Source organism: Anas platyrhynchos, chromosome Z (assembly GCF_047663525.1).
Source record: "Anas platyrhynchos isolate ZD024472 breed Pekin duck chromosome Z, IASCAAS_PekinDuck_T2T, whole genome shotgun sequence".
NCBI classification, from domain to species: Eukaryota; Metazoa; Chordata; class Aves; order Anseriformes; family Anatidae; genus Anas; species Anas platyrhynchos.
In genome coordinates this window covers 49,559,181-49,703,359 of record NC_092621.1, presented here as the reverse complement: position 1 = coordinate 49,703,359, position 144,179 = coordinate 49,559,181, and the positions used below count along the sequence as shown (strand labels likewise).

The window sequence follows — 144,179 nt, the reverse complement described above, 5'->3', positions numbered from 1 at the left end:
GCAAAAAAAAAAGCATCACTGCAAAGTTTGTTTAATTTATTCTGATCAACAGGACCATTGGAAGTAACAGCTCTAGTAATAGAAAATCCCTGGGGCATGACCATAGTTAGGATGCACAAAATGGGATAATTTGGCACAAATATTTGCAGTCTTCTGGGGTATTTCTGCTGGCTTGGAGACAGGGCAATGTGATTTGCTTTTGCAAGGTAGACTAATTCAAATAAAAACCGTTTTAATATGGCTAAGTGCAAAGCTACAAGCATAAAAGGAATTCAGAATTGGGAGGAGGAACCCACAAAATTAAAGACTCCTTTGTAATGTTGTAACTAAAAAAGCCAATACAGTCATTTGCTGTATTGATAGGTACAGGAGATAGAAGTAGCAGAATGATTTTTATTTCTCTATATGACATTTTTATGTCAAGCTTAGAATTCTGCAGATATTTTTGATGCCCTCGTTTTTAAAACAGATACACAGAAAACTGGAAATAATGCAGAAGGGCCATAAAAAATGAATCAAAGGATGAAGAAAAAGCCTTACACAGATTTAAAAAGCTTGAACTATTCAGTCTCTCAAGCAAGATAATAGATGAGTTGATCACAAGGTAGAAGCTCTTTTATACAAACAAATAGGCTATTTAGCTAAAATACAATAATAAATAGTATCTCCAGCAACTGTATTTAAGCCCTGTAGAAATGGAAAGCCTGGGGGCATTTGCAGTCCTGGTCAGGAGACTAGGACAGTGTAGACCCTTCCTGCCTCTGGAAGAGTCCTTTCCTTGCAGGAGAAAGCTCATACTTATGTGCAGCCTAGATGGGACCTGGGTGTATCCATCCAGGATTGGAAAGATGCAGAGTGGCTGAACACAGGACTAACCCAAAACAGACAGTCAACAAAATTGTGTGCCAATCAGAAGAACATATCATCAAGAATAGCAATGATTTCTGAGTTCAGATCAGGACTAAGCATTCTTCTTCAACACGTGCTCTGCTGAGCCCAAGCAAATGGACTCATGGTGTTCAGCATCTCTGTGGCTGCCAGAATTTTAACTGAACAATCTGCTTACCTATGTGTTATGGATAACCTGATAGTCTCTTTTGTACACAAATACCAGACATTTATGCACAGATGTTGCTAAAGGTATAATTTGGAAACAATTAAACTGCAAAATACAGTTAGGAAAACAATCCGATCAATATAACTTATATTACTGTAACAAGCCAATAAAATAGAAGTTAAGACTAATTTCCTAGGGCTAAAATATGTGCATGTGATCAAAGGACTTTTCTTACAAAGAGAGCACATAATATATACATGCAAAATGAGGATTGTTTATAATTTTCTCAGTTAGAAGTGTCACAGCTTTAATTCTTTAAGGCCCACTAACAAAACACTTAGCATTCCTAGTTGCTAGCTGCATTAAGACTGCATATTGAGTACAAGATTTTTGTAATCTGGTGATCAAGTGCTGTAACTTTTTATGAATGTGTTTTCAGATCTATTCCATACAATTTTACATTTTAATCCTAACATTACACTTTATTTTTTTGGTTAGATCTAGACAAAATGGTATGCTTTGTCTCTAATACCAGATACCTTGAATCAAAAGGGTAGTTGACATGGTCTGTGTGAAAGTAGTTGGTCAAGTACAAATAATTCATCTGGTTTAGGCTAAGAATAAAACTGCTATACACAACCTCAGTTCGCCATGGATTTCAAGCCTGGAAAGGAAGTGTTAAAGCAACCTAACATCTGACAAAAGTCAACGGAATACTTTAATCATCAGTAGAAATATTCAGTATCAGAAGGAGTGCACAGAATGAACCAGAGCAATAGAGAAAGGAGTGGGAATCAGGGCTCTTACATAGCCTTAAGTATGGTTCAAAGTTTCCTTTTTTCATAATAAGCGGTGGAGATTGCCACAAATAAATACATACTGTTCTGGATTGTTTTTTACTTGGGCAGATAATGATAGAGCAAGAAGGAATGGACTTAACTAAAAAAGGGTTGATTTAGATTAGATTTTAGGAGGAAATTCTTTACTCAGAAGCAGGCGTGGCACTGGAACAGGTTGCCCAGAGAAGCTGTGGATGCCCCATACCTGGAAGTGTTGAAGGTCAGGTTGGATGGGGCCCTGAACAACCCCATCTTGTGGGAGGATGGTGTCCCTGCCCATGGCAGGGGGGTTGGAACTAGGTGATCTTTAAGGTCCCCTCCAGCCCAGGCCATTCTATGATTCTATGAGAAGTGTTTTAATTTTATATTTTAAGAAAGTTTTTTAACCCTGAGATGGTGTATAATATGTTCTCAGAGGGGGTTACAACAAAAAAAAATCACTATTTCAGCTGTGCTCTCTGTGTCTGATTTAAACAAACTTGCAACTAGTGCTTGAAAAGATAAACAAACAGAAATAGTAACAGTAACAGTAACAGTAACAGTAACAGTAACAGTAACAGTAACAGTAACAATAACAATAACAATAATAATAATAATAATAATAATAATAAAAGAGCAGTGATAAGCCAAAAAAAATTGCAAGAGAACTTCCTGTTTTTTTCCATAATATGTGATTATATATATGTATATATATATATATATGAATTTTCTTATTAAGCATTTCCAGCATGTGGCAAATAAGCCTTACAGTTCCTACACACATATAATGTTCTTTTAAAATTATTTCAATCTAAGTCATCTGTGTTTTCCCCTCCCTGTTTCTGTAAATCATGATACTGCAAATGCAAAAGGCCAAGTATAGCTCAGAACTTGATGCACACCTTCTCATGAAGCCATAAGTTTTACCACAGTGTTAGCAAGCAAGTATCTCTCTTGTAGCAAAAGAAAGCATCTCACATTAAAAGATTTGTAGCCTAAGCACAGAGATTCAGAAAAGCCCTGCTATGTCTCCTACATTTAGATGCATATCTGGACTGACACAAATCTGGACTGACACAAACTGCTGAACTCATGATGTTTTGCCATTATTAGCTTGTAGTTTGTCTACACTTTGCCTGTGGGTTGAGTCTTGGGTCACACTGGTATATATACACATGATGACCGTTTGTTCACTTTTGCTATTTAAATAGTCATAATGGCAGAGCATTACCTTTTTTTTTTTTTTTTTTTTTTTTTTTTAATTTGATGCACAAATGTGTGACAATAGGCACATTCTCCTAGTAGAGAACAGCAAAAAAATATTACTACCTTGTTCATTCTTTCTTGGCAGCAGATGTTTCTCTGTATTTAGAAATCTTTCAAAAGAAGAGAGAACTGCACACAAAAGGGTAAGTGTCACGTCATTTCCTCTAGCAGTCGGGTCCTGGAACAGGAGCAGCCAGTGCAGCATGAAGGAATCTCTGTGTGAGACTGTGTGAGACTGAGACCCCATCTCAGAGTTGAACTGTCTGATCAGGGGTTGCTTATTCAGAAAGAGTTGTCAGCTGGCTTTAGAGCTGTGACAGGACACCAGCATTTAACCTTTCTTGTCTCTAGTCAAGTCTCAGAGCTCTGCATTTTGCTGTTTCCTGACATCTTTGACCTATAAATTGGTTTTGACACAGCTTCATAAAAAGTACAGAAAGCAGCAATTTCTGGAAGACCCAGTATCTGGCTACAACTGTGAAAGGCACTTTGCTTTGATATGCCCATTGTAAAGAAATAGTGTGTTAGACAAACAGACATAGAAAACTACTTTCTTTACAAAAACTTACATATGAAACAAAGTTAGGAAAAGCATTTCTAAGTCATCTCCCAAACAGACATTCCTGTTCATTTCTGCCTGTACACAGACAGATTACAGGAGAAAGTCCCAGTTCAGCTCATGTTAGTGGCAGAGATGGCTAGGCACTGGAGAAACAGCTCAACCCCCCTTCTGTGATTGTTAGGCTCCTCTCCAAATTCCCACAGGTTTGAAATGCCAAGTGGTCTGTCTAGGAGCAAACTTCATTACTGACTCAAAAGGTCAGCCACGTCACAGCATGAGTCAAAAATTAACATGCCTTTCCAAAGCCAACTTCTCCAAAAGGCTGCTCATTAAATAGTTATAGTCACACACACTCAAGAGAGGAAAAACAGTGAATCTCTTCAGAAGAAAAACAAAGTGAATGACTACCAATAATATCCAGTATGTTCATAGTACTCAGCTTACCATGGCCTTTCTCACGACTGGAACAACTTCAGCTAATGGTAGCAAATTCACCTAATGCTGCACTAAATAAAACTTTTTCCCTTTCCCTTTCCCTTTCCCTTTCCCTTTCCCTTTCCCTTTCCCTTTCCCTTTCCCTTTCCCTTTCCCTTTCCCTTTCCCTTTTGTTATATATGGAGTGGTAATTCGCGTCGAGAAAATGGTTGATATTAATAAAGAAGGGGGAGATGTGGGAGTGTGGCCATGGGGGTCAGAAAGCCCCTTGGTTGATGATAACATCAGACTCTTAACGATGAGGCCATCAGGAATGTAAAAAAGAGTTTAGAGGGAACAAAGAAGGGTGATTCCGGAGATGCCATGCCGTCTCGGGTTTCTTGCTCTCCAGCCATTGAAGCATGGAAGTTTCTGGGTGTTTGCTTCTGGGTGTTTGCTGTTGCTGTTATTTGCAAAGTTGTTTGACCAATGAAAAGTTGTTTTGAAAAGAACTGCTGTGGGGAGAAGGGTATAAGAGGGGAGCTTGTTCTCAAGATAAAAAAAAAAAAAAAAAAGAAAGGCAAGACAATGTGAAGTTATGTCATCAGTTAAGAAGCAGAAAGAAGAAACGAAAAGGAACAGGCTGGCAGAATGGAGACCAGGATGGGAACAGGCACGTTGATCGCCTCATGAAGATAGGTTCGGCCAGACTGAGCAAATGGCTCAGAGAAACTCATACAGAAAGTCACTAGAAATGGGTGCACTGGAGCTGGTAAGAAGCTCAAGCTGAGAGAAGCAGACCCGTGCACACAGCTGCCCCTTGCTGGTAAGCAGTTGCACATTATGGGGAATCATACATCCTTAGAGACAAAGACTGTCCTGGTAACCTTACAGCTTATTCTCCTTATTAAAAATCAGACAGTTTATGATCCCGAAACATGGAACCAAATTGATGTCAAGGTGTGGGACTCTGCAACTAAAAACGACAAGGTTGCAGTGGGATTGCTCTGTACCTGGCGAGCAGTCTCTGAAGCCTTAAACAGCCCTGTGGGACCACAGTCAGAAACGTGTGGTTTGCCAGACAGTGAGGGAGCTGAGGGCTCGTCCACTGATCCGACTGCTACACCATGGGCCCCTCTGCTGCTACAGCCATCGAAGGCTTTTGCTGTTCCGCCCCCTGCTGACCTGGACGTGCCTTTTGACCCAGGCCTATTGGCCTTGAAAAGGAGATGGATATGCTTTTCTTCGATCTGGGAAGAACGGGATATGTAAGGCCTGAAGACTGAGTTGCTTGACAACTTAAAGCAAGATATATTGCTCAAAAGGAATGGAAAATGGAGACTTGTTTGTAATCAAGAAAAGGAATGGAAAACGGAGACTGTTAAGTCATGGAACTTAAAGGATTGTTTGTTACCTTTCCTGGTTGTACGTATGTATAGGCATACTCAGGTTTAGTACGTAAAGCAATGTTCTGTATATTTAGAATGTTTGCTGTTCATGTGTGTGTGTTGGTGGAGTATAGACTCCCCGCCCACCCAGCGCTGTTTACTTGCCTTTTATACCTTTAATAAGTATAAATATTACAAAATTCAGATTGAGTTGAGACTTCATCTGTAACACTTTTTCCTTTTTTCTTCCTTTTTATATTTTTTTCAAATTTAATTCTACCAAAGATAAAGAATCTAATGAAATTCACAAAAATATTGTTTCTGAATTACTTGAATTATCTCTCTCTCACTGCTCATATTTCATTATCGTAAAGTATTTTCCTCTCTCTCTTTTGTCTTTCTCACCATACCATGCATGCCAAGGTAAGCATCACATGAGTATATTCACAAGAGAAACTTTGAGCTCAATCAGCAGGAAACAAAAATTACACTGACAAAATATATGTACTGGACAAGCAAGGAATTACATAGTCAGTTAAGTGAAAAGAATCAATGAAATTAACAAGATAGATAATTCAACTCTGCAATTTTAAGATGTACCACAACAATAATCTTGTCTTAATATCAAAAGTTTTCCAACAAAAGCTTTACAAATGAAAACAACCACCACTAACAGAGGTTTTAAAGAGGTAAACGACAGTAGAAATGTATGTCAGTGGAATCATTTGTCAATGGTTATGGTTTCATTTGTCAATCATTATGGTTTCATTTCTGCCATTAACACTTTAAAAGGAAGAATATCACCTCCAGGGAAAAAAAAAAAAAAAAAAAAAAAAAAAAAAAAAAAAAAAAAAGAGAGATCATAGAACAGGTTGTTCAAAAAGATTGTATTTGTATCTGGCCTCCTGGTTGTACTGTAAGAAGTGGGACACCACAACACCTATCATTACATCTAAATTTCCCCAGTGTAATTAAAATTCATTTTAAACAAATTTGCAGATGCAGAATCTCTATCTGTACCTGAAAGAAACATTTGTCGTCCCTCAGGATTCAATACTGTGTAAATCCTCCTACAAACCATTACATTTAAACCTCAAAATTGTATTTGAAAGATTATTGCAGATTTCAATAATTTAATCTAGTTAGAAATTTCATAGAAACATTCAGTCTATAAACATCCGATCTGAAAATAGTAAATATACTGCTGTATTACACATTGCTATTCTAAGATTGTTTAAAAAAGTAGGCTCAATGTTTTTAATTAAACATTTCCATCATGCTGAAATGCTACAAATAATAATAATTAAAAAATAGTACAATATTTATTTTTTAAACAAAATACTTCTAAAATAAATGTTTTGTTCAAAAACTTATCAAGAACCACTGAAAACATGTGTCTTTTATATGCCTTGATTCGATGGAATTTCAATACTTGTGGTAACTAAAATTGATAAAGGATATCAGCTCTACTAGAAAACCTCTTTCCTGACTCTGTCCACTGTGCCTTTTTCTTTATATATAACTGTTAAATTCATTGTTTCTGTTCAGATCAGATTATTATTAGCATTACAAGATAACCAAGAACATATTAGATGATTTTTGTATTTATCAGATATTCCCTGCAACTGTTCTGATCAAAATTTTCTGACAGCACAGTTCCTAATGGGTAGCCTTATGTAGCGGCCTTACACAGCTGCTAAAGCACAAGCATAATGTCACATAATTATAGTAGAGATACTGACCTCTAAGATGCTATTCCCACCTTGTGGAACAACGTACCTTGATATAATTGCATCAGGACTTACACCATTTTTCAGATAGATGCTCATTACCACTAGTCTTTATTTAACCATTTTATTTGTCCACTAGCTTCAAGAAATTACATTTATATTGACACTTTCTCCAACTAGAATTTGTCTGACAATCTTTACATTTCATGGCGTATCACAATAGCATTAACACAAAAAGTCTTTGCAATATATTTAGCACTGTACAAAGAACTTCACAGTCTGATAAAATAAAATAAAATATTAATTTAATATAATATAATTCATATAAAATCTGCTACGTATTCCTGTGCTGGATTTATATCAAATCTTTCACCTGTATTTATAATCCAGTTCTTGTAGTCTTTGTTCTTTCTCTTTCATGGCTCTTTTCTTCTGGCTCTGTTTCTTTTTGTTTAGATACTTCTGAGAGCATCTATTCCATCTCCTTTTCTTGATTACAAGCCTTTAGATATCAGACACACACAATTATGTAGTCACAGAATTTAAGGATGAGGGAAGAATAAAATTTCTCAGGAAGTTCTCACAGACCTTATTAAGGGCCAATGAGGGCTGTCAGTCTCTTAAAATGTATCCTAAAGACCCCTGAGCTCCTAGACAAACATTGGCTGAAGTCAGAAAAACACACCAGTATAGATTTTCTTCATGGAACAATATAAAGGTTGTTTCTAGGTTTTACTAACCTTTATTTTGGTTCTAAACAGCTTACAACATCAAGGAGGCTATGTAAGGAACACACCAAGTACCTGAAGTACAGTGAAGAACAACCAGAGTAAGGGTAAAAGCTTCTTCTCATTTGTGAACCTTTGTCACATAAAGAGTACTTTGGTGGGGGAGGGAGGAAGCACAAGGTAATTTTTCTTTCTCTTTATTGATGCGTCCTGTTCTTTCCCATTTTTATTCCATCTCTAAAACATTATTTGTATCACATTTGAATTCTTGGTATCAAAAGAACACCAGTTTTTAAGGAGCCACCAGAAGAACACCAGTTTTTAAGGAGCTCACGGAACAGATTTAATCTCCAAGAAATCTCTTGGTTTTGTCTAAGAAGTCTTGACTTCTCTGTCCAAAATGCAAGGTGGTGTCAGTAGACACACTTTTCTCTTGCCCTGGGTCCAATACAGTCCTTTCAACTTCTAGTTATTTGGAAAAATAGTGTTTATCTTAATAGTAAATAACAGAGGCACAGCCAAATAACCACTCAATTATCATTCTCTGACTTTAGAAAAGTAAAATTTGGAAGAAGGAGATCATGGAACAGCCAGGAATCTCATATGAATAGCTTGAATAGCAAGTAAAGAGGTTAAGATTTACTACATCACCTTGACGAAACTATGATATGATTTTGGAAAGCATGTCTTAACCACCATGCATCTTCTGAGAAGAATCTTTCATACTCATATCAACACCATGCTTATAATAATGTTCTTCCACTGTAAGCAAAGGGATAAAAAGAAACCCTTATGTTTGAAGCAGGCTCTTGCTTTACTCTATGGTTCTATTTTACACCCTTTGCTGGGTTAAAAACTGTCTGGATGGGCCTGAGAGTAGTGGTGAATGGAGCAAAATCCAGCTGGAGACCAGTCACCAGTGGTGTTCCCCAGGGGTCGGAGTTGGGGCTCATCTTCTTTAATATCTTTACTGATGATTTGGACAAGGGAATTGAGTGACTCAGTAAGTCTGCAGACAATACCAAGTTGGTGAGAAAGTGTCAATCTGTCAGGAGGTAGGAAGGCCTGCAGAGGGACCTGGACAGGTTGGATTGATGGGCAGAGGCCACTGGGATGAGGTTCAGTATGGCTAAGTGCCAGGTACTGCACTTTAGTCACAACAACCCCATGCAGCACTACAGGCTTGGGGCAGAATGGTTGAAAAGCTGAAAAGGAAACAGGGGTGTCAGTCAATGCTTGCCTGAACATGAGCAGGCACTGTGACCAGCTGACCAAGAAGCTCAATGACATCCTGGCTTGTATCAGGAATAGTGTAGCCACCAGGACCAGGAAGGTGATCGTTCCCTTGTACTCTGCTCTGGTGAGGTTGTACCTTGAGTGTTGTATTCAGTTTGGGGCCCCTCGCTACAAGAAGGACATTGAGGCCCTGGAGCATGTCCAGAGAAGGGCTAAAAAGCTGGCAAAGGGCCTGGAACACAAGTACTGTGAGGAGCGGCTGAGGGAAGTGGGGTTGTATAGTCTGGGGAAGAGGAGGTTCAGGGGAGACGTTATTGCTCTCTACAACTACCCAAAAGGAAGTTGTGGGGAGACCAGGTTTGGCCTCTTCTTTCAGATAACTGGTGCTAGGACTAGAGGGAATGGCCTCAAGTTGCACCGGAGGAGGTTTCAGTTGGAAATTAGGAGAAATTTCTTCTCAGAGAGAGTGGTCAGGCATTGGAATGGGTTGACCAGGGAAGTGGTGGACGTACCATCCCTGGGGGTGTCCAAGGAAAGGTTGGATGTAGTGCTTAGGGACATGGTTAGTAGGTGACATTAGTAGTAGGGTGATGGTTGGACAAGATGATCTTGAAGGTCTTTTCCAACCTTAATGATTCTATGATTCTATCTTCTTTTGTATCAAATATATTAATAAAAAATAGTGTACTATATTCTGAAATTATGATCATAAAGTGTGAATGCTTCACTTGAAGGGACTCTGTAATAGACATCCATAAATGTATTAAAATGATACATAGCTGAGTTGAGAAATCCACAGCAAGTCAAGGGAACAAGGAGCTAATTTCTGTCTTACAAACTTCACTTACTCAAAAGAAATCTAATTGTTGTGCCTAAGGATATTCTAAAAGTGTGTGGATTGTGGCTGTAACACATGACTAATACACTGTGGTATAAAGTGGCACTAATGATCTTCAAAGAGGTTCAAGAAACTAATAATTTAGAATTCACCAGATATTCTGTAAATGGACTAACTAGCTCACATGTAAAGTAGTACTGAAAACTCATACAGTTTTGTGGTAGAATTACTTTTGTTGAAGTTTAGATATTTTAATGTATTTTAAGACATTGAAACTAGTTACCAAGCTCCCATTCCAGTCAAAGGAAAAGAATCATTGAGTAAATTTGCACGGTGAAGCTCGCTGCAGTTAGTTCAGACACTCTGGAACTGCCTTTTTATTGGCAAAATGTCACTTCTTATACTGTTTCCCATCAGTTTTCATCAATTATATAGTGTTCTGATGCAAATCCAGTGTTAATCCTTTCTCAACCCTTACATCAAGATTTTTAACCCTCTCTAAAATGAGAAGGTTCTGTTTTACTCTCTGATATTTTAGTGCCTTTATTGGTTGGAAAGTTGGGGACGGCTAGTTACAAGAATTGGAATATTCCCTCTTTTCCATATATTTTATTTGTTAGTGCTACAAATTTCCTCTGTCTTTTGCTTCATTTGCTAACTTTCTGTAGGATCATAGTCAAATCATTTTAGATTTTGTGCCACTGGTGAGGTTTGGATGTATAGACACACTCATAGAACACTTTATATTTCTGAGGAGCACACCCTAAAATTGCCATATCAGTGGCCTTCATTTTATGTTGGTTTGTTCTTCTTTGATTCTCTATTTACATTGCATTTACACTTTATTTCTGTACTTTTTTCTTCCAATATTTCTTTCCATGTGCTTTCCATTTCATCACCTTTCTCAAGGTTTTCCACCAGCTCTGTTAACTTCCTATTCCTTTCCTGCCAGTTTAGGCCTCATTCAGAGTAAACCAGTAGCATTTTATTAAAAATATGGCAATAAATTAAGTGGTTGCACAAAATGCCAAATATCCACACACCAAAACACCTATATCACCAAACCTTGGCAGAGACCATAAAGACATCTATTATAACCAGAACTGTTCACCCTGCTTTCTTTCTCTTCTGTTTCAACTAAGAATAGAGATAACATTTAAGCAAGTTATAATTTGATAGCAAATTTTAAAGTTTAAAACAATGATGTATAAAAAAAAGTAGAAGAGATAATGTCTTGAGTAAACAGAGCTGCACTATATTAGGGCAGTAAAGTTCTTGGTTTCCATTCCTACTTTAAAATTATCTTAGTTCCAGAAAATAAAATAATAATAACAATAATAACAATAACAATAATAATAAACAACTCTAGTTTTATAGATTCATTGCTCTGTGGTCTGGATGAGATTGTCTCAAAGTACATGGTGAAACAAAGTGATAACTCAAATTTTGATAATCTGATATGGTTTTAAATTGTTCTGAATCAAGCAGCCTCAGTTAAAACAGTCAGGAGATCTGTACTTCAGCTCTTTCTTTAGTTCAGAACATCTATGTCAACTACTGGGCAGCACTGTGGGTAAACTCATCACAGTTGTATTTTTATTCAAACTTAGAGATTGCACTCAAGACCAGAAAGAGCCTGCTTGAAAAAGACTGCTTGAAAACACATATACTTGGTATGTTGAACAGCTGGCATTAAAACAGTATTTGGGAGACTAGTTCTCATGAATGGAGACATTTTTATGCCATTAAATATGTGCTCTTAACATTTTATGTGTCAGAAAACAATTTTTATCACTGTAAAGGAAAACAATCATTTTACAAGTTGGTCACCCCACAAAAGTGTGCTTTCCTAGTGATTCATGAATTGTAGAGTGAACTCAAAGAATCACAGAATAATTGAGGTTGGATGGTACCTCTAGAAATCATTTGGCCAACCCCCTTCTCCAGTAGATCACATAAAACAGGCTTCTTGGGACCATGTTCAGATGTTTCTCAAAGAGCTCCAAGCTACCAGTCTGCTATCAGACTCTCTGAGCATCTTGTGCCAGTGTTCAGTCATCTGCATAGTGAAGCATTTCCTGACATTCACATGGAAACTCTCCCTAGAGGACTTTTTGCACATACTTTGTGTCTAAACAGATGACATGACAGATATATGAGTATATATTTACATTACATACTTGACTTTAGAAGGCCCTTACATCAAATGAAAAAGCATTAATACAGGTAACTATAGACCTTGGTCAAACAACAGCCACATGACAAAAAGGAATTATAACTGTTAAGTAGCAAACACTAGATCTGTACCATCAGAAAATCTGAGTGCTGTTGGACTATTTGATTAATCTGTATTACAGGGATAAATAACAAGCAAGGTATTGTCTACTAAATCCTTTAGGTATATGACATAATGACAAATGACTTTTAAAAGAAAGAGAAAAGTAACATAACTAAGTGTACACAGGTGGGCTGAAAAAAGAAAAAAGAACAAGTATACAAGTTCCTAGGGAGCTAGAGGAGTTAGAGAATTGATTCTTACACCCCAGGGAAAGAAATATCGACATGGATTCAAAATGATGAATGATGCAAAATACTGAAATAAGACCTGATGAATTCATAGCTCCTGTCAGTGCATAGCCTCAAAGCAATCAAATTTAAATGAAACAAAAATATCCCACATATTTACTGGCTTTTGATTTGGGGGAGAATAGGGGAGGAAAAAAAAAGAATTAAAAAAAAAAAAAAAAAAAAAAAAAAAAAAAAAAAAGAAAGGATCAGAGATATGAAACGAGCCTTTTGTTACCACAATCAGCCAAACCAGAATCTTTTTTTTTTTTTTTTTTTTCCCACGTGTAGCAGCTTGGAGCTATATTACTAAAAAGCTGTTCCAGCACTTCTAGCTGTATTAGAAACACAAGAAATAAAGGGACTGGTTATGAAGCTAATAAAACCAGTAGAGCCATTTCACTAAAGGAGGTTTAAAGGAGAGAGAAAGGAAATTCACTTTTGGCACCAAAAAAAACAAACCTCATTTACTATTGCAAATTGTTTCCTTCACACACAGACACACAAAAGTGGCTTAATGGAAGTACAACTGTGCCCATTCATATCTGTGCAGAACTTGTATGTCTGAATGTTTAGCCCCATATAACATATGGGGCTCTTGCAGTCAACAGCCTCTTCAGACCAGTGAATACGTGGATTGGGTCTGTGACACTTCACATTAGGAAATTTTGATCTGACCAAAATCTTCACTGCACTGCTTTTCTGCAGAGAGGATCCACCAACATCTGCAGCCATGCTCATTTGTGCATGCATCTAAGACTGAGGCAAAATCATATTTAGTAGGACAATGTTCTGGTTTAACACACCAGACAACTGAGACACCACCATGATGTTCTTTCATTCCCCCTTTTCAGAAGGGAAAGGAAAGAAAACACTATGTGTCCCCATCTGCCAACATCCCCACCTGGAAAATAAATAAGCAAATAAATAAATAAAAACCAAAGCAACCAACCAGCCAACCAAAAAATAAACACTTGAGGTAAGGTGTGGTTGAGGTAAGGAAAGGAAGACCACTCATGAGTCACATTCCTGGGCAAAAGAGACTCAACATAAGAGATTAATGTTAAATTTATTGCTTATTGATAACTGAATGGAGAAATGATAACCAAAATTAAAAACATCTTCTCCCCATCCTCCCTCTTCCACATCCATCCCCCAAGCAGTGCAGGGGAACAGGAAAATGGGGGCTGTGGTCAGTCCCTGAGGCTTTGTCTCCGCCACTCCTTCTCAGTCACTCTGTGCCCCTGCTCCCCCTGGGGTCCCTCCCATGGATGCCGTCATTCCCGAACTGAGCCTGGGGGGGCTGCCCACAGGCAGCAGCTCTCCAAGCACTGCTCCCACACAGCTCTTTCCCACGGGGTCCATCCATCCATCCCCCAGGAGCAAACTGCTCCAGCACGGGTCCCCCACGGCTGGGGGCAGCTCCCCCCAGACCCCCTGCTCCACGTGGGCTCCTCTCCACGGGCTGCAGCTCCGGCCCGGGGCCTGCTCCTGTGGGGGCTCTCCATGGGCCGCAGCCTCCTCCAGGCCACATCCACCTGCTCCAGCGGGGGCTCCTCCACCCATGGGGGGGCTGCAGCGTGGAGATCTGCTCCATGGGGGACCCATGGGCTGCAGGGGGACAGCCTGCTCCACCAGGGGCCTCTCCCTGCACAGCCCGCAAGGGAACTGCTGCTGCCTGCCTGCAGCACCTCCTGCCCTCCTGCTGCACTGACCTTGGATGCTGCAGGGCTACTTCTCACTCCTCTGTCCCAGCTGCTGTTGCACAGCAATTTGTTTTGTTTTGTTTTGTTTTTCCTGAAATCTGCTCTGCCTGAGGCCCACCCAGCATCGCTCCCTGACTTGGCTTTGTCCAGTGGTGGGTCCCTTTTGGAGCCAGCTGGAGGTGGCTCTGCTCTGACATGGGGCAGATGCTGGGCTCTGCTCACAGAGGCCACCTTTGCAGACTCCTGTGCCCCTCTGCTACCAGAACTTTGCCATGAAATCCCAGTGCAGACAGGATTTCATGTCAGTTGACAAAACAAGATGATAAATTTTTGCAAACAAATTCAGCTATTGGGAAAGCCTGCAATGGAACAAATGACAGCATAAAAGCAACCACTGTACCCCAGAGGCAAGGAGTTTCTCTTCTTTTACGTGTTCAGCACTATTAGAAAGCAGGAAACATTGGGAAGTTCTGCAGTACCATTAGTTGAGGCCAAGCAACCTTCCCAGAGGCACATTCTCCCAATGACTACGTGGGCAGTTTGAGTCTGGGTCATTAATGTCACTTGGCTGAGTTATAGTAACTCTGTTACTAACTGCATTTTACTGTGGCAAGCATTTCATCAGCAATATAGAGCAACCTTTTTTTTTTTTTTCCTGTCTGATGCAAATTGCAACAAAAGACTTGGCTAATGATTAAATAGATTTACCACCAATGGGAAATTTCAAATGCTTTCAGTGATAATATTCGATAACATTTTTGTTAAGTTTTGTAATATAACAATTGTCTGATAACATTTTAGACCTTCCTTTAAAGGATTCTTGTGGGTTTATTAGAAAAACAGTTTTCAAAGACCTAACCTAAAGTAATTGAAAATTTAATTCCAGCAGAAATAATTGATTTTTATTTATTTATTTATTTAATGCACCCAGATTATACAAATTAGAGGATGGAAAGGTAAAGAAAGAAAAATAATTCTCAGTTACTAATGCCTTATATTCACAGCTCTGCAAATCTCATTCAAATGCGTTGTTATATATTTTGAATGCAACTTCCTATAGAAAATGCATTCATCTGTTTTTACGTAGTATTGGCAATGGGTTATTTAGCTTGGGAACCAAACTTCCTTTATTACTGTTAATGTACCTAGCCATAAAGGCTGTCCTCTGGCTTCCTGAAGCCATTATTCTCAGTTTAGTAGAAAAATTTCTGGTTTTCATTGCAAAAATAAACTAGTTGCAGTAATGGCACAAGATAAAATGATGTAGTGCATGCTTTTGTAAACTCCATTGTAACCTGAAAGGCGGTTAATTCAGGACAGATAAAAGTACAGTATAAAACTAGATGTAAATTAAAAAAGTGGATAGTCTTCCTAGCTTAGAAAAACAATAGCATATAAAAATATTCCTGGTAGAAGATTGTTTTATGAAGTTTAATGAAGGGGAAATTATTATTTCTTTTTGTATTCATACAATAAAATCCCCATTTTTCATATCTCTATACATCCCATTAACCTGACTGGCAGAAAAGTAGGAGCAGAGAAGTAAAGACAATCGTATCAGTGAGGCTATAGAGGGCAAGCATTTCATACTGCTCATTGATAAAACATATTACATCTACAATTTATTTTTTATTTTTTGTTAGCTTTTTTTGTTGTTTTTTAGCTTAATAATAACAGGGCAAGGTCAGTACAGGACTTAATTTGACATTTACAGAGGCAGTAACAAACTTGCGGTTGTAGCCTAAAGTCCATTCTCATTGACACCAGGTTAAGTTCAAAGGCATAGAAACAGGAGGACCACAGCTATAGGAGAATCAGGTACTCAAGTCAGCAGAGGGAGCATAAGTTTGGGAAATACGACAAAAATCATAACAACCCTGCCCTGCTCTCTTTCACTACTAGCTTCTATACACCAAAAGAAATCTGCATTAAAAACGCTGTATTATCAAAGCTGGATACAGAAACAGAGCACAGTATTTGTTTCCAAAATTGTGTTTTATAGGAAAGAGAAATCTTTTAATTCGTACAAGCTGACCCAGCTATCACACTAAAGACGTAAGAAGATGTAGGTGTTTTCCAGTTTTGCTTGTCCATCAAAAATGAGAAAACCCCTCAACTGAGCTATAATAACAAGACCCAGAAGGTATGGCTTGTAGAAAAGAATTCTGAGCAAACTCATGTCTACACCGTGCACTAGAAAGGTAATTTATAAAAAATAACTGTCGTTGGGTCCCATGGGTCACAGAGCTAACTGTCACAGACTGCCTGGGGTCCCATATCTGTAGAGTAACTAGCCTAGTGGTTGCTTGTAGTCTACTGTTTTTCTGTGCAGGCAGACTTTGAGAAGGGAGGGAGAGCTCCAACACAACACATATATTCCACCAGATTTACTAAATCCAGGGAAGAGAAAGGGGAAATTTATACAGGCTGATTTCCCCACCATATTCATGTTTCTTTTTAGTGGATTATATAATAAATTTAAATTTAATAAATTTAACTCATTATTGAATAATCATGTAGACATGCTAATACTCAAGGAAAAAACAACAGCAAAAAAAAAAAAAAAAAAACAACCAAAAAACAATACAGGCATGCATACATATATGTATATGGCCTTTCTTTATCTATCGGCTTTTATATAGAATGAAGTGGTTTTATGAATAATGCAATGGAATTGTATTATTCATTCCACTTAACATGGCTGTGGATACAGGAACCTACTCCTGAAAGCCTCCAGCTCATCTAGACTTCACAGATGCTATTGCATCTTTTAGGTTGATAAAAATATGTCTGATTAGGATATGAAAGCACTAGTATAGCAGTGTATTTTAAAAGTATAAGTCAGTCTCAATTTACTTTAAAACAAGTTACTTTTCTTATTTTCTTGTGATGTCTCAGAATCCTGGAAGAAGAAAAGGGTTGAAAAAATTGTAATTTTCCTGACTTTAACCTTCATTTAATGTTACTGTCATGATTCCTTTCCCTAGGGATTTCCACAACATTTGACATGCTTATATAATTCTACTAGGTCAAATTCAGATTTCATTTAGCTGCAGTAAATTCTTAAAGTGAATCTTTGCCACATCAAAAAATATTTATGAAACTTTTATTGACAATAGGGAACTTAAGACAGGCACCTAAAGTGCCTGTACTTGCTTTTGTTGGAGTCACTTGGGATGTAAATTGAGCTAACTGAAAACAGCTTAGCAGTTGTAGGTTTGAGCAGGAAAATACCTATGATCATACACTACACTTACATTAACTTTTCCATTCTGTAATAGCAGTATACTTAAATGTCATTAATATCACGTTATTTATAAAAAACTGAAAAAAAATACAGATTAGCTTTCTATTAAATTCTAAGGGAAAATTGTCATTTACTTAGTTAACAATTAACACACACTGATCTGAGTATGTCTTATATGCCAGATACGGTTCTCATGTTCACTATTCAAATAATTTATCAAATGTCTTCTCTTGAAAGATGATAGTTGTTTTTTTTTTACTAAAGCATAGTCACAAAGACCTAAAATGTATTTTTAATATTTTAAAGTGCTTCTGTTGCTTCAAACAAGTCAAATTCCCCAAGGAGAAGCTGAAATTATACAAGTTCATCTACTGATTTTAATATTGTACTAGCTGGAAGCTAGACTAAATTAAGCTGAATAAAATTACCTGTAAATTTAGTACCTCGACTTTACCTTTTAAGTGTCCCTGCAACTTCCAAAACATATTTACTAAGGTTATAAAAATATACGGATGGGTAGATAGATAGATGATAGATAAATAGAGAGACAGACAGACAGATGGAAACTACACTGGCACTGAACAACAAAGTCAAAAATTAGCATTGCTTAAAAATTACAGTTGGTTGTTTTTTTGTTTTGTTTTGTTTTGTTTTGTTTTGTTTTGTTTTGTTTTGTTTTGTTTTGGTACACTCATTTTTATCAGAAAAAAAAAATGTGTTTTCTAATCACATAACAGCAATGATAATTGCAGATTGACTAGGAATTCTGATGAAATGCAGAAAAAGTAGACTATAGCTTTATCTGTCATATGTGCTCTGACTTGTAGAACTAGTAAGGTGAAAATACAATAAAATTTTCCATTATTAAAGGGTGTGGATATACGGTTCTACTGCTGATGAAATACAACTAGCATCTGTTATATATTCTTTTTGCAATTTTATTTATTTACTTTGAATGGTCACCATAGCCAGAAAATCTGAGAAGTGTAAAACACTTCTATGTGATAACAGTTGCCCGTATAGTTGCTACTTGTAATGGTGATTGTTTGATAGAACCAATCCAAAAATGCCAACTCTTTTTTCCAGTTTTATCTACGTGTGTATGTAATACACTTTTTACATACTATCCTCTTAACTTTATCAGATTATGTGATCAAACTGCTTCAGTCCAATAGAAAGGAATTTCCCAAGAAAAAGCAGAAACATCTTAAAAAAAGCATTGGTCTTGACCTTCTCCAAAGTTAAACATCCAGTTTTATCATTTTTTGGTGAAACAACTAAAATTAATGCAGTTTTTGCATGAATAAAACCATATAGAGCAGGGTCTGTGCAGAAAGAAATATAGGAAAAAGCAGCATATTCTGAGGGAGAATTTCAGCTTTCTTCTAAGTTGTATTAAGGACAAAGAAGTAAGAAAAAAAAAAGCATTTTGTTATACTCCTTATTTTTGACATCAAATCCTAGCAACACATATATGAGAAAAGCTATTTCTATACACAGCTCTAAACCAACCCCCCTATACTGTTCTTCTTCAGAAATAAAGCTCAAAATATAATGCATGTTGGTTTCTGTTCTTGTTTTATCCTTTAAGCCTGTTTTCCTAGACAAGAGATAAAAAGTATTTCATTTTTGAGGAGAGTAGGATGCTTTTTCTTTTTTTCTTCCTAGTTATCAAGTATGGTGGTCCTTAACTAAATTCTGTTGAAATAGATTTACATATTTTAAAGTGATACTTCTCCCCTACACATTGTCATTTTTGCCACAATGTCTCAATCAGATATATCCCTTCTTGATGCAAAAATATCTCTTAATTCTTTAGGTACCCAGTCTCATAAAAGACTCATGACAGCTCATGATACACCAAGAAGCACGGCATGCATTTTCACCACATAGTCACATCCAAGAGGCCTCATAATTAAAGTAAGAGCTTTGCACCCTTGCATGCATCTCACCCAACATTTTGTTCCCTCTGAAAAGGATCAGAAACAAAAACCTCTTCATACTCTCAGGGGTGTGTTAATGCCAGTAAGAGCTTCTAGTGATAATCATGTTCAGAAAGAACATTAGTATTCTAACAGCAGAAACAGAAAAGACACATCTCTTTATCTACCAGATCAGTAGATCTTTCACTACATCCTGTAGTAGCATGCTGCACCACATTTTGTCAGAGATTAGCCAATTGAAAATCCTCTCTCACTGTACTGTGTTACAAATATTGGATTATGTTCTGTGGCAAGACGTGAGGTGATGTGGTCCAAGACATAGGAGGAGCAGCTGAAGTTGCTTGGTTTCTTCAGCCTGGAGAAGACCAAGAGGTGACCTCATCACAGTCTACAATTTCCTTAAAAGGGGGAGCAGATAGGCAGGTGTTGATCTCTTCTCTTTGGTGACAAGTGATAGGACCCAAGGGAATGGCTTGAAACTGCCACTGGGGTGGTTCAGGCTGGAAGCTTGTCACAAACTTCTTTTTACCCGTGCAGAAGGTCAAATAGGGTCTTCCTGGAAAAATAGCTGTTGCACATATATAATATGTGTATTTATAAACATGAAGTGACCTAGAATCACTATCACAACACACTCATATTATGCTTTCTGATTGGTTTACTTTACTAAAATATGCCATTCTTTATTCTGACTGTCTCATAAAGGACCTGAAAGCCATTCTTCTCCTTTTCATGTTTCCTGCAAGACCCACCTGAACAACAATTCACAATCAAAACAGGAGAATGTATATAACAACTTCACTTAACAAAATTCTGCAGTACTAGTTCTAATATAGCACTACCTTAAAGAGAAAACAACAACAACAGTAACAACAAACTAATTGTTTGCCCCCAGCATTTGGAAGAATAAAGGAAACTCTGCTGTGACCAATTTTCCTATCTGTTGCTGTATTAATGCCCAACAAAAATACAGCATAAGAAATCTCCTCCAGAGTTTGGGAGGCACTCTCTGCACTTTTGTTTAATTGCTTCCTTGGTGACCTTTCTTTGACTCAGTGTCAGTTTCATAGCAATGCATCCCTAACCACTGAGTTCAATTATGAGTCCAGAAATAATACTACACAGCAACTCAGAGCATGCAGTCTGTATTAGGGAAGAGAGAGCATTTCAGGGTTCTATTTCTAGGTGAACTTCAGCTTATTACCAGTTCTGTCTTGCCCACTGCTGTCCTCTACACATTCCTGTTGCCTCTCTCACACCTACTCTAGGGTTCATGAGGCTCAGCAGCAAGGCCAATCAATCTTTTCTTTTTTCATCTTCCACCTGAGAGTAAGCTTCTGCCATTTCAGGTCATTTATCCAACTGACCTCATGAACTCAGGATAAAAAAAGAGAGTTTATGACCTTTGTAAGAAGGAGCAGGTAACAGGAGGTTTATAAAGACATTGTGAGATTATATAGGAGGAAATTAGAAGGGCCAAAACACAGAGAGAGCTTAACTTGGCCACTGCAGTAACAGACAATATATATTTATATATTTAAAAATACATAAACAAGAAAAGGAGGACTAAAAAGAATCTCCATCTTTTACTGAATGTGAGGAGAAACACAATGACAAGAGATAAGAATGAAGTTGGGGTGCTTAATGCATTCTTTGCCTCAGTCTATTAGTAAGACTAATTCTTAAGGTACCCAACCTGATGAGCTGAAAGGCAGAGGCAGGGAGCAGAATGAAGCCCTTATGTCCCAATAGAAAATGGTTAGGGACCTACTATACCACTTGGACACCCATATGGGGCCAGATGGGATCCACCCAAGGGAGCTCAGGGAGCTGGGAGAATCGCTTGCCAAAACACTTTCAATAATTTACCTGCAGTTCTGGCTAACTGTGGAGGTCCCAGTTGAACACAGACTGGCATGCCTCAAGTGTCTGTGCAATGTCCAAAGTGTCTATGGGTTGAAACTGTAAGCAGAATTACAGCACAGTCATTGCCAGACTACTCTAAGCATTGAGAATCAGACTGAGGAAAGCAGAGAAAATGTCTAACATTAGAATTGTCCTGAGACATTACCACCTGTTCTCTGTGTTTTAACTATGCTGCCTGGAATTTCTTTTCTTTCCTTTGAGGGTGTTTGCTTGCCTTATGAGACTCACTTAATTAACGGCCCAGGCAGAAAAACAGAAAGTCAGTTACGATATTTCCCGTAATTATGAGGGGCCATCTTAGAAAAGAGGAAGGATGCTTCAAAATGTTATACAAATCACAAGATAAAGTAGTATAATGACACAGAAAGATTAAAAATGCTGAAGTATAAATCATCTCAAAATCTTTATATATTCACAGAGTGGCTTGGGTTGGAAGGGACCATATTGCATCTGACAACTAGAACAGGATACTACAAATGGCATTACATGATCTGGAAATGTTTTTACAGTCTTTGGGTCTCTGCATACAAGTAGAAAAATATCTACCAAATACACTGTGAATGTTTCTAAAGTTACTTGCAGGTATCCAAAGCCTGCAGATGGAGTTCTGCTGTGGTGTCTGGGTGTGGACTGAGAAGCAGTTTGAAAGGTTATGCAGTGAGCAGAGTAGGAGAGACAGTCTGGCAGCCACTAAGTTCTATCAAAGTCACTAAAACAGAAAAGGAGACAAAAAGGAGGTTATGCTGCCTCTCCCCACATATTTTTAATTACTACTAACATCTAATTTACTGGGATTTGCCTACTTCTATCAATAAAGAACAAATTCTCATCATTTCTTCTCATCTTTTGCAAAACTAATTTTTAGCTACCTAACAACAACTTGAAAGCAAAAACTCTTTTATCATTTTCAGGGTTTTGACTGCTTGAATCATTATTTGACAACTTGAGAAGTGGGAGCTAAGTACTAGTGCAGCTGAAAAATCCTGTTGTCCAAGGTTAAATGTGGGTGGCAGCAACAGACTCAAAAAAGCTTCAGAAAATGACTATGGTAGCCCAGGAGTGATGTGCTTTAGATAGGCTAGTCTGAGTTTAAACCATTTGATTTCCTTCACATGCATATGCAGGTAGGTCCAGAGACACATCTGGACAAGGACAGGCAGAGCTGAAGTTGGGTTTAGGTCTGCAGCAATTTAAACTCAAGAGGAGATGGAATATGAGCAGACTCTTATGATTTGAATTTACCATGCCATGTGAGTAAGTCCTCAGTAAGTTAATTCTTTCTAGTAAAGCCAGGAATTTGTGTGTGTGTGTTTCTGCCGCATAAGAGCAATAGAGACCAGCCAATAAATAAATAAACTTTAAGAATGCAATTTGACAAAGTGAAATTTAATATTTAAAATTTTCATGCAACAGCAGTTTCTATGTAACGCCTACACAAGTGTACATGCCAAAATTTGAGAAAACAAAAATGCTGATGCCTGTTTATGAGTCAAATTGCATAGACACCTCTGTATGAGTGATACTTTTGGGCAAGACCCTCCAAGAGTAGCTCTGCAAATTAGTACAAATCCAATGCATTTTTCTACTATTTCTGCCACAGCACTACCTTTGGTCACCTTTTTTTCCACCCAGGCACTGTGAAAAATAAATTTTAATTAAAAGCTGCTAAAGGATCCTTCTTCTTTCCTCCTATGGAATATGTTCATGCATATATTTCCTCATTCAAAATATTCTGACTAGCTGATAAATACTATCAGAAAGTGAGTATCCAGTCACCAATATTTGCACTAAAAATGTGATCCGAAGATTTACTGTCCCATACAAATAGCAGTACAGACACATTTAAGTGTTTTGTGAAGTTACAGTGTGCTTTTTTTTAACAGCAAGTACAACTGAGAAAACCTGTTCTCTTGGTATTTATTTTCTAAGTGATAGCATAGCAAAATATTTTTTTCAAGTAAATTATCCTTGATGGAGTTTTTGTTTGTGTGGTTTTATTTTTTGTTTGTTTGGGTTTTTTTTTGTTTTGTTTTTTCTGTCCTCTGAAAAACTTTTATTATTGCAACTGTGCTAGGTATACCAGTGGAATTTATTATTTTAATTCTGCTGTTGAATAAAACAGAGAGGGAAATTAACTTCTGAACACTACATATACCTCATTAAACTGGTATACTGGTAAACTGGTAAGAACTCCCTGCCTTTACAACATTTTGAAAGAAAAATTGCCTTATTGATCTTTATTCACAGAAATTTCAACCACATGTCTTTCACTGGCAAGATAAAATCATTCTATACAATTTCTTATGCGGGAAACAAAAGTTAAGGAAGTACTCAGTATAATATTCAGCATCTTTAACAGCTAGAAATACAGAAAGGTGATAGCATTACTTCACCAGACAAATGTTTCAAAAACTTCGTGCAGGTGCTCTGAGAGACCAGTAGTCCACTAAGCCCTCCTCCCATCATCATTTTCTGAACAATTTATGTCTGTTCATTGTTCAGGATGATGGATCTCTGGCAGGACCAGGAAACATTTCACTATGTGTGATGTCCTGGATTTCTTTTATAACTTACAATTTACCTCTCCTCTCCTCTCCTCTCCTCTCCTCTCCTCTCCTCTCCTCTCCTCTCCTCTCCTCTCCTCTCCTCTCCTCTCCTCTCCTCTCCTCTCCTCTCCTCTCCTCTCCTCTCCTCTCCTCTCCTCTCCTCTCCTCTCCTCTCCTCAACCAAACCAAATCAAACAGCTCTTCTCCAACACTCCTCAGAACCTCATGAAAGGTTCACCCTTTAAACTTGATGAAAGCAACCATCTTTTCCTGATGCACAAATTGCAAGTTTCCACTGGTATTACAAGTATGTAAGTGGTAAATGAGTTACCAGCCACTGCTTTCTGTCCCTACCAGGTGCAATCCTCACATTTGGAGGGGTGTTTTTTTACAAGAAAAGAAGTAACCATTATCATATGGAAAGGCAATCCCATCTATAGAAACTTTTGTCTGTTCAGTGTATATAGCTTTATATGTTTGTGTTTCTATTTTTAGATATTTATATAGTTTTATACTTTTATATATATATTCCTTTTATATAGTTTATGTCTGTTCAATTATATAGCATTTCACACCAAACTCTCTTAAAACTCATTATACACCCAAAAGTTTCCTGAGACATACTTCATTTACTCATCACATAATTTATTACATAAATCTGTATAAACAGCAGACATAAGTATGTCTACCCTCTTAAAAATGTAGCTTTACAGCAGCAGGAAAAATTATAATTAGTGCAAAGACTCCTTACAATAATTGAAGTGCGGATGTTTCAATAGAGTAGGTTCTGTGTTCTACATGAAGGTTAAAACTGACAAAGGACACATTTTCCCTCTTGTCATGCTGACATGACTGATAACAAAGCCTATTCAATTTTTTTTTCTGAGTGCTTCTGAAAGATTCATTTCTCTAAACAGCAACTTTGTGTCATTTACAGATAGACAGTAAATATTAAGATTTTATGTTTAGTTCCCATTTTGGACTTATTTCTCAAAGTACAGGCTTGAAATTGAATACTCAAAGACGTGCATTAATCTGTACACCTTAATGGAAGGTCTAGGATGAAAATGAATGTCAGGTGAGCATAAAAAATACAGCATGAGCATAAAAAATACAAGTCAGGTAATACAGCATAAAAAATACCAATTATCAATACAACCTGCCACTTCATGGCAGTTGTCTTAACTTCTATTTTCATTATAATTCCTGAAGTTTTTGTGTGTGCAGTACATAGAAGTTTGCCTTAAGCCAGGTTACTGCTGTGCCAACCACTGGCATGTACACACATACGCACAGGCATGCACCAGCACACACAAGGATGCATGGCTCTCCCAGCTTGGTGATGGCATGAACAACCATTCTCTTCATCCAGTTCAATAATCACAATCAATTTCAAATTGCAGATGCAAAATCTTGGTGCATAATAAAGGTTAGCCATCTCCCTCAAGCCCATGCAGAGTACTGACAGTTCAGCCTTGACAGAATCAGTCACAGAACCATAGTATAGCCCAGGTTGGAAAAGACCTTGAAAAATCATCTGGTCCAGTCTTTTATGGGCAAAAGGAACCTAGATGAGATTGTCTTACATTCTTTCTAATCATGCTGAAAATATCCAGTGATGAGGTTTCTACCATGTACTTGAGAAGGTTATTCCAGTGATTCATTGCTTTCACTATGAAAAATGTCTTTCTCATATCAAGACAAAAGCTCTCCTCGTGCAGCTTATACCTATTGAGCCTTGTCTTCATGTGGCTCACTGTGATGAGAGTCTATGTCCTCTTTGTAGCCAATTTTTAAGTACAGGAATGCATGGTTCCCCTGGGCCTTCTCTAAGTTGAAAAGATCTAACTACTTCAATCTTTCCTCATAGAGCAGATCATTCAGTCCTTTGATTCAGTCCTTTGATTGTCTTGACAGCCTTTCTTTGAAGCCCCTCCAGTTTCTCTATGCATTTTTTTTTTATTTATTTATTTTATGAATTGTAAGGACTGGAACTGGACATGGTACTGCAGATGTGGCCTGGCAAGTACTGAGTGCAATGATTGCTTTTCTATCTCTGGTAGAAATGCCCCTGTGGTTGCAGCCCCAGATCTGGTTTACCTTCATTAATGCAGTGGCACACTGATGACTTTTGTTCAGCTTGTTGTCCACTGGGACCTCCAGGCTCTTTGAGCAAGGCTGCTCCCCAGCTATACAATTTCTAACTTGTACTGGGCTCTTTGGTTATACTGTACCAGGTGCAGGGCCTTAGACTTCATATAGTTGTTTTCCCCCTCTTCCAACCTGTCTAGGTGTCTCTGAGACGGATCTTCCTTTTGATGTGTCCACTTCACTACCCAGTTTAGTGCCATCATCAAACTTAGTGATGGTGCTTTCAATCCCACCCAGTTCATTAATTAGGATATTGAAGAGCATGGGGCCCATCCCTGGGGGACCCCACTTGTGACAGGCTGCCAGCCTGAGTAAAAACCACTGATCATCACTCTCTGAGTGCAGCTTGTTATCCAATTTCCTACCCATCTCACGGACCACCCATACAACCTCCATCTAGCCAGTTTGTCTAGGAGAAGCCTCTGGGAAACAGTGCTGAGTGCTTTGCTGAAGTCCAAGTAAATAGTATTAACTGCTCTCCCCACATTAATAGAAAATATTATTTATTTTTTTTGTAGAAGGTGAACATATTCGTCAGGCATAATTTGCCATTAGAAAATCCATGTTGTCTTTTTCTAATCACATGCTTCGTTTGGCTTGTAGTAGTTTCTAGGAAGACCCAATCCATTACCTTCCCAGGGACTGAAGCAGGACTAACGGACCTGTAATTTCCCGTGTCCTTAACTGGCCCCTTATTTTAGACGAGTATGACATTTCCCTACTTCCACTCATCAGGATCTCTCCATGACCTTTCAAAGCTTGTGTAGAGTGTTCTTGTAACAATATCAGATGCTTTTCTTAACTTTCTGGGGAGATTTGGTCCAGGCCCATAGATTTGTGTGGGCTGAATCCTTGAAAGAGGCTACAGACCTGCCCTTCTTTCACTTCTGGTTGTGTTGTCATAGCTACTTGATCCTATGGTCTGGGGTCTCTGGGGTCTAGCTATGCTAGCTAAAGACAGATGTTTGCTTAGTTAAAAAAAAAGGAGGGGGGGGGAGGAAAGAAGGTCTCAAAAAGACATTCAGAACTATTATCTAGAAAAAAAGTATTTCACTGAAGGAAGGCAATAAGATTTTAAAAATTCAAATTAAAAACAAAACAACAACAACAACAAATTTATGAGGCTTCAAAACCCATGGATTATCATATAATTTGATTTTACAGTGAGACACAACACCTGCATGTAGCTTGTCCAATCTGATTTCTTCAATTGCTTGCAGCGTGGGTCCACTTTTCAGATATTGACACTTTTGACCCACCTACAGTGTCATTTCAAAAATAATTCAGCAAATAATTTCTGTCTGAGACTCCATCTGACTTCTCATTTGAGAGATACTGCCATGCACATCATTTGTGTTACTAGCTAAACCTACTCAGGCAGACAAATTCCGCATGTAACCTCTGGGTTATTTTTATGATGATCAATTTTAAAGTAAAAGTTGTTGAGTGATTCCTGTGCTGAGGAAGAGAGCTAGCATTTATATGATGACAAGAAGAAGAGGATAAAATGAAAAAAAGTGGAAATTACATGTCTGGGATTACTGCTGCTCAGGATAAGACTAGAAATGAGGTTCACAAAGGGTTTCAATCATCTACATGGATCAGATCTAATCTTTCTGTAAAAGTTGCCAAAGTGTCAAGATGCCTAATTCATATGTGTGAGTACTATTTTACATCAGTTTATTTTTATATTCAGCTGTAAAGGAGGGAAATGTCAAAGTTATCTGAAAAATAATAATTGGAGAAATAAAGTAGGGTCAGCATCACACTGGGAAGTTTAAAGCAGCTGGGCAATTACAAGGATGGCTTTTGCCTAATGAATTCCTTGCTGGTGCTTTGAAGGACAGAGTTATCTCTGAGTCACCATCTGTTTTTAAAATCCAACAAGTGACTTAAACAGCATGAGATATTACTGCTGTATAACTTTAGATGTATATTGGATGATATACTGTGCTTTCTGTATCAATCAAATCATGTTCTGAAAATAAACTTGCACATTTTTGTACAATTAGAATTATTATTTTTATCTACTAGAATATCTTTATTCATTGGAAAGTTTTTCTGGTGGCCAGTATTAGAAATTTGGACAGGCTATTTTTAAGCAATTTAAACATTGCCTGAAGAAGTATTTAAAACTTAAAGGTTAAAATGTAGAAATGTAGTGCCCATTTCCTATAAAACAAGCATTTAATTATAGAGAGCAACTTTTTACATTGGCAGATAGTGATAAGACAAAGGCAAAAGGCTCCTCTAAAATGGAAGAGATTTAAATTAGGTATTAGGAGGAACTTTTTCACTCAGACGGGCGTTGAAGCACAAGAACAGGTTGCCCAGAGAAGCTGTAGATGCCCCATCCCTGGAAGTGTTCAAGGCCAGGCTGGATGGGGCTTTGAGCAACCTGGTCTGGTGGGAGGTGTCCCTGCCTGTGGCAGGGGGTGTTGGAACTATAAAATACTTACGGGTCCCTTCCAACCCCAACCATTCTAGGATTCTATGATTTTATGATTAATGACAATAAATTTGCATTATATATAGGATTCTATTAGATAAGCCTTTAAATAGAGTTTTCTGAAATAATGGTTGTTTTAGTTGTTAAAAAAATGCTTCAGTTGCAATTCTAGCAAATATTGAGCTTATTGAGCTTAATTATGAGTCATTAACTCATAATTAGTCCTGGAAAGAGGAAAAAAAAAAAAAAAAGTAGAATCAAACTGTAGCTAGAGGCAGTAGAGGCAGAGTAACAAAACTTTTCTTCTGAGTTAAGAATTATGGGTAATTTTGTTTTAATTAGCCATGACACTACCAGCATTGGTATATAACTCAAGATAAACAATAGAATTAATCTGTTTTCCATATAAAACCCTGCTCTGTTACTTGTAAATGTTAGAGTATGTAGCAATTGAAACTCTGGAACAGATGCGGAAATCCCAGGGGATGATCACAGAAAAGGAAGAGAAAGGACTGAGAGATCTGGAGAATATCATAAAGGAGGACAAAGCAAGGAAAGACTTTGCTGTCAGTGTTGTTAGCAATGTTAGCAGGACAACATTCCTGGCAGGATAAAGCACAGGAAACCCAACTAGAAGACAAAGCAGGGAGATGTGAGGGGAAGAGTGCAGAAAAGGGCAATTCATTCCTACAAGAAGGTCTCATTAGTGACCTTAGTGAGAACTGCTTCAGTTGAACAGGAAAAGCAGAAATCAGGGACAGTTCCACAGAAAGGTCAGATAAAAGACATCATGTTTTAAACAACTAATTTATTCAGATAGTTTGTAGGTTAAACATGAAGCGTCACTGAATAGGGACTGCAGGATATAGATCCGCTCTGCGAAAGAGCTGGTTTACTATTTTGTGTCTTATCTTATGACATGTGAAATGTCATTCCCAGTGTCATGGCCTGTGTTAGGGCAATACTTCCCTTCAGAAGCTAATCTAAGTCCTTTAGTGAATGCTGCTTCTTTTTTAGTTTTCTTTCTAATTTTACTTCCCAGATCTAACATCTGAATTATATTTTTTCCCCAAAACTTACCAGAATATTCCTCCCTTGTTTAATAAAATGGCTATGTAATTCATTTGGATTGTAAATAACATTCAGACAGGCACTTTTTCAGCTCCTATATTCAAAATAAAAATTAAAAAAAAAAAAAAAAAAAGGAAAAATAGGAAAAACAGGAAAAATGGAAAAATATGGAAAAAAAAGGAAAAAGGAAAATTTGGTTCTACACACAAACACACACACAAATACACAAACACACACACACAGTGGAGGAGCTTGTTGTAGCCTTAGGATGTCCAGCCTTCGCTACACTAATCAAAACACTAAGCAACTATTCACATGTGGGCAGCAGCATGCTTTAATGCTTTGTACTGTCAATCTGTACCATCACAGCAGTAGCAAATTTGTATAGCACAATATACAAGTGAGTTGGGGACAGATGCAGAAAACAAAAAGCACCAAAAAGAGAAGCACTTATAACTATGGCATGAAACAAGAAAAACATTCTGCTTGCAGTTGGAAGATCAAACAGACTAATAAGGTTTCTATTTTCCCTTCCTAAATAGAGCAAAACCACATCTCTGTTAAAAATTAATAGGTGTTGGAAAAGCAAGGTATCACCCACTGAAAGACACATTGCTGTTATTTTCAGCATACTAGAAACATTCCCTGACCTACAGACTCAGCATCAAGTATCATTAGTCTCCAATGTTTTTTCATTAGACTTTCAGGTTAGACACAAATATGGCTATGAGAACCTCAGTCTCAGAGTCATGGTACTCCCTTAAGCAGAATGGCTGTCAAGACTTGGAAAGAAAAATACCAAAAGAAAAAATACCTGGGACAGTATTCAGTACTGCTGTTTAGAGAAGAACACTACAGATGTTTCTCCATCAGCACTGTTTGGAAAAATAAAGCAATAAAGCATTCAAACATCACTGGTTAAAATAAAATAAAACAAAATGTGAGAGGGTCTTCCTGGGCAGGGCAGGGCAGAGCAGGACAAGGAGAGGAGAGGGGAGAGGAGAAGAGAGGAGAGCAGGGGAGGAAATTTGGAAGAGACCTTCAGAGGCCTTTGTATCTAACTGCCTGACCACTTCATGGCTAAACAAAAATTAGAGTGTTTTAATAAGGGCATTATCCAAATGACTCTTGAATACTGACAGGCATAGGGCATCAATCTAGGAAGGCTGTTCCAGTGTTTGACCACTCTCATGCTAAATAAATTTTTCCTACTGTTGGAACCTCCCCTGGTACAGCTTTGTGCCATTCTTGTGTGTGCTGACATCAGTTCCCAAGGAGCAGAGGATAGCACCTCCCTCTGCACTTCCTGTCCTCAGGGAGTTGCAGTGAGGGGACTGAACCTAGAACCACAGAATGACAGAATAGAGTTAGAGGGACATACGAGGATCATAGAGTCCAACTCCTGGCTCCACGGAGAACCACCCTTTCTCAGTCTTAAGCCAAAACAGACAGATAAAGACTGATGTTCTTCAACAGATTTAATACTATTGCTAACTGTTGCAGATAGTATGAAAAATTGTTTCAGATTCTTTGGAATGGGTTTATTTCCACATCAACAAAAATAAGCTTCTGCAACAGCAGCAGATTTCTATGCCTGTGGTAAAATAACAATGTTCCAAGAAAAGATTAGAGAGAGTTGTTAAATGTCTAGCAATAACTAAAGAGGACGTTTTAAAAAGATTTCTTTTCTGCTCCATTAAGCTCCTTTTCTCTGCATAGATTAATTTCCGTCAAAAGCTTTAATATATTGTCAGCATGGATGCTTCATGTACCATCCAATGGTCAAAATGACTTTTTCACTCTTACCTCTACCATCCATACACACGACTTTGTTGCAAGGCAGAGCTACTTCATTCATCCACTCCATTGCACTTTCTAAAGCTAGTGGGATGTAAATCTTTAGAATTAAAACTGTGTAATAGAAATGCTTTAAGAAAAGGTTGAACTTTTCCTTTGTTGCAAAGGCTGTTTATAAGCCTAAGGATGTGTTCAAAATACACCTCTGTAATAAAAATTAAGAATATATATTTTAAAAAATATTATCCTGCAAATGTAGAGTTTTCTTTAAATGCTTTCATTTATCCTAACACTATACATATTCAAAGCTAACAAGTCTCTTCATTGTCTCAACCTGGATTCAACCTAATTACATTAATTTCAATATTCTTATCTTATAGTAGAACATAAAATTCTTCTCTTTAAATTCTGTATTTTGTACCTCTCCAATCTCTCTTCTCCAGAATGTTTTTTGTGCATAGTACCTCACAGATGCTTTAGGTAAGATAACTATTCTTTTGAAATTAATGTCTCATCATCCTTGACAAGAATATTATGAAGCATAAAAGCAATTAATTAATTTAGCAAAAAGAGAGTGTTTACTATAATACTAATTTAATATTCATGTAAGGTTTAAGCGTTATTTGGTTACAGTGTCTACATTCTAGATTTAGTGTCACAGTAACAACAAAATCCTAGATCAAATTTGTATTTAGGCAAAATGTATGTCATAGGTGGTGGCCTTACTCTCATTATTACAGAATTGAGTTGAAAAGTATGCAGAATTTATCATTACATGTGATTTTTATGTGATAAACTTGATTGATTCTATAAAAGTTTTTCTTTGTTTGTTTGTTTTGTTTTGTTTTGTTTTGTTTTGTTTTGTTTTGTTTTGTTTTGGGGGGGAGCAGGGGAGGACAGGAATAGGAAAAAAAAAGTGGAAATCTAGCTTTTCAGTTACCTTTATAACACATCTAGAGAGAGATAAACTGCCTGCAGGCATGCAAACAAACATTTGCCTCTCTTCTGCGTTGTCCCTGTCCCAAAGAACAACAGAAAAAAGTAACTAACTATAAAATATGATTTCCTTCAAATTGCGTATTAGAACCACTGCTCTAACAGAAGCATTATGTCTGAAGCAATTCTGTTTCTTTCTGCTTTATGCTATAGTTTCTGACTTGAACTTTCTCCCATTAGGCGTCTTGCGACAGACTGATAGAAGCACTGTATATGTTCAACACCCTTTCCATATGCAACATGCTCTGACCTGAAGAGAGTTTCACGCTTGAAGGATTTGCAAAATGAGGTTTGTTATTTGTGTATTAAATCCTTCCAACCATATCTAATTTAATTTGTCATTCATCTGACTTATACAAAGGTAACCTTAAAAGTATTTGATGTACACAAATAAATTCAATACAATCAATTAAACATTTAAGATTTGTTGAGTTAAAGCTCTTCTTCAAATATGCTGTTGTATACTGGCTTTTTATATCAAACTTCCCTGCCTTCTTTCACCCTTGCTGCTGTTTTCTCCACTTCCCTCCCAAGAAAACTGTGATTTCTTCATTGAAATATTTGTTTATCTTCTAGCAATGAAGTAACAGTTCTCAACAAAATATCTGCAGTTACCTTACAAAATATCCATTCTATTATATCTTTGAAAGCAGGAATACACTGAAACATTTTATAAATGAAAGCAAATCTCTATTCCTTTATGTTTTGGAGGTCTTTTTTTCATTGTTTGTTTAATTTTGTTTTGGTTGGTTGGTTGGTTTGGTTTGGTTTGGTTTGGTTTTGGCAAGATTGGTTTACTTTTCAGCAAGTAGTATCAGTTTTGTAACTCTAGTTTCTGCACTGAAGCACAAAAATAAAGGTGTTATCTTTCTCAGGATCATTGTTGCTTCCAACAGAGGCTAGAGCTGCTGTTGCCTAGTCTGTATATTGTCCACTATAAAATATAATTTTCAACCATATCCACTGACCATATCCGTTTCTTCCCAGACCAGCATCCTGTCATAGTAAGCTCTATAAAAATACAAAAATTTACATAATGAAAGCTAATCTGTTTCTCATAATCCACCCCTATGAAAGCCAAGTAACTGATGCAATTTTTTTATCATAACCACTTGAGCTCTTTCTGCTCCCACAAGAGGAGGTGATCACTGGCTGCACAGAGTGATTTTTCTCTGTAAACCTTCTTAAATCTTCACCATGCTTTTGTCTTAGTCATCTCAAATACAGCAGGAATTAATATTTTTATTGTTTTGTTGTTGTTGTTGTTGGTTTTTTTTTTGTTTTTTTTTTTTTTTCTTCCACAGATGTGACATCTTCCAACCTATCATCTTGCTTTCCTGATCTTCTTCTGGACATAAAGGCCATCTTCTGCAGGCAAAGGATGAGAAGGCTGAGGTACTCAACTACTTTTTGGCCCCAGTCTCCACTGGCAAGAGCTCTAGTCACATAGCCCAAGCCCAGGAAGACAAAGACAAGGACTGGGACAATGAAAAACTACCCGATGTAGGACAAGATCAGGTCTGAGATGAGCTAAGGAACCTAAAGGAATATAAGTCCATAGGACCTGGTGAGAGGCATCTGTGTGTCCTGAGGGAACAGGTGTATGCAGTTGCTAAGCCACTGTCTATCATAGTTGAGAAGTCACAGACATGCAGTGAAATTCCCACTGACTGGAAGAGGGAAAACAACCCCCTTTTTTAAAAAAGGAAAAAAGGTGGACCAGGTGAACTGCAGGCCAGTCAGTCTCGCCTCTGTGCCTGGCAAGATCATGGAGCAGATCCTCCTGGAAACTAGGCTAATGCACATGGAAAATGAGGAGGTGATTGGTGACAGCCAGCATGGCTTCACTAAGGGCAGACTGTGCCTAAAAAATCTGATAGCCTTCTACAGCGGGATTGCAGCATTGGTAGATAGGGGAAGAGCAACCTTGACTTCTGCAAAGCATTCGTCACTGCCCCCCATGATATCCTTGTCTCTAAACTGGAGAGACTTGGACTTGATGGATAGACCACTCGGTGGGTAAGGAAATGGCTGGGTGGTCACACTGAAAGAGCTGTGGTATTCCTTAGAGGTCACTACTGGGACCAGTCCTGTTTAACACCTTTGTTGGTGACATGGGCAGTGGGATCAAGTACACCCTCAGCACATCTGCTGATGACACCAAGCTGCACGGTGCAGTCGATGGGCTGGAGGGAAGGGATGCCATCTAGAGGGACCTGAACAGTCTGGAGAGGTAGGACTGTGTGAACCTCAGGAGGTTCAACAAGGCTAAGTGCAAGGTCCTGCATCTGGGCCAAGGCAATCCCAAGCACAAATTCAGGCTGAGTGGAGAATGGATTGAGCAGCCCTGAGGAGAAGGACCTGGGGGTGTTGGTGGATGAGAAGCTCGACATGAACCAGCAATGTGTGCTTGCAGCCCAGAAAACCAACCATATCCTGGACTGCATCAAAAGCTGCATGGCCAGCAGGGCAAGGGTGTTGATTCTCCCCCTCTTCTCTGCAAGGGGGAGAGACCCCACTCGAGCACTGAGTTCAGCTCTGGGGCCCCCAGCACAAGAAGGCCACTGAAGGATCAGAACAAATCCAGAGGTGGCCAAAAAGTTGATCAAGGGCCTGGAGTACCTCTCCTACGAAGACAGGCTGATGGATTTGGGGTTGTTAAGCCTGTAGAAGAAAAAGCTCTGGGGAGACCTTAGAGTGGCCATCCAATACCTAAAGGGGACCTACAGAAAAGCAGGAGAGGGACTCTTTATCAGGGAGGACAATGGGTAATGGCTTTAAACTGAAAGAGGGTAGATTTAGATTAGATATAAGGATGAAATTACTTACTCAAACAGAGAGGCACTGCAACAGGTTGCCCAGAGAAGCTGTGGATGTCCTGTCCCTGGAAGTGATCAAGGCCTGATTGGTTGGTGCTTTGAGCAACATGGTCTAGTGGGAGGTATCCCTGCCCATGGCAGGGGGTTGGAACTAGGTGATCTTTAAGGTCCCTTTCAAGCCAAACTATTCTCTGATTCTATGATTCCACGATTCTTTGAAATGAAGAAACCACTCTGCAGGTCTTAACCTCATACATGAGTGCTGAACAGAAATAGCTGTGTTTTTCAGCTGAACAATTAGCAGTGAAGTATGCCTTTAATACAAAAAAACAGTGCAGTTTTAAGCACAGCTGGGAGATGGAACATTCAAAACGTTTGTCACGCATCATCAAAACATGGTTAGATTGTCTAATAGTGATTTTGTTGTACTTAAAATGTCATGGATTTAGATATGTGTTACTCCGATTTCTTTCCATCACAAGAATTTTCACAGGCCAAAAGCAAAAGCAACCCTACATGTACATCCATTCATTATGATTTTTATCACTTAAAGTTGATTTACTGACAAAGATCTATTCTAAATTACTTTGGACTGATTGTGGGGACTGTTACAATGCTGCTACATTAGGTCCAGAAATCTTCACCTTTGTAACTGGAACAGTAAAAATCTGTCTTTCTAAAGGCATCCATACACTTCCAATTCTATATTTCCCAGTTCACACTCATCCTATACAGATCAGTGCAGTATTTTATTTCTCTTATAAACAAATTTGTCTTGAATTTCCAGTTTAGAATATTCAGTAGCCCCCTGCTGACTATCAAATCACAAACAGCAAATACAAAGTTCAAATATTTTTGAATGAATTGAAGAAATCATGATCTCCTTCTAGACACTTGCTGAGCTGAAGAAAAAATGAATTATTACAGAATTTGTTCATAAAGAGTTATTTATGACATTTACTGGATAAATTGTTTTCTGAGAAGTTCTAAGAGTCAGGAAAAAGTTAGCAATTTTTCACAGATTATTTACAAGCTTCTCTGCCTGTGAACCTGAGTCAAAAAGCATCTAAACATATATAAACAAAACAAAAACAGACAATGAGGATAGAAAAACATGGCTATTGGGAAAACGACTACTGTCTACCTAAATCAGTAAAAGAACATAAGGAAGAAAATAGTCAGGAACTTTTTAAAGTCCATTAAAGTAAACACAGAACCACAGAATAGGTTGGAAGGGACAACTGAAGATTATCTGAGCCAACAACCCCACTCAGATCAACTCCAGTTAGGTGGGCTGTGTTCAGTCATGTTCTGGGTATCTCCATGGATGGAGAATCCCTGGGGCTGCCCTTTCAGTACTGATCACTATCATGGGGCAAAATTCCCCAATGTTTAATCAGAATTTCCCTTGTTGCAGTTTGTGTCTATGACCTCTACTCTTACCAATGTGTACCTTCAAGAGTCTCATTCCATCTTCTCTGTATTCTATTACAGTCTTGAAGACTGCAATGAGATTTCCCCATTACACTTCTCTTCTTCAGGCTGAACTAACCCATCTGGCTCTCGTCATACATCAGATGCTCATGTCTCTTAATCATCTAGGTGACCGTTTACGAGATTCACTCTCATTTGTCAATAACTTGATTCCCCTTGTAGTGTGAAGCCTACTCAGGGGGAAAAATTGAACATAGCACTCCAGATATGATCTCACATTTATGATTTGTGCACTGGCGTTATGGTCACATCCCTCTTGTTTTCGAATAGGGCAACTGAAGCTAGTCATATAAGGATCATTAATTTACATAGTACACGCAATCCACATTCTCATGCACACTTGCTGTAAATTGTGAGCCAATAGGTAGCTACATCACAGTATTGAATTTGGTTCACCACAGTTTTTCTCAATGTGTTTCTTGTATGCCTAAATACACATTTACCATCATGTGATCAGTATGGTTATTCTTTTTTTTCCAAATAAATTAAATATATATATATATATATATATATATATATATATAGTATTGGAGCATATCTTCCTTATGTCAATATAAATCATGACTAAAATCTGCCATCTTTTGTGACATTTTGGATTGTTAGTGGATTCCTCTGCAAGATGTATGTGGATTTTGCAATCCCCTATTTTACTGTGGAGAATGTTATACATATGAAAATTAAATTCAGCACCAGTCATATATATACAATCATACCAATACTATTAAATTGTAAAAAACTGTGTACCTCTCTTTCATGGAAATGTTAAATAGGAAAGCAGAGAAATGTAAGGAACCAGGGTCCTTTTGACACTTTACTTCTGTACTTAATATAGATGAAATGAAGAGGGTGATTTTAAGGAGGACCTTTTAGCTGTCTTTAACAAGCAAGAGATTTCAGGGCAATATACATCATTAGGCCAGTGCAACATTATTATAAAGAAAAATAATATCTAAATTCATTTCTATTTGTTGTTGCACAGAGTAGATAAAGACCTCCAAAGAAAGGGATAAGCCAATTATCCTACTAGATTAAAAAATAAGGGAGAAAGAATATTTTTTGTCAGAGCAGTCAGGCTCATCTTGGCCTGTCTTGGGATTACTGCAGACTCAGTCCTGGAACATCTCTTCTGAATAGTGTACCAGGCCTCTCAATCCTCCTAAAATCAAGGACAAACATATTGATGGACAGATTGGGCCTATAAATCCTCAAGCTTTCCCTATATGAGTTGTTCAGTGTGAAGCATTGGTTCTTTTTTAGAACAATAGAATCATCCAGGTTGGAAAAGACCTCCAAGACCACCTAGTCCAACCATTAACCTAGTACTAAAGTCTGACACTAAACCACCTCTATCTACATGTTTCTAGAAGTCCTCCAAGGATGATGACTCAACCACTTTCATGGGTAGCCCATTCCAATGCCACACAACCCTTTCAGCAATGAAATTTCCCCTTGTCTTATCACTTGGCAACCGGGAGAAGAGCCTGATCACCACCTCGCTACAACCTCATTTCAGGTAGTTGTAAAGTACAATAAAGTCTCCCCTGAACCTTCATTTCTCCAAGCTAAACAACCCCAGCTCTCTCAGCCGCTCCTCATAAGATTTATTTTCCAGACTCTTCACCAGCTTCATAGCCCTTCTTTGAACAGGAGAAAGTGTCCAAAGTACAAAATATTTTAGGTATAAAACTTTTGTGTTCCTATAGGTGGAGCCTGTACATTGTACTAGCACATGCCTTTTGGTGCACAGGAAATGGCTTTTTACTTTTCTGGGTCAAGTCAAGCATCTCTGTCCTTTATGAGTTATTTCACACCTTTGATTTTTCCTCAAATTTTCTTTTTTTTTTAATTTTTTTTATTTTATTGGAAATATACACTGTTTAGAGAAATGAAAGGCAATAGTTACATAGATACATATCTGTATTATTTTAGGAAAATTATTTTTTTGAAGTTACTGTTTATGCAATTAAAACCACAAAAAGGAACATGACATTTGCAACGCATGCAATTTAAAAGCAATTTTTATTTTTTAACTCTGTGGTCATGTCTCCAAAAACTTTAGTGTGGCAGGAATGCACGTCAATATCATTAGTATCAGTTTTATAAACAGAGCAAGTAAAGCCATATGCATTGCACTATCAAGTCAAATAAAAGAGTACCTAAGGATATTTAACAACCTACAGATTCTTTATCTATTTGACTTTTTGATAGTGTCTGCGTGGTTAGCTTTGGGAATAAATGCAGGCTATATGCCTTAGTACTTTAGAAAGTTCTCTAGGCATTGACCTACTTGATTAAGCAACCAGGAATTTTTGCAATAGCTTTTTCTTTTTCTTTTTTTTTTTTTTTTTTTATCCATTAATTAATGCTAGCTAGAATACCAATCCCAGTGACAAGAACCTCAAACCGTGATACAGTTCAGCTAGATCAGATCAATTACATTTCAGTGAACCCAGGACAGCATTTTCAAAAGCCCCACAGTTCCACTTTTGAAGTAATTTGTGGACTTGGAAGTTCAAATCACACTGAAATGTAACGCAACTCCTATTCATTTCAGGAGCCTTTGAAAGTTTTACTTAATAAGCTTCCAAAGCCCAAATCTTCAGAGATACCTAAGTGCCAAAATCTCACAGGTTTCAGCGGGATATTGCTTGGGACTCAAATGCTTTCAAGCAGCATGGCACATATTTCTTTGTTCAAAATGGTATTGAAACTGCTTTGAAAATGTACATAGGTCTCAATAAGAAAGTTCCCCAAAGCAGTGTGTAAAGAAGCAGCAGGAGAAACTAACCACTCTTCTGAAAACAAGTCACTTAGTACTGGCTGCCACGTAGAGAAAACTCATTTGATGTCCTTGCTGTAATATACAATCTTCTGTCCTAGCTGAGCTGTGTCATGATAACTGGACAGACAGCTCTGCATTCAGTTGAGTTCTATGTCCTATAAACAATAAGGCAATGGAAAATATTTTATATCACTAACACCAGCAACTGAAATAACCAAAAGTCCTTTAGTTAAGCAAACAGATGGAATTAGCTTCATATGTTAATTATGTACAGGGTCTGGCTGGGATGGAGTTAATTTTCTTCATAGATGTTCATATGGTGCTATGTGATCACAGATTTGTAACCAAAGCAGTATTGGCAACACACCAATGTTTTAGATATTACTGAACAGCGTCTGCACAGCATCAAATGCTTTCTGTTTCTTATACTTTTCCCACCCCATCAAGTACGGTGGCAGTGGGCAAGACTGGCTGGGCATTGGTCAGCTGATTGTAAATGATTGCATGTGCATCACTTGTTTGTTGTTAGTGATGTTTGTTTCTTCCCACCCTACCCCCCGGCCTTTATTTATCAAACTGTTTTTATCTCCCATAAGTTTTCTTATTTTTGACCTTCTAATTCTCTCCTTCATCCTACTGGGGGTACATGAGCAGCTGTTTAGTGTTTAGCTGCCTACAGAGGGGTTAATCCACGATAAATCATCTCATACTTTTAAGCTCAGAAACCCAATCTTAAAAATAACATTTAGAATCATAGAGTAATAGAATCACAGGATGGTTTGGGTTTGAAGGAACCTTTGAAGATCATCTAGTCCAACCCCCCTTCCATAGGCCAAGACATCTCTCACTAGACCAGGCTCCCCAAAGGCCTATCCAACCTGACTTTGAACAATTCCAGGGATGGGGCACCCACAACTTCTCTGGGAAACCTGTACCAGTGCTTCACTGCCCTCATAGTAAAAAAAAAAAAAAAAAAATCTTTCTTATATTTCGTCTAAATATCTCCTCTTTCAGTTTAAAACCCTTATCCTTTGTCCTATCAGTACATGCCCTTTCTCTATCTTTCTTATAAGCCTGCTTTAAATATTGAAGGGATCCAGTAAGGTTTCCCCTGAACCTTCTCTTCACCAGGCTGAATAACCCCAGCTCTCTCAGTCTTTCTTCACAGAAGAGGTGCTTCAGCCCTCTGATCATTTTTTGGGTCCTCCACTAACACATCCATGTCTCTCTTGTGCTGGGGCACTAGAGCTGAATGCAGTATTCCAGGTGGGGTCTCACATAAGTGGAGTGAGGAGTGCAGGGTGGGAATCACCTCTCTTGACCTCTGGTCATGCTTCTATTGATGCAGCCCAGGATACAACTGACTTTCTGGGCTGCTAGCATGCACTGCCAGCTCATGTCCGATTTTTCATCCACCATTCCCCCAAAGTCCTTCTCTGCAGGGCTTCTCTCAATCCACTCATCACCAAGTCTGTACTAATGTTTGGGATTGCCCCAATCCAGGTGCAGGACCTTGCACTTTGTCTTGTTGAACTTCATGATATTCATGTGGGCCAACTTCTCAAGCTTATCCAGGTCCCTCTGGATGACATCCCTTCCCTTCAGCATGTCAATCACACCACATGTCTTGGTGTCATTGGCAAACCTGCTGAGGGTACATTCATTCCCACTGTCAATGTTATTAATAAAGATATTAAACAGTACTGATCACAGTATAAACCCCTGAGGGTCACCATTTGTCATTGATCTCCATGTGGACATTGAGGCACTGACCGCAATTCTGTGGATGCTGCCATCCAGATGATCGATCCCATATCCACCAAACAGTCCACCCTTCAAATCCATCTCTCTCCATTTTGCAGACAGGGATTTTGTGTGGGACTGTGTAAAAGACCTTACAGAAATCCAGGTGGATAATACATTCATAGAATGATTACTTTTCCTTTGTCCACTGATGTAGTCACTCCATCACAGAAGTCCACTAGACTGGTCAAGCCTTTGGTGAAGGCATGCTGGTTGTTTCCAGTCACCTTTCAGTATTCCATATGCCTTAAAACTGTATCCAGGAGGATCTGCTCTGTGATCTTATTACATACAGAGGTGAGGCTCACAAGTCTATATTTCCCAGTGCCTTCCTTTTTACCTTAAAAACTGATTATGATGCTTCCTTTTTTCCAGTCACTGAGGACTTCACCTGACTGTCATGACTTTTCAAATATGATGGAAAGTCGTCTGGCAATTTCATTTACCAGGTCCCTCAGGACCCTGGGATGCATGCCATCAGGCCCAATAGGCTTATGTATGTTCGGGTTCACCACGTGGTATTTTGCTTGACCTTCACTCATAGTGGGAGGGATTAGCTCCCTAAGTCCCTGCCTTGAGATTCAAGTACTTGAGAAACGAGAGATGTGGTTAGAGTGATCACCAATGATGATTGAAGAAAAAAGAAAAAAAAAGATTTTAAAAAAAAAAGAGTATCAGAATTCTCTATGTTTGTTGTCACCAGTTCTCCCATCTTGTTTATCAGAGGGAGTACACTCTAGTCTTCCTATTCTGGCATTTCAGCATGGCTGCTGCAGCTCACATCCTGACACATCATACTTGCACTATAAAATCACATAACAGAATCAGATAATGGGCAATATGTAGGCACCAGTCTTCAATTTCAAAAAGCTTGAGGGCTAGGAGACGCCTCTAATTTAATTTCTGTATTTCTTTTTATGAAAAACATATATGTACTCTTCCACAAAGCAGTGGTGAAATTTTTCCATTTTCAAATGATTCAATGCAGCAGCTGTGGAGTCTGACTCTCTGCTAAAATGATAGGAAATAAATGAAAGGGACAAAATAAATGCTCTAGTAAAGACTGCTGTTTTGGTTTTGTATGTGTTTTGTTTAGTTTTTAAAGCATAGGTCCTTCTTTTTGCTACAATGCCCAAGTGTTCTCTCACCTTTATCAATATTCCCTGTCCTGTTAAGTTGTTTTTGAAGCTTCAAACAGATAGAAGTAACTTTGGAACAGCCTACAGGGTGCGTAACCTGAATAACAAAATGAAGTTATTAAAAAACAGCACATGAAGTGCCTTAAATTGTGTGAAATGAAGCTATTTGAGCAACTGTAGTAATATTTCTCGAGACAGTTCTTGCAGAACCAAAAAGATCTATCAGTTGAGTGTGGGTCTTTTACACATATATATATACACTATATAGTGTATATATATATACTTATACAATACTATATATATATATACACTATATACATATATATGTATGTACATATGTATGTATTATATATACTTATCTGTACTATATATATACTGTACTATATATATACTATACTATTATAACTTGTATATATACTATATATATACTATATATATGTGTATATATACATATATCTTTTATCCTTCTTTTTATTAAATCTGTCACTATATCACAGAAGTCTAAGGGCAGAATTCAGAATTTGATCAGCACAGTTGCTCTTCATTCCCATATTCATCACTCACATCTGTGTACACAAAGAGGTGAGAGTACAGTAGCTGGGATGTACTGCAGATATCCATGAAAGAGTGTTCCAAAAGGAGGAGATGCAGGAGAAATCAGTGCAGCTGCTTATTATTACATAATTCTGTTGAAATCATCTAGTCAACCCACTAGAGATCCTGACTCTTTGCAACTATGTAGTTATAGCTTTGAAGTGCTTTTTGATTCATGTATTTTTTCCTTTTCCAATTAAAAGTGGAATTGGAAATATCAAAAGTACTGTGAAAAATAATAATAATAATAATAATAATAAATAAAAAAAAACCTCCTATGATATTTTTGATATGAATAGGAATGTTTCTCAAATTTCACAACAGATAACTCACATGATGTTTAGGCTTGACTGTGGAGAATCATACAGTCCAGATATGTTCCCTGTTCAAGGAAAAGATAGCTGTCTATTGGTATTTGCACCTAAGACCTTTTGGCTCAGGACTAATCACACTTCAACTACACAGAGACTACAAATCTGTTGTTTTCCACAGATGGGTTATAATATATAACTAGACAAGGTAGGAAGAACCCAACACCTAAAACATAAGCAACAGAGTCTCCATCTACCTTCTCTTAGTTTGATAGCTGATAGGTAGGGGTATAAATGAAATTATTCATCACAGAAGAATCTAATGAAACTACCCACCTGGTCCTCAGAAGGGAGAACTTTAGTGGATACTTGTTAAGGGGGAGAAAGAAATCCTAAATTACTTTTTTTCACTGCACTGTGAGGCGGAACTAATGGGTTAGGCTCAAGAGCTACCTTAATCATTTCCCTGTTGTATAGCCTCTGCCCAATGACCATTTCCTTACCTGAAATGATTTTCCAACAGAGACACAAAAACTTCCTTTTCCTTAATAGACCATGATTAAATAAATGTGAATTGCCTGCAAGCCTCCACTCCACAACATCAATAGAAAGAAACTATATGATCACTGTTCAAAGGAAGTTCACTGACTAACTATACAAAAGAATATGAAATGATTATGTAGTTTGTGCAAAACGGTCCCTATCTAAGCATGGAGCTCAGCATGTGCCACTACTGGATATATCAACTATTTCAGCAGATGGTGTTTTATTTTTGTATACAATACTTAGAATTTCAGTGCAGAACCAGAAATTGTCAGTAGAGTTACTCTTTCTTTCTCCAACAGCTTATTAGTTTAGAATCATAGAATCATAGAATATCCTGAGTTGGAAGGGACCCTTAAGGATCATCAAGTCCAACTCTTGACACCGCACAGGTCTACCCAAAAGTTCAGACCATGTGACTAAGTGCACAGTCCAATCTCTTCTTAAATTCAGTCAGGCTCGGTGCAGTGACCACTTCCCTGGGGAGCCTGTTCCAGTGTGCAACCACTCTCTCTGTGAAGAACCCCTTCCTGATGTCAAGCCTAAATTTCCCCTGCCTCAGCTTAACCCCGTTCCCGCGGGTCCTGTCGCTGGTGTTAATGGAGAAAAGGTCTCCTGCCTCTCGACACCCCCTTACGAGGAAGTTGTAGACTGTGATGAGGTCTCCCCTCAGCCTCCTCTTCTCCAGGCTGAACAGGCCCAGTGCCCTCAGCCGTTCCTCGTACGTCTTCCCCTCCAGGCCTTTCACCATCTTCGTAGCCCTCCTCTGGACACTCTCCAACAGTTTCATGTCCTTTTTATACTGTGGTGCCCAGAACTGCACACAGTACTCGAGGTGAGGTCACACCAGCGCAGAGTAGAGCGGGACAATCACCTCCCTCGACCTACTAGGGTTGCCGTGCTTGATGCACCCCAGGATACGGTTGGCCCTCCTGGCTGCCAGGGCACACTGCTGGCTCATATTCAACTTGCTGTCTACCACGACCCCCAGATCCCTCTCTTCTAGGCTGCTCTCCAGCGTCTCATCGCCCAGTCTGTACGTGCAGCCAGGGTTTCCCCATCCCAGGTGCAGGACCCGGCACTTGCTCTTATTGAACTTCATGCGGTTGGCGATCGCCCAGCTCTCCAACCTATCCAGATCCCTCTGCAAGGCCTTTCCACCCTCATTCGAGTCCACAACTCCTCCAAGTTTGGTGTCATCAGCAAACTTGCTCAAAATGCCTTCTATTCCTACACCCAGATCGTTTATAAAAATATTGAAAAGTACCGGCCCTAAAATGGAGCCTTGAGGGACCCCACTAGTGACCGCCCGCCAGCCTGACACAGCGCCATTCACCATAACCCTTTGGGCCCTGCCCGTTAGCCAATTGCTCACCCATCGTATGATGTTTTTATTTAGCTGTATGGTGGACATTTTGTCCAGTAGGATCCTATGGGAAACCGTGTCAAAAGCCTTGCTGAAGTCCAAAAAAATCACATCAGCTGGTTTCCCTTGGTCCACCATACGGGTGATCTTATCATAAAAGGAAATCAGGTTAGTTAGGCAGGACCTACCCTTCACAAACCCATAGTTTACATGGGAGACAGTTCATAAATCTCTCTCTTTTTTTTTTTCTAAATCTTCTACAGTTGTTTGCAACACTGTTCTGTTTATGTAAATGCAACAACAAAACTATTGTTTATTCATCATGAAGCAACTTCTCTTACCTTGTACCTCAGCTACCATCGAGTTCTATCTTTCTATATCAGCACATTTTTTAAACTTGATCAGAAAAACAGAAGTGGATTTCTGGTTTTAACTTCAGTATTTTTAAAAAGTGCTAGCACTGAGTAAGTGGTAAATCTTTCTTAAAAAGCAACATTTACATTGCATTATATATTCCACAGAAATACTGTTTTTTAGCCCAGTTATGAGGATAGGGCTAAAGCCCTGACAGCATCCAATTTATCTCAGATTTGACAGCCAGATTTGGAGGCTGCCTGAACTGCCAAGAGTCATGCCTACATAGCTTCTAAAAATTGCATAGTTATATATACATACTCAAAGTACAGATCTTCTTCAGCTGGATCCAGTACAGACACAGGATGAATTCAGAAGAGTCTGGACTTAAAAGGCCTTCCTCTTCAACATCTTTAAAGGAATTATTTTATGGGGTGATTTAAAGTGTATAGAGTTCAGCAAAATGTTTGGTTTGTGGAACTGAAGACAAGTTTTTGTAATCTGTGTGTTTTTATCAAGAATTTAGACAACTGCAGTACTTCATTCACACAGCTCTACAATGTGTATAACAATCACAGTATCTATACAAAAAAGCTGTTTGGGAAATTAAATAGTCCAAGGCTTAATGGAATATTCATAGAATTTTAGTGATCTGAGAAAAAACTTACTGTAATTAAATATTTCAGCTTTTTTTTTTTTTTTCCAGTCGTACCACATAACAAATTTGGCACTAAAAAAATTTGGCACTATTGTCTCCTTTAAAATTTAAAACAGAATTTAATTTCTCTAACAGGACAGAAAATATGCAGTACTTAGGAACACTCTGTGAATCAGCCAGAGGCTGCTGACTGACCCTAACACATACAAACACCACATGCCTCGCACTGCAGGGAAGTTTACTCAAAAACGACACAAAGGAACAAGCTGATATGCATTGCTGAACCAAAGTACCTAGAGGGATAGCAAAATTCAGGCAAGTGTTGCGTTAAAATGTTTTCATTCTATCATGGAACTCAGAGGGACATCCCTCTACAGAGCCCTGTCAATGCCATGATGTGAGAGGTCCCATTTCTCAAAAATAAGCACAGTTTTGAGAAGCCTGTGGTTATGCCATGCCATTCCAGGACACTCCTCAGCCATAGGTCCTCCAGGCCTCTTCCCTGAAGCTGTGGCCTAGAACCATCCATTCCTGTGCCCTGTTTGCCATGGCAGCCCAGCCAGCCTATGACACCAACCCACTGGGCCTGCGCTTTGCCTGAGGCATTGCCCACTCCAGGCTGCATCCTCCTTGAATGTCTTTACTGAGACAACTGACACTTGCAGAACTGGAGCAAGGAACCTGAAATTTCCAGTTTGGAGTCACCAGGACTCTTGCTTACTTACATTACTTGCTTACTTACATGAAAGCCACTGAACAGACCAGCTTCTTGCATTTCTGTTCCTCTCTCTCACACATACATTTGCAGTCCAAGGAGGAAACAATAAGCTGTCTCCACAAAAAGGACAGTTTTTTTCTTTATTGGTAAACAATGTTTCCAGTTCACAAGTTGAAAATTAGAACCACCTGCAAAAAATCAATGAAAACTTGAGTTTTGCCACAAGCACATCTTTTCCTTCTGTCATCAGTACACTGCAGACAGGCCAACTTGCATCTAAGCCCTTACGCTATGGAGGCTAGCGCCCCTAATCACAGATTTGCTGATGCTTCTTGTTAGTTGTTGTGGGTTTACATGGCAAGGTTTTGGTAGCAGGAGGCCATACGGTGGTTTCTGTGAGAAAGATCTAGAAGCTGTCCCATGTTTGGGAAGGGCCCCATTGTTTTCCAGATCTGAGCCAATAAGCGATGTTGTTTTGCACCTCTGTGAGAGCATATTTAAGACAGGAAAAAAAACGCTGCGCCACACAGCAGCTGGGAGAGTGAAAGGAGTGAGGAACAGCATCAAGGTCAGTGTAGAAGGAGGGGGAGAGGTGCTCCAGGCGCCGGAGCAGAAGTCTCCTGGGGCCTGTGGTGAGGACCATGGTGAAGCAGGATGTCCCCCTGCAGCCCATGGAGTACCACGGTGGAGCAGGGTTTCACGCTGCAGCCCGTGGAGGAGACCACGGTGGAGCAGGTGGCCCTGCAACGACGGAGGCTGCCGCCTGTGGAAGACCCCTGCCGGAGCAGATTCCGGGCCAGACCCGTAGCCCATGGAGTGGAGACCACGCAGGAGCAGGGGACCTGGCAGGAGCTGCTGCCCATAGGGGAGCCAGGTTGGAGCAGTTTGCTCCTGAGGGATGGACCCTGTGGTACGGACCCATATCTGGAGCAGCTCTGGAAGAGCTGCTGCCTATGGGAAGCCCACGCCGGATCAGTTCATCAAGGACTGTATCCCGTGGGTGGGACCCCACAGCACAGGGGACGAGAGTGACCAAGAAGGAGCGGCGGAGAAGAAGTGCTGTAGACTGACCATAACCCCCATTCCCCCGTTCCCCTGAGCCGCTTAGGGGAGGAGGTGGAAGAGGGTGGATGGGGGGGAGGTGCTTTTGGTTTCTTTCCTTTGTTTCTCACTTCTCTAGCTTGTTAGTAATGAGCAATAAATCTTACTATCTGTCTTATGCTGAGTCTGTTTTGCCCGTTACAATAATTATTGAGTGATTTTCTCATCCTTATCTCAATCCTTGAGCCCTTTTCACATATTTTTTCCCCATTCCTCTTTGAGGAGGGGGAGTGAGAGAGCGGCTGTGGTGGAGCTCGGCTGCCCACTCGAGCGGAACCACGACACCAGTCCCTTCCAGGCCCCAAACCCTTAGCTCCTTCTGAAGGAAAGTAGATCTCAGAAGGGACATAACACACACATGGTGTTTCAGGATAAGACCTTGCTGCAAAATGGTAAGTAAACTATGGGACAAATTACAGAGCTCATCTACCTCATAGTAGACAAACAATTAAAACTTTTCTGTTATTAGTATCAGAGGTCTGTTTTCCAAATATGAGACAACTGGCATTAGAGATAGTCAGAAAATGGTAATGCTCTCTGAACACTTCATTCAGTTCCAAGTGAAAACAAAGTCCCCAGAATTTCCTTTTCTGGAGAAAGTAGAGAAGTTTCAAAGGCAGATTACCATAAATCCCATCAGTTCTCTGATTCCTCATCTAAGGAGATTTTCAAAGTAATTTGTGGAGGAGATAAACTGTAAGAAAGACCAAAAACGGGTAGTCCATTCTATCATGCTCTCACTTGTGACCATTAAACCTTCACAGAAATTAAATTCCTTCTGCTGGATGCTTCATGTTTCAAATTCACTGGTTATGAAAAACAAAGAAGTGGATTAAACCTTTCAACAATCTCCCTTAAGTGAAGCATAAACAACAACATTCTGAACACAGTCCTGTCCAACCAAACCCAGTCAGAGTTTCACCATCAGTTTCACCACAACCACAATAAATAAATTATTTCTTCAGGAGCAGTGGGCCCAACTGACCAGGAATACAATATCATTAACTCCCCAACCCCTTCTCAACAGAATAAAATGTGTGCACAAAACACAAACAATCTATTTGGCTGCTAATCATACCAACAACAAGAAGAGGGAAGAAGGAATTTTAACAATTAAGCCTAATTTTCCAATACAGTTATTTTTTTTACTGTATCAACCATATTATTTCTTTTAGTTATGTCGTGCCTAATGTGAAACAGTGATTTTCATCATGGTTCTTTTTGCCTTTTAAAAGCACATACACCTGGAGAGCCTGACAGATATTCCCAGCAGCAACAGTCCCAACAGGACTGCTGCTTTTCTATTTTGTCTTTAATCCTATATAAAATATTTTAAGGTAATAACTAAAGCGGGAAAAAAAAAAAAAAAAAAAAAAAGATCACATCTAAAATGAGGTCTCCTGTTCCAACATTCATTCATCCCATTGTGTCAGTACTGTAGATTTTATAATACTAACTACTACATATGCAGCTACATATAGTGGGAGGAATAAAAGGCAAAAGGCTTAATTCATAATTCTAAAGAACTTAAAAGTTATTGGAGGATTATGTGGATGTTTTTTTTCTAGTCCCAAGGTACTATTTTTCAGAGGCTGAGGGGAAGGGAGAGGAGTAAAAGAGAAGTCAGTTAGAGCTAACACTGCATTTTAGTTAGCTTCCTAGTTTTACATATAATTACATATAATAATGGCACATCTTGCATTCTGCTAATCTTCGTAGGCTTTATTTCATCACTGAACATCTGTATATCCAAAAGATTGGGAGAAGCAGGTAGAAATCTGAAAAGAAATGAATCAACACAATCTTCAATCAGTTGCGGATTCGTTGAGCACCTGAGGCCAAGGCATCAGAAGCCACATTACACATATATTACATTGTGTGATGTGTATCTGCTTCAGTGTAATAGATGTCACACTGTACTTAATGTGTTGCAGTAGCTATGATCTACTGTATTCTGTGCACCACATGTTCCCGTGGTGTGTGAGCTTTCTCTTAATAACACATTTAATACAACAGCAGGAGAAAGGTGAGCTAGGAGAGCTTCAAAGTTGCTTGTATTTGCAGACATAGCTACAAAACCCTTTTGGCAATAAGCTGCTTAGGGACAAAATACAAGTTTTATCTTCCAGTTGATGTAAACAGGCCAAATCCTAAGGCACCGAGTTTGCACTCAAAAACACTAACATAGTGAGGTAATTGAGACTGCCTGTATAAGAGTAATTTGCATTACCCCACTGCATGAAATTTTGATCCTCTCAACTAGATAAGCATTCTTTTTTTTTTTTTTTTTTTTTTTTTTTTTTTTCCCCTGGAAAATATAACATCCCTTTTTCACATATGTGCAAACACCTTAGCATAGGTGATATAATTAGCCTGCCTCTTTTGGATGACAGAACCCCTAACCTTACAACATTGGTTACTAACTATCAAAAAAGAAATGAAATGGTTGATCAGCCCACTGCAAGGCAGGTTGCTTCTGTGTGATGTCTGGGTTGGAGTTTGAACTTGTTTTTGTATCGTTTGTATCGTGGATAATTTCTGGTAATATATATATATATATATATTTAAACGTGATGTGGAAATGATGGGAAGATCATGAATTACATCTGAAATGTAAACAACATAGCCCATACAAACAAACAACTGTCACCTGCCATGAATTACAGTTACTTTTGCCTGGGTTAATTCCCAATGACCCAGTACATATACTATCTTCTGTTAAAAATAAAATAAAATAAAATAAAATAAAATAAAATAAAATAAAATAAAATAAAATAAAATAAAATAAAATAAAATAAAATAAAATAAAATAAAATAAAATAAAATAAAATAAAATAAAATAAACAATAACAATAATAATAAATATTTCTTTACATTTTCTTCATATTTTTCCAGCTCAGGGTTCAATTTAAGCAGAAATTTTCATGATATTAAGAGCCATACTCAACTCAGATATGCTACATGCATCTCAGATTAACACTTAGTCCTCACTGAACATCTAGGAAAGTCCCACATAAAAGTCTACTTCTTAAAAAATGTCAATTTGGTTGGCTCAGGCAGCTACAGATTCACAATCATAGAATCAAAGAATCATTATGGTTGGAAAAGACCTCCAAGATCATCTGGTCCAACCATCCCCCTACCACCAATATCACCCACTAAACCATGTCCTTAAGCACCACGTCCACCCTTTCCTTAAATACCCCCAAGGAGAGCTTTTGCCTTTCTACAGCCAGATTTACATACACTTAGGAGGAAACTGATAGTTTGGTAAACACTGGAATAAATTTGGTCTTAATCTGGAATTCCCCATGGTCAAGCTTTAATACTGTAGCTCTAATTCATTTATAGCTGATACAGCAAATCCACTTAGTACCACCTCTTGTACTGGTGTTGGTGGTGGAAAAATGGGCTTCTCACCTTTACTACAGCCAATGGACAGCACAAGATAGTAAATCATGTTGTGAGATTTACATGATCATGGCTGGCACCAACACTTGCATTCATCCCACCAAAATTTTTCGTTCCTAGAAAACAGGAACTTGAGCTGAGTGTAGGGAATGTTTTTGGGAAATGTCTGCATCAAAGATGTAGCCTCCTTTCTCTTCAGTACCATTCTGCTTCCCAAAGAGTTCATGTCTGCAGCTGTGGATGCATGGAGAGTATCTCACAGCTGTCCCCAAGGGAAGTGACTAATGATCATAACCTGCAGTGTGCAAGTTTTACCAGTAGCTTTAACATGAAATGGCGTGTTAAAGCTTCAGGTTAACTTCAGGCTCAAGACAGCTTTACTGCAGTGGTAAATAAGGACACTCATCTTAAAATTTAATTTCACAAAACATTGCTTAATGTGCTGATAGAAGAGTACCACAAAAAAAACAGTAGATAAGTATGCATATACACCAGAGTCAATCATGTCAATGTGATTCCAGATCATTTCAATGTTGCCTACTTTCACTCTGTGTAAAATACTGGAAGGTGCTTCCACAATATCACAAATGCTCTCAGCTTGTCTTAGAAAGCATTACTTAGACAAGACCACCAAGCAAGAGAAAAGACAGACATGATGCCCAGTCATTTGCTTTCTGCACATTCAGTCCCTTCTTTACAGTGTTGTGATGCAGGGACAAGGGAAGAGATAGTTTGTGCTGCTATGATTCTGTGGTACTCCCAGTGGCTACTGCAAAATAAGGTACACAAATGGAAATTACTAACACTCCCAGTGCTAGTCTAACAGTAGACAATGGCCAAATTGGCCTGAGACAGCCTGCATCAAGACTTGAATGAAGATAAATTATGAAATGCTCCTACACATTGTTTCTTCTTTTTAGATATTCCTAATTTAATTTTATTGCTAACTGGCAAATTTGGGCTTCTCAGACAAAAACTTGTGGAACTAACCCACGTCAATACTTCCTTGTAGTCTTCATTAGAAAGAGAAGACACTGATGGACGAGCATCTTGTCACAGAATATATTTCCTGCTCAGAGACAAAGGGCAAGGAAATGTTGCACTGTAAATAAAAAGCACAACGTGTCAGAAACAACAACATTGACTGGAAATCTTTCAAGGACTTGCCCAACGCTATTGTTCTACCAAAATTCTTCTCTTCAAAGAAGAGGCATTCATAGAGGCATTCATAGAGCTATAAGTGCTCTAGTGCCTCTCCAGATCATGCAAGGATACCCTCCAAATCCTCACAAAGCATCCCCAAACAGTGTCACAATTATAGCATCCATGTGCATCACAAGACTCACGTTTATATCCTCACATAAATAATTATTTGAACACAGTGGAACATTTCTGTTGGGAAACTGTTTGATTGCAGAGTAAATACCACTATCCTTCCCTGCATCGGTGTATTACCCTACTGCCAGGTGTCTCCCACCAGGCTAGAATGGCTTACTCAGATAGACAAAAGGTTAGTTAGCTCTTTCATTTTGATCTCACACCTCCTGCATATGAACAAGAGCCAATTCAGGCACCTAACTTTCCTTTTTGCAGCTGAATTAAGATGGTAATTGCCTTTTGTAATGGTTGATATTGGTTAGAGGGAAAAATAAACTAAAAAAAATAAAAATTAAATTAAATTAAAAAATCTTCCAACAAAGACAAAGGCAAAACAATCTTCTTAATAATCACCAACTAAGACATTTTATCCATTAGATCCATTAATCTTGGTCAGATTTGGATTAGACAAAAATCTCTAAAAGCCAATAATTAACCAACAGATTGCTTTAATTTACCCAAAATGTATTTAAACTAAATAAAATTCCTTCCTGAGGGAAATTTCACTTTTTGAAATCAGCAAATTGATGTCTGACTCTATACCTATGATAAAATAGTTTAGATTTTATTTGGTGAAATCTGTATCTAAATTGCTTCTTATTAATATCTGTGAGATTCTTTTGTCATACATACATACATTCCGCTGAGAGAAATGCTTCCCAAGTCACAAAATACTTTAACTCAGAACATGTTAATAATTGTGTACATTGGACAGAAGAGTAATTGAACCAGCTAGCAATTCTTATAAGTATGTATTTTGGAAACTTAATGGTACTATTTTGCTTTTTATAATTTATAGGTTACACCAATTAAAATATAATAAGCAACTACAGCTGGATATATTTCAGTACATTAAGGATCTTCACATCAGTTCATTTCTATTGGTTCTAAAATATTCTAAATGGCTGTACTACTTTAAAGTAATTTGCAATAGAAAGCAGTAAATAGGTAGCTAAATTCAATTAAATGATTGGTGTCTACTGCATGCAAAAACAAGTAATTTATGCATAATGTTTTGTGTTTTCTCCTCTCTATCTCTGAAGAGCATGTGTGTTGTTCTCCTGAGATATGTAAATTATTGTATCCATCTGGTTTATTACCTTCAGGGACTACTTGAAATTTTAGTTTATTAAAACAGGTATGAATAAAAATAAAACAGTTTACTGCAAAGCCTTTCTGTGAAAGTGTGAGCATCTAGGTAACCCCTCTTTCAGCATCCAGACAGCCATAAATGAATTGATGCAATGCAAACATTGCAAAAACAGCATGGGGATGGAGACACCGCTATAACCTCTTTTTGTAGTGATAAATAATATGGGGGGGGGGGGGGGGAAGGAGGGAGGTAGAAGAAAAATAAAAAAAAAAGTGACCTATTGGCAAATACATCAGCCTTTCAAGAAATCTGTTTGAAGCACTGAACACAAAATCTTCTTTATTTTAGGTCAGATAATAGGTTGGGGAAATATTAACTCACTAACTCCTGAGATTCTGAATTTCATACTTTGGTGAAGGGCTAATGGTTTCTACAGTAATTGGTTAACGGCTGCTTGAGTATTGGTTTTAATCCAGTTTAGCTGAGGGCATTTTAAAGAAAAATTCTAGGAACCAGGAGGAGGCTGTGGCAACCTGTGGTCCCAAGCTAGCCTCTTGGGAAGTTCAGTCATTCATTTCTCATTTAATCAGGCAATTTTAAATCCTGCTGGCTAGCCAGTATGGATTAAAAGCTGATATATGAAAACAGAGTTTGTCAAACAGAAAGTCCGATTTCTCAGAGACTTCTCTTCAAAGTTTATGGCTTCGTTTTTCATATGAGTTCCATATGAAAATATTAAAAAATTGTTTTGGACATATTTATAGAACAACAGAAATGTTGGTGATTCTCACTTTGGCTTTAAAAAAGTATAGAATATTCAAAATGTAAATGGTATTAGTAAATACACATACCAAAACCATGAAGACTGTGTAGCTGATCAATGACTTTGTTTTTGTTATTGTTTCATTGCTGTTTAAATATTGATTACTCTGACATATAAACAAATTTGACTTTCTGTCTCAGCCTTGGCATGAGCTAGGGAAGTACTAAGGACCTTACAACACAGAAATTAGTGTACTGAAAAGTGATGCATAGTTGTAAACTGAAACTTTGCTACCTATATTAGGTATAGGTATAGATACAGTTGTATACCTCTACAGCTGTTGCTGAAAGACAGTCCTTCTGTACTATGGGAGCTCAGTGATAAGATGTAGAAGACAATTAAAGCTGCTCTGGACTACAGAGAAGTTTGCTGTATTGGAGTTGGGACAAAATGCTTATAATATGAATATTTTTGTGGGCTCACTCCAAACTAATAAAATCTGTCTCCTACAAAGAGTATTTATTTATTTAATACACTTGGATCCTATGTTACCCTTCTTTTTTATATATTCTGTGCTGTGTCAGATCTTCTTTTCTGAAGGACAGGCAGTGTAAAAATAGCCAGAGAACTGAAGCACAGTCTCAGCTATGTCCATGCAAAAGGCAACATATCTTTTAAGCCAATTCAATCTACAGCAGAAGGGCAGTTGAATTATTTTCATTCATATTGAAATGTGTGTTTTTGGAACAAAATGAGACATTTTTGTGAAAATTAAGATCATGTAGGAAGTTAAGGCATCTTGGGCCTTTCTCATGCTCTGAATGTGCATATGGGTCTTGTTTTTCCTGTTTCTTTATAGATGCATCCATAGTCTTGCACATGTAGTTTTTAATCTCTGGCCACGTGGCTTGGAGATGGTCACAGGGCAGGAACACAACTCCCTCCTTGTACACACATCAAGACTTTTTTCCAGGAAAAATAAGAACACACAAGGAGATGTCATGAGCACAAGAAATGGGAAATGAGAGCAGATATTTTCACAAAAGGAAAGCAGAGCTCACATTTAGCTGGACTTGCTTTGAGCAGGATTTAGGATCAAAGTACAGCAGTCCTTATCCACTGAAGCTATCCTGTGGTTCTGTGGCTATTAGACAGTCGTCCAATATTGTTACAAAGACGACTGAACATAAATAGAATAATAGTGTTCCTTGCTTGTGCGAAGAATACAAAGAAAAGCAAGCATACTTAAGCAGATCCATTAATGTCTGAACTCCATTTGAGTTCAGACATTAGTCACTCCATTCCAAAAGTGGCAATCCAAATAATTCTGTGGCACCTAGCTGCCATAATATTTCCTGCACAATTGTCAAATTCTTCTCTAAGTTATGCAGGTGCTTTGGTGATGTTACTCTGGTACTTTGACATATTAATGCAGCGTCACTAATTTATCCCCTTCTGTTGTTGCTGTTGTTGTTTTGTTGTTGTTGTTGGGTTTTGTGTGATTTTGTTGTTGTTGTTTGTTTGTTTGTTTATTTTGATTGGAGTTCCGTACCATCCTGGAGGGACAATGTACTGTTCCTGTTCACAAAAGTCCCTGGAAGGCACTTTGAAATACAGCCATCCTGCAGCATGAAACACCAGGGAGAAACAGGCTGTTACAGCCACACAGTTCTGCTGAGCCAAGTGCAAAATAGAGCCCTAAAATCTTTCAGGTAAAGTTTTTAAAAATTTCAAAGCATTTTAAATTGCTGTTTAAATATATTCAATATCAAACCTCTTGCAAAGCAACTATTAACCCTGTAGATATATTAATAAGCTTATAAGCATATTACAAAACAGATAATTGACACAGCACAGCTGGTTTCAAAGAAAAAAAAATACTAATAATAAACAACATAATGACTTTTTATGCTTTGTGGTCAGAAAGACTAGGAAGAGACAACAGTGTTTTTTTTTGTTGTTGTTGTTGTTGTTTTTATCCAAAATAAGCCAATGTGCAAAATAAGGTATGGTTCAATAAGTGTGTTTATAAAAACATAGTATTAGATCTTTTTTGATATTGTATAAGGATGAAACTCTGAAACAGATGAACTCTTTGGTCCACCTGTCCTTTCAGAAGGCTTTTCTAGAGCTCCACTCTGGAGCTTCCAATGGTTGGAAACTCCTCCTCAGTTCATTATAGAAGAGCAGAAGTCTTTTCAAACTATTTTCACAAGCAATCTGCTGCACTGCAGAATAAACCTTCACCTGCGAAGTCTCTTGGTATGTGAGGAATTTCTGTTCAAAGCTCAAATCCACTTGTTCTAAATAAGGGTTATGAACTCATGTCTATAGTTCAGCTAGTGAGACAGTGAGAGTGGGAAGTCTGGCAAATATACCTCTGGTCCAATGTCATATACAATGAAAAAGAAAAAAATAAAATCCAGGGTCAGCAATGTGGAATGTTCAGGATCTTGCCTTTAAAGTGGAGAGCAATTGAACCTGGAACTCCATTTCCCAGATGTGTAGGTCCTTCTCATGCCAGCCAGCAGGCATCAGGGTCTTGCAGGGAATTCCACCACTTCACCCTAGAAGGAAGGAAAAAAGGTGGCACTTTGAAGACTTCATGCTGAAAAATTTTCCTATAACTAACTTTAAGGAGGATAGGAACTTCCACAGGCTTTTTATCTCTTCTCTGACTCATTTTTGGCCTTGATATTTCTATGTTCTTGTCTCTCCTTCCTCCAGCTCTAAAATGATAACATTAATCCTTCCTGACTTCTGGTGCCTGCAGTGAGAACTAGGTTCACCTGTTCTAGCCTATAGAGCTTCCCAGGGCAACCAAGACAAGATGCAGTTTTTCTTTTTGTGGCAGCAAGGTTAAGCACAGCCACAGCAGAAGAGAATGAAGTGCATTTATATTACAGGAAGAAAGGCTAGAGAGGAAGGAGGGAAGGAAAAAAAACATCTTGTGTATCCCACTGAGCCCTGACTGGAAGAAGCTTCTGCTGGTACAGCTCAAATGTGGGCATTTTTTTCTCTGACTAGCCCTGACTAAAGAGGATAGACATGGAGAACTTTCTTTCACTGTAGTTTCTTGCCAAATGGACTCTCTTACACTGAAGTTCCAGTTCTTATCATTGGCCACTGCAGTTATTTTTCTGCCTTGTGACAGACACCGTCAATGATGTAAATGACAATCACTCTTACACGCTCTATTAAACACAGCATCAGCTGGTGCATGTCTTAAACAACTGTGCATTGTTTACAAAATATATAAAACACATCTGGAGTGATTTAGCATGGCTGATTGGCTTAACCACATTTACACCATGGTTTTATTGGTTTATTCTTTGAAGATCGTTCTCTGCGGTAGACTTGAGATACCATTCAAAAGAAAGAGACAAAAACACTTTTGGTCTGAATACCATCAACAAGTGCACCTTTGGAACTTTCCAGAAACCCTGCAGTGGGATCTCCCATATACTAATCAGACAAGAGCTAACAAGACCATGGTGTTCACTTCTCCGTCCTCTCATATATAGCAGATACAGTGAGCTTACTTGGGAGCACGCTTATTCAATATTTTGTAGAATACATAACATCTTTTTCAGCAGGCTGTCACCTTAGAAGATAAGGGAATTAACTTTGTTCTGAGTTTATACCAGTCTTTTACTCTATACAAGTCTTCTATTCTCTTTCCCACAGTAACAGAGCTGCCAGTTGCACCTTTATATTACCTTTAGGGACTAGAAAACAAGAGTTATGAGGAACAGCTGAGGGAACTGGGGTTGTTTAGTCTAGAAAAAAGGAGACTGAGGGGAGAACTCATCACTTTCTACAACTTTGTGAAAGGAGGTTTAAGCAAGATGTGTGCTGGTTTCTTTTCTCAGTTGACAAGTGATAGGACATGAGGAAACAACCTCAGGTTGCATCAGGAGAGGTTTAGATTGGGTATCAGACATATTTTATTCATGGAAATGGGGATTAGATATTGGAACAGGCTGCCCAGAGAAGCGATGGAATCCTCATCCCTGTAGGTATTTAAAAGATGTGTGGATGCAGGGCCCTGGTTTAGTGACGGACTTTGTAGGTTAGGTTGATGGTTGGACTTGATGTTCACAAGGGTCTTTTCAAACTTAAAATGTTCTATATTTCTATGATTTTATTATGCCTCCTTGTCCCATTCATACTGCCTCATTAGTGATGAATACATACACACACATGTATATATATATTATTTTTCCTGGAGCAGAAGGGAATTGATTTCAAAAGGAAATATCAAATTAAGGCACAAAAAGTTTGTGTGGTATTGTTTCACATAGGATGTGCCTAGCAATAGTTCATTTCTTCTATGTTTTATCTTCCTCAGTACTTTCTTTTTTAGTCAGTCACCACCCCACATATACATACATTTGAGTACACATACATCTTGCTTTACAACAGAGTTTTCTCTGCTTGTTTGAATCATATCCAGCACGTTTGTCTTTTACCATAATCTATGGGGAAAAATAGCAGCAGTAGTACCTGGATCTTCTGTAGTAATCTAAACCCCTTGCCACCATTCTCCCACACATCATTTGCACATCACCATTTCTGATTACAAACATACAGGTCCTATTCTGCAAAACAGTATATTTCTATCCATTCTTTAGAGAAATGTAAAGAGAAATTCCTCATCCTAACCAATATCTTTCCATAAAAGCATTGCTCCCAAATACCAATATGCCTCAAAATAATCGGATTGCTGAAGCAAAATAACCTGACGTGTATAGGGGCCACAGGTGAGATTCTCTACTTTACTTAATACCACAAAGCCACAAAACACACATTACAAATTCTGCAAGACAGGCCTTCATCTGCAAGGCAGAGATTTTGATTAACTTCCCACAGTCAGAAAATGTTTATTAGTCTGTTCACTTCAGAAGGATCAATATTTTTTACTGGATAACCTAGTTATTGAATCATAAAACCTAAGCTGATCCCCTGATTTCAGGAGTCTGAAGGAACTCAAAATCTCTTGACTTCTGATTCAGTATCTTCCACAACTGAATGAACCACTAGGTTTATATAATCAGCTGCAGGTAAGAGATACAGTTCTCTCAAGAGTTCTCATTTCTCCAGACAAATCCAGTGTTTTGTTGCCAAAGAAGCAGTGTTTCTACCCAAAGGTTACAAATCAACAGTGTTTAAAGAACAGTGATTGGTTAAAAATATTTTATTTTACTACTTATCTTATCAAATGTTACATTGGGCATTCACAATCAATTATAATTGCAATTAGCAGTCTAAATACAGCAAGGACTGTCCTTACCGTGATGCTTCTTCAAAAATGATAACTGCTAATTTTTTCTGCATTGAAGTGTAGATCCTGAATCTTGAGGCAGATGTGCTTTATTATTCTGCAAACCTAGACAATCATGACTAGGTCAATTTTGGAATCTGTAAAAAAGTCCCTGCTGACAAACAGTGTCTGAAAAGCAGTTTTGATATTCTCTAAACAGTGTATGAACCATTAGATATCCTTTCACTTAGGATCAGCACGTTTTAAAAAATTGAGAGGGACAGATTTATTTGGTCATAGACACATTTCATCCTATGTCTACTGGCTTTTCCTTCAACTGTTCAATCTTCTTTCTTAAATCAATGTTTTGATATTTTATGTACTTTTATGTAACTTGTCCTGTGTCATGTTACGATGCATTTCAAAAGACCTGCGAAATAAAAATTCATGTCTAGCTTAGAAACCATGCAATAAATGTCAACACAACTGCCAGAAAACTCCAGCTTCCATTTAAGCCCATTCTCCGTATGATTTCCTAATAGTTTTCAAACATTTCATAAGTGACTTGGACATTGTCTTTTAATGTCACCTTAACTACAGAACAGCACATGCAAAATTATTAAGTAGGTTAAATCAACGGTCCTTAAGGTAATACTCAGTGCCTTAAAAGTAGGTATTTGCACTTTTACATGGCACCTGAAACTTACAACTACATTTCACTGCCAAGCATTGTTATTATTTTTTTTTGTATGCCAAAATAATAAGAGGAATAATTAAACATTGTAATAAAAATTCTTCTATGCACATGCAATATTTATTAACACTTAAAAATCAGTCTGATGGGGACCAGGATATACCTTCATCACTTCTATTTAAAATTCCTTTTTTCAGCTATAGGCTCCACTGCAGTGTTAAAATACCATGAAGCAAGCCAACTGGACAATAGACAACGTAGAATACGCTACTTTAACTGAAGTGAGAGTTGGCAGAACAAGAAGAAACTTTGAGAGGTTCTACAACTATTTCCCAGTTGTTACAACAAACTTAAAGGTCATTATACACAGGTGAAGAAGGAACTGAAACAGCTGAGACACGCCTAATTCCACTAATGTTCCCCAGGAGCCAATGAGAACTCGGTCCCAGTGAGCCCCAGTGTTCACATCCACACTTAGCACAGCACAGCCACTGCTCTGGGACCATGGGACCAGACTGCTCTCCAGGACACAGCTGGGTTTCTTATGAGAAGGATTTGTTCTGCCCTCTGACAGAAATGCAGATTCAAAGTTGCCCCAGCAGGACATCCTGAGAGAAAACTAAAGCTCAGTCTGTTGCAATGATTTATTTTTTATCTATTTATTTTCTTTTTAAAGCTGAAGACAACACGATTCTCCAATTTACACACATTTTGGGTAAATCAACCACCCTTGATTCTTGAGAAGCTGTTCCTAACACAAAGGCGTAAGTAGGAGAGAAGTGGGGTTGATTATCCTAAATCCCTGAGAAAGCCGCTTGCACATTAAGAGTTTGAAAGCTTGAAAGCTTTTCCAGTAGGCTGTCCCTCAGCCTACCATAATGATCAAAAACTTACGAAAAACATTTTAGATAAAATATGTTTGTCAGCAGCTGTAGCCTGTAGCCCATTTTTCTTCCCCCCAACAGACTATACTTAGGTGAATAACTAAAAATACATTTCAGATTCCTTCTGTTTAAAAGAGTTTACCTTTCATCAGAGTTCGAAGCTTCCTGAGTGTAATCCATTGAATTCAAAGTACTGTCATAATGTTAACAGATCCCAAAAGCCCAAAAAGCCAAACTTCTATGTTATATCAGTAGGAAACAGTCCTAAAGCTTTGCAGCTTTCAACTAGGGATGCCACTGATGAACTTTTTGTTCTGCTTATATTCCCCACTACGCTACTACCCAAGCATCCGTAAAATTCATGTACAAAGTATGAGTAAACAGAATACACAAAACTGTAATTTCATTTAGTAGCATTTTATGTGCCCTTCTCCAGATTGCAGCCCCAGGAACTAAGCAGTAAGCTATCAGCCAAAACTAGAAAAGTTCAAAAGGATTTAGGAGAAAAATCAGAATTCTCACATCCATCTGGTGCCATCCTAGTTCCACAATAGTGTAATTCAAGGCATTGTGTATAGTTCATGTTATGCATTCAGAAGCATTTCTGTCACTGCAGACTCTTCCAGTGCCTGTGGAGCTATAAAGGCAGGCAGACACACTTTTCCTCAATTATTCCTTAAGCAGACAGACTCCCAAGAGACATACATGTGCCAGAGTGGGTGCCATGGAAAAGAAAGAGATGCTAACCTAGAAATGATTAAATCATTTTGCAATTCTAGTCTCAGGCGGAGGTGTAGACAATTCCAGATGTGCTGGACAGTCTTTCTTTTTCCTGGACCGTTAATATTTGAAGAAATCTGAGTTAAAAATGCTTTCTGTTTTGAAACAAAAAAGTCATAATCAATATTAACACTGAGATGTGACATGACAGGCAGAACATTCTGCATATCCCTTAAAGCCACAGATAGCAATCAGGAAAGGGAGTGGTGTCTGCATCATCTCCTCCTTCAGCCTCAGTATGCTTGGGATTTCTGTGACTGGTTGCTGTAAGTGGAAGCATATTATTCCTTTCCCCTGTGGGTCACTTAATGTTCCAAAGGCTTCAGAATTCACATATATTGAGACATATGTCTCTCTTGCAATAAAATTAACTATCAGAATACTGAGGAGCAAATACATCATGAAAATAGTTTTTGGCTGAAGAATTTTTTTTTCCTTTTCAATAGTAACTCAATTTGAAATATCTGTGAAACAGCCAAAGCCCTAAAAGAGAGCTGAAAATCCATTTGAACTTGAAAATAAACTCGTACATAAAACAACTCTTACTGACAGACCAGCAGAAGTGAGCAGCAGCATGTATGTACATGCAGAACAAGAGATTTTGAATGCATAATGACTCAAAATGGAGCTTTTCCTATGTGGCTGCTACCTTATTACCCACTTGGGCACATAATAACTTAGTGAGCCCCACCACATGCCTAGAATGTGCTGTTGCCAGTGTTGGTTGTGGCTGTTTTGAGAAGATGGAATTACAAAATTAGGGTCTGTAAAGATATCCAAGTGAGGCAATATATTAACTTTGCCTGCAACAAGTCTATTCCTACTGTTTCATTAACACAAATGGAACAATGCCCTCTCACCCCATGAAGCAAACTTGTTTTCAGGCTGTTCTGTGAAATCCTGAACTGTGAAACACAGCAAAATCTCAGACATCTGCAGTCAACACTGATCACAAGAATGAGGTGGAATGAGGAACCTCATCACAAATACAGTATAGTGCCCTGTTAGTAAGTGAGAAGTCACATAAATCTTGAGATTTATGACTGGTTTTGATTTTCTTTATGACTACATCCATTGCTTAATATTTTGAGCATGCAAAGCTTTAATTCAGTCTAACCTGGAAAGGGCTATCCACAAAATCTGTCCACCCAGCCTTCTTGTTGTGGCTCACACTATTCTGCAAGATCAAAATTTAAGCAGTCAGAGAAAGAAGTGTGAATGTCTAGTACTCTTCTAGAACTGAAAGCCTAGGGGCAGACTTTTTGTGCTGAATCATACCTTATCCCAAGCAGTAATTCAAATTAATCTAAACTACTAACCATACAGCACTGCATCAAGCCAGAAAATTGGAAGGAGAAACAAAGATATGAATGTTTACAGAGAAGGGATTAAAAGCTACATAGCAGTCCCTACTACTTGCTTCTTCAAAGAGAAAATAAGCAGGTAAATAAACCAGTCAAATATCAGTACCCAAAGGACAGACAACCCATGATGAAGAGAAAAAATTGATAGCCTTAAACCTAAGACCCATGCCTGAGTTTCGGATTAGTCTTGATGTTTATTTTCGTGAAGCATTACACAGAATGAGCCTGCTCTTGGTAAATCAGTGCATTTAAAAATATGCTCAAAACATCAATACGTTCATATCAAATTAGCACAACTTTGCAAAGACATTTGTACTCTCAAGAAATTTCATCCACTGCTGTCAGTGATACTAGCACACTGATTACTCAGCTAAACACTTGAATCTCTCAGATAGGACTCCTCCAGCTAGATATCCACAGGGATGCTGGACCTTACTGCATGTGGTTCAGGTATCTAGCTGCCTGACCATTGCTGCCAGCACAGGGACAGAAGCAGAAAGGAGTGGAGGCAGCACTTCTGAAGGCAGAATAAGTGCTACAGGGGATCGTGTCTCATATCCTGTCTCTGCTCTCAAATCCTGGCTGTGGTCCTAGTTAAATTTGTTCATTTGGAGATTTTTTTTAAAAAAATGAAGAGCCTTCTTCATCCATAATAAAATGCCCAGAGGAAGACTCAGGCCTTTGTATTCCTTACTGAACCAAGTGATAAATGCTGTCACTTCTCTAGTGATAGACAACCTTTGACTTCCACGTTCAGGCAGATACACAGTTCAAAATTACATATTATAATTTGTATATATATATAATATATGCTTATATGTTCATATATATTCTATATTAAAAGTATGCCAAGACCCTTTATAGAATGCCATAGTTTAGTGATCTAAGATCTAAGATCCACAGATCAGGTCTTTTAGTCATTCAAAATGATTAAGTGCCAGGAAGCCATAAAATTGCTTCAGCAGGTAAATAGTTCAAGGGCTGTGGTTATTGCTCCATCAACAGCTTTCCAATTGATCTGTTGTTTTTGTGCTGAGCAGTGTCCTCTAAAGGCCACTACCTTCTGTCTCAATTTAGTGAACACCACTGATTTTCTTGTACCGGCATCTTCATCCTGCTTCATCATAACAATGTCATGTTGCTCACGATGGGGATTTGCATATTTTTTCCCTTTAATTGTCTGCAGCTAAAAATGAATCTGCATGGCAGGCAAAAAGTCCACATATCCCAGGTTATGCAAAAAAAGCCCCACCCTCAATCAAAAGCTATCCACTGAGAATAAAAAATGATGGTTATTAGATTTTTCCATCATTTCCAAGGCTCCCTGCAGTAGAAAAACAGCTGTTAAAGCCAGTTGAGGAACATTCATATCCTATCTAAATGCAGAAAGAGAAGTGATCACTGAAGATCCAGATAAAACTAGAAATAAGTAACTGGCTTATGAGATTTATGCAAAAGACAATAAAATCTAAAGAAAGGGAAACACATATAAAAGCAAGTCCTTGCAAAAGAACAGTGCACAAGAATTCACAGAAAGTATTCTGCCATTTCAGAGGTGTAAAGTGCATTATTTTTCTCCTATTTGTAAATAAAAGGCAGTTTAATGTCACCAATGATCTGCTAGCAGCAAAACTTGCAAGCTGAATCATCACTGTTAATTTCAATGACCTACTTCCACGTGAGACCTTTGTGACGTAAAGAAAAAAAGTTATTTTTTAAAGCCTGAGTAGATAATTTGACAGGAATAACAGGATATAAAGAAACAGAATCTTTTTGTCAGAATGGCATTTAGCTGAGCAGGAGGTTAGAGAATGGTAATTAATTGCTTAATTGTTTTGAAAGGACAAGTACTAGAAAGTATGACCTTTCATTGACACTTTGCTGCAATGGTACATTAATTATAGCTGAATTTCAATGGATCTCCTGTGGGAACACATGACATTCACACTAATACCAGACAAGTTTACTGTGGTCATTGCTTTTATAACAAATGTCTAACGCTAAATTAAAACACCATTTGGCACTTGGTCTGATATGTCCCGAAATCCTTATAATATTTTTCTGTGCTAGCAATGCATTTCCATTTTAAAATGCCTATTTCTGCCAGAACATGTAGCTGACAGCATATAATTTAAGAAACACACTAAAAAAGACAGACTGCAGAACCAAAGTAGACTTGAAGTGTCTTCTTTTAGCTATTGGTGTTTTGATTTGCTTTGTTTTGAAAGTTTTCATGGCAGTAAACAGCAACTTTTGCAATTTTCAGTGCTTTAGTCCAGTGAAGTCAAGGAATCAGGCTTGGACTACAGAAGGAAAAGATCCTATGCACATCAACACACTAATTTAGCCTGAAGGTAATGGTGTTGAGGAGTAAAACATGACTATGTGATAAAGCAGATGTGCCCTTTCATGCAGTTGATTAGTCTGATTTTTGCTGGTTTGATCCACCAGTCTTTGTCTTACTCTTTCTTCTTTAAATCAGCCATATCAAACTTGTCAGATTGTCAGAAAGAAGAGGCTGCTCTTTCAAAGTGCTGAGAAAACAAGTACAACACTCAGAACCTCCTTTGGGAAGATATTTTCAAAACAGAACAAATAAGATTGGGGAAATCTTACCATGAACATATAGCTTTCTGTTTGCCTGCTTGTTTTTAAGAGGGGTCCTAAGACACAATTAGCCAATATCCTGTCCTCTGCAAACGTGAGGCTTGATGTGTTTTTTCATAACATAGCAATGAGGACATTCTCTCCCTCTAAAGAAAATTCTCACTCTAATTAAAAACTCTCATCCAACATCTTCGTGAGAAGATGAGACTTTGGTTTGTATCCAAAAAATACCATGAGTTTTGCTCTGGCTGCTTACAGACAATAGCTGTGACAGGGCAAGCAGCCTCTGCAGAGCCAAGGCCGCCAAAAGTGCAATTCCAAGGTCACCAAAACTGCAGTCCCAAGGCAGCAGATCTCTCCAGTGCACTTAGTCTAGGGATTGATTTACAAGTAGATGTTCAACAGGATGACTTTGGACAGGCTGTTCTAGAGAGATTGCTAAATCCCTTTCTCTCCACCTCTTAAGCACAGAAAAGCCGTAAGAGTTACCAGGGTATCTTCTGAACTGAACCAATTATATACTTTGAATTTACATTTCCTGAGCCTTACAAATCTCTTCAGACAACCTGCATCTTTTATCTTGAAAAGCTCGCAGATGCTTTTCTTACAGCACACCATTTTTTTAGCCACCAGAGCCCAACTGCAAAGCCTTATCAAAACAGACACCTCCATAGAGAGCAAGGTCCTCACTGCTGAACCTCTGGTGGGGATTTTAATACGCATTTTTGAAAATCTTCTTTTGAAGTATAAGTAGTATTTCTGTTTGGTAAACACCTGCTTTTCTTCTCCAAGGTTTAGCAACTAAATCTTGAGTTTTTCTTTTAAGCTTGATTCAGAAGCCAAGATGAGTAGCCCATTTTCACAGTCTTCAGGTGTTAACGAATTACGTGTTCTGATGCACTAATGAACAAGCCTTCAGGCTGAGATTCCTTCCTATCATAACCTGAAGGAAAGTTGTGGAGGGTACAGCAGCATCTCTGTAAGCAGCTATACCCTTGCTCAGGCTCCTTTGTACTGCAGAGCAGCTGCAGCACAAGGGGAGGTTGGCAGAGATGGCTGGGACACAGTAACGAGGCCTCACAGCAATGAAGCTGTTCTGCTCCTGCTTTTGCAGCCAGCCCACATGTTTCCAGATGGCTGACTTCTCCCTCTTCTGCAAAATATTCGTAAATTCTGTTTTGCTGTAAGCAGAGAACAAATTCTTAATTTACAGTTTAAGGATCTAACTTAGAAATGACAGATCAAGAGTGCCATTCCAACTGCGAAGTGACCAACAATTCCTTACATCTTCTATTTGTATGCAAATAGATTGCAAATCTAAGGGGAAATTATTTCTAATTCTTGCCAGAATTAAAACAATTTGATTTGATCCATGCCTGTTTTCCCACATGTTCTCTTCTGTTACATAAAGGCCTACCAAAAGGTAACAAGACATCTTTTAGTTGGTATGTCATCTGTCATCAGGGATTTGTCTGCCTTTTATTTACAGAGGGAAATTTAGCTCCACAGGTTTTGCAGAAACCCCTTCTGTGACTAAGAGATCTCCATTACTCAATGACATGCAGATCACAGAATCACATAAGGTTAGGGATTGAAAGGGACCTTAAAGATCACCTGGTCCAAACCCCCTGCCAGAGCAGGAACACCTAGATCAGATCACACAGGAGAGCATCCAGGCGGATTTTGAATGTTTCCAGAGAAGGCGTCTCTACAATTCGCCTGGGCAGCCTGTTCCAGTGTTCTGTCACCCTCACAGTGAAGAAGTTTCATCTCATATTTAAGCGGAACCTCCTATGTTTCAATTTGCACCCATTTCCCCTTGTCCTATCATTGGGTTTCACTGAGAAGAGCCCGGCTCTATCCTCCTGATACTCATCCATTACATATTTGTAAACATTAATAAGGTCTGCCCTCAGTTTCCTCTTCTCCAAGATAGAGAGACCCAGCTCCTTCTGCTTTTCCTCATAAGGGAGATTATACACTCCCTTAATCATCCTCATGGCTCTTTGCAGGACTCTCTCAAGCAGTTCCTGTCCTTCTGGAACTGAGGGGCCCACAACTGGATGCAATATTCTAGATGTAGTCTCACCAGGGCAGAATACAGTAGAAAGAAGAACCTTTCTCGACTTTCTTGACCCACTAACCACACTAAATACAGTTAAACCACAGCTGTTTTTAGCACTGACCCATGCTGGTGACCCATGCTGAAACAGTTTGCTCCTGACAGATGGACCCCATGGTATGGAGTCATGTGGGAGCAGTTCTTGAAGAGCTGCTGCCTGTGGGCAGCCCCTGAAGGCCCAGTTCGCATGGCATCCCATGGGAGGGACCCCACGGGGAGCAGGAGCAGAGAGTGACTGAGAAGGAGCGGTGAAGACAGACTGCAGCCCCCATTCCCCATTCCCTTGCACTGCTTGGTGGGAGGAGGTAGAAGAGGGTAGGTGGGAGGGAGGGTGTTTTAGTTTATTTTCAGTTCTAACTGCTCTAGTCTCCTAGTGATAGGCAATAAATTATATTAATCTCCCTATGCTGAGTCTGTTTTGCCAGTGTTGATAATGGTTGAGTGATCTTGTCCTTATCTCAACTCTTGAGCCCTTTTTCATTGTATTTGCTACCCCTACTCATTTGAGGAGGGAGAGTGAGAGAATAATGTGGTGGAGTTTAGTTGCTCATGAGGATAAAAACACCACATCAGCATATGACAAGAATACTTAACAGCCATTACAAGACAAATATATTGATAGATATCAGGCTTCTTGGAGCGTGCTGTGCTCTGGAAATCCCAACAAAGAAATAGAAAAGGTAAAGAGCAGAATCTATCTAGTCAGTCTTCTTCAATAGGGATATCATAAAGAGATACAGATGCACCCGAACAACACAGCTGGAGGATCAGTGGTGCAGAAATTTTTTCTTCCAAGTCCAGACTGTTTTGGCAATATACATAATGAGGATCTTTGAGCAGCAGCTACTCCATGACATGTGCTATTTTGCCCAGATTCATGATTTATTAGCATTACCTGCAAGTAACACACGTACATTTTATCAATTTCCTTTTAGGTTTATATACCATATGTTCCCCAAACGTATAATTACAATTGAATGAAGGCATCTGTGCAGACCTGGGAAGAGAAGACAGAGGGACTGAAAAGGTTTAGACAATCTCAGCAATGGCTTTGAGAATGATTAGGCCATGAAATACTTCTCTCAGAGAGGATGAATTCAGAAATTTGACTTTGGTGTGTGTATTTTGAGAGGTCCATTACTGAAAGTACTGACTAGATTTAGGCTAAAGATATGGTCAAATTATAAACAGGATAAACAACATCTCCCAGGTATTCAACCATGACTTGAGCTACTGGTTTATAAACAAATTTTGCTAATGTAATCTTCTCATTTTGTACCATGTAAAAATAGTCATTACGATTAATGCTCTTATCACACAGAACACCTTGCCTTTGATGACTCTGCCTGTTCACGGGGTACTCTAACATTTATATTCCAGATCAACACTCAGGATTTTATGTATTTATTTTGCTGTTCTTGAAGGGGAAGTGGTGATAGATTCCTAAACACAAAAGGTACTAGAACTTCAGTTTTGTCTAAATTTATCAAACAGAAAAGTTAAAAGCCATGAACAAGCCTTTCCTGGCTGTCTGGCAACATGAAGCACTAGTGCTTTCATGTCACCCATGAAATCAACATGTGTCTAACATCTGATTACTCCTCACTTTCATACAATCATAGAATTAAGAATCATAGAATATCCTTAGCTGGAAGGGACCCACAAAGAACATCAAGTCCAACTCCTGGATCCACAGAGGACTACCCAAAATCAGGCCACATATCTGAGAGAACTGTCCAAATACTTCTTGAACCCCAGCAGGCTCAGTGCTGTGACCACTGCCCTGAGGAGCCTGTCCCAGTGCCCAAGCACCCTCTCAGTGAAGAACCATGCAGCCTGAACCTTCCCTGTTTCAGCTTTACACTGTTCGCTCGGGTCTTGTCACTGTCATCAAAGAGCAGAGATCAGCACCTGCCTCTGCTCCCCTTGTGAGGGAGCTGCAGGCCGCCATGAGGCCTCCCCTGTCTCCTCTGAGATGAACTAACCAAGTGACTTCAGCCAGTCCTCATGCCCTCTAGACCCCTCACCATCTTTGTAGCTCTCATTTGGATGCTCTGTAATAGTTTTATCTCTGTTTTATATTGGGGCACTCAAAGCTGCACACAGTACTTGAGATGAGACCACAACAGAACAGAGTGGGACAATCCTTCTCCTTGACCGGCTAGCAATGTTGTGCTTGATGTACCCCAGAATATGGTTGGCCCTCCTGGCTGCCAAGACACACTGTTGACTCGTATTTGCCTTGCCATCAGCCAAAATCCCCAGATCCCTTTTTGCTGTGCTGCTTTCCAACATCTTATCCCTCAGCCTGTACATATAGCCAGGGTTGCCCTGTCCAAGATGCAGAATCCAGCACTTGTTAAATTTTATATGACCGGTGATTGCCTATCCTTCTCATTTGTCAAGATCTCTCTGCAAGGCTTCTCCACCCTCATGAGAGTCAACATTTCTTCCTAATTTAGTGTCATCTGCAGACTTGTTTAGTATGCATTCAAATCTCTTGTCCGGATCATTTACAAAAACACTGAAGGGAAGTGGCCCTGGGGAACCTCCATAGTGACTGGCCATCAGCCTGAAGTAACCCCATTTACTATAATCCTTTGAGTGTGATCCACCAGCAAACTGTTCATCCAATGTATTAGGCACTTGTCTAGCTGCATGCTGGAAATTTTGTCCAAAAGATATGTGACTGTATCTAAAACTTTGCTAAAATTCAAAACAAAACAAAACAAACAAACAAAAAAAAAAAACCTAAACACCACATCTACTATCTTCCCTTGGTCAAGTAGGTGGGCAAACTTATTGCAAAAGGAAGCTGAGTTAAGCAGGGCTTTTCCCTTGTGAACCCATGTTAGCTATGACCAAAGACTGCATTCTCTTTCAAGTATTTTCCAGTTACTCCCAGAATAACATTCTCCATAATTTCTTCCATAGTCTTCTCCACAATAAAACAAAACATTCTTCTAAGCAGTCAGTACCTCATCACGTTTCACATGACCAGCACACAATGCTGAAATGTCTTGTAGCTTTATCTGAACAGCACCGCAATATATACCAACATAACATTTTTATTACTGAAATACAGAAGCATAGCCATTTCCTAGATTTCTGATATTTTTTAATAGTTTTTACTATTTATTCTTGCAGTTCCAAATACTTAACCAGTGACACTCACTTTCTCTCTCAACTTTAAACCACATCACAGCTCTTATGCTAATCCCCTTCTGCTGGTCCACTAGCAGGCACTTATCAGTGCAAATTATCAGTGCTGTGCAGTAGATTCAGTTTTAAGACTGATACACTTCCGCCATGACTAGGAGACATCTAGGTAAACTTCAAGCATCTTCAGACACAACAGGACTGGACTAAGACTCAGTTCCTGCAGTAACAAGCTTTTCTTTCCATTCAAGTCACAAGAAGAATCATTCTCGTGCTGTTCAAACTGATAATTCTCTTCTAATTCTTGAAAGATTTTATCATTCATTTTTTATTATGTATGTAACTGCAGTTTGCTTATAATAATGTATGGCAGTCAGTGCTATAAAGAATCCCTGTATCACTGAGTATCAAGTTCTAAATTCCCTACTAAAGGGATTGAGGGGAAAGTTTTAATCTGTCCCAGCTAGTAGTCCTGCTGGTTATAATGAGTCAAATATCCAAGACATGAGGAATGCATCCTGCTGATTCAGGTTCTGCAAAAAAGATAGTTCTGAGTCTTTGTTTTCTTCCTCCCTAAATAAACCTGGTAAATTCCCCAAATTAAGGAGCTGTTGGAGCAAGGCAGAAAGAAGAATCTCTTAAATAATACTAATTTTATTATGCTTGACTTTTGCATCACTTCTGTTGCAGAGGTATGTTGCGTATCCTTAAAAGGACTAGAGAGACACAAAAATTGGCTTTTGCCCAGCACCCAGAGGAAGTCCAGCCCCAGGCAGTTCTAACATTTCACGTAGTCCTGGCACCATTTAAGTAGGAATATAAATCTTAAAACACTTTGGTTATTAACTGGATGTGCAAGGAACAGAGACAAATTCAGTTTTTAAGGCTTTCTCCACGACAGCATTCAATTTATTATCTTAGGCACAAAGACTGAACTGAACCACACAGACTGCTGTGCAGAGAGAGCTGAAGCTTGGGTGCGGCCCAAGAGCCAGACAAGCCAGAGGCAAATGGCGAGAAGAAAAATGAGCCTGACCCTGCTTCAAAACCTTTACTTTGTTGAAAATACCAAAGTCAGAGATTGGGCTCAGTAATTAATACATTGTTTGCCTGGCTGCTGTCTCTGCAGTGAGGCACTCTTTGTGGGAACTGCAGGAGGGAGGAGTCCTGTCCCAGGACAGGAGTCGTGCCAGGCTGCCCATGAGTCACAGCACACAGACATGCTGTAAGGGAGAGGAAAAAGAAAACAAACAGGCTGGTTTGAATTCTGAGTCCTCTTTCAGTACTTACAAATGACTGGCAGGCCTCTTGGCAAAGACAGTTTTGAGGACTGTTGAGCTCTGAGACTGGCCAAGGTTTAAGACACTGTCAGACAGCCCACACTGACCTGTGAGCAAGTACAAGACAATTTATAAGCAACTTTGTGCAAACTGAGTATTTCTCAATTTTCCCCAAATGTCAGGTAAAAAAAAAAAAAAAAAAAAAGAAAAAAAAAAAACAGTAAATTTCTTTGCAATTGTTTTTAGATTTCTGACTCAAGCAATAAAAAGTTTTGTGAAACAAAACTAATGTCTACAGATATTTCTTTTTTTGAAATTGTAACCCATCAAACTCTCCAAAGCTTTTATTTTTTCTCTGTGCAAGTCAGCATACTAGAAACACATTTCAATTCCCATGAAAGCTAGTGGGAAGACTTTAGAACTTGTATCCACACTGTTTAAAGACAGCAACAGTCCTATAATTTAAAGTGATGATTCCTAGCATTTCATACTTAAGCAACAGCAGTACTGTGCTAAGAGAATAACTAGAAAGCCTTCTTGTTCTGAAAGCTACTGTCCATTTTAAGCTACTGAAAACAACCTTGCAAGGTGGTTAAACCATACCTACCTGGGCTCAAATTTTGCAGGTTATTTTGATCAAACAAATAAATACTCTATTTACTTTCTCCTTAGCAGATCTTCCTCTGAGAATCATAAAATTTCACCAGAGATAGACAAACAGGGAAGGAACTTTTAAAATACTGGTATGGAGGTAATTAGTTCAGTCAAAAAATGTTAAGAAAGTATAGAAATTTAGCTGCTTTCAAAACAGGAAGAAGTGTTAAAAAGGTTCTGTACTGCTACACAGAAGATAGTTTTTTTGTAGGGCTAATTTACTTTCTGTCATACAGCACTGTAGCCATTGAACTCTTGAGGAAGTATATTACCAAGGACAAAAATAAGTTATATACAACTGTGCTTCAGAAACCCTTAATGACCCTTAGAAGGTCAAAATATGTGTATGTGCACCAAATTCTTACCCAGGTGACAACACTAGCTGTTACAGCCTGAGATCTAGTCTTGCACAATCCTGTTTACTTGAGGGCTTGGCACTAATTAATTCTCACTGTCTCTGTGTGCACATGCCTTGCTAATCATTCTCTCCACAGGCAGAGGAAAGCTATCCTTTTCTGGATAAATCCAGCAAATCCCCTGATGGATGCTTTTTAACACTATTTTAACAGAGTGTCTTTAATGTGACAGATGCAACTTGAAGCTTCTTTCATGTTGGCGTTTTATTTTCCCTTTCCACCGTCTAATAGGGTCTGATGAAATAAGCTGAGAAGCACAAACTGAGTCTTTGAACCTAGAGTGATGAACTGTTTCAAAGCTCCCTCAAAGCACACACCTGGGGTACAAGATTAAGATCTTCTTTTGTAGTTCATTCCTACTTCTGTACATCAGTTCCTCCTAATCATGCTGTGTGTACATGCAGTATAACTTGCTGAGTCCTGTTAAAGCAGATATCAATATCATAAAGAGACTCTGACAAGCAGTGGTGCAGTATTGCCCAAAGGATAGTATGAAAAATACATATAGCACATTGCAGATACACTTATGAATTAATACTGTCATCCTTTTAATTTATCACAACAGGGAAAAAAAAAAATAAAAAATAAAAAAAAATAAAAGCTTTAAGCATTTACAAACATTGGGAAGAATTCTTGAACCAAGGCTCTTCACTGACAGAATACAGTCACAGCAGGCCCACTCCTACATGTATTCAAGCATGAGCAGTCCAACTCTAAAAATAGACCTGCATAAATCATTTCTGCCACTTGACAAAAATTTATTCCTGTTCTGGAAATTGATGCAAAAGTCCAAATAGTTTTCATTTAGTGAGTGGAAAAAAGGATGAGTTTACATTGTCCACCTGCAAAACAAAATTGTTTTCTAAGCTTGTATCAAAGTAGTTGGCTACCTTCAACAAAAAAAAATAAAAAAATAAAATGCTGGAGGATTCAGTAAGAAATAATCAGGAAGATATAAGAACATTTAAGACTGTCATTTTTAAAAACACATCAAATATATTTAATGACCTTTGCTGCATTCCTGTATGATTAGAAAGACTTCTGGCTGGAGTCTATGAAAATAAAAACGTTTTCTAAATGAAATATTAAAGATTAAAAAAAAAAATGTTCTGAGCAGGTGAAAAGAGTGAAAACTTTGAGATAACACATCTTGGGAAGAATGAGAACATTTTTAGCTTCAGGAACACATCCATGACAAATTTCACAATAGAGATAGCTGCTTTCCAGAATCATGGATAATAGGAGAAAACCAGCTTCAATGCTGGGATGCTAGTGGTAACATAGTGGAAATGAACAAGAATTAATTTTCATAGCTTTTTATTGCAGTAACCCACATATTTTGTAACTGTTTATCCCTGTAATACAATATTGCCATTGTTTTTAACAGGCCATAAGCATTCTACTTAAATTGCAAGTCCTCAGGACTGAGGCTTGTCAGACTTACCCTGTCCAAATTTTTCTTGTAGCTTTCATTCACTTGGATTAGTGGAGACAGAATTTATTTTTTTTTTTTAATTTTAGTTTATTTTCTTTGCATGGCATAGCGATATACAGACATCTGTAACAAGCTGTTATTTTCTGTAGGGTGAGATATTTACAACTCTAGTATAATGATGTACTGTATAGAAATAGAAATTTAGTACAATCCTGGAAGGGTCAGATTGTAGCATAGAGGAGCACAGTTATGGGTAGTGAAGAGGTGTGGCAGAGCCTTGGCACTGGTACCCTGTTGCCATAAGCCATTGCTGTTAGCTCACCTCAAGAAATACCTGGAGCCAGGAAATAAATAAAATAATAAAATAAAATAAAAATAAAATAAAAAATAAAATAAAATAAAATAAAATAAAAATAAAATAAAATAAAATAAAATAAAATAAAATAAAATAAAATAAAATAAAATAAAATAAAATAAAATAAAATAAAATAAAATAAAATAAAAATGTAGGAATATTAAAGAGAACAGAGAGTTTTGTAATGGACTCCTGTAGTGGATTTATGTGGCAAGGTTTTGGTAGTGAGGGAGGGAGGGCACAGGAGTGGCTTCTTCAAGCAGACTCTAGAAGCTGCCCCATCTTACCTACGTGTCCTGCCACTGGCCAGAGCTGAGCCAATAAACCATGTTTGCGCCTCTGTGAGAGCAGATTTAAGAAAGGGGAAGAAAATAAAAAATAAAAATAAAAAATATCTGCTGCAGAACGGCAGCAGGAAAGGACAGCAGTAAGAAGCAGCCCTGCAGCTCCCAAGAGAAGGGCCGCAGGAGGGCAGGAGGTGCTGCAGGCAGGCAGCAGCAGTTCCCCTGCGGGCTGTGCAGGGAGAGGCCCCTGGTGGAGCAGGCTGTCCCCCTGCAGCCCATGGGTCCCCCATGGAGCAGATCTCCACGCTGCAGCCCCCCCATGGGTGGAGGAGCCCCCGCTGGAGCAGGTGGATGTGGCCTGGAGGAGGCTGCGGCCCATGGAGAGCCCCCGCAGGAGCAGGCCCCGGGCCGGAGCTGCAGCCCGTGGAGAGGAGCCCACGTGGAGCAGGGGGTCTGGGGGGAGCTGCCCCCAGCCGTGGGGGACCCGTGCTGGAGCAGTTTGCTCCTGGGGGATGGATGGATGGACCCCGTGGGACGGAGCCGTGTGGGAGCAGTGCTTGGAGAGCTGCTGCCTGTGGGCAGCCCCCGCAGGCTCAGTTCAGGCAGGACGGCATCCATGGGAGAGACCCCACGGGGAGCAGGGGCAGGGAGGGACTGTGAGGAGCGGCAGAGATGAAGGGACAGGGACTGACCACAACCCACATTTCCCTGTTCCCCTGTGCCGCTCAGGGGATGGAGGTGGAAGAGGATGGGGGGAAGCCATTTTTGGTTTCTTTCCTTTGTTTCTCACTTCTCTAGCTTGTTAGTAATAGGCAATAAACCTTACTTGTCTCCCTATTAGAATCTGCTTTGCCTGTCACGATAATTGTTGAGCACTCTCCCTATCCTTATCTCAACCCTTGAGCTCTTTGCTTTGTATTTTCTCTCCCTTTTCCTTTGAGGAAAGAGAGCAGCTCTGGTGGAGCTTGGCTGCCCACCTGAGTAAAACCACCACAGCACCAAAAAATGGGAAAGTCAGATATCAGATAGATTTGCAGATCAATGAAAAAAGAATAAATTTGAAAAAGTATGTCAACAAACATAAAAAAACGACCACAGGTGATTCCTATATGAAAAAAAGAAAAAAAAAGGAAGGAAAAAAAAAAAAAAAAAAAAAAAAAGAACATCTTATTCCTCTCAGTAAAGGACAATCATCTCACCAAGATCAGCAGTATGAAATTACCAGCCTTAGGAGAACAGAAGCAGAGGAAATCTGAGCATAATGACAAGAAAGGCAGTAGGAAATGAAGAAGTGGGTGTATAGCAAATTTAACTCCATAATTTGTTACTGTTATTATTATTTCCTGCAACAACTAAATATAGATTGACAATGATTAGACTCTCAGTTATATTAATGATATTTTTATATATATATATATAAGGTGTGTTACTTCTTTGTCTGTAAATAATTATTTAAGAATAGGACTTTCAAGTCAAATGCTTGTGTTCATTCAGGCATGTTAAAAGCACGTACAGTGGGAAACTCAGTGAAATGTTATGTCTGAAAATTCTGAAAACTGTTATATACAGAATTATGCAAAGCTGAAGACCTCCTGCCAGAGGTAAACTTCTGAAGGCTATAATAATAAAGTGTGCTGCAACGAGATAGAAGAAGGTGAAGTCAGTCCTGGAAAAATAAAGCATATAGCTGTGTAGAACAGCATGACCCCCTTCCTTAATTTTGCCTGTGACAGAATCAGCCATCCTGGTGGTAAGCAGGACTGTTTTCTCTAGGAAAAAAAAAAAAGAGAGTGAGAGAGGGAGAGAGGATACAGTACATTTGAACACAGCTAGTGCTCGAAAGGGTGGCTCTACACAGCAGCATCAGTCTTCACTTCCACTTCACATCTCCCTAACAAGAGCAGGAGTATTAAGTGCAGAGCAGGAGAAAAGAAAAGTCTCCAAGGCTCTTCCTTCTTCTCAAATAAGAGTTATCCCTGTACCACTTCCACCTACTCCTCCCCTTCCCAGGGCCGTGACAGAGCTGTATGCACACAACTGACAAAACCCTTCTGTATATGACATTCTTCTTCAGGACACAATACTTTTCTGATCTAAAATGGAATCTGCAATAAAATTGGGTAACAACATTTTATTTAACTATTTCCTTAATTTCATTTTCATAGTAATACAATTTATAAATCTGAAGAATAAAGACTGCCTTTGGAAAAAATATGTTGCCATAACAACAGTTTTCCAGATAAATTAATTTAAATAAAGAGGAGAAGTGAGGAGAACAAAGAACAATATTCAGATAATTCCTTTAATTCCAAACCAAACCCACATATTACAGAATTATCATCTCTGTACTGTCCCAAATTTAGTAGCAGTTAATCCACTGCTGTTAAGTTGAATCAGCTTTCATTACTATCATTGTTTACTGCCTTTTATTTAATAATATGCTTGTTTGCTTGCCCAAACACAGCACTACAATATAATTTGGTCAAAATTTTTTTTTGATTTTTTGTACTGTATTTTTCTGTCCAGTATATTCTTTATTTGCTACAGCATTATCATTAATTAAAGCCTCTGTAGGTAACAGCTTCTAAGCTGTACAAACCATTTCACCTTTATTTGAATTGAACAACGATAACATCTAGAGAGTGGATATGCCCTGCAAATATGCCCTGCTGATAACTTAATGGGTTTATCAAGTAATCATCGTGGACCACGGAGACAGAGTGTACATAATAGATATGGAAATGAGTAGAGTAAAAGAAGCAGAAGCTCTGTGTTTTATATGTTCCATTTAAATGATGTCAGACAGCTGATATTTAAATAAAAGCAGGTTTATTGTACAAAGCCCTTAGCAGTTTGCTGTAGATTTGGAAGCCTAGCAGATTCACACAAAATGCACTACTGCAACAAATGATAGCCTGCATGTTCACCCCAGATCCCACGCTGTTAAACTCACACTACCTTCTTTACAGTATGCGCATGACACAAACACTTCGCCTTTTCTCTTTGCTAAGTCAGTTTCGGTATATAACCTGCCTACTCTCCAGGCCAATTATCCTTTGCATGACACAATCAGGCCAAGAACTTGCTAATTATATCTTGTTATAGCGTTCTTTCTCCATTTTGAAGTCTATTTCTTCTCTCTCCTTGATCCTCTTCCTGGTTTTCCTGAACACAATATTCCCAAAATATCAGGCAAGAAACAGAAATCTTAAAGGTCTAAGCAAAGAAAATGAACAAGCTCAGAAGAAGCTGTGGAATACAATAATGACTACATTAAATTTGTCCCTATGCATAGCAGAGTCCACACTAACAGTATCAGCTGAGAAGTGACACACAATGTTTCCTGCTCTGTAGGTCCATGCACATCCCTAACGCCTCACGGCCTTTAAAGCTCCTTTGCTCTTCTCTTCACAGATTCTGATACTGAACAGGTGCAATGAAAGAGTTTCCAGAAGCCTGATGTAATCCGTGCCCCCATTATTTCTTCTTTTTCATTCATTACAGACCAAATAGATGCCAAAGACTACCAGATACATACCTAGAAGGTCCACCCACTATCTGCACAAACTGGAAGTGTTATGAATCAGCAAGATTGCTCTCCTGGGTTTCAGCATATATACAGTCAAGATAGAATGCAACGTGTTTTCTCCTCTGATGGACAGTGCCATGCAAGCATGCACCGGACAACACTTATTTTGCTTGCTACTACCATTTAAATGCTTTGATATTACCTTCCAAAATGACCTTTGTATGTATACTTATGTCGTGCTCAAAGGGTTGCAGTCAAAGAGTTGTTCAATGTCCAAGTGGAAATCAGTAACGAGTGGTTTTCCTCAGGGGTCACTCTTGGGATGGGTACTGTTTAACACCTCTGTCAGTGACATGCAGAGTGAGATTGAGTGCACCCTCACCAAGTTTGCTAATGACATTGAGCTGTGTGGTGCAGTCAGCGTGCTGCAGGGAAGGGATGCCATCCAGAGGAACCTGGACAGGCTTGAGAGATGGGGCTGTGCAAACCTCAGGAGGTTCAACAAGGCCAAGTGCAAGGTCCTGCATATGGGCAGAGGAAATACCTAGAACAAATACAGCCTGGGCCAAGAATGGATTGAAAGCAGCCCTGAGGAGAAGGACCTGGGTGCATTGATCAATGAGAAGCTCAACATAAGCCAGCAATGTATACTTGCAGCCTGGAAAACCAACTGTATTCTGGGCTGCATAAAAAGCAGCATGGCCAGCAGGTTGAGGGAAGTGAACCTCCCCCTCTACTCTGCTCTTGTGAAATCCCATCTAGAAGCACTGAGTTCAACTCTGGAGCCCTCAGCACAAGAAGGGTACAGACATATTAGAACAAGTCCAGAGGACGCCACAAAGATGATTAAGGGTCTTGGGCACTTCTCCTGTGAAGACAGGCTGAGGGAGTTGGGATTGTTCAGCCTGGAAAAGAGAATGGTCTGGTGAGACCTTATAGCAGCAGCCTTCCAATACTTAAAGGGGGCCTATACGAAAGCAGAATAGGGACTCTTTGTCAGGGAGTGTAGTAACAGGACAAGGAGTAATGGCTTTACACTAAAAAAGGTTAGCTGTAATCTCTTTACAGGAGTAACGGCTTTAAACTAAAAGATTTAGCTTAGGCATTAGGAAGAAATTATTTACGCAAAAGTTGGTGAGGCACTGGCACAGGTTGCTCAGAGAAGCTGTGGATGCCCCATCCCTAGAAGTGTTCAAGGCCAGGCTGGATGGAGCTTTGAGCAACCTGGTCTGGTGGGAGGTGTCCGTGCCAGTGGCAGGTGGTGTTGGAGCTGTAAGATACTTAAGGGTCCCTTACGACCCCAACCATTCTAGGATTCTATGATTCTAGGATCATATATCAGTCTACTGAAGCAGTGTAGTGAATGTCACTAATGACAAAAATCACCTGTGTTTGCTGCAATCAAGAAATATTTTCAGGATTTACTATCAAAATATTTTAACAAAGTTTGACCCATATATCTGGCTATATATCAGGCCATATATTCAGGCTATGGAATTCAAATTAACATGGTAGATAATCTAGTCTTAAAGTTGCCAGACAAAAGTGAGTCCTCCATCGTCTCTGCTAGGCTGCTTAAAGGCTTAATTATCCTGCCAGAGATTTGCATCTTATTTTAATATTGAAATTGACAATTTTCAGCTTCTATCCACTGAATCTCATTATCCCTTTGTCTTACAGGCTTACTAATACCTCTTTTTTGCCTTAGTACAAGTCATCTCAGCTTCCTCTAATAATATGAATTAAATGAACTTCTCAGGCCTGTTTTCCAGTCTCTAGGTCATTTTATCAGCCCTTTTTTAACTCTCTCTGGCACTCTTAGTGTTCTCCAAGCATGTCTTGGAATCATCGGATTCATTTAGTAGAGGTTTTAAAATGCAGCAAAATAATGAGACCACACCCTTTTCTGATCAAGGATTTCACTTTCTTATTATGTTGGGTTTATGTGGCAAGGTTTTGGTATCGGGGGGCTGCAGGGGTGGCCTCAGTGAAAAGAGTCCAGAAGCTACCCCATGTTAGGTAAGGGCCAGTTTCAGATGGCTCCAAAGGGCCTACTGCTGCCCAGACAAATCAATAAGCTATGCTGTTTGCGCTTCTGTGAGAGCAGATTTAAGAAAGGGAAAAAAACTGATGCTCAACAGCATCTGGGAAGAAGAGGAGTAAGAAACAGCCCTGCAGCCCCCAGGTGAGTGCAGAGGGAGGGCAGGAGGTGCTGCAGGCAGGCAGCAGCAGTTCCCCTGCGGGCTGTGCAGGGAGAGGCCCCTGGTGGAGCAGGCTGTCCCCCTGCAGCCCATGGGTCCCCCATGGAGCAGATCTCCACGCTGCAGCCCCCCCATGGGTGGAGGAGCCCCCGCTGGAGCAGGTGGATGCGGCCTGGAGGAGGCTGCGGCCCATGGAGAGCCCCCGCAGGAGCAGGCCCCGGGCCGGAGCTGCAGCCCGTGGAGAGGAGCCCCCGCAGGAGCAGGGGGTCTGGGGGGAGCTGCCCCCACCCGTGGGGGACCCATGCTGGAGCAGTTTGCTCCTGGGGGATGGATGGATGGACCCCGTGGGACGGAGCCGTGTGGGAGCAGTGCTTGGAGAGCTGCTGCCTGTGGGCAGCCCCCGCAGGCTCAGTTCAGGCAGGACGGCATCCATGGGAGGGACCCCACAGGGAGCAGGGGCAGGGAGGAACTGAGAAGGAGCAGCAGAGACAAAGCGTTAGGGACTGCTCTAGCCTGTTAGTAATATGTAATACATTATATTAATCTCACTATGTTGAGTCTGTTTTGCCTGTGACAATAAGGACAGGAAAGTCACTCAGTAATTATCTCAACCTTTGAGCCCTTTTAATTGTATTTTCTCCCCCTTTTCCTTTAGGGAGAGGGAGTGAGAGAGCGGTTGTGGTGGAGTTCAGCTGCCCTGCTAGGTAAAATCGGCACACTTATACCTACAGTAATTCATTGAAAACAAATATTTTAATTCATCTTTTTGGTCATTCTAACCTTGTCTTTGCTCTCCAGAATCATTTTTCAATCTCAGATTTTTTGTCAAGGACAGATTGTGGAGGCATGGTAGTGAAGAACACCAGGTACAATGAAGGTACTCAGGTGCTCGTTCTCCAGATAATGTGAGGCAGAACCACATCTTCCTCAAAAAAAAAAAAAAAAAAAAAAAAAAAAAAAAAAAAAAACACTCAGGTGTCTGCTATTTCTTTGCATTTGGCATCATCACATGAAATTGTATTTTGTGACTACTTAACCAAGAAATTTCAGATCTCCAGTAATCTCATAGTGTCTCAACTTGTCTTTGGTAAAGTCCCTGCAGTTCTGTTTGCAAAACTGTGTACTCACAGGCAATGATCATTGGGCCAAAAACTAACCTATAAGACCCCAATAGTAATATTCCCACTCATTGGTTCAAACTAATAAGGACCCACGATTGAGATCACAGATGGCCTTAATTTTGTTTAACCAAATATTCAAGCCTCTGTAGTGCCAAATTATTACAAGCAATGATGCACTTCTACAGAAAGCTGAATGTTTCACTAGTTTCTCCTCTTAGTTTTCCCTTAAGACTATATAATTTTATGTGAAGTTGTTTGTGTGAATATAATGAGAATCCATAAAGAAAAATACTGCCTGAATTTATATTGCTATTCTTTATGTTGGAAGAAACACAAGTATTCTGCCAATGTAAGAGGATAACCTCAGAATAAAAAGCAGTTAAGTGTTTCTGAGAAGAAAAAGGTGGAGGAAACAAACAGGGCAGAATAAATTCATCTCCTACACACATCTTTAGTGAACTCCAAGGGGAGAAGAGGGGCTGTTGAACTGTGTATAAAAAAGAAGTGTTTGGATGCTTAAGTACAGTCCACAGAGAGCAAAGGCCTTTCCAGTTTCATACGCGAGATAACCTCTGGAAGTGCATGTGCATGTGAATGTTTCATATCCAGAAGTAATGAAAGATAGTAACTTCATTAGCAATCGAATTAACATTCATAGCACAGTAGCAAAAACAAAGTGTAAGAGGTAATAGTAACCAGAAGACATACTGTGAATGCTAAACCTGTCTTTTCAAGCTAAATGATTATTGAGGTAGATCTTAATATAGGAAAACATGAAGAGTTAAACTTGCAGAGTTAATGAGAAATTACCTACCAGCTATACAGAATCAAGAAAAATTGATCACAGTGAGAAAGAAAATGCATGTGGAAAATACTGTCTCTTATGTAACACTGTTTTCTGCCTTAGATTTATTCATTATAGCAAGAGTCCTTACAGCACTGGTTTGCAAGGATCCAGCAGCCTTTGCAGAAATAAGTGTCCAGAACTGGTGTTTGGAAGGACCAGAATGCTTGTCTGAAAGGACAAAGAAAATGCTTATTGATATACCCAAATATATGACTAGTGCTGCAGTAGCTTGCCATACTAAAGTAAACACTCAGTTGATAATGTAATCAACAGAACGTTTTATGCAGAACTTAGAAAAATCAATTTTTTTTTTTTTTTTTTTTTTTTTTAATTTAACGGTGCTAAAGGCATCCTCACTTTAGTAAAAAATTCGCTATGTTGACAGCATTTTACCTAAAACTACTAGACTGGAATTACCATGAAATAGAGATTTGCTGCTAATTTCCAGATCTGTGGAGTATTTTAGGGCATTATTTAATATGTCCATTGAAAAGTGAGTTTAAGATATTTTAATCACTACTTAGTCATAGCAAGACTACATCAAAAAAGCAGAGAATCTAATGCAGGGTCTTTGCAGCATCAATCCACTGATGCACCCTCTGCCTCCTCAGGCACTGCTACCCAAAATTATGCCCTACCTTGTCCATACCACCCCTTGGGTTCTTATTGCCAGCTCTCTCCCATAGACGCTCACTAAAAATTGGGTTCTGATGCTCAGAAATTGGGAACTGAATGATTAGAAAAGCAAAATATATTTTTGTTCCTGTTACCAACAGATAAACTTATGCTTAACTTACTTATACGGCTCATTGCCCCTGCCTCTATCCCCTGTCCAGAGCAAAAGTGAGTATTTTTTCACTAAACTTAACCTGAATTTTGTCAGCATTTGTTGTATTTACTCCCAGCATCATGGATTTTAGGCAAGTATAAGACATCTCTTAGAGAAAAATAAGAATTTCTTAGTGAGCCTCTGGGATTCTTTGCAGTATGTTTGTCAGCACCTCTCAAACCATCTGCACTTGTCTACTGTGAGCAAAATCCCCACCTATGATAGTTACATTCCTTAATGGCTGAATATTTCCAGCCTTGGCCACTCTGTGACATTAAACTTAATTATCTCCTTTAAGGACTGCTCCTCAGCAATCATACACCCCATTCCCTCTGTAAAGATGGTAATTAAAGATACACTTTCTCATGCATAAGCTAATTCTGAGCCTAGATGAACTGCACACTTTTCAAATGTTCTTTAACTATTTTATTTGCCAGTGAATATAAGCATTTTCTGAACAACTTTATTCAGTGTGCAAATTGGTGGCCTCTAGTCTTGGACAAACTGTAGTAAAAGATACAGCAGCAACATTTCTCCGAAAAAAACTACTTTGTTTCAGCTGAGTTCTGTGCTTACTGAAGTCCTAGGACAAACTCACCTACCTAGTTAAACTACTAATAATGGAGATAACAAAAATAAGTAAGCCAGAGTAATAAAAGAGTAATAAAAATAAGTAAGCCACATCAGTGAACGTGGCTCATGGCTGACAGATTTCACATAACTGTAAGAATGAAGCTAACTCCATACATTTCAGTCATGAAGATTTGTGAGTTTCACTCAAGGCATGGTAAAATTTCACAAAAAGCTGAAAAATACAGTTGATTTGTCCATTGGCTAACCAGAAATCTGCTTTCCCTCCCTGCTGGAGTTTTAACTCTCATTTCAAATTTGGAGCTGATTTGCAGTAGCTCCTGAATGCTTTAAAAACATTTTTTTACATTTTATCAGCAGGCAGAGTTTCCAGATACCACTTCAAAAAAGATCGCCATCACTAAATGGAGGTGAATGGTACATTTTATGTTCATAAGTGATAGTAACAGACAGCAGCAAAATCACAGACAAAACTTTCCATGCCAAGTTTTTCAGCCACGGAAGTGTAGCAAAATCCTATACAAAAGATGCTCTTCCAAGTAACAAGAGACAATTTAAAGGAAGCTGGGGAAAGTGCTTTGGCTACACTCATTCAAAAGCATGCTTTCAAAAGAAAGTCCAAAAAAAAAAACATTAAATACGTATTATTTTAAATGTTAAAATCCTAGAAACAGCTGTTCCTGAACAAAGCAGTTCAAAAATATAATGAATAACAGCGAAGAGTTGAGTTGGTGTTAAACACTTGCAAACTACAAAAATCAAAAAGCAGCAGTTTCTCAAAAATCTGTATACCAGCTAAACATATTGTACTACAGGGTGTGAATGGTCTATGGAAGTCAAGGCCATCTTATCTTCTTGGGGCTGATAATTCCATAGGAAGATTCATATGTGAAGAATATTAATTTTTGAAGGACTTCATTATTACTTTCATGCAAAGAGAAGGAAAAGGCTTTAAAAATATTTTAAAACACTCCTGAATGTAGTTTCTCCATCATACTTGATTACAAAATCCAAGTTACGGGAAGATCTAGATTAATAGCATTGGCACAAAAGACAACTTTGGTATCATTATATCACCAGCTTCAGCAGCCAGTTTAATCCAGATGGCTCAAATACAAGCTGAATACTAGACAGAATAAAGGGAGCATAGCATAAAACTGATGAAAAACAATACAAAACAAAAAACAATCCTTTCTATTGACAATGGAACTAATGGCATTCAAAAGTCACAACAAAGGATGGAGAATTTAAGATAGTGGTCCATTAAAGCGGCCTGTGATTATGTGGAACAGCTGCATGCTATCTAGTTTATCTTTGCTAAGTGTTAATGGTAGAGAAAAAAAAAAAGAATAGATTCATATGCACGAGCTTTTATCTCATTTTAACATTATAATACTGGGGTACTGTTGTATGGGGGGGAAAGTAATATGATGATGTGTTCCATTCAAGAGATAGGGGTTCAAGTACTGAGTCTGCTTTTTATTTTCCTTGTAAGTGGACAAACAAACATAGGCAAACAACTATTCTAGGTCTGAAATTATCCGATAGTACTTAAAGAGCCTCTAATACTTTATCACTCCACTTCTTAATTTAGATAGTGATTCTGTGTAGTAGGTACTGACTTTTACTGTGTGAACGTCTAGCAAAATGGGATTCAGATCTTCACTATAGAATATATATTTAATTAGGCACTAATCTGCAAGTTTTAGTTAGATCTGAGACTTTTTTTTTTTTAAAGTATTTTTGGCTCGAATTCAAAGGCACATAGTTGCAGAGAACTCTTTCTTCTTTATCCTCCTTTATTTCATAACTGCTTGCTCTTCTCTTACTGTACCATAGCATTTCTTGTATTAGATGTTACTTTTTAATGTCATAAAAAATGTGAGGAGACCTGATGGATATGAAGAAGGTGACTTGCTCTGCTCTAACACAATATTCTGTCCTTGATAGGACTCACACGATGCAGTTGGCCGTGGAAAGAATGTGGATAAGGGAACAGAGAACATTAAATTCTGCTTTTGGGTGTTCGTTTCTAGAACCAATGCTGGCTTTGTAGGAAAGATTCGATCATTTGCCTAGCAACATGGCTTCACACTCCTTCTTCTAAGTGGAAGCAAAACTCTATCCATCTTCAAAGTGGATGCAAAATCTATCCAGAAAGTGCCCTGAATAAGCAATGGAGAGATCAAACACTCACTTATGAGGTGTTACTCATTTAGAAAGGAGCACAAGCTACATAACATAAGATGACTAGAAAGATGGTACAGCAGCAGTAGGATTATATGATCCACTGGCTGTGGTGTTTTCTTTAAGGAAAAATTTTGATGCATTTCAGCATCAAAGAATATTAACACATTTTCCTGTGAGCAATGGGTGTAGACAAATTGAGAAAAATACTAAAGGAGCAGTCCTGAGATCAGCAACCAGGTCACAGTCTTTTTCAGAGAAAGGCTATATTCATAAGATTGTATCCAGTTCCACCTATTTTCACATGCTCTGGTGGTGCAAATGTGAACTTGCAGTCTGAGTCAGCCAGGCATACATCTCCTGTTTCTTATATGAGTGTTCTAGCCACTATAGTGTCATAAAAGAGGGGTAAAAGCATCACTATCTTTTCCAGATTTTAAAGGGTAGTGACTGCTTTTTTAAAGGGGGGAGAGAGAGAGAAACTAAAAAGACCTAACCTGAAAACTGAAGGTTTTGTAACTTTCTAAGAACACAAGCAGAGCAGAGAGCAGAGCAGTAGAGTTACTAGACATGTCACAGAACAAATTCCTTGACTTTCACTCTTTCAATGTGTATACATGTGCAATATTTTACTCTGTAAACAATAAAAAAAACTCCTCCAAAATTTATGGGAAACAACCAGAAATTTGGAAATTAAGTTTTCAGCTTGATTTTTTTTTTTGTCCATGTGGATTTAAGCTATATGTAGGTTCGAGATAGGTATAGTAAATTAGATCCTCCATTGACTTTAATCAATACAAATGTTAAGTGAGTTTGATTTATATCAGCTCAGTAACTAAGTCAGTACTTAAAATGTAATTCAATTTGTAAAGCAGTCACTATAATTATTATGCATTTTTTACTCAAACTATTCAATTGAAATCTTTTAATCCAGTCCTATACCACACTAGTTATATAAATGAAAGAAATGAATACTCAGTTACAGAAGAAGATTCTCTTCAATTTAGTGAGCACCGGAAGTTTATTTTATATTGCTGTCTCACAGAAAGATCATTGAAATTGTGTGCTCCAAATGTAAAGAGCCACTCATCTGGTTTAGCCACCACATGTGAGGCCTTAAGCCATCATGTTGCAAGCCCTTACACACATGAATACAGAGGAAAGTATTTGCACCCTCTGATGTAAGACATACATTTTTCAAGGCACCGTAATACCCTGCAGAGGCACTTTCTTAGATGCAGTTGTGAAAGGCCTGAAGCTTACATACTCTGAAGCCAGATTTCTGAAATAGGTTCTGAATATTTCCTATTAAAGCCAGTACTGCCATTGATATATGTCAAGTTAAATACCATGGTGTTCATGTAGCTATGAAGCAACATACCATATGTAAAATATGGGGGATACAGGGCTGTAACACAGGGGACACAGGGTGGGGGGTGGAGGGGACACTGTGAGAGCTTAGAGGCTGAGTGACCATTTTAGAACAAACCTACTATATACTTCAGATATATTCTTTCACATCATCCCATAAAAAGCAAATTCTTAAGTGGGAGGCAATGTGAAAGAGCTGATGTACTGTACCAAGAATTATTAAAATATTCATTTCTATAACTAGTGTTGGCTAGATAACTGTGAGCTCACCATTTATTCTTCACATAAGAAGAAATGTCACCATATTGTCTCCTTACATCTAGTAAAATTGGGTTTTTAAAGCAGTGATATCCTGGCACCTTCCTAGCAAGATTACAGGCCAACCAACCTCGGCACTGAAGTTAAAAGAAGCATCAAATTCCAAAGCAGACGGGCCTCTTACTGACTTATTTTCCACATTTTCCAGTGGCACCCTCAGATAAAACATCTTCAAATTCCCGTTTTGGAAGTAAACAAGAAGCACACAGAAGGAAACACCATTTTTTAATGCCCCTGATCCCTTGTTTACTGCCAGTCAGCACATTAACTCCTCTCACTGGAGGGACAGGGAGGTGGACACGTTAGAAATGAGGTCCAAGCCAGGAGTGTTGAGGAATGTGGCTCAAGTAAATTTCCTGAAACAAGTAAAATGTTCAGCTGAGTCTTGTTTCAAAATGAAGGCAAATTAGGCGGATTTTGTTGACTGTTTAATTTAGCTTTCAAGAAAAATGAGCTTTTCACTTAGCATGTCAAGGTAACGCCAATTTTTACCTCCCACAAGACAGAAAAACAGTACTTTAGAGGGATGTTAGGCAAGCAAAATACAACACTCATTCCTGAAATATACTCAGAAACTATAAGGAGGCCAGAGGCATGTGTCCCAAAGAAAGTGCTCCAACTGTCACTGCTTAATACCCAGCCTGCCCCAGGCTTTCATCTCATCCTCAGTTAAGCAGCCTCACCAGAAAGTTTTTGCATAAATGAATAGTGATGAACCCATCTGCAGATTGGTTCCTAAAACACCAGCACAGCATGGGTTGACATTAAACATATCAAAATAAATAAACATCTAAATCCTCATCCAGCTGAACACTGCAAAGGAAGATCAGAAGTCAGCTGTTTTCTTTTATCCATTCTTTTGCAGAAACAATAGGAATTGTAAAAATGAATGGAGTTTTGCTTTAATAGCAGCAACCTATGTACCAAATACTATAACCTGATTAAATGTAATTGCCATGGATCCTTGTTTGTTTATTTCATCTCCAGAGTTACTTAGACACCTAGAAAAAAATATTATATTTTATTCAGCTCAAGTTAAAAAAGATGTATGACTACATACATGTTTCAATATTTTGGAAAGTAAAAATTTTAATCTTCAAAAGTCATAACATTTTAATATATTTAAAAACTTAAATATTTGCTAATGTTTTATTCTTCTGAATGGCAGCATTTAAGGTGTCACTAGTAATTGTAGTTTCCTTTTGTAAAACATAATACCCCATATGACTTAAAATACAAATAATAATTTTATCTTGAGCCCTTTTATTACAAAAAACTTTTTTTCATTGTTTCCAAGAGAGTGTCTTCTACAAAACATAGCAAAGTGCTGACTTTGGTACTCTGGACTGGTGAATATAATGAGTAGTATGGCACAAAGACAACTTACCTCACATTCTCTGCAAATATTGTTAGTATTTAGATGTTTCAGTGATACGAGGAATATGGTGTGTTGTATAATAGAAGTTAGTAGGCAACTCAAGCTGACCTGAACTCAAATTTAGGTCACCTATGTATTTAGGTGATGTGCCTAAACAGATCTTTGACTCTTAGAAAAATAGGTTACTGAACCAACCAAAAGAACTGTTTTTTGTTTTGTTTTGCTTTGGTTTTGATTGTTGTTTTTGTTTTGTTTTATATGCAATTTACAGAGCTTGACAATTTTTATCACAAAAGTTCAGTAACCTGGTTGGCAGCATTTTGATAGTGGTACTCACAGGCCTGAAGCCATTTCTGCTCTGCACTTTGCTGTCTGCTCAATATTTTGGAGGGCTCCGTTATATTCTATCAGTCTTTGAGGAGGAGTGGACACTTGAAGCTGCAACCTGTGAAACTCTAGTCTTCTAGTGCTACCACTCATGGCATCTCTAGCAGTTTTACAATAGCATATTTGGGGAAGAGCATCATCTCTGTTCCTACTTCATGTTCCACTTAAAAATTTAACTCAGTCTACTCATAGAGCATGCCTTATAGGTGTACTACAACTACCTGTGAACATATAAATAACACAGTTTTTAATAATACAATACAGTTTTTAACTTTTTTTATTTTTATTTTTTTAAATTACTGTTAACAAGCAATACAGTTTTTAATTGGGCTATTTTTAAATGGTAAAAACTGAGCAGAAGGCAATTTCTGAGAGCTAACACCTCAGCTTAAGCCTCTCCATACACATGAGCAGGTCCAAATGATTCAGTACCCAGTATCACTATCCAAATTCAAGAACTTTAATGGTAATCAAAAAGGGCACACATAACAGATAACTGTGTGTTGTGGGTTTTTTTGTTTGTTTCTTTGTTTTTGTTGTTTTAATTTTGTGTGTGTGTGTGTGTGTTGGTGGTGGTTTTTTAAGTTTAGTTTCATTATATCCTTTCTTTGGTAGGGCCAGGAGTCTGGGGCCTGACGGCAAAGCTTGAGAACAACCACTGAAATCCCCAGGAAGGATTTCAGCCCCTTTGCCTAGAGCTCCAGGGCTAATGCCTGAGCATCCTGTGTGACTGAGAGTGGGACAGTGTCATTGCTCCCACTTTTTGTTTGCCAAGCCCAGAGACACTTCTCAGCCTCTCTCACACTTCTTTAAAACAAGGAGTCAAGCACCAATTTTTCTAGCTAATGTCTCAGTTTAGACATTTAACTCAGCAGGGAAGACTTGATAGCAGCTGTCAATCAGCCATAAACATCAGGAAGTCTGGGCCTGCTTCTTCACTACACTGAAAGTGGTAAAGATGCAACACTAGAGTAAAATTACTCTTGGAAAAAATTGTTGGAAGGAGGACCTGGCCTGCCAGTTCTCAGCAGCAATATGATAGTCTTTTGGCTCACCGATTTGTCTCTGCTATACCAGAAGAAACTCGAGTAAAGAGATGCTGCAGCAACACAATATAACAGTATAATGGAGCTGTGGCAATTAGCCAGAGGGCCTATGAGAGAGGCCATAAGAAAAGTTTAGATTTCCTTCTCCTTTTGTGCCAATCTTCTTTATGGAGCCAGAGGAAACACTTCCACCCTTCTTTCTTGTGCCCAGCTGCCTGCATAGCATGTAGCCACACATGCTGACTCCTTTTTCCACATCCAATTATCCTCCCATATTGCTGTCAACGACATTTCAGTTTTTAATCAAAAGCTCAGCTCAGCAGAAGCCCTTAATCTCAATGCTTATCACTAGATTGAGATGACTGAAGAAATACATTACGTGATATTAGACAGAGCTATTGTGAGCAAAACATGATTAGAACCACAACTAACGTTCATTAATATGATCCAATGTAACAGGATAGTTCTTCTGTGCAACAAACAAGGGGTAACTTCCCCTTCCTACAACTCTCAGAAAGAAGAATTAAACAACACATTTCTGCACTACATGGTGCAGTAGGAAATGCCAATGACACTTCATTAAGGTATGGCAGAAACAGACTTCCAAGAATTCACCCAGAATAGCTGTAAGATCCCCACTCTTCCCAGTCTCTTTGCCGTAATGATCTTGCTAATGTCTGAATCTCTGAATTCCTGACTGAGAGGGGAAGAGGTGGACTGTCTGCTCCTCACCTGTTGTACAACTGAATTACATATGGGCACTCTTGACAGCCTCTGGAGCCAGGAAGGGTATAGGTGAAGGAGGGAGACAACTAATCATTTTGTAATTGCTCCTCAGTGCAAGCAAAATTCATCTATCCCATTATAGCAGAAATCGACAAGAGATCCAGGATAGGTCTAGGTAATGAAACTACTGCACTTCCATGGGGAATGTCCCAAGTTCACTTCAGCCAAAGGCAGAAGCTCTTAATAAAGACCATGTACTTGGATGATGATCCAGAGAAAGAGCTCAAAAATACTTACTTCAGTTCCAACTTTTTTTGACACACTGAAGGAAGACAGATAGCTTAAGCTATTAGTTGAAATGAAGACAGAATCCAAGAGAAGAGAGCTGCAGAAATGTGACTGCCACACAAATGACTTAAAGAAAGGTAGGAAAGATGAATGGGCTACAAGCTAACTGAGAGAATGCAGCACTAATAAAATTTCACCCACAAGACCTGTCTTTGTCTCACAGCTTAATTTCAGCAAAGAACAACAACAATAAAATCTGCAATGAAGTGCTGTGTATTTAAGACTCTGAAAATCCTTTAAAAATCCCAAGGTCTCCTGTGCCTTCACATCCTGACCTGAAGCTTAGGCAAGCCTACAGGAGCTTTCTATTTCCATCAAAATACAGGCAGGCCCCTGAGTGGGAAAAAATGAAGCACACAGCCTTCTTGCATCTGCACTCCCCTAGGAGCCTGGTGCCCAGCTGAGTCAGGTGCAGTTTCTCCATCCGGAGGTGAGTGGTGAGCCCTCCCTTACAAATGAGAGGGGGTGAGAAGAAGTGGTGGATGCCAGGAAGAAGAGAAATGACAACCATGCATCCACATAAGTCAGCGCATTGGAGACCAGCTTGTCAGTGCTGACAGTGGGAGCACACAGCCCTCAGGCTGCAAGGCTTGAGCTGTGGCCTCTGCCAGCAGCTGCCCACCAGGACAAGTTTACCCTGGGAGCCACAATATACTGCACCTTCTATCAAGTTCCTGCTTACACAGAGGGATGGTAACACCACTCGGGGGCATTCACACTAAGGTCTGACAGACATACATCAAAAATGAATAGAAAATATATATATATATATTTTTTTTTTTTCACCATGCCATGTTCCTCCTTTTGCAGGCTCTCATGGTTTGCCATCAGAGGCTTTGCTTTATTACCATGGACTGAAGCCAGGCCACAGCAAGGATTCCAGTCTGATCCCAGTGGAAGAGGCAGGGAGAGGCGAGAGAGCTTTCTCAGTTTCTTATTCTTTTTCCTTTCTAAATTTAGGGACCCATAGCCCCGGGAAATAAAAGGCAAACGAAGCCAACAAAGCACAGGAAACAAGAACAAGTCTCTTCCTTGATTTGAGTGTATTTTCATGCACTCAAGAGTGCTTTGAAAGGCAATTGCTAAGCAGAGAAATGAAAACCCACGGCAAGGGCTGAACCAGACCTGACAGCTTAAGCTTTTATAGGTTAGCAGATGTCTCTATAAAAGGTTTAGCATGTTCATCTCTATTACCAGAGGAAGCCTGTCACAGAAACATTCACGTAGTTCTTATAATACTTTTATAAAACTTAACTTTTGCTTTCCCTTTGTTCTGAATAGTACTGACCACTCCCAAGGCTCTTCAGCTGTGCTCAATTATTACTAGTGAGCCAAATCTTGAAGTTTTAACTCAGGGCCGACCTATCTCTCTGATTTACTTTAAGGCATTAAGCTATGCCAATAGCTTAGAGCAGCCAACTCTCTTTATATTCGTTAGAGAATACTCCTGTTTCTGTGCAGTAAACCTGGGCCAACTAACGTCAGCACGGGTAGAGCCAGGAGACATTTTTATAGCACAGGGAAAAAGGACACCTATTGCATTGCCATGCAGAGATATAAGCACTGACAGACAATGAGTGAATGTTTTTCCCTTCCGTCTTTGGGTGGGAGAGAGAGCTACAGAGGAAGGATTTCTCAAATTTCACATCAAGAAGTAATAAAGATAGGAATTTCTTAAGAAGGTTTAGTAAGCATCAGAGATATTACTTTTTGCTGTCTGCAGGGAACTGTATCTTTACGCACTTCTTGGAGCAGCTAGCTGGAACAGGCTCCTGTGCTGACTGAGCATTTGGATAGGAAAAAAAATGAGAAAGGAAGCAAACCAATGTCAGACTCTGCCTCCAAGTTTCTTTGAGTAGGACATGGCATGAGGCAAAACTAATTAAGCTGATGGAAGAATAGCATCACCAGAAGCATACTCTGGAGAAGACAGCAGCATTTCATGAAGGCTCCAAGCCATGTCTGGCAATGGCAACAGAAAATGACCTGATGTCAAAACACCCCAAAAGAAGGCTGTCAATACAGGAGAAGAAAAAGATTAAAAAAAAATAATTATATATATATATATATATACACACACATATATATATGTATATATATACATATATACATACACATATATACGTATATATATACATATATATATATATATATAAATTTTTCTTTCAGCTGGGCGGGACAAAGAAGAAAGTCAAAGTCCAGGAGAGCCTGTGCTGAATGACCCAAGATTGAAGTGGTAAGTTAGAGTTACAGGTGCAAACTGGGTACATAATGTAAGCCCAGTTTGGATGGGGAGGAGAAGGGACTGGGAAGAATTCAGTAGACAGAGGTTCCTGAAAGTAAACCAGTCTTTAAGAAAGTAGAGAGTTTTGCTAACAATAGAAATTGCCCAGTCCAGACAGAAGACATCACTTCCTGAATTACTGGCTTAAAGAACAAAGCTGGCATGAGAAGTTTCCACTCCTTTTCTCTCAAGACTTGGACACAACTTCATTGAACTGTACCTTGACATGTTTCTCACAGAAGCCAGTTTGAATTGGTTGTGCTGGGCTGAGGAGCAGTGCTCAGAGACTGAGCTCAGAAAAAAAGGATGAAAAAAATGGTCTCAAAGTGTAGGCTCTGAGGTATTTCTGACCAGGAAAAACATATTAAAAACATTGTAAGCAGAAGAAGGTTGTGCACTAGGACTGGATCATTGAAGCAATTCAGGTAAAAAATAACCCCTTTCTTTTTTGGAACATCCAGCCATTCATATAGCAAAACTCTAAATTGACTTTAGAAGCCTACTGAGGCTTGTATGCTACAAAACTGCCAAAAATGTAAGGGGGGAGAATTGATAAAGTTCTGATGTCATAAATTAGGATTCTTTTTTAATGATGTCCATTAAAATGACAAAAAAAAAAAAGAGAAAGAAAAAATAATAATAAAAAAGAACCTTCAGGCAGAAAAGAAGGTGGAGAGGCCAGTGTTGGAGCTTACAAAAAATATACACGTATCATGTGGGGCTACACATGCTGTGGCAAACAGCATGGGCCAAGAAAATGCCCAACATTTGGAAAGCAATACAACTATAATGGATTACAGTACTTTGTAAGAGTATGCAACACCACCACATGGACAAAGATGATGGAAACAATATCCACCATGAAGTCAGAGGAACTTTTCTAGCAGCCTGCAGGCAAATAAAAATTCATTCATTTCTACTTGACTGGAGGGTATGCACAGGAGTAGTGCCAGAAACACTGATATTGGTACCAAAGAAGAGCTACAGAAATAACAGTTAGATTCAGTGAAAAAACAGAGACAACTATTACGAAATTAAGTACATGAATTTAAAAAAAAAATTAAATGCAATCTGTTCCTGCACCCTCTGGACACCCACTGGTAGTTAGTAAGCTGTTCAGATGCTTTTCAAACAGCTCATAATATTAATGATCATTTCTGTTATTAGTTTGCTGGCAAAGGAGTAGGCAGGGAGCTGCCCCTTTCAGAAGGCACCACAAGAACCAGATGGCACCAGGCTCAATGCTGAGCACGGGGGCTGTGTTACACAGAGGCATCCAGCTGAAACTCATCTGCTGAAGGAAATCCCTTCTGGCCCAGGTGGCTCACCTCAGTCACAGCATCTACATGTGTGAAGAGCCTGGGATTAAAGAAATATTAAAAAAAATCTCTCTAGAAAAAAGGGGTGATTTTTCCCAGATGAGGAAGGAAACAGAGGCTACATCCTTAGGGATGGACCTAGATTTCCAAGGAGATTAGACATTCTCCACAGAACCCTCCAGTTCTCACAACAGTATTTACATTGCAACCCTGGTTTTCCACATAGACAGCAGAAGTTGCCTTTGGAGTAGTAAACTCAGGTTCACAACTCAGATGTTCTCATGGTACTCCTTGGTTTAAGGACTGGAAACATGAGTATGGCAAAGTAGTACTTCTTTTACCTGGCAGAGAGGTTAAAAAAAAAAAAATCTGACAGACTATCTTGCTTTGAGCGTTAATAGCTGTAAATGTTTCTAGGTTTACTACTTTAAAAAATAAAAATAAAAATCATTAAGAAAGCTGTCAATGAGATAAAACTACCCATCTGGCATTGTTCCCTATTCAAACAGATTCCTGATAATTAGGTAGGAATAACATTTTGTTCTTCCCTTAATGAGGTGCTAATTTTCTGGAAGTACTTTATGCTTTAGTGTCTTCTGATTGTCCCTGGCTTCGCTGTTGTTCAACAACCATTTTAACCCACAGAGGAATTGTCACTCCCACTTCCTCCTGTCCCAAATAGTAGCAAGTTCCCATTTTCCACTTAGAAATGTTTTAAAGTAGCATTCATAAGAGAAACAAGAGCTAGAGCCTTTTAAACTTTAATTTCCAGCTAATGTATTCCCCTGAGTAATTCTAGTCTGTGATTTTGGCATAGCAGAGATTAATTACTGGACAGATGACTCATGGGAACAGTTGGCTGCAATGTGTTGGATTTTGTAATGGGAAGGGAGACCAAGACACAACATGAACTATTTTCCTTTTTGCAGTATACAGTGTGAGAAACACTCCGTAGCCAATAACTTAGGCTCAGGCGAGGATCTCAGTGAAGTAGTAATTTATTCGCGATTGCAATGGCGGGCGCCCCACAAGCAGGAGAGAGCGCATCTACTAGTTCCAAAACACAGTTTATATACCTTTTGATGGCAGGACCCTCCCCTGTTTCCCCACTGAGTGGATAATCCAGGTTCACAATCTATCTGATGCTTCACAAACAATGCATAGTCTTCAGTTGCCGGCCTGTTAAATTTCAAATTTCTTTTGACATTTTTACTGCTTGAAGTGGTAATGTTTCTTCACTTATCTGACTTGACTTGGCACCGTGATTTTCACCTAATTGTCCTAAGGAGACTGGTTGTCTGCATTTTACAAGGTCGCCTGCTAAACTTTCTTATCACTGTAAGCATATCTCAGTACCACATTCCCTCCTTCTAAACAATGTAACTCTGCAAAAACAACATTTCTATTCCCACAATTCCCCCCTTTTCTTTTTTTTTATAAACTGTTGATTTTTGCAAAACCTTTCTCTAAGGTGCAATTTGATAGACTTCTTCTTTGCTTTCCATCTCCTCACTATCTCCTTATCTGAGTAAGGTGGTAGCTCCATGGTCATTTGTTTCAATAGTGCGGTTTCAGTTAACCACTGTACTAGTCCTCTTACACAGGGGATAATGCAGCAACCAATGGCTGTCAAAACTCCTACAACTACGATCAATGTTGCAAATATGCCTATTTTTTTTTTTATTATTATTTTATTTATTTATTTTTTTTTTTTCTGCCAATTCACTGGCAAGGGTGGTAAGCCCTTGCAATGCTCTTGTTACCGAGCCATCTGGGACACTATTGTTGGCTATAAGAGTGCAACAATGGTTGCTCAGTATTACACACACAAACACACCTACTTCCTCTGCAAGCATCATATCTAATGCTATCCTGTTTTCCCAAGCCATTTTGCTGATGGCATCTAGTTGTTCAGCGATTCCTCTCATCGCATCCTTGGTATAATTGATGAATCTCTGCTGATTATAATAGAAATAATTAATCCAATCCACATTTTTATTGATTGTTACCCACCAGAACAGTGACTCAAACCCTGCAGCAATTTGATTTCTGGCTTTATCATAGAATCATAGAATCATAGAATATCCTGAGTTGGAAGGGACCCTTAAGGATCATCAAGTCCAACTCTTGACACCGCACAGGTCTACCCAAGTTCAGACCATGTGACTAAGTGCACAGTCCAATCTCTTCTTAAATTCAGTCAGGCTCGGTGCAGTGACCACTTCCCTGGGGAGCCTGTTCCAGTGTGCAACTACTCTCTCTGTGAAGAACCCCTTCCTGATGTCCAGCCTAAACTTCCCCTGCCTCAGCTTAACTCCATTCCCGCGGGTCCTGCCGCTGGTGTTAATGGAGAAAAGGTCTCCTGCCTCTCGACACCCCCTTACGAGGAAGTTGTAGACTGCGATGAGGTCTCCCCTCAGCCTCCTCTTCTCCAGGCTGAACAGGCCCAGTGCCCTCAGCCGTTCCTCGTACGTCTTCCCCTCCAGGCCTTTCACCATCTTCGTAGCCCTCCTCTGGACACTCTCCAACAGTTTCATGTCCTTTTTATACTGTGGTGCCCAGAACTGCACACAGTACTCGAGGTGAGGCCTCACCAGCGCAGAGTAGAGCGGGACAATCACCTCCCTTGACCTACTAGCGATGCCATGCTTGATGCACCCCAGGACACGGTTGGCCCTCCTGGCTGCCAGGGCACACTGCCGGCTCATATTCAACTTGTTGTCTACCACGACCCCCAGATCCCTCTCTTCTAGGCCGCTCTCCAGCGTCTCATCGCCCAGTCTGTACGTGCAGCCAGGGTTTCCCCGTCCCAGGTGCAGGACCCGGCACTTGCTCTTATTGAACTTCATGCGGTTGGCGATCGCCCAGCTCTCCAACCTATCCAGATCCCTCTGCAAGGCCTTTCCACCCTCATTCGAGTCCACAAATGGACATCTGAAATGGACATTTATGTTCATCTGGAACTCCTCTAGGTACCCCAATAGAATCTATATATACTCTATCATCAAATGATATTCCTAAGCCTCTTTTACTTCTGGGTATTTGTGATGTTTCTCTTTCAAATGCCAGGGTGAAGGGTATAGCTAATTGAACAAGTGCACAAGTGCCTTCCCAATTAGATGGTAGGGTGGACCGTAAGATCTTCCCTCCACCGTACCACCAGAGATCTGCCCTGGGGATCTCTAGTCTTGAGCAGTTTCCCATCAAGTCCTTGGTAACACAAGGCAAATTCTCCCAGATGCCAGGTAGCACTCACACCCTGCCGTGAGAGGCAAGCTGTATGGTTACCTATAGCTGTAGAGAATGCAGGGGGAACCGTGATATTGTTATCATGCAAGAAACAGCAAAGAGAGACTTACAGGCCTCATTTCCCCAGGCAGTCTTTTCTTGGTACAATGCAATCATACATCGCATCCCTTGGGAGTCTTTGGTCCACCCCCATGGGAAGGGCACTATCTGGGCAATCGGTCATCCCGAGGCACAAGCATAGCAGTAGCTACAGTTGAGACTCTGGACGGTATATTTGACCCATTCTATCCAGGCATTCACATCCCCATACCTCGTTTGAACTGACACATTTCAGAGGGCCTCCTGTTTTCTCTCCTGTTTTCTCCTTGAGTTTCTCCCTTTCTCTGATGGCAATAGAGGATTGTTTCCATACAGCTGTTCTCAATCTGGCTGTTGGGTCTCTCCCAGTTATTTGTTCTCTCTGCTCAATTGTCGTTGGGCATTTAAATCTCCACAAGCTAACACCTCACAAACATCAAACGTGACAGATTGTGGTATATAACCCTCTGTCACAGTCACCCATATTTTGATGGGGTATCCCATTTTTGCTATTATCTGGTCATGCCTTTTCCAAGTTGCCAATTGACCGAGGCCTTCTCTGAGGCCTAGAATCACTAAAAACAAAATTAGTAATCTATTTTTCCCTGTCATTATTTTTAAACCTTAGGTTTCCAAATAATTATCGATACAAAAAATAAGATGTACACTACTACTATAACAACCCCCCCCTTGGGAGCACTGCAATTCACTATAGGTCTGTTCTTTCTCTCAATCACAAGTCACAGTCGTTAGTTACCTGTGAAAATAAAAGGTTAGTTTACAATTGTAAGCTCTTATCCTGCTCAGAGTCCACTATGAGATTTTTCTCTTCAATTTCAACTTCCAACAAGTCTTTCGTAGGAACAGCTTCCCAGGTACTAGCGTCGACGGATGCCTTCACTCGAGTATAGTGAGTCCAACCTTTTCCGCAGTTCTTATGGCTGTTTCAGTGGTTAGTAATTGTCCTTCCCATTCAGGCCGGAGTTGACTCTTTCCAGGTCCGAATCAGGACCCGGTTTCCTGGGTGATGGTGGTGAATGGGGAATTCCAAAGGTGGGGTTTGAGCCAACAACCCACAGGTCCTGAGAAATGACAAAGAAGAGGACAACCCCAGAATACAGTTCTTAAGAAAACTCTCTTGTTTTGAATTGTGGTATCTCATCCCTTCTGCCCAGATAGGGCAATCTGAACAGCATCTCATATGGTAAAATTCCTGTATCCTTTCTTGGTGCTGTTTGAACCTGTAGGAGTAAGCATTTTACCCAAGGAAGTTGGGTTTCTAACACTAGTTTAGTTAATTGCTTCTTTAATGTCTGATTCATTCGCTCCACCTTCCCAGAAGAGGAGGGGTGCCAGGGGCTGTGAAAATCCCACTCAATCTCTAAGGCCTGCTTTAACCCTTGCAGTAAAGCTTTACGCCCATCCAGTCACGTGGTCAATTAGGACAAACAAGTAACTCAGTAAAATTTACCTGTATACTTTGGAAAGGTCAAATCCCTGGCTCCCGTCCCCCTCTAGATGGGTTACAGAAGACCTTTTTATTTACCTTTTGACATATAGTACATCCTCTGCATATGTGCTTCGCTAAAGTGTATATTCCTATACAGACATACTTTTTTAGCACAACATCACACGTTGCTTGCACCTCCCAATGACTCTTTTGATGTAAAACAGTTAATATTTGCCTCATTATCACTTTATTCAGCATTTCTCTCCCATTAGGGAGTATCCATTTTCCTTCAGACTTCATGGCTCCTGATTTCTTAAAAAAAATCTTTCTTTTAAAACTTTTTAGTTCTTTCTTAATTTTCAACAATTCTTTGAATCCTCTCTGCATTTATTCTTTGTTTTCCTTCAGACATTAGATGCCTTAAATACCTGACTTCTCTTTCTCCATATTGTAATTTATTTATTTTTTTTAATACTCCCAAGCCCTGCTTTCCCAGAAAGTTGAATAGCTTGTTAGTAGCTTTCTTCACAACTCTTTTCTCCTGTCCTGACAATAGAAAACGATCCATATATTTGTTAACATTAATACCGCCTTGGGAGGTTGGGAGGTTGTAATTGCTCCAAAATCTTTTTTTTTTTTTTTTTTTTTTTTTAGAACTTAACCAAATAGATAGGTGGCCCAGTAAACCCTTGGGGTAAAATTGTCCACCTATATTGTTGCTTCCGCCCCCATTTCAGGGTCTTTCCAGTCAGAGGTGAATATACATGTATGTTTGCTCTCAGGGCCTGAGAGCACTCCATTAATAACACTGTTATTCCAGTCTAACAATTTACTATTTGAATGCCCAATTTAATCATTAAATCCCTTCTCAACAAGTTAGTCCCTGCCTTGGGTACATACAATAATTACCCAGTGATCATTTTATCCCCTGGTCTCAGCTTGGTATCCCCCAAAAGTGGCACTGTTATTCCAGCCCCTTCTACCCCCATCACTTTTTAGGGTTTCATTAGTTAATTTAATCCCTGATGCTTTACAAGTCAATAATGACCTAGCTGTTCCCCAGTGTATTGGGTTTGATGGCAAGGTTCGGGGGCTGTGAGTGGGGGGCGTGGGAAACTGCAGTGGCAGCCCCCGTGAGAAAAACCCAGAAGCCTCCCCGTGGCAGGTAAGAGACAATTTCATCTGGCCCCTAAGGGGCTCACTGCCGCCCAGAGCCAAGCCATGAGCAATACAGTCCGTGCCTCTGTGAGAGCACATCCACGAAAACAAACAAACAAAGAAACAAACAAAAGCCTGCTGCTCAACAGCAGTTGGGAGAGCGAGAAACCCCCCCGCAGACACCAAAGTCAGTGCAGAAGGAGGGGGAGGAGGCGCTCCAGGCGCTGGAGCCGAAGCCCCCCTGTGGCCGCCGGAGAGGCCCCTGGTGGAGCAGGCAGTTCCCCCCCACCGTCCCCCTCCCCGATGTTTGGGAAACTGACCAAACACCACAGCAAATATGCAAATATTCCAAAACTTCTAGACTGTTACTTAGATAATGCCTACATCCCCTTTCCCTGCTCATTCAACTTCAAACAGCTCTGTCAAATATTACATGCCACACCTTTAACCCCTTCAGCAACCCTTTTAACACTTCCTTTATCTTTCTCCAGCCTGTACTTTTCTAATACCAGCACCAAAGTCTCAGTCTGGGTCCAACTTAATTCCATACCTTTTCCCTCCAAGATAAACAACATATCAATATAGCATATTTCATCCCATTTTCCTTCTTTCCTCCTTCTTCCACTCCAGATATTCCTATTCGAAGTGGCCAGCCTGGCCACACTTAAAACATCTTATCAAAGCCTGTCCCTGCTAGGACTCAGGCCACAACACAGGCAGCCTTCTTTGCCTGCCATTCCTTCATCTCTCTTCCTCTCCTTTCCATCCTGGCCCTAACTCCCCCTGAAGATTTTCTTCCTCTTTCTCCGACCCTCTGCCTCACTACCCGCTGCACTGTCAATACCATTAGTTTCACTTTTTTTTTTTTTTTTTTTTCCTTCTTATCTCCCCTCTGGACACACACCTCCAGGGCCTCCCGCAGGAGGGTCCCCCAGTGACTGTTCACTACATCCCTCCACCTTCTGAAGCATTTTCTGCGTATTTTGCCAGGCTTTAATCACACAATGAACTTTCAAGAGCCCTTGGGATACTGGGTCCTCAGGTCTCATCCCCAAGTACTTTCTCATTCTGACCCCAAGTCTCTCATATGATTTCTGTGTTGCACACTATTATTATTCCAGCCAGGATTGGCAAGTGGGTATTTCTGCCCTGCTGGTATTACCCCTGGTCCTGGAGGATGAGCTCTTTCCCATTCTTGTATAGCAGCTCTCCTCCTGATCATTCCCATTTCTTTCCCTGTAAACAACATACTTATAGACATAATTCCCTCCCCCAAGAGTATAAATCAGGTCGTAGGAACTGGTCTAATTGTTCAACTAGGCTGTTGGGGTCCTCAAATAAAGACTTCCTCTCCTTCTTAAAAGTCCTAACCTCTCTGCTGGTAAGGAGGAGGGGGTAGTTCACCTTAGAGGATACACAGTTAGTGTTAGTACTGTTAGTATCAGGGAAGGCAAAATTCTCAATATCTCTTCTACCTTGTTTTAATTCTTGCCGGAGCCTAGGGTACAATCCTTCTTTAGGGACAGTGTTAATTACAGTCCCTGTCTCCCTTCCCGGAGTGACTGCTGCTGCCAACAGTTCAATATTAAGATTATAGGGAGCATAACTTGGCTCCTTCTCTAAAAAAAGGAATCTTCTTGTTTACACATAAATTTAAAGCCTGAATTTTCATCAGACCCGTATTTTGGCCAAAATACTGCTGTTTCCTTAATTTGTTCTTTTGTCCAGACTGATACACAATATTTAACCTTTTTAAAATTATTTTTCTTTTACAATCCCTCTAATTTTGGGATTATGTTTCCAATTTCTTATCATTCTTCAGGAAGAACTATTAGTAGGCACTCCCCCAGGGATATCTCCCTGTCCCCTGGAGCTCATATTTTCCCATTTTTCCTAACCCTCGCCAGTATGTGCTACAGAAATTTCCCTTCTGCAGTGTACCACACACCAACGTACTGAAAAATGGGGGTGTACCGCCAAGCACTTCCCCGTGCAAGCGTTACCGCACACCTATGAGTTTACCAGATTCCCTGGAACTCGTACTTCCCATCTTTCCTAACCCTCGCCAGTATGTGCTACAGAAATTTCCCTTCTGCAGTTTACCACACACTAACGTACTGAAAGATGGGGGTGTACCGCCAAGCACTTCCCCGTGCCAGCGTTACCGCACACCTGAGTTTACCAGATTCCCTGGTGTACTTCCAAGCACTTCCCCGTGCAAGGATTACCGTACACCAGATTCCCCTGGTGTAGTGCCAGCACTTCCCCGTGCAAGGGCTTACCATACACCAGATACCCGACCCCCAAGGCAATACTTAATATTTCTTACCTTGGTCTGTGCACAGAGTTACCGGATCGATTCTTAAAAACCCGGAGTGCCTACCTTCTTCCTTTCCCCACTACTTCACGGATCCTGCCTCTTTAACCAGTCTCGGGCCCTCTGTCAGCTTTCTGCAGAACCGCCACCGTCGATGCACAGGACCGCTGAAATCAGCGGGGCATGCCTTCCTGCTGCTGCGGCGGTGGGGCTCCCCAGTAGGTGACTGGCTCCCGGACGAGCCCCCAAATTGTGAGAAACACTCCGTAGCCAATAACTTAGGCTCAGGCGAGGATCTCAGTGAAGTAGTAATTTATTCGCGATTGCAATGGCGGGCGCCCCACAAGCAGGAGAGAGCGCATCTACTAGTTCCAAAACACAGTTTATATACCTTTTGATGGCAGGACCCTCCCCTGTTTCCCCACTGAGTGGATAATCCAGGTTCACAATCTATCTGATGCTTCACAAACAATGCATAGTCTTCAGTTGCCGGCCTGTTAAATTTCAAATTTCTTTTGACATTTTTACTGCTTGAAGTGGTAATGTTTCTTCACTTATCTGACTTGACTTGGCACCGTGATTTTCACCTAATTGTCCTAAGGAGACTGGTTGTCTGCATTTTACAAGGTCGCCTGCTAAACTTTCTTATCACTGTAAGCATATCTCAGTACCACATTCCCTCCTTCTAAACAATGTAACTCTGCAAAAACAACATTTCTATTCCCACAACAGTAACCTTCACTCCACAAAGTTTCATGCATGGGTGTTGTCTTTAAATGGGAGAACTATACCGTGTGCTGAGTGCACAGGCACATTGTCAGAGCTCATGACATGAACCTAAAAATGAACAATTTGCTTTAAAATAACTTGTGCAAGAAAGACTGATTTTATAGCAGAAGAGCTAAGTTTCCTGTGTATCTATAGATCTGTACACACACACAGACACACACAAACTGTTTACTCCTTCACCTCCTACACAGAGAACCCTGGGAGGTGCTAGATTGCAAGCAAAGCTCGTACTCTTCGCACCATGCAGATGCTCCATGCTCTCCCTCTCAGTGGTGGCCAGTTTTCTGTGCTGGTGAGACAAGGAGCCTTGTTGTTTCCTGTCCTTTCCATTCTCATTGCGATCATTTGTACATGCGCAGGCACAAAGCTGCACATACAGTTGCATTTAGCCTTTGCACTAGGACATGATTTCATTTTTGCCTGCATTTTTCTAGGCTTTCTACAGTGCTGAGCAGGTGAAAAACACCACAGTTCAGGTAGAAGCCTATACCTGCCTTACAGTGAAATAAAAAACTACCTGGCAGTCTAGTTATAGTAAAGCACAGAACAATGCTGCACACTCTGCCTTCTAGTGTCACTTTCATTTGCTAAGGGCAAAGAGAAGTGTATTCCTGCAGTATTTTTTAAGGTTCCTTTATATACAGTAAATTGAAGCAGCCCTCAAGAGAATTTTCATTTTCTGTTTTACCTGCCTAAAAAAATTAAAAAATGCTACTGCAACACCAGCATTTTTCTGGAGAAGGAATGAACAACTCAGATAGCTACCGTTTTCAGAATCCGGAACAGGTAAGGATGGTTTGGTCATTAGTTCAATCAGGCAATTCAATGAAACAGAATATGGAGGGCTGTCTTCCACTCCACCAATATCCTCTTAATGTGCACATTTGCATATATCTGCTTTATTCAGGGCTTTCCAAGTTTTACAATTGTATTTTCATCAGTCTGAAGGCTAATATTTTCTTTCTGCATATAACATTCACCACCAGAACCACATAAAGATTATGGATTAAAATCCATGGCTCATGCAATAATGCATACAATCTACTTCCATGCAAAGACTCCTGATGGAGCATTTCTCTGTTAGAAGCAAATAAGAGTACAACAGTGGAGCTGTACACATTTGTCTGCTTACCTGTTGCTGCAAAGGACATCAGAGAACTTGAAGACTATTTGTTACTTTTTTTTGAAGTAGCATTGAGGCTGAGAATTAGGGAGTCAGCCTTCTTTTCCGATACAACTACTTAAGAATTTTTCAATAAAACTGAGGTTTGGGAGGGTTTTTCAAAAAAAATAAGATTGAAGAGACATTTTTTATTACTTCTGCTAGTGCCTACCTCTACTAGTGCTTAGCAGAAGAGTTATTTCACACACTAGATATCCAAGAACTACTTCAATCTGTAAGTGCCTGTCCAAATCACTTATTTTTGCTACGATGTAAAGCTGCTGTACTTGAAAGTCGAGGTTTACTGTTGCTTGTCAACCCATGCATTCCCTGGCATACACAGGGTGGCAAGTGGGTCTGGCATGCAAACCAAGCAGCAGGCTGCATGAATAGGGCTAGCAGCTATGGGATCATGGAATCATCTGCATTGGAACAGCTCTTCAAGATCATCAAGTCCAGTCACCAAGCTGAACTACTGAGTCACATTATTAAACCACATCTCTTGGTGCCACATCAGTAAGAGCTCAGTCCAAAATGCCCCTTATCTTTAACTTCAACCCAGGATGAATCCTAAAATGCCCTTCAAACTTGACACAGAGTAGAAAGCTGATGAGCGTTCCTACAAAGCACATTCCTTCCTATGCTGATGTCCCTGAGTCAGGGCATATGACACTCTCATTGTGGGCTGAGAATTGCTGAAAAAATGGAAAGATGAGGGGTTCCTACCTGAATCATCTCAGGGAAACAGCAGCCTCTGAAGCTCCAAATCTTTCCAAAGCTACTGCAGCACTGGGCATCACTGAGTGACTGTGCCTCCACAAATACATACTGCTGAAAAGCACATAGAAATTCATCAAACCCAAGTAATACAATGGCTGAGTAAAAATCTTTCATAGAGGCATAAGCTCAAGTGTCTTGCCTTGCAACTACAAGATGTCAGGTACAAGAACTACACAGAAAAAAAAAAAAAAAGGTCTTTACCTTCAACTCCCAGCACCTCTGCTAACCTGCTTCACCTGGTGCAGCAAGACATAGAGCTGTGTTGACACAAAAACCCTGAAAAAGGAGATCCTGCTCCTTTTAAAGGCTTGCAGCCCTGGGAGATCTTAGGGTGTACCCTGAATAATTAACTGGGCCTTCAAGATATATCCTTAGTGAATACATATGCCCTTCAAGATACATCCTTAGTGAATACATATGCTTTAAGATATATATTACTAGTTAATACAAGATTAGAGACATGCCTGTCTTTTTACTCTACTCTACCAGAATAAAACTGGCTTGTGAGAGCATGTCATCTCCACACACACCTCCTAGTGTTCGGTAATTTTGAAAGAATGACCTCAAGGCAAATGTTTTAAGTGAGTGCATCCAGAACACACATGGTAGGCAGTGCAGAAGGTACGTATGGAAGAGCAGTGCAGTGCTCACGTAGAAATAGCTGAAGATACCTTCATGAGAACACAGGTTCTCATTACAAAATATGCTTGGGAAGTTAGTCACTCCTTGTGTATAATTGATATTACATGATCTGTATTCACACAGAGCTTTCTGACAGATCAATACCTGAGCCCAAAATTTCTCAAACTTCCAGCTTTTCTCTGTGGGCCCTGTTTTACTATTCCTTAACAATTAATTAACTGTTTCTGCAATGTGTAACAGTCTGAAGAGTTAGATTTCTAAATAGATGTTATTATATTTTACAGCAGGCCCACTGAGTGGCCTGGAATACTGTTGTTCTCAAATGTACGTCACTGTGATCATCCATTATATCTGAACTTACATAAAACCTTAGAGATCAGCTAGTACATTGGATAAACATTCAGTAATAACTCAACTTATGATGAAATTCAAGTGACTTAGAAGCTTGACTCTATGTTCTCACTCTTATAATGTCAATGTCTGTGTTACCCTTTTTGTTTTTGTTTTTGTTTGTTTGTTTGTTTTAATGGCACATATGAGATCTAACTCTTTCCTTTTAGGAATCTATGCTGAAAACTTTTGCTTGCACCCCAGAAAGAGATGTTTTGGCCAAATAAGTAAAAGAAAATTAAAGTAAAATATTAATTATATTATTTTGTCAAAAATCTAGCCATCTGAGATGACACAGGCCAAATCTAGGTTTGAACAAGACAAGAAGCTACCGTAGCACATCAAACTACTCAGAAGCACCAAATGGACCACCATCTATATTGCTAGTGTCAGTAGCCTGGAAAGGCAAACAGGCTGCTGATAGATGAGCTGCCAATTGTGAAGAAGAGTGGTTAGTCCTGGTGCGGGAAGAATGTCTCCATCTCCTGAGAAGAGGAGACCCAGTTTGCAGATCTTTTTCTCTGCTTGTCAATCCCAGCACCTCTGTGGTGGGTGGCTGCAGAGGCATAGTTAGACCCTGGTGGGTTCCCAGCTCCTCCTGCAATCCAAGAAAACCTTGATCCTGTTCAGAGCAGGATGCACAGTCCAGCTGCTTCAACTAGAAATTAGAAATAAAAGCACACAGCTTGTTTCATTATAACAATTCCTCAGTGCCAGCACACACTGAAGTGCAAAATTGATTGAACGTTATTAGACTCATCATCCTACCCTAAGCAAATCTTAAGTGTCACCTAACACCAACTGCTTGGAAGCCCAGGACTGAACAGGGATGCCTAGTTAATTTATTTACAGAATTCTATATACATAGTGTGCCTGATCCTATTCTAACAGAATTCAGTTTGTATTTTTCCATTAAGTTTAGCAGGCACAAGAAAGGGTCACTGAAGAGGAAACAGCTTGAGATATGCAATGTTGGTTTAGCAAAGTTGTAAATAGCTCCTTTTGTGTGAAGGCGTTACTGTTTGTTTTAAGTGCATTTGGCTGTTGTTTGGATTTCTATACAGGGATGTACTGTTAAATATGGATTTCTTTTAACTTGGAGGATTTTCCTGGAGAGGAGAGGAGAGGAGAGGAGAGGAGAGGAGAGGAGAGGAGAGGAGAGGAGAGGAGAGGAGAGGAGAGGAGAGGAGAGGAGAGGAGAGGAGAGGAGAGGAGAGGAGAGGAGAGGAGAGGAGAGGAGAGGAGAGGAGAGGAGAGGAGAGGAGAGGAGAGGAGAGGAGAGGAGAGGAGAGGAGAGGAGAGGAGAGGAGAGGAGAGGAGAGGAGAGGAGAGGAGAGGAGAGGAGAGGAGAGGAGAGGAGAGGAGAGGAGAGGAGAGGAGAGGAGAGGAGAGGAGAGGAGAGGAGAGGAGAGGAGAGGAGAGGAGAGGAGAGGAGAGGAGAGGAGATAAATTTCAATAGTCTTTGAATAAACATTTCATTCCAGAACTGACATTTCTGCAGATATCTTACAGCATATTCCTGATTATTGAAGTAGGAAATGACAAATGACTAGCCATGCCTGTGCTAGATACAGCTTTGCCTTTGACCTTGAGAACTTTTCCAGAGATATCAGTAAGGAAGGAATCTCTTGCATGTAGCACAGAGTAATGCACTACACAAAGAGGTTGACTTGTCTCCTCAAGTAAGGTCACATGCCTCTTGCAGGATTGCAGGAGTGTTATTATTTCTCCACATTAGCATCTGCTTTATGTGTTTTGTAGTTTTAAAAATAGATTCTTCCCAGAAGTGACTGTAAATATTAACTACTCCAAAAAAAAAAAAACAAGCTTGTAATGTCAGATGTAAGCATAGGCAAACCTGATTTAGACGGCCAAAAAACTGCTGAAAGATCTCACTCCTTCTCTTGTGTTTGCTCAGTATAGCATTTTCTTTCTTCCTCCCGGGAAAGTCTGGGGGGAAAAAAGGGAGCAGAAGGAATTCTATTCCTTGTGTGTCATCTTTACCCCCAAAATAGAAAATACCCAGGAAAAAGGAGCTATACTGTCCACCCTGGCAGTCAGAGCTTCAAAGACATTTGGAGGTTTTCACCATCTTCTGGAACTTGCTGCTAGAGGAGCTTATGCAGATAGACAATATCAGTGCAGATGCCAGTAACAGAAATAGCAAAATCCATCTTGCCTATTCTACTGGCATGCCTTAAAATAGGCATCTCCAGCCAACTGTCTTCTCAAAAGTGTATGATGGAGTAGGGAATCTAATGTACTCTGTCCCTTACAGTTTGGGGGACAGCGTTCAAGAAACTGTCAGGAAAGCTTCAGGAACATTTTGGGATTTAAAATTCCTTTTGACTTTCCTACAAGCCTCACTGAGAATACTCGCGTGTCCTTAGGTGTCATAGACTTATCACAGTGGACATGGTCATGGGCAGCCTGCTCTAGGTGGCCGTACTTAATCATACTGGTGACCTCCAGAGGTCCCTTCCAACCTAAACCAATCTGTGATTCTATGACATCTAAGCCCCATTACTAATAGCAGCATGATGATGTTAACACAGCAACAGTTCATCTATCCCTTTTGAGGCTTAGATCCACCTTCCTGAGGCTCTGCAAGCACTGATACAAGCTCCTGGTCAGCATAGTTCCTAATTAGTAAATTAGATTAGCTTTTACCCTATGTTTTATAGGGCAATTCTAATGAGTACTGGGTTCTATAAAAGCTGATATTATCTGCCTAAGAGATTCTTTCTGTATGGTGAACACATCTCCTCTTACACACCACTGATTATTACACCACTGACTATTGCACCACTTGTTCTTTCACAACAATTACAGAAACAGTATGAGAAAAAGAACAAATATAAAAAATGGATCCATATGAATCTCAGAGGCTTCTGAGTCTGGTGACATTACGATCCATAAATTTGTTTCAATGACCCATAGCAATATTTCTGCATTGTCACACTTGGAAATCACTCATGACTTCAACTCAATTGATTCTTTTAAATTCAACTAATTCTACTGCAAGATGTGAGAACAGAATGCTTACCTCCCTTCCCCTGACATGCGTAGGCACCTGAATGGGCCAGGACAGAGTTGTTTTCTGATAAACTAAAATAAAGAAATTCAAATTCTAAAGTCATCTCTCAGGTTTCACAGCCACAACTTCCCTGTATTAAATATGATTGTACATTTCACAGACAAGCAAGATAGGTTCCTGACATTTCCAAGGAATCAATATACATTTCATCTGTATCCCAGAGAAACCGAACTTCACAAAATGCTTATGCAATTACTACAGAGTCTGATTTCAATGCCCAGGAATTTTCAGGTTTTATCTATGTGTAGATGTCTTAGCTTCCAGGCCATTACACAGAGACTTGAGACATGTTATAGTCACAGATGTTTCCTGTGCATTATCACTGACAACTTCCAGTGAGAGGTGCCATATTAATAGGCAAGAAAATTCGATTTTGACAAGATGCCAAGAAGTCCAATTAGAGCTTCTGTGTCTGTGGATTGTCTCTTTCATTGTTGCTATATTTTCACCCTTCTAAAACTGATAATTTTATTGTCTTTTATGATTATTATCTAAGCCTCCTGCTGTCTCCAGAACTACATGCTGTAAATTAGTACTTTTATCTCAGTAGGGTATTTCTAAATAAACAAAGGTATGCAAGGAAATTGAGATGACAGAGACAGCTTTTGTTTGTGCTCTTAGATTAATGGAAATCTAGATAGGACTTCATAAAGGAAGAAAACATCTCCAAGTTTTGGTCAGTGGATGGCCTCATTCAGAAGAATTGCATTATCTTGCTACCCAGCACCTATTACAATACCAGTATGTCTTAGCAAAAGAAATCTTGTGTTGTAATTGTGCTTAGAAGTGCTAAAGCACATGCTATGCACCACAGCAAAAAGATAGATTGTCTGTGGGTTTTTCTACTTCCTCATAATGTTTACTTTCTCTCTCTACAAATACTTTGAACAAGTATTTTTTCTTTTCTGTCATACTTCTTTTGGCTGTTGCCTTACTCTCTCCAAAAACCCATGGTCCTTTAGACAGCCCTGGTAATCACCATCTATAAATCATCACAGTGATTTCTGAACATTGACCTTTACCTCCTCCATTTTAAGTGAAAGAGCAAGTGCCTCTCAGCAGCTGGAAAAGCTCTATCCAGCAGCAAGCAATGTTGGCTCAATATACTTCTTACTAAATTCCCTAGAAAGTTACTATTAACTTCAACAAGGCCAGCATCAATTCAGTACTACTGTAGTCATCACTCCCAGTACTTCACATCATTCTTTCTTTCCCAGTAAACAGTCACCAAGATTCAATTTACATCTAAGAATTTCAATTTGTTTCTACCACTTCTCATTTGATTTTGCATAATGAATTTTAGATGTTTTTTACAGTTGAAAATGACATTTAAATATATCAAGACACTGTCCCCCATAAATCCTCACAAAGAATCTATTCATGCATGGTCTGGATGAGCAGACAGTAAGGTGGATAAACAACTGGCTGAAAGGCTGGACTCAAAGGGTAATGGTCTGTGGCACAAGGTCTAATTGAAGGCCAGTAACAAGTGGAGTACTGCAGGAGTCAATACTGGGCCAGTCATGTTTAACAACTTCATTAGCAATCTGGATGATGGGGTGGAGTGCACCCTCAGTAAATTGACAAAAATGACAAAAAAAAATGGATGTGAGTGGCTGACTCACCAGAAGGCTGTGCTGCCATCCAGAGAGACCTTGACAGGCTGGAGAGGTAGGCTAACAAGAATCTCATTAAGTTCAGCAAGGAGAAGTGCAGAGTCCTGCTTCACCTGGGGAGGAACAGCATCAGGCAGCACTCCATGCTGTGGGTCAGCCAGCTGAAAAGCTGCTCTGCAGAGAAGGACCTAGGGGTCCTGGTAGGCACCAAGTTGAGCCTGAGTCAGCAGTGTGTCCTTGCTGCTAAACAGGCTAATGGCATTTTTGGCTGCATTAGGGAAACTATCACCAGCAGGCCATGAGATGATCCTTCCGTTCTACCCAGTAATGGTGAGACCACACCTGGAGTGCTGTATCCAGTCGTGAGAGACCTAGACATACTGGAAAGAGTCCAATGTAGTCTCCTTCCTTGGAAATATTCAAAGCCACCTCGACATGGTCTTAGGCAACCTGCTCTGTGTATCTCTCCTTGAGTAGTGTTGTTAGAACGTAAGAGCTCCAGAGGTCCCTTCAAAACTTACCAGTTCTGTGATTCTGTGACTGTGATTCTGTAATTTGTTTGATCACTATCTAGCAGATACGATTCCGTGATTCTATTCTACATAAAAACTGGTTCAGAAATATATATAAGTATATGTGAATAGGTTTAATAATGTAAACTAGTCAATTTAATGATAGCAGCTATAGGGACTTATTATGCGTGTTAAATAACTTTTGTTAAGCTACTAAATTGTAACCATTCATACATAAATAATGTTTGCATCGTCAGCAATTTAAAACAAAGTGAACCTTTCTTTTATCTATCTATCTATCTATCTATCTATATATATATATATATATATATACCCACCAATTATATAGAATTGACTTATTTTTGGGTCATGAGAACTTCTGAGGATTTTTGACTTTTTTTTTTTGGATGATAAGGAAATCCCAACTTAGAGCATACATGTAGGTGAGCCACTTGACGTATTTCTACACTGCACTGTATTTCTTTTATCTTAATTTAAGAATATTTATTGTGTCTGAAAAAGTCTGGGTGAATTTTCTGAGTTTCTACATAACAGAAACTGTCTGTGAAGAAGAAATTTGAGTTTCTCATTTTATTGATATCCTTTCCCACTGAGTTGCAAGGTTGACTGGTGAATGACCAACACTTTCAGGACCTGTAAAAATGAGTGATATTTTGTAATCCAGATTCCTCTGCAAATTCTGCCAAAACTGAGACTCATTAATGTCTGGAAATTTTGTGTTGGTTTCTGTAATGTAAATTTCTCTCTGCTGGTGAATTAATTGAGGTCATCAGAAGATTTCTTATGACATTATATAAACATACAATATGATAAGATTTTGTATGGACATATGATATGAATCAGATAGAAACAATTTGTGGTCATTAAAAGGTTGAAGGAAATTAAAATACATGTAGATGACTAGATATTTGCAGATTCCTGTCATCATCCAATCCCCAAACAAGTACCTGGCTGGCACCCAATATATACATATATATATATATATATATTTTTTTTTTTTTTTTAATTAAGCATCTTAAAAAGAAGTCTGATCCAAATCCTAACTGTTCTAATTTCATTTAGTACTTTGCAGAAGATACAGATATCAGGCAAAACTATATCACTGGTCTTAACTATAGTGTATAAGATAGATCATCATCACAAAAACATTCACATTTTTCAATTGAGTTATTAAATTATGTTAAGATGTGAAAAAATACATTAAAGCACCTATAAAATATCATCATTATTTTATACTAGTTCACAAAGCATCAGAAAACTTCCTCAGCAGCACACACTATTTCTGTTGTAAAATCTATCAGAATCTAGTCCAGAAGCACTTTGTCTGCAAAGATCTTAACCTTATAGAAATCTGTGGATTACTCTCAAACTAAAGTACTGCAATAATGCAGTAGCCTTGTCCTTTATTTCAAGTATTTTCAGGTAAATAAGATATAGCCAAGGATCACAGAAGAAGTCTAGTGTCCTTTAGTTATATGCCAGCAGTTGGATTGCACATACTCTTGTGAAGTTGAAAGAAATGTTGCTATATTTTATAAAGTGTGCCTCTTTCTGTCCTTCCCAGAGAGTACATTCCCTCCTTTAATGAAGTTGTATGGATGGAACAGACAAAAGCCTGCTTCTAAAATGTCAAATTGAGCTTCCAGTTGGAGCTTTCTGTTAACTCTTCTGAAGAATCCTATCATCCTTAGTGATCTGTGTGTGTTTTCCTGCACTGTGTCAAGAGAAAATTACTGAGATCCAAACAAGTTCTGATTAATGAACTATGAAAGACAAATCCAACAGTTTCAGTTATTTCATTAAAAAGAATACTTTTGCTTTCTCTTGCCTGCAGGCAGAGAGATGTGAAGTAGTAATCCCAGGAGTGCATTAAACCTTTATTTATGACATTTAAAAAAAAATCTTCAATGATTATATTGTCACACAAGGAAGTACACAATATTACAGATAATGACCCGTGTATCCATATCTCTATATATAGGGTAATCCAGCCCAAAGATGCCTAGGCCATTCCTACTTTCCGGTTCAAAAGAGAAAAGGTAGCCATGTTATTTATTTTCTACCATACTTTTACATTTCTGCCTTCAGTATCCATAGACACTTCACCTGCACTCTTGCAGTTCTTCCTCATCATCTCCAAAGGTGAAAATAAAACCACAGTGAAATTGCCATTACTGATAAAAGACATGTAACAAAGACTGAAAAAATGGGACATAAATGAATGATGAGCATGACAGTCCTGCCAAGGAAGCAAGTGGTGGTGGGGCAGAAAACTTTGGCAAAGTGATCAAAAAGTGCCTGCTCTTCAGCCTTTTCTGGACGTGACACAAGATTGCTCTTGCCTGAGCATTGGTCATGTCTACCACACTCAGATATCTCTCTCATAATTGTCTTACCAAATCTGTATTCTTTGAAGAGTTACAACTATGGAGAGCCACTGTCAGACGTGGGTACTACAGACCAGACGTAGTTATTGGCATAAGGCCGAGGGTCATTTTGCAGACAAATCAATCATAATAGAATCATAATAATAAAACTACCTCTCAGAAGTGGTTTTTGGGGGCCAGGAAAACAAAAACAAAAACAAAAAAAAAAACAAACAAAACAAACAAACAAACAAAAAACAACAACAACAAAAAAAAAAAAAAAAAAAAAAAAAACAAAAAAAACACTTTTCCCAGTTCTGCTTATGTGGCCTCTTTTAGAGAATACTATATCCAAAAAACAGCTTGTGGCTGAAAATTGGCATGGCCCCATGGGCTACATTCACTCCCTTCAGCTGAAGTTCTAGCACTGGAAGAAAATTTACATTTGGATGTCTGGTTCACTGTGATTGTAGATGGTGTATTGACAGTGAAAGTTATGAAATGGCAAAAGAGTTTACTAGGACTCAAATGCTATACCCATGAAAATTAACAAATAATCTCACTTCCCTGTAATGTATGTTGGGCCAGTGAGGTTTTACTGCATGATTCTGCCCTGCTGTAATGAAAGTGCTTGTAACTATTAACGTGAAGAGACAGCATTAGATGGTTTGCACAAAGAGGTGAAGATGGTCAGAGGGAAGACTCTGAAGTCATTCATGAATACTGTATAACCTCTGGTGGGAAGGTATAAAATTAGACCACTAAATTGTTTGTGATATAATTAGGAGATATTTGATAAGGATGTGTTTAGTTTACGTGGCAAGGTTTTGGTACCTGGAGGTGGGAATGAGGTGTGGGTGTGCTGCAGAGGTGGCCTCCATTAGAAGAGCTCAGGAGCTGCCGTATGTTAGGTAAGATTCAATTCCACCAGCCAAAGGTAAGCCCATCAACAATGCCGGTTGTGCTTTTGCGTTTCTTAAATGCAGCTTTAACAAGGGAATATTGCTGCACAACAGCAGCTGGGAGAGAGGAGTAGGAAATGAGAGCTGTATCCCTGCAGACACCCACATCAGCGCAGCAGGAGGTGCTCCACGCGTGCAGCAGAAGTTCCTCTGCGGCCTGTGGGGAGGCCCCTGGTGGAGCAGGTGGATGTGGCCTCAAAGAGGCTGCAGCCTCCACAGGAGCAGACTCCAGACCAGAACTGCAGCTCACGGAGAGCAGTGTAGAGTGGAGCAGGAAGACTGGTGGGAGCTGCTTCCTCTTGGGAACCCATGCTGGAGCAGTTCATTCCTGAAGAGCTACACGCTATGATACAGACCATGCTGGAGCAGTTTTTGAAGAACTGCAGCCCGTGGTTAAGGACCCACACTGGAGGAGTTTGTGGAGGACTCTTTCCCATAGGAGGAGCCCCACACAAGAGCAGGGGAACAGCAGAAAGTGCACACTCAAAATACATATGGAGAAAGGTTCCATACCTCAGGAGACAAGAACCTGTGTGGTGAAACATCTGTTTAGCATAATCCATGTAGCTTTACACATTGATAGTATTTTCTATATTGAGAAAAATATGAAACCTTTGCAGGTCCATTAAAAGTATGTTAGTGCTGCAACCATTATATCTGGGAATTAATCTGCCTTCAAAAGCACAGATTAATTTGCAGTGTTGCTTGTTCTGGCTCAAACTGCAAGTGGCTTTTGCTGCAGTGCATTAATATTAGATCATTGCTACTCCTTACCTGTAGTTTAATTACCCATCTGTGGCAAAACTGAAAACATACTGAACTCTTGTAACATCAGGGATACAGAAGAAAGTTATAAGTTTACTCCAGAAGCCCCCATCACAACTGTACAAGTAAATTGAAAGTAATGGGGTTGTATGTATACAACTTTGGAAAATTATTCCTTCATTCTGTGAGTTACATAAAGCAAATAGGTTGCCCAGAATTACTTCAGAACAAGCCTGTCCACACCTATACAATAAAATATAATCCACTGTTGAATTATCTCTAAACACGTAAACCATCCGGGAATGCAACCTTATCTGTTGAGTCTTGAGTATAAAGGACAAAGCATAATTTTAGATATAATCAATGCCAGCGATCATTTACAACAATGGACAATACGAAGTTAATAGTATTTATTATTTTTTGACCTAGATTCCAAATCACAGAGCAATTCTACACAAGTTTATTTAGATATAGTAACATTTACTCAAATCTGAAGCAAATGGTTCTGTAGGTCACCTTGGAGAAAGCAGCAGAATCGGTTTAATTTGTAGAATGTAAAAAGTAAACAGAGCATATAATATCAAGTGATTACAAGATACATGAAAAACAGGAGAGAGGAATATGAATCCTGGATGATGGAACAAAATAGAATAATTAATGAAAAGGACTTAGATAATTGTATCAATGGCAATAGCTCATTTTGATAGTGAGAATCAGGTCACAGTCCAAAGACAAACACCTTTACGTTTTGAACAGCCCAGAACTTATGCCGGAACTATATATTGACTTGTTTTTTTTTTCCCATAGCTCGCAATATTCAACATCAGTTTGGCTATACATTTGCAGTGTGATAAGGCAGAATATGTGTAAGGCAGGTATTTCTGGGTTTTAAAATACACATGTAACAGACTAAATTCTTGCTTACTTGTCACAGACTGAATTTTCTACTCTGCTGCTGTACTGATTGTGAAGACATAGTAAACTTGTCTGAACACCTCAATAAAATTGAGGTAATAAATCCAAAGAGCAATACTGATACTACTTGAGTGGGTTTTTTTGACTCTAAGTTTAAATGGTTTGCAAGCTCAGGTATGATTAAGCTATACTCGATGCATACTGTCATAGTTTCAGATAACAAATTACTGCATGAGGTGGAGCACAGTGATATCAAGAAGGGGAGACTGTAGTTTCCCAAGAAGATTACTGACTGGAAATGCCAGCTGTCAGAGCAAAACTTTGTAGAAGAGAACATATGGAAAAATGCTAGTATTGATGAGACGACTAATTACACACATCGATGGGCCCTCTTCTTCTAGTATCATAATTCTGTCATCCATGAAGCAAACGCCTTATGAGCTTAACAGAAAATTCATTAAAATCAATTAAAAAAAAAAAAAAAAAAAAAAAAAAAAGATCAGGTTTGAATTACTACTTGATTTTATTGCTTTGATTTTGGTGTGTAAAATCTCGCCACATGTTTTGAATGGACAAGGCCAGAGGGAAACCAACACAGGTGACATGAAGCTCATGCCTCAGGACAGGCTGCAGCAATGGATGTTACCACTAATCTTCTGTATGGCTGTAGTGCACAGTCAAATTCAGAAGCTGGCACCCAGATCTTCAATAGTAGTGTCTCCTTGGTTTTGTACAAAGTGGAAGAGAAAGGAGATGGTGGCTACCAATAAGAAAAGAACATGTCTTGTTTAGGCTACACCAGAAGGAATGAAGACAACTCTGGAAGCAGACCCACTTGCCGCTGTGCTCTGATTTTTAGAATATTTCTTTTCCACTTAGGCTCATTGTTGTGATGCACTCACAGTGCCATTTATGAGGCTCTACTGTGTACAAGATTAGCGTAGAGTTTTGTATTGAAATAACTGGGAAATGGCAGGCTGCCCAGAGACGTGGTGGAGTCTCCCTCCTTAGTGATCTTCAAATGATGACCACCAGAGGTTCCTTCCAACTTTAACCATCCCATATTTTGTGATTCTGTGGAAAATCTAACCCCTGAACTCCATCATTTTTTTACTCTTTTGTTCCTCCAAAGCAGTTAGGCTTATGAATAATTTTGCATGAGTCATTTTTTTAAATTAAAGATGCATCCAGTGAGTAAATGCCTATAAGCAGAAAGCAGTGTTTAAGTCTTAAAAAGATACTGAAAAGGATAAATTAGAATGGACTAGGACAGACCAATGCATATGAAATATAGATAACAAGAATATTTACTTCTTTAAGGTTTTGGTGATAGCAGAAACCACAAGTCTCAAAATGGTCTCAGAAAATGTGTTAATTTTCTGCTTCTAGCCCCTGTAGCCCCCTCCCATCCCCAGGAAACATAAAAATAAATTTGGCTCAGAAGCACTTGCTGCTAATGCATGCATAGTCCTGAACTGCCAAAATCCATGCACTTAACATGCAGGATCATCTCAGATAAAATATCTCTCCATTACAATATGGACAGACATAAAGGAAATACATTTTCAACCTTAACATAAAGCATATGAATAACAGGGAAGAGTTGTTTGTTTGTTTGTTTGTTTCTAAATTAAAAATAAATAAATGAAAATGTAACAAGTCAAATAAAGCATATTATCCATTTCAAAATTTAAATTTCTATTTCACATTTTATCTGGAAGCTTTTTTTCTATTTTTTTTTTTTTTAGTTCAGTCAAAGTGGTTTTTGTTTGTTTGTTTGTTTGTTTGTTTGTTTTTAGCAAACTCCATTGTTTTGATATAAATACTTTTAAAAGACTATAAAAGTATTTAAAAAGTTGGCAAAATAATTCAATAAAATTAGATGAATTCTTGGAATGTTATGATATTTTCATATTTATCTTGTTGGTGTAGTTCAGATGAGACACTTGCAGTATATGTATATTATATAATACCACAATGTCTACATTCATCTTGTTTTCACCCACTACAATGCACACAATACCCACTACCTTCCATAACTACCAGCACACCTGCAGAAGTTCCCAATCAACAAATATAAAGCAAAAATATTTTACTGAGACATGCATTTAAAGAAAAAAATTTAGTACATCATTATTTTGTCCAAATCCCCACCCTGAATTTGGAGATAAGACTGTGATTGTGAGAAATGAGAGGCTGCCTTGTGTTGGATATGTAATTCAACTGGGAAAAAATAATTGTGAAATGTGTTAGTACATCCATTTCTTTGCTGGGCAATGTACAAAGTGTTTCATCAGTAGTTCAGCATGTTATTGAAGCTTCTAGCAGAGACAGAAACTGTTTTTAAGGCAGTTTCTTACATGGAAGGCACCCCACTTATCTCTCTTGGTATAAGTACAGAATGGATTTTTTTAATGAACTATAGCAGATTATCAACTTATGTCAGTGGCATGTACCTTAGTATATGACTATTCAGTTGCAAGAAAGAGGAGGAATTGTTTTGCTAAAGCACAAGCCAGCAAAAGTTAGTTGTTGCACAAAAATAACATCAGTACAGTCACAGCATTGAAACCACAGGATTGAAACCATCACCTGGTCAAGAGAATACAAAAATCACCAAAATAGACTGGACAAATTGAGAGGGTTAAATCATGAGCAGTGAAAATTTAAAAAAAAAAAAAAAATATATATATATATATATATATATATATATATATATATATATATATATATATATGGGGGGTTGGGAGTTGTTTGGTTGGTTGGTTTGGTTGGCTGGTCTGAGCAGATGAAATGAAGGAGAAGGTATTAATTTCTTTCAAAAAATATTTTTCTTCTCTGTAGTTATTTAACTTAGTGGTTATATCTGATGGTTACTTTCAGACTCCAAGTCCTCTAGATATAATATGTGGACTTCTGCAGAAATTCAGGAAATAGCTGATGCTATCTGAACTCTTTTTTCATCAAGTGTGTAAGCTCCATTTCAAATTTCAGTATACTTCATTTTGTTCCACCAGTATTCCCACAACTCAACTGTGATGGTCTCAAAATATTGAGATGCGGCTCACAGAAGGAGGTAGTTTCTTCTCTGAACAATGTAGAATCACTTAAAAAAAAAAAAAAAAAAAAAAAGCTGTTTTTATTTTGTTTTTATTTTTTTATTTACTTTAACCCAGACTTTAAGAAGCAAAGTAGAGCATCCAGAAATACAAACTGAATTCAATGTATAAATCCATCAAATAGGTAAATTATTCTATTTTAGAACACGAAAGCTGTAGAGAAAAATAAATTATATCTGTATGCACACAAAAAATTGTTGATAAAGATCAAGATTACAAACCAACAATTGGAAGAAAGATAATCTGTATTCTGTATACATTATAGCAGTAAGGGTTTTGAAGTCAGCAAAAGTAGCAAGTCTTCAAGTAGCCTCATTTACGTAGAAATATATAAGCACAATGAAGCAGTATGTAACTATACAAAGTTCCGAAGTTCAGATCTGTAAAGAACTACCTTACATCAAAGAGCTTAAGAGCTATAAAAAAAAAAAAAAAAGCTTGGAGATGCAGAGGTTAAAAAGCACCACCAAACTGTACAGACATCCAGGCAAAGTTTTGGAAACTGCTGAGCCAGTGATGAACTAAAAAGGCTTTCTGCACTTGGTCTGAAATTCCAGGTTCTGCAATTTATTTTGAGTCATAAAAATAAAATAAAATAAAATAAAATAAAATAAAATAAAATAAAATAAAATAAAATAAAATAAAATAAAATAAAATAAAATAAAATAAAATAAAATAAAATAAAATAACGCTTTTTAAGGCATTAAACATAGAAGGCTTATTCCAGATGGAATATCTGAAGGAACAGAGTAATATGTTGAATCAGACTTTAGGATATAAGGTAAGAACAAAAAACATTCACCCTGCCAGTTTGTTATTGACTTTATAAATTGAATTTTTTACACTTTGACCTGGAAGCAAATGGGTCCACAAACAGACTTACACCAAAGTAGATTTATTTGCTGTAATTCAGTTTTTCACATTTCAGCCCATTTTGGTGTTCAGATCATATTCTTCTTTAGGTAGTCAGTTTACCTAAAATGAAACCAATCACTAGCTTTGAAAAATAGCTGAAAGTATTTACATAGGCTTGCTGTTTTCTCTACTTTAATTCAAGATCACCCACTTAATGAAATCAGATTAAGTATGGGCACCTTACAGTGACTTCTCTCTTGCTCTTTTGCTTTGTGTTTAGTGAAGCAGCATGCCATCTCCTGCTTGTATTGGATATTTGTCTGAAATAATGAAAACAGATTCCCACAGGGAAAAAAAAATACACTTAGAGTCCTAAATATATTCTTATTCTATTGACCTGAAGATAGGATAGATTTTTTTTTTCCAAGAATTAAAATCAAGGAAGAACTCCATTTCCCACATTCTGGATGGTGGACAGACCATGTAGTGCCACAGGAGCATTAGCAGCATTTTCAAGTGAGCCTTTCCAACTGTTAGACTTCAGTTGACAAAGAAGCTGTTGTCTATTATGGGTTTTAGGCTACTGGATTGAAACCATAAATATAAAGAGATTTAATTATAGTACTTGATGACTGAGCAGAGGCCTCACCCGCTACTTTGCTTTCCTCTACCACAGTAACTCCAGGCAGTAAAGATACCCTGTCAGCATTTTGGGGAAGCAGTGAGGAGCTCAGTGAAGCTAGCTACAGCTAAGGCCAAATTTAGAAAAAGTGAGAGGCAACTATAGCATGAAGCTGCAGTGGGATTGCCTTAATATGCTCCTGTTGCCTGTGTCTGGTGAACTGAGAAAATACTTAATCCAGGTGCCTTTCTTGTGGCAGAGATCCTTGGGGATCCTCCTGTACAGTTATAAAACAAACAAACAAACAAACAAAAAAACCTTCAGTAATTATTTTCTTGTGAAACACCTGTTTAACTTAAAGGAAAACCTTTTGGGGCATTATCAAAGTAGGGTGATAAATCTGGGAAAATCTGTCTAGAATAAGAGGGAACTCTTAAGAAACGCTGGTGCTTGTCCCAGCACTAGACTCAGGGAGGTGTCGAGCACAGTAGTTCCTAAAGGCTTCAACATTTTGTTCAAGAATGCAAAGTTAACATTAAGATTTGGGTTGGACATAAATGTCCTCACTAACTATTGCTCACATTTGATAGCTCTTTTCCATCACTATTTCATTTCTGTAGTGTTCTAAACTGTAGAGGGAAAAGTCCAATGTATATCACAACAGAGAAGTAAAAGAAACAAGGGCATGGTAACTGAATACTGTATGTGTAATGCTTTCATTTTCCAATACTATATATCATTTCAAGCTCCCAACCAAAGCCATAGAATAATAAAATAAATTATAATAGACTGTTTGGTAGCACAGGGACCAGAACATAAAATAACTGGAGCAGCAAAGTAGGGTATGAAATTCCAAAACACATTTACCTTCCCTCTTGAGTGGGTATACATAAAATGTGCTTGTTATGTTTAACATCATTATTACCAGAGAGGGTTCAAACATTTGAGTATTCCTTCTTGTTCTTCTACAATAAGAGAATAAAGCTCTGGGAAAAATAAAAAGGAAAAGAAAAGCCTACTTTTCAATCTGTTCTTGGGATTTGTCTTCCCTTTCTATTTATTCTCTTAACCTTTGCAGAACTTAGCTCGGTCCTTAAACTGCAGGAACTATTCAGTCTGTACAAATTACAGAGGAGAAGGGCCTGATCTTCCCTGTAATCACACAACTTCATGGATGCCATGTCTCCCACTCAGCGAAGTACTGAAACACATGCCTAATGTTACCCGTGTAAGTATCTCTGTTTTGGCATACTTGGATACATTGGGATAGGACACCTGCTTATTAACTGGAGCAATTTAGGAGGGTTTATCCGGAACAAAATCCAAGAGCCACGTACAAACAAGTAGAGTTTTCATACCAGTAGGCCCCTTATTCAGGAATACACAAAAGGCAGCAGAAGGAGGAGCTTTATGCAAGTGAATCTGTGACTGCGGGCAGGAAAAATCATTTCAATATTTTACAATGAAAGACTAGATACCAGATTAGATTTTATCAGTGACTCTGGGTAAAACTGTACAAAAAGTAGATCTCACTCTATGTTAGATATGCAGTAAAATGACTACCCTAGCTCTCACAATATAGAATTTTAAGGAAATCATTTTCAGTGTTTTGGAGAAAGATTTTAAAGTCATTCTGTTAAGAATTTTGCTAAGCCATCATATTTCTAATATTGCTGTTCTCTCCATCTTTACTGAGATATATTTTTCATGAAAGGAAAATGAAAACAAAGGTGACATTATAGTGGGACTCTGCTACTGGCCACCCAACCAGGAAGAATAAGCAGATGAACAGGTGTCCCTCTACAGACAGATAGATGATAGATAGATAGATAGATAGATAGATAGATAGATAGATAGATAGAGATAGATTAGATAGATAGATAGATAGATAGATAGATAGATAGATAGATATTCTGACATTTGCAAGCCCTGGTCCTTGTGAGGGACTTAAACCACCCTAACATCTGTTGGAGGGACAGCAGAGAAGGACACAGGCAATCCAGGAGGTTCCTGGGATGCACTAATAACAACTTCCTTCTCCAAGAGGAGCTAACAAGGAGAGGTGCTGTGCTGGATCTCATTCTCACCAAGGAGGGGCTGGTGGAGAATGTGAAGTTCAAGGGAAGCCTTGGCTGCCGTGACCATGAAATGGTGCAGTTTAGGATCCTAAGGGCAGTGAGGAGGGAGCACAGAAAGCTCACTACTCTGGACTTCAGGAGAGAAGATTTTGGCCTCTTCAAGGATCTGCCTGGTGGGACAAAGCTCTGGAGGGAAGAGGAGCCCAGGAAAGCTGGTTGATATTCAAGGATAACCTCCTTCAGACTCAGGACCAATGCATCCCAATGAGGAAGAAGGTGGGCAAAAACAACAGAAGGCCTGCATGGATGAACAAGGAGCTCCTGGCCAAACTCAGACAGAAAAAGTAGGTCTACAGAGGGTGGAAGTGAGGACAGACAGCCTGTGAGGAATACAGAGAAATTGTCCTAGCAGCCAGGGATCAGGTTAGGAAAACTAAAGACCTGATAGAACCAAATGTGGTTGTAGAGGTTTCCCTTTTAAAAAGGGAAACTAGAAAGACCCAGGGAGATACAGGTCAGTCAGTCTAGGATTCTATGATTCCTTGATAGATTCTGTGAAAAGAGTAGAGCACTTTTAGCAGTTCATCAGCTACTCAGGACTATGTCAATAACCTGCTGACCTGGGCCACTGTAAACTTATCCAACATACAGGAACCTCCAGTAAGGTTCTTAGTGGTACAATGGTGTGTTTGGTAACTTAAGTACTGCTGGGTGATCTGACCGTGCAACCCAAGCAGAATTACTACTGTTGTTGGGTCTTCGTCCTTGCTAGTCATTGAGGTTTACTGATGGATTTCCAGTATAAGAATATTTCTCAGCTGAGTGCTTTATCATGACTTAAATACATTGCATAGTAATGGCTAAATAACTCTAAGTAAGTATGTTTTTGGAAGCTTCACAAGGAGAAATTGGAACTAGATAAACTACAAGAGACAGGCACAATGTCATTTTACAGTAAAAGAGAGAGTTTTCTCTGTATTTTTTTTTTTACATCAGAAATGTAAAACACTTATGACCTCAATAAGAAAAAAAAAAAAAAAAAAAAAAAAAAAAAACTCTTATTTTTGTACATTAATGATTTCCAGGCAAATTAAATATTAAAAGCAAAGTCTGAGAAGTGTAGCTTAAAATATCTGAAGCTAAAATTCAGAAAGAGATGTCTTAGTTGTGATCAGTGTGTTTGTGTGTGCTGCTATCACAAATGATCCAGGCTCATTTAAGAATGAGTAAAGTAATAAGAATTAAGAAAAGGCTGGAGAATGATTTGTCAGTGATGATAAAATCAGAAGGATGTGTCTTCCTTTATCTTTCATGAAGGGAAATAATTAAAAATGGCAAGAACTGACCTCCAGCTTTTGGTCCAAATCTAAGAATCAGTCTCTAAATTTCAGCACAAGGAAATGTAATTATAAAGAGCCTTAGCAGATGCTACAGAGCCTCTTTCAGAGTTTTGCACACTCCCCAGGCAGAGGAAAAATTCACATCAGAAGAAAATGAGATGAGAGATGGAGAGAAACTAAGAGCATGTCTCAGAAGATGGGTCCCTGTGGGCTGCTGTGCATATGTAGGGCAGTAGATAAAAAACATGGTAATTTTGATCTCTCCTCTTTCTCAGAATCATTTATTTGTTTACAGAATTTAATTTTTTGCTCCTATTTCATGTGAAATTTCAGTAGCAGGACTGGTTTCAAATTCTTTTTAGAAAGAGCCTTGAAAGGTCTTCTGACAAAACTTGCCTCAAAGAGTTACAACAGTCCTCAGATGAGGTGTATTGCCAACAGAACTTGTCATATGGCATAATAGTAGCATAATAAATATTCATTGGTAGACTGTTGCAGATCTGAGAATAATGTGAGAATAAACTTTATTAATGTTTAAAATGCCAAACTCTTCACGTTAGGCAAAATTTTAAATAGTTTCCCTCAGATGTGTTTTTTCTGCACATCCTTTGTTCCTTAACACAATGATGTCAACAGAGCATAGGCCTAACCTAATGGTTAAGAGACATGCAGTGCTTTTTTGCAATTTACAGTATGTCCTTGAGAAAGTCACCTGGGACAGATCTTTAAGAAATAGCTGACAAAAGCTGGGGACAGAGCGCCTCATTTGGAAAAGGAGTAATTCAAAAACAGAGTATTTGCTCTTATGCAGGCAAGTCTGAGAAGGAAACCTCAAATTATGCTTTGGTGTGTATGTTTAAGCAGGTATTTAAAAAAAGAAAATATACTGGTCTTAATCTTGCTGGAGCCAAGCTGTGGTTACCTTTCTCTGCTGTCTAGAGATGTAACATCAGTTCTCTGTGGCACCATGCAGTTTATGAGGCAGATTTCCTTCCTCTTGACTGCAGTAGTTTTATGTGCCCATTTCTCAGCTGCAGCAAGATTGCAGCATTCATCTACAGTAATATATGTTCCAGAAAATGGCTGAGAGACTGTAGGAGAGACTCTTTTGGACAGTTCACTGAGCTAAGGAAATCCATGAAGGAGTTTCTGTGGAGGTGTTTTCATTAGCACTTCAAAGTGACAGACATAGTACGCTATAAGGTCATAATGCTAAGTCCAGCAGGGTTAAAATTAGCTGAACTGAGCAGATGGGCATTGTTAACCTTCCCCGTATTTGTTTCAAGAGCAGAAACCATATAAGATCTGTATGATATTGGTTACATACACAGGTGTTTCTCCTTTGCATTGCTGCATGTCCCTGCATGTTGTTCCTGATCTTTTTGTCACTCAGCACTTTGCTCAGCAGTAACAGGAGTGCAAGACATGATGCAGTGCCCACTGTAATTTACCCCAAACGCCAGCCAGGGATCTGGCGAATCAAAATATCAGTTTATTCCTTTCTGAGGCAGATGTAGGCCATCCATACCATGATAAAAACCTTAGAAATACAGTCTATAAGCTACCTTCAATTTGAAATGAAAAGTCTCTCAGATGTACCAGGAAGATATGAAGGAAGCAAGGGAACATCATGCACCATAGCACTATGACAAATCTGCCCCATACATTGGGATCTCCTGAATTTCGTTCTTTCTCTGTAGCATACTACTGTACTATAGTTTCTCACTATCAACCGTTCAGTGTGGCTGGAAGCAGGGTAAAAACCCTAAAACTTGATTTTGGTTTTTCATTGACTTGTTCTGCCTCTATTCCCATGCCTGAAATTGTGCTTCAGTGGGTAACGAAGTAATGTTCAGAAAATCCTGGAATTCTCTGTTGTTTCCTCACTCAGTTTTGCTAACTGAGCAACAGGTCCTTCCTAGCATATGGAAAACCTGGAAATAAAAATAATAATAATAAAAAAATAAAATAAAAAATACAAAATAAAAATAAAAATAAAATAAATTAAAAATACACACTCTTATTACATTTTCTTTCTTCCACAGAGCTGCTTCACGGTCTTTCTTAAGCCTTTTTTTCATCACCCATGGCCTTGTCGTTTCAAGGAAAAGGATTCATGCCACTGGTCTGAAATGTTCCTCTTCTCACTCTTTCCTGAATTTACATTTTCTCCGTTTCTCAGTTTGTGAACATTTCATGAGTGAAAACAAAACAAAACAAATAAAAAATGTTTCAGGGTTGAATCTGCTACTTCCTAGCTGTCTGAGCCAATATGTTAAAACTTGGTCCCATGAGACCCTCAGCAACACCAGTATTTAGATATGTTTGTGGGAAGCCTGACTGAGAAAGGCTGAATACCCTCACTTCTGTATGTGTGGAACTGAATGCCTTTATACATAACATCCAGAAAATTCATCACCATCAAGAAAGACCTTTGCTATGCAGTGTCTTTCACTTTCAGAATGAAAACTCAGAATTAAGCCCCCACTGTAACCTGGCCACCTGGCCATTTCCTTTTCTTTTGGGCAAAGTCATCTGTTTCATTGTGGGAGACCAGTATTTCCGGTATATTGCAGCTTTCTGGATTGCTTGGCACTTTGTTGTGAGAGGAAGCTTGTGTCTCAGCCTTCTTCCCACTTCTTTCTTTCCTTTCTAGAATGAAAGAAGGTGCTAGAAAACAGGATTTTTAAAAAATTGCATTCCTATTTTTAAACTGGTCTTGAAAATAAACAAATAAACTGTGTAAATAGTAGAAGAAATACAAAGTAAAGTATAAACATACAGAAGGTAAAGGAACAGAAAACAGAACTCTGAACATCGACTAAATAAAAAAGTCAAATAAAAAGTCATTCATGATCTGGCGGATTTTGTGTTCTGTGGTATTGTTCAGCATTTAAGTCAATAGAATTCAATTGATTAATGTTAAACATCAGTTATTAGGTGGAACTTTACAAAACCAAGTAAAACAATCTGCATTTTAGGTAGATCACAGTTTAGAACAAGAAATATTCAAGTATGGATGCAGGGGAAAAAACATCATCTATTTTTACATACTACCATGTTGTTTTCTGAGAATTGTTACCTAAACACTGCTCTAGAATCTTCAATGCTGTTAAAAATACAAATATTTAACTAGTAATGTCATAGTGACTTCACTGAAAAAATGATACTATATGTATGTTTTTGAACTGTTGGATTAATGTACTAGTCAGTTGTTTTGTGTTTTGTTTTGTTTTGTTTTTAACAAAAAAAAATCTTTTCTATACATAGAAAAAAATCTTTTCTATACAAGAAATATATATATTGCATAATATAGACAACATAGTCCTTGCATTGAGATTAAAGCACACACACACACACACACACTCAAATGGTTTTCCATTTATTCTACTGCATACCATCTTTCTCAGATAATCCTAGCTCCATTATTTACAGCGCTAGTAATCATAACATTTGTGCCGTGTTGCAACTTCTGCATATTCATAGGCCTGGAAATCCTTTTGCTCAGTTGAGGGACTGAGGTGGCAAGGGAGGTGTTGTCATGCAGTCTTGGGGCTGTAGAGACATTATTGTCAGCTTCTTTGGTGTGATGTGACTCCTGTTCAGGAGCTGTGAAGAGCGCACATAGGAACTGTAGGAAAAATGAGTACAGGGAAATCTCAGGCTGAGATTTGCTAGTTGCTATTCAGGGACTCAAAATAAAGTGCATTAGCAAGCACTGGTAGTACATGCGTGCCCAGGGTCTGCTAACCTTCTTATTTAGGGATGCATTCAGGGACTATCATCTACATTAATAGCAGAAAAAAAGGTAGTTGTAAACACTATCCAGAATGTGTCAGTAAAGCGTGATCATTCCAGTGTCTGCCTTATCTCAGATGAAGTTGATTATCTCCAGTGCCTTCCTGTTTTACTGGAGCAGGTTTAGCCCTATCAGAGGGCACCCTAAATATCTGGGATTGGCAAAAAGACTGATGTTATGCACTTCCTGCCCTCCTGTAGGAAGCACGCTTGGTGACTGCACACCTTGCCTGCCACCAAGAGAAAACACAAAGCCCTGTGACATGGTCTGCATCTTCAGACACTGGAAGTTTGAGATCCTTGCCATGGCTGAGAGGTGCTTAGAATGGTGAAGCAGATACTGTTTACTGCAAAAACAACTCAAATAGGAAAGTGTTTTTATGCTCCATTAGTCCTTAGGCTTGATCTAATTTTAAAGAGAGACAAGGACAAGATTTTCAATGGCTGCACTGCATGCAAGATGAGGCCTCCGATGTTTCTAGACCTTTTAGTTTTCACTTTTTCCTTCCAGCTTTTTTTTTTTTTTTTTCCAATCTTTGTTTTGTCCTATCCTGCATATATAAAAGCAAAGTTCAGGGTACTTCAGTCAGAAGTCTTAGAACCCCAGAAAGCAAAGCTGACTCTAATGTTCATTTATCCCTGTGCACAAACAGGTCCAATTATATTCAGCAGGCAACCTGCATGCATGAGGAGTTTCAGGAGCTGTGTATTATACTATTACAGTGTGGGGGTGTGGGGGATGGTGGTTCCTTTCAAGTCTGCTGCACTGTATTTCTAATCAATTGTTTGGCCTTTAAGCAATTGACTTTTGATTTAATTTACATTGACTGCAATCCTTTTGTTCTTTGCTCAGCTGAAGATGTAGCTAGCACAGATCTGATTGTACTTCCAGTGGGCCCAGTCATTTGTTTCCCAGGGAAGAAAAGACTTAAACAAAACTCTTAAGTTTTCTTTGTCTTGTTGAGTCTTTTGCCAGAGTTAGAAATACAGAATCATTAGTTTTATGTCCAAAAGTTAATGTGTTTTGTTTAAAAATAATAAGTATCTTGCTAGTTATAGCAATGAGAGTATTTCATATTTAAATGAGATGTCAAAATGAAACTAATTAGTTTTAAGTACTAATCTATGACTAATACCTCAGAAAGTCTCAGTGGAGAGAAAATGTGCCATTCCATTGTGAAGTGGCTTAAGAGAATAATGTAAAACTCAACATTGCATGTTGTTTTGTGATTTCAGAATATCAACTGATTTTATTGTGACTCAGCGAATGCCTGAGGCAGCATGTGGCTATACTGAAGTAGTATGCAGTGCAAGTCTAAAAATGCCTTGGAAGTAATGCCCTCCTAACAAATATCTAAAGCTTTTGCGTAGAATATAGAGATTTTGATGTTTATTTTAAGAGTTAAATTTTGGGCTTACTGTTCAGCATCTGTAGTTTTTAAAGTTGCGACAGTGGCAAGTTGATAATAGTAATGTTGAACTCTTGTATAGTACTTTTTATCAAAAACATGAGCCAATGCTCTTCAGCTAAATGACTTACCTGCCCAGTATCAAATGAGAATTCACAGGCAGGGCTAGAGATAAATAAGACTCAAGTCATCTCTTCTAGTGAAAAGACCACATTGACACCTTGCCTTTGATAACATGAACATAACTAGTTCATGACTAGAATGATAACATGCTCATAACTAGTGCTGGGAATCAATTACGTGACTTTGTCATACTTTTCCCTGTATAGTCTCATTTTGCTATTGAGGTATCCAATTACTTACATGAGACAAATATTGTTTCTTTGGATTTTTTTTTCCCAGTTGTTTTTTCCTCTTGTGCAAGGTATCTTCTTTGCTTTTTGATGTCAGATTTCTTAAGGGATCCAATGAAGGATCCCATTTCATTTTATCCATGCCTGAGAGGATAAAATAACAAAAAATGTATTCCAGTAAGGTACCTAGTGCAAGATAACATTCAGGGGGTATTTCCTGTCTATAAAATTTAAATGTCAAATTCAACTTGACTTAGAGTTTTATAACAGTAAGTACTGGAGACGACTGATACATCTTTTTTCCACATTCTTTTCTCCCCCCTACTTTACTTTATATCTCCTTACTTGTCATTCTTCCCTCTTGGAGCCTTGATCTCGGTATTTATCTCTGTGTGGGAATTCTGTCCAAGAAGACATTTTAATACAGCTCTTGTATTTAGCTGGCAGGTGTTATTGCTCCAGGTGCTTCTGAGCAATACCTTTATCTCCTCAGGTTATTTGTTATCAACCCTGTTACTCGTATGCGAGAGTCTTCAAGGAAACCAACTACAGAGAATCTCCACAAAAAAGAACAAGAGTGACCCGTCTTAAATACTGTGACAAGCACTTCACAGGATTTTCATGGGGCTCATATGAATTAGATAGCATTCTGAGGTTTCCACAAAACCTACGGCAAGGGTTTCTGAGCTGCCCAAAATCTCACCTTTATGAAACCAATATGACCATTCAGGGTTTTGGGGAAATTAGTGTCTGTTCTCCACAGCAGTACTGCTGTTATTAGTGATGCAAGGGCAGATATCGCAGTGGTTGGATTTCATGGAGATAGCTGAGGTATTCAAACCCAAAAGAGCAAAAGAAAAAATGCATGAGTGAACGGAACACAGAATACGGTTATTTTTTCAGTGAATTTTCAAAAAAAAACAGTACCTATGTCACTAAACCTCAGAAAAACTTGGGGCCTTTTTTCCCCCTTTTGGGGTGGCAGCAGACATATGAAAAGTTCACTTCAACCTGATGACATTTTCTTCATTTGTTAAAAACTTTCTTGAATGCTTTTATTTTATTTTTTATTTTGGCCAACTTGCCAAGTGCCAATTAGATAAAACAACAACAACAACAGCAACAATAATAATAATCTAAAATTAACCAAGGTTTAAAATATTTTATATTTCAAAGAAGTGCAAGTAAAGGAAAGGCAGCAACCATGGAAGATTTTCTACTGGTTTTATGCAAATGTGAAATTAGATTCAGCACTGAGGATTTGACAAAAGAACCCAACTCCAGGTTAGTGAGAAACGCAAAACTCAATTTAACTGTCAGCTCTTCTTGTTTGACTAATGTTTTGTTAATCCTATATAGTAACCATGTTATTAGGCTTTCTAATGAACAGGGCTTCCTTGGAAATTTTAAATACTGTATAAATATGTATTTTAGATTCTGTTTTTCTGTGAAACGGAAGACAGAAGACAGGTGTTTTTTAATATGCTCAGTGTAATGCAAGCATAAGTGCTGTAGGCAAAGCACTGAATTCCTCAGCACCTTCTCTTTGCCTGAGTACCACCTAAGTGCTCGTGAAGAATAATCAGGCATAACACATGCAGGGAGTATTATAGTTTGACTAATATGTAATCTACTGAGAACCCGACAGGACATTTGTAGAGTCCATTCAATATCTTTTGAAATGCAGAACCCAGGTTTTGTACAGGACTGCATTCCTGGTGTCTTCTATTTTCAATATATTCTGTTATTCAGGAAGAGTGCCTTAACAAGAAGTAATTCAAATTGAGTGAGGACTTCAAATATTTTACCTCAAATCTAGCTAATGGTTACAATTTCTTGTATAATAGATTACTTTATAAAAAATATAAGCATACTCATTACAAATGCAAGCATTAAAGATTCTTTTTGCTAAATGTGATGAACACAAAGCTTAGATATTTCTTATGAAAAGCCATGCTCATAGCAGGACTGAAAAAAGCTGCCTTGCCTTCAAAACTATATTCACAGTCACCTTTAAGATTACCAAGTCGTAGCAGTAGTGTGTCCTGGTTTTCACCTTGTGCTGCATTTTATGTTTATACTGTTACCTATTTTATGCCCACATTGAATTCTCCGATTTATATTAGTACTGAGTTCCAAAAATGTGGCTCAATTCTTCAAGTTAGTAATCCTGGTTAAGCCTTTTCTTTTCCTGCCCCAATCTTTGCAATGATTCCTAACTAGCAGCTTTCATTTTCTGAAGCTGTAACACTTGCCCAGACCTGAGGGACACCTCTGTTCACTGCAGATTCACTTGTATGGCATGCAGGCTTGGGCACAGGGAGGCAATTCCTCAAAATTTGGCACTTGGCCACACTAGAAACCCCTGGTGTAATCTTCAGACCTATAGAGGTTACTAATATGATCTATAGCTATAATAAATATCAGCCTGAGTACACAGCCACGTGGTGTCCTGTTATTAACCTTTTGCAAAGACAAAACTGACCTTTTATTCCCACTGCATTTGCAAACTCTTAATTAGTTTTGTACCTATTTTAATAACTTCTCTTTACACTCTCCTGAAAAGCTCTGGCAAAGGTTTTGATACTTCAAACAATTTTTTGAAGGACATATGGTAACTGCACAGGGGTCATATGCTTTGGAGAGTGACACTACTTCTACTTACATGGCAGAAGTGCAAAAAGAAGCTGTTAGAATTCTTTATTTATGCACTCGGTGATTTAAGGTGAGGTCTAATGATGTAACAAACAACTGATAAAATGCTTTATAATTGCATAGCTATAAAGGAGACTATAATGATTAAATTATACAGGACATTAAACATTAATTCATTGATTGCTGTCTACACAGGAGAAGCTGAAAGATCCTGTATCTCAGACTGCTACCCACGGTTCCTCCTTTCCGTTCAAACTTTACCCTGTGTTGATCCTTGTCTGTCATCCTCCTCAGCTTCCCTCCTCTCCCATTATAAAATGTTCCCAGCTTCTTGTCCTTTCCATGCAGCTGTGAGGCTCACTGCTTCTTTCTGGCAGTGTCATCCTCGAGCAAAGTGCCTGCTTACCCATTACAAAAAGAAGTAAGGAAACAGACTCAGCACTGACCTGAACTCTGAGTTGCACAGTGATGAGGAGCTTCAGGGGTCACTGAAAAGCAATGCAATAAAAAATGATTCAGATTTTTCAATGACTTGGTTAATTTTTATGTGAAATATTCTTTGCTTCATTTTGGGATTCAGTGAGACACTTGGAGAATTTTCTAAAAACTAGGGGATTTTAGCTCTTGCCCTTTCAGTAAAATATGAACATTTTCTGTTGTCATAAGGACAGCAGGACAAGGGAGAGACAATTTACAGACTGATGTACAGACCAATTAACATAAAACATTGTAAAATACAATCCCATCAGTTCTGCTCCCACATATTACAGACATGGCATGAACTATATGGCAATACTAGTATGGATGAGAAATAATAAAGCTTCTTAGATGTCCAGAAAGGCCAACATGTTGCAGGGTCTTTGATATGGACAAATATTCATAGAGGCAATCTCAGACTGCTTCCAAAACAGAAACAGACTCTGCTACTCATGTGGGAGAGAATTCAGACAAAGTTTCTTCCTAAAGCAGTTGGTAATACAAAGTCCTGAAGCTCTCATTGGAGTGATGGATATGGTTTCCGAGCTCCTGCAAAGCTTTTGTAAACCTCGTACAAGAAGATCCTGTAATGCACTGAGTACAAATGAAGTTACCACTGGTATTTGATTTATACTCTGTCCATTCCAGTGTAAAGTCAGCCACGAATTACATGATTTACATATTTAAAATACACTTCAAGTGTGGTCTGTGCTACTGTTATGTCATTTTTAACTGCTACATGTGTTATGGGGTGTTTAAAAGATTAAGGTCAATGAGGTTTTGTTTTAAGTAACTTTGTATTAATGGATACTAAAATAAATAAAAACTCTGTGGAAATGGGAGTTCTGTGAAACACAACAATTCTGACTGCATTTCCTTTAGTAACCAGTTGAAAGCTCTAAATGTTCAAGGAGGTAGCTTTCCTTAATATCACATGGAAAGTGAGTAAGTGTTTACAGTATCAGAGCACTGTCAAAACATTTGCTTTGTTTATTCCTATTGCCATTAAAAAGGCCCTGGCTATAGAAGCAAACAAAAATCCACTTTAAGGAAAAAGTAATAAATCACTCCAGCTCACCAGAGTCTAGTCATATATCACTAAAGCATATCGTAACTATGCTACTGACATACTGTGTGTTTTAATAGAGAGCATGAAAGAGAAACTACATTTATTATAATTTCATGGGAAAAAAAAATACAAATTATACATTGATACAGGCAAATAAATAGCAAAACAAAGCAAAGCAAAAGTTATGCTACAGACAGGGAAAAACTGGTGAAGTACAATGAAATGGAAAACTTAAATGAAACTTCCAAGCAGGTAATTGGGTGTTCTATGTTTATGTCCTTTAAGGAGACACAAAGACTGAGGCTGCTCATTCAGAGGAATCAATGTACAAATATCACTTCTTGTGATTCCCCATAGGAATTCTATTCTTTTTTTATTTAGCAGTTACACCTTTTTAACTGGAAACATTTGAAGCCCAGTCCCTGTTGTTTCTACTCAGTTCTTGTCTAGTTATAGCCCACACCCCATAAGTAAGACTACCAGTATTAGCAGATGACATCTTTGATGTGGACTTGAAAAGGATTGTACTGCTAACTGTTTAGAAGTCAGCAGAAACTGCTGATGGCAGAATATTCAGCCCTCTTTATGATGGTGGAGCACATATAAAAAGATTTAAGACATCCTCGGTAAAAATAAAAACTGCTAAAGAATGCAGGAGAATACATTGGTAAAAATCTATCCACCTTCAGTTTAAATGCAGCAGCCATGATTGCTTTTCAACATCTGCAAGGTCCTTTGTCATCAAAGGGCAAAAATCAATGATTTCCTAAACAAAATCTATTTCCCTCTTCCTACATTTAAAACCAGTTAGTGGGGGCTATTTTTTTGATAACTAGGAAAACAGACTGACTGAAGGCATCACATAAATTATATAACTATCTGTTAAAACTATTTGTTTTACCATGACTTCCCAACAGACTAAAACATGTATATCTGTACCACTACAGATTTCAAAGGATGTTAAGAGAATTGGGGAAATCGAAATACCTCTGCAGAGCAGAGACAAATCTGTTGACTTTCAAAGCCCTTGGTCTACCAGATAAATGTTAAACTAAATTCAACCTTTTTATATCTTACAATTTACCTGCAGCCATATGTTTTTTTTTTCTTGTCTAAGATAAGAGCACACTTTCATTACACACAGATGGACTATTCATTGTAATGAAGAAAAAAAAAAAAAGTTTCATTCTATTTTATCTATTTTCTTGTAGAATGCTTCACTGATACGACCATTACTTTATTCTTTTCTCTGAATTAGAATGGCATTCATTCACTGCTATTGTTGCAAAGTCTATATGATGAATACTTGTTAGAAAATCATATATAGAAGAAATATGTCAGACCTCAGTCTTCATTCATCCCAGAAATTTGTCTTTGGAATTCAAATTCAAAAGGATTAAAATCTAAAAGTGAAATAAAGTGTAATTACTACATTCTGAGATACTGGCTTTTTTTTTTTTTTTTTTTTTTTTTACCACCATAATAAAGAATATTCGTAGTGAGAATGCTGAGAATGGACGAAGAGGAAGAAATAGCTCTTCACAAACTGTAAGATGTACATACAAACCAAGATATTAAATAAATATTGGCACAAGAAGATTTAGTAATGAACACTAGGTCTGCGTAAAAGCATCCCTCAAATGGTGAATTCTATACAAAACTATCAGTCTCAGCACCTCAAAGCAGGGTGTACAACTGTGGAGGGACAACTGACTTCAGGAAAGTTGTCCCTGTTTTTTAAGCTTAATATTTTTGTCAGATTTCAGCCATTTTAGGAAGGTGACAAATACAAATTGTCAATATGATCAGTTTTCCATTTTTGTAGTACAGCAATTTTCTTAGCCTAGGCTTGACAGTGTGCCCCGGCAGCCAAAAGGACCAACCTGGGGTGCATCAGGCACAGCACTGCAAGCCTGTCAAAGGAAGGGATTGCACTGCTCTGCCCTGCGCTGGTCTGGCCTTACCTCTAGTACTGTGTGCAGTTCTGGGTGTCACAATATAAGAGGACATTCTCTATTAGAGGACTGTGAAGATGGTGAAGGGAAGATGGAGGGGAAGATGTATGAGGAGCGGCTGAGGTGCCTTGGTTTGTCCAGCCCAGAGCAGAGCAGGCTGAGGGGAGGCCTCATGGCGGCCTGCAGCTCCCTCACGAGGGGAGCGGAGGGGCAGGCGCTGAGCTCTGCTCTCTGGGGACAGCGACAGGACCCGAGGGGACGGCATGGAGCTGGGGCAGGGGAGGGTCAGGCTGGGGGATAGGGAAAGGGTCTGCACCCAGAGGGGGGTTGGGCACTGGGACAGGCTCCCCAGGGCAGTGGTCACAGTCCCAAGCCAGACAGAGTTCAAGAAGTATTTGGATAATACTCTTGGAGACATGGTTTGATTTGTAGGTGGTCCTGTGTGTACCCAGGATTTGGACTTTATTATCTCTGTGGATCCCTACTGACTCAGGATATTCTGTGATTCTTTGATTCTCCAGTATGCACTGAGAAGTTCTAGCCATCCCTGGGATCAACCTGGTAGCAAGAACGCATACCTCACAAGGACTGAGGATGGATGTGGGCAGAAATTTCCAGTTAAAGAAGAGGCATCAAAGAAGAGAGGTGGACATTTTGGGAATGCATTGTCAAAAATTTCTGGGATTCTCTTTGGCTTGAGGAAAATGCCAAGAGAGATGCTAAGTGAGATTGATATAAGCTGCCCTACATTCACTCTGCCCTCCTCTATGAGCTGCCATGAGAAAAGCCTCTGTGCACATCTGAAGTTCAACAATATATGCACGTGTCCACCCCCAGTTAACGTTACCCTCTCTTATTACCTAGTAAACCCTCTTTGGTGTTTTGGTCCAGTATGTTAGGCTAGAACACACTTTTGACCGCTAAGGAAATATTTAAGAAGCAAGATACACCCTCAATCGAATAATTTATGTGAGGAGAATTTCTCGCAACTGATATTAACAAAGCACATTACATTGCTTTCAACAGATGAAAGCTTGTTGAAGGACAATTAAGACAAGTGAATATCTTATTAAACCTATGAGAAAAACAAAACTGATCTAACTACAGTGGGTCTCTCACTGTATGTAAATCTATGTAAACTGATGAAGAAGAGTAACTTTTGCATTTGACAGGGGAGCAATTCTTCCACCAATAAAGAGTTTTCAAAAATACACCATTTGTGGACACAAATGACACAAATGTTAGTCAAAAATGCAGGAGACTGAATTCTGTAAGCTCATACACAAGTGTGAAACTCAACTTCAGTGAAGAACTACAGAAAAAGACGTTCTAAATTAATATACAAAGGAAACCTTTTCTCCATTAACACCAGTGACAGGACCCGCAGGAATGGGGTTAAGCTGAGGCAGGGGAAATTTAGGCTTGACATCAGGAGGGGGTTCTTCACAGAGAGGGTGGTTGCACACTGGAACAGGCTCCCCAGGGAAGTGGTCACTGCACCGAGCCGGTCTGAATTTAAGAAGAGATTGGACTGTGCACTTAGTCACATGGTCTGAACTTTTGGGTAGACCTGTGTGGTGTCAAGAGTTGGACTTGATGATCCTTAAGGGTCTCTTCCAACTCAGGATATTCTATGATTCTATGATCTAGCTGTGTGCATAACATACAGAATTTCCTTCTAGCCATATTGCATTATCATAAGCAGTTCTTTCCTTCAAACCATACACTGATTTCAACTGATCACTTGTTTAACAGAGTGTACTGAGGCCTATGGGGGTGGAGTTAGCAGCCCATATGATGCCATGTATGATTTGTAACCAAAACAGCGCTTATAGCACAAGAGTATTTCTGCCCTCACTGCAAGTAGGTGAGCCACTGGGAGAGCCTGGAAGAGGTCTTTTTTTTTCTTTTTCTTTTTGGCCCTTCACTTATTAAACTCTTTATCTTGACCCACAACTTTTTCTCAGTTTTGATTTTGAAGTTTTCTGATTCTCCCTCTCATCCAGTTGTGGGAGATTGACTGGGCAATGTTGCGTGAGCTTACCTCTCAGCTAGGGTCAACCCAGCACAAATCATTTTTCAGACTGCTCTGATATCTGGGGTAAAATGTGCAAAACCTATCTACATTGATGCAACTATTTTTTCCATATTTAATATTAGGGGATAGCCATATCAATATGCCGTTCCTCAGGGCTACTTTTCTACCTTGCACAACACACACACATAATTTACTTTATCAGGACAACTAGCTATCACTGAGCTTAAACTGCCAAATGTGTGACCATGTATTCCCTGCTGCACAGTTCCACATGCCAATCTGCCTCCATTCTCACACTAGGGCTTTACAGCACTGTAAATTCAACTTTCTGACTGTAAATGCAGAATTAAAAATGCTGAGTTCTTGTAATACAAAGTATAATTTAATTCTGCTGGTGTATATTTATTCAAGGTATTTTGAATCAATGTACTCTATGCTGATAGGCATCATATATTTTCTAGCAGCCAACACAGAACTGATGTAAAGGAAGCATGAATACTTATTTTGTCCTCTGGCTAACTTGACTAACATATAAATAAATGACCGTCGTGATCAAGACAAAATTGGTAATGCTTAGTGATGTGGTTCTTCTACAGATACGGTTCTTAGCACCAGGGGCACTATTTACCCCTCTTCACTTTTGCATTCAGGCTACGATCTCCTAGATCAATCCATTCACTGCAATCTGTAACCAATTTTCTTTTCTCAGTTACATTAGTTCATCTTTCCTTGGTGCTGAAGAAAAGTTACAACCAATATGGCACTTATTTATATAGCTCACAGGCAACGAAAAACAGCTATGTCGTAGAGTCTTTGGGGCTAACACTCAAACAGAAAGATAATAAAGCAATCACCCTTTACATAGAATTGAGCTCCCAAGGTCCTTTAATTCAGCAGAAGTGATCTATCTAAACAGAGAACTCTTCTCAGTTTGAAAGCCTAAAACAGCTATTATTTGCGTATAGGCAATCAATGTTCACACCACTTAAATTCCAGCTAAAAATAGACAAAACCATGATTATAAGGTTTTTGGTGGTTTTACTCAGCTGGGTGGCTGAACACCATGACCACTCTCTCACTCCCCCTCCTCAAAGGGAAAGGGGGAGAAAATACAATAGTAAGGGCTTAGGGGTAGAGACAAGGACAGGGAGATCACTCACCAATTACCATCAATCAATAATAATCAATAAATTAGATACGACAAGTGAGAAACTAAAAGCAAACTAAACCCACCTTCCCCTGTACTGCTCCAGCACGGGTCCCCCACGGCTGGGGGCAGCTCCCCCCAGACCCCCTGCTCCTGCGGGGGCTCCTCTCCACGGGCTGCAGCTCCGGCCCGGGGCCTGCTCCTGCGGGGGCTCTCCATGGGCCGCAGCCTCCTCCAGGCCACATCCACCTGCTCCAGCGGGGGCTCCTCCACCCATGGGGGGGCTGCAGCGTGGAGATCTGCTCCATGGGGGACCCATGGGCTGCAGGGGGACAGCCTGCTCCACCAGGGGCCTCTCCCTGCACAGCCCGCAGGGGAACTGCTGCTGCCTGCCTGCAGCACCTCCTGCCCTCCCTCTGCACTCACCTGGGGGGCTGGGGGGCTGCTTCTCTCACACTTTCACAATCCTCTCTCTCCCAGCTGCTGTTGCACAGCAGTATTCTCCCCCCTTCCTTCAATCTGCTCCCCCAGAGGCCCACCCAGCAGCACTCCCTGCCTCGGCTCTGGCCAGCAGCAGCTCCTTTTTGGAGCCATCTGGAGCTGGCTCTGCTCTGATGCTGACAAGATGGGGCTGCATTCATTTCCAAACTGGCTGTCATAAAGGCCTTCACCTTTGCATTACATTGAGGCAGCGGTGATCTCAGCCTTATTGTAGTTCTCTGCGTAATGTAGCTCCCAAAAGAGATCCCAAGGTCCAGAACAGACATGGAAATAACTGGGGGGTTGTAAGGAAAACAATTGTATTCCATTCTACAGCAACACCAGAGCTGTCTGGAGAATTTAGGAGTCATCTGAATTTTGTTATTTGTGTTTGATCTGAACTAAGGAAGAAAGGACCAGTTACTAGAAAAGAACGCATGCCTGACAATGATACAACCAGATGGGAGGCTGTTTGATCTGGGTCTGTGGGTTTTGGATCTGTATGCTGTTGAGGAGCTTGTTGGAATTCTGATTACAGAATAAAGAACCTCCAGAAAGTGCAGGACGCCAGTGCTGGATGGAGAGCACGGCTCACACTTTGACGCTTCCTGGGACTGCCTAGCACATTAACAGGTCTCGGCCCAAAATGGCTGTGCTTCAAAAAGGTTTCCCTCTCTCAAGCATTTGCTGCTCTGCACTTCCTTTTCTTTCACTGGAGAGTCAGATCAATTGGTTGCTTTGCACTTGGACATGTTCCTTGGAAAGCTGCTTAAACTCTCTTCAAACCCTGGACTACCTGGGAATTGATTGCTTCCTCTAACTGGCACTGATGCTGTAGCTGGATCCCTCGAAATCCCATTTGACTGCTTCTGCTTCCTGAGCAGGTGACAGAAACTTTCACAACCAGAGAGCAGAGAAGAAGGAGTTGGACTTCTGCATAGGGGAAATATTTGGAAGTTTTGAAGATGTTTCCCCTGTTCAGCTGCCATCCCTACGTTAACCAATCACCTGATCTTTTGCATTCCAGTGTGAGGAAGGTTTTAGCAATTCGTGTCAATAGAGAGCTTGAAGGGAAATGTGTTCCTTTCATACATTGTAAACTTTGATTCTTGCCCTATTTGGAAGACTGAGCCATTTATAACACCAGCAAAAGTCTCAAATCAGTTAGGAAGGAAAGTTAGTTCTGAAAATACTCAGTCACCTCTGTGCATGCCAAACCCTTAATGGCACTGTGCAAAACGCAGATTGCAGTGATGAATCGCGTTGTGGAATGAATGGCAACATACATATTTGGCTCCAGATCCAAAATGTCACTTATTTGGCCATTTTATTTAGGGTAGCACTCCCCTCCCCTCCCATTCCCTCCCTGGCCCATTCCTTACTTCCCACCAATACCCACCCCCTCCCCTCCCCTCCCCTCCCCTCCCCTCCCCTCCCCTTCCCTCCCCTTCCCTAAACTCCCCTAAACTCCCCTCCCCTCCCCTAAACTCCCCTCCCCTAAACTCCCCTAAACTCCCCTCCCCTAAACTCCCCTAAACTCCCCTAAACTCCCCTAAACTCCCCTAAACTCCCCTCCCCTAAACTCCCCTCCCCTCCCCTAAACTCTCCTCCCCTCCCCTCCCCTAAACTCCCCTCCCCTAAACTCCCCTAAACTCCCCTAAACTCCCCTCCCCTAAACTCCCCTCCCCTCCCCTAAACTCCCCTCCCCTAAACTCCCCTCCCCTCCCCTAAACTCCCCTCCCCTCCCCTAAACTCCCCTCCCCTCCCCTGAACTCTCCTCTCCTCCCCTCCCCTAAACTCCCCTCCCCTAAACTCCCCTCCCCTAAACTCCCCTAAACTCCCCTAAACTCCCCTAAACTCCCCTCCCCTCCCCTAAACTCTCCTCTCCTCCCCTCCCCTAAACTCCCCTCCCCTAAACTCCCCTAAACTCCCCTAAACTCCCCTAAACTCCCCTAAACTCCCCTCCCCTAAACTCC

At 39.2% G+C, this 144,179-nt stretch overlaps 3 long non-coding RNA genes across 3 annotated transcripts; all 3 read right to left on the bottom strand.

The window, feature by feature from the left end:
* Nucleotides 1–56,576: 56,576 nt before the first annotated feature.
* LOC106018776 (uncharacterized) lies at nucleotides 56,577–107,841 on the bottom strand. Its single transcript, XR_005261742.2, has 3 exons — nucleotides 107,724–107,841; nucleotides 107,469–107,573; nucleotides 56,577–57,327 (listed from the first exon to the last, which is right to left on the bottom strand). It is a non-coding gene; the product is annotated as an uncharacterized lncRNA (long non-coding RNA).
* On the bottom strand, nucleotides 97,520–105,513 carry LOC140000713 (uncharacterized). The gene is made up of 2 exons (XR_011805875.1): nucleotides 104,804–105,513; nucleotides 97,520–100,948 (listed from the first exon to the last, which is right to left on the bottom strand). It is a non-coding gene; the product is annotated as an uncharacterized lncRNA (long non-coding RNA).
* Nucleotides 107,842–130,033: 22,192 nt separating the features above from the next.
* On the bottom strand, nucleotides 130,034–139,581 carry LOC140000751 (uncharacterized). The gene is made up of 4 exons (XR_011805943.1): nucleotides 138,548–139,581; nucleotides 135,484–135,525; nucleotides 132,393–132,526; nucleotides 130,034–130,453 (listed from the first exon to the last, which is right to left on the bottom strand). It is a non-coding gene; the product is annotated as an uncharacterized lncRNA (long non-coding RNA).
* Nucleotides 139,582–144,179: the final 4,598 nt, after the last annotated feature.